The sequence below is a fragment of the Trematomus bernacchii genome, unplaced genomic scaffold (genome assembly GCF_902827165.1).
Source record: "Trematomus bernacchii unplaced genomic scaffold, fTreBer1.1, whole genome shotgun sequence".
Taxonomy (NCBI): domain Eukaryota; kingdom Metazoa; phylum Chordata; class Actinopteri; order Perciformes; family Nototheniidae; genus Trematomus; species Trematomus bernacchii.
Window position 1 is genome coordinate 9,580,277 of NW_022987593.1, and position 112,336 is coordinate 9,692,612.

A 112,336-nucleotide genomic window follows, 5' to 3' on the forward strand; every position below is an offset into this window, starting at 1 on the left:
TGGCGTAAGTAATGTTTGCAGTGTGCCTCTGTGGGAGGTGTTTGTCCTCACCATTGAACCACAGACTGGGTGTAAGCACTACAGAAAAGCGTATCAACTGCTTTGGTGCAATCCAAACAGTACAAGGGGTGTGTGTGTGTTTAATATCAACAGTCAAACACAAATGCAAACCTCTGTAAAGGTATTTGTCTGTGCTGCGAGTATTGTGCTCCTCGCGTGCAGCAATAGCATCACTGCAGCTTATTTTCTGCATTGTATCTTTTTTCGCTTTTGTTTTTATCTATATTGGGTTTAATTCTGTATTTGTGCAGTGATCAAATTCCACAACAGCAGATCATTTAAGGCGGTGCTGGTGAGAAATGAGGAGAAACATTTAGTATGTCAGTGGCGCCATCTTGTGGAAGAAATACGTAATTATCTATCTACGTATCTATCCATCCATCCATTTTTTTATATCTATCGATCATACCAGGACAAATGGTTATTTAAAAAAAAAATTGAAATCAAAAGGAAATCCTCAAAATGGATAGCCAATGAATGATTTAAACATTACTTGTATCACCAATGCATACATCTAGTATAAGAGATACCACCATAGGCAAAAACACTACTTTTATGGGTTGAAAAGCTCATAACATAATTATTGAGAATTTAGAAATTCTAAGTTTTTGTGGTATTTAATGTGAGAAGCTATACATATTTGTTTTTAAATGTTATAGTGTTAAATGCTCTGCAACATGCTTGTTTTGTCAGTCACGATCTACAATGCTTTGCCTCCACCTAGTGGTAGGAAATGATGCAGCAGTAGTGATGCATTTATGTGTAACAGGGTTGAAACTACCATGCAGCTCATGTGATTACAGTGAGTTGACTATCAGATGAGACCAGCTCCTCAGATAAGGATAAGGGTGTATCATCTGAAATATTTTAGGAGCACCCTAAGCACCAGACGTTTGTTTTGTGTGAGCAGCTCTCATTGGCTAACAGAGGAGGTAGGAGTGATACATCAGGGCTGACAGGGACCTGAGTGCAGCTCTCTGCTCAGTTTCCCTGCTCTGATAGAGTGTCTGGTCCCACGGCTCAGTGGTCTGTGTGGTCTCCATTTGTCTTTCCTCCTGAGGCGATAAATCTCACCTGTACGTACAGACAGATGAAGGCTTCGAGTGAAATATGAGATTTGTTGCCATTAACTTTATTACACCGACTACTGTTCTTTTCTTCTGTCATCAGCTCTGACTGAAGGTTGGAACAGGAGGAGTTTACTGACTCGCTCCTTGTTTCAACAGAGCAAAGGGGGATGTGTTTAACATGACACTAATATTTATAAACAAACCAAAAGTTGTTTTTTGGTTCCTTTACTTATTGTAATAATATCTTTTTTTCTGCTGCCATTTAAATGTGATGCTAGCTTAAAGTCATGCTTTAAAGCGTTTTCTAGATATCTTCTATACTAGCTGAGATAAATATTCCTCACTTTAAGACCCTAATTGAAAGATCTCATAGAAATATCTAAGAAAATCATAATCAGGATTACTTTAGCCACTAATAAAATCACAATGAATCATTGATTTTGGAAACATCCTGCAATTTGGAAAGAGATGATGGTACAATCATTAAATGCACCAATCTTGTCCACTTTAAGAAAAACAGAAACGAGAACTATTAAAACATTGTGCTCTAGTAAAATGTAATCATAAACATCAGTTGTATAAATACTGTAGTGATAACACAGCAAAAATAATACACAAGACAAAAGGAGAGAATTATTTTGAAACGAAAAGTGGCAAAAATAATTGATTCATCTCGATAATTGTGTTTTTCCATAATCGGTGATAGCCAAAATAGTAATTATTAAAAACAATTTGATTAATCGCCCAGCCCCAATTTAAAATGCAGACAGATATATAGAATGGATGAGCTCCCATGACACAACTTTTATCCGTGCCAAAGTAAAGAGCTGGTTATTTTTTGCCTAAACAAGCAAGAGTCTGTAATAATTATATCATCCATTCTAGCACCTGGTATACTATTATTATAACAGCCTGAGCAGTGTGACATCTCAATAATGGCTTAAACCCTTCCTTCCATTATGCATCTTTTCTTTTAATAAGACACACACATTATCAGTATATCTGACCCCCAATAAGCACTGATCGTGAACTCTGCATGACATTGAAAAGGCATGTAAACCATGACAGCCCAAATCAATCCAGAGCCTCTCAGAGTGAATCATCCACCCAATGCAGACATTTGTACTATCTTACAATTATTTTGACCTTTGCCAAAGAAATGGCCAAACGTCTTTCAACACTTTGTTGTCCACAGAGCGTACTGTACAGTATGTCGGCACATTATTACTCACAAATTGTTCCTTACATCATGTTATGGGTTAAAGTCAACAGTTTTCCTTGGTTGCTGCTAACAGCCTGAGTAGCCTCGCAGCCAATCAGAACCTATTATCAGATCATGAGCTCTGGGCAGTGACCAGAGGACCAAGTAGCCTTTGCAGGGTGACTATGATCAAGCTTCAGAAAAGGGTGAGGTCAAAAACACCCAGAAGAAGTTTGAGGTTAAACTGCTACTCTTTTTCATGTATATGCCACGTCGTCAATTCCCCGTTGGAAATGGCAAGGTAATGTGAGACAAATATTTAAATATATATAACTAATATTTCCTTTTTTGGTGGGCTATTCTATAAGGTGGTTAAAATGTGTTTTGCTGCTTCCCCCGTCCAGAGCAGTACATTGCCTTTGCTCCCTTGCCCGTACTATGTATCAGTTGTAATGTATACGTACCTCCTTAAACTCCACTTCAAAAATGTAGAACCATCCCCTTTTGGCATCTTATCAGGACCTTCTCTTTGGCACTTTTCTGGGGTCATGCAGTTTGGACCAGACCACAAGGCCGACCCAGACTATACAGACTTCCTTCATTTGGCCCTCATTTTGTTACCATCATTTTACCATTAAAGCTTAGCTAAGATGATCTCTTTGAATGCTCATAAGCCCTTCTTCTTCTTAGACTCAGTTTGAATTGTTATTCATATTTTTCTATAAAACATTAGCAAATTGTTAAAAAAAAAAAACTGCAATCGTACTGTATCAGTGAGGAAAAAGTGTGTGTGTGTGCAGATGGAGGAGACAGGATGGGCAGTGGCAGCAGAGCAAGGGTCATTTGTCTCACATATGGCAGCCGTGTCACTGGAGACAAACAGCTAACACACACCAGGCCTCGGTCATGTGTTTGTGTGTTTCGTGAGGCCTGCCGATCCCCACGCCATCCCGCTCCACTCAAACATGCTAATGTACCTGTGCTCGCCTCTAATTGGTCCCAGTGATGCTCGCCCTGCTCCACCTGTGTTCATGGGAAGCCTCCAGTCAGTCCTGCAGTCAGGCCCCCGCCACAGAGTGCGAGCGTGCAGCGCTAATATTATGCAAACAAACACTTCTTTGTTGTTTGGCACTTCTTGCACCTACCCGCCACTGTGGAAGAAAGTAAGTAAAGGGAAAAGGAGAAAGGAATAAGGGGTGGGTGAGAGGAGGTGGGGTGCTTGAATTCATTAGTGTGATTACCTGAGGTGTGCTACTTTACAGGGGGTAATCTGCCAGCCCGCTCCATACCCTCCAAACTTCAGCCAGTCCGCTAATGAGCGCTTGGAAAAGTTAGTCAAGGTGCAGAGGTGCTTTGAGGAGCTATACACCGCAGACTAAGGTGTTATTATAAATGCAGAAAACAAAGGATGGCTGCCTGTTTTATAACAACCACGACGAATAAAGACTGATACTGCCTGAGCTGTTTGTTTTATTCTGAATGCACAAAACAAAATGGATCCGTGGATAGTGTGCCAACTGATGAACTTGGAGCCTGAAAGACAATAACAACTCAAAAGCTTGGCTCTTTCGAAGCGTAACATCTCCAACAGCATGACAGTCGGAGTGATCTGGGATATTAGGAGCCACATTTTCGACACCGTTTGAGACAACATCCCAGGTTAGTCACGAGGACACCAGAGGGTTTATGGAGTGGCATTTAAAGAGTCGCTTCTCTCCGAGGTGATGTTGAGGACTGCAGCTTCCCTCCTACGCTGTGAGAGAAGGTGGATTAGAGACCAGATCAACCCTTCCCCTGTTCTCTCTTTCTCTCGTCTTTTCTCCCCAGGAGCTCAGGCCATGGCTTTAGAGAGACGGCGGCCATGAGCAAGGCTTAGGACAGTCCGCGGGGACGGAGAAAGTGTCAAAGAACAAGAAAAGTGCAGGAACAGCTTGGTTACGACGGACAAGACAAAGAGGTGAGAGTAAGGGGAGAGGAGTCCAACAAGAGAAGCTAGAGGAGATATATTTATATATATATATATATAGATAGATTCTGTAACTTTCCCCTTCCTCTTGCCCTATGCCTCTGCTTTATCACACAGCATCAAAACATAGCTTTAGTCCCCCGAGTGGCTGGCCTTTTTATCTGCTCCCTAGCTTCCCACGGCGGGCCGCATCCACCCATAATCTGCTGCCGTTTCATGTCTGGAGTGCTGTAGAGAAGGATAAGGGACTTGTTCAAGTGAAGATCAATGAGGTTGTATACATAGCATATGTGCACCAGGAGAGTGTGATTCCTTTTTTCTTTTTCAGGTGGCATCTCATCTAATGAAAAAGATCATTATACACGGATGTAGTGTGGAGTTGTAACTATGATCCAAAAGTTAATAATAATTAGGCTCTTGACTAAAATTCCACACATCAATCAGAGACATGCTGTGCTTTTTGTCATACACTCTGTAAACAATCTACCTTTTGTTAGTGAACCGCCTCCCTGTGGATCGAACATGAAAGACACACACGATGAAAACATGTTGCATTATAGATTTGTCAAAAACATATTTGGCTGTATGTCACAAATACTTTTTTTAAGACAGTGCCAAGTGTCTGCGTGTGAAATCAAAGCAGGCTGGTGTATTGGCAGCAGTAGCCGGTGTGTGAAACTGTGTCAGTGAAGTAAGGGAAATCACCAGAGGCTGTTTTCTGCTCGCTCCACAGCTGTTTGAGGAGATCTGCAAGGACTAATTGTGCATCAGTTTGAGGCTGCAGAGATTCTGAGTTTGTGCTTTTGACTCTTCTTTGTATTGTGGGCTAGCCGTCTTCCCACCCAAGTGGCACGCACTCACACCAGACAGGGAACTTTCAAGTACCACAGAGAAGCCTTGGGACACACACACACACAAGACAAACACACATACACAAATCATCGATCGACCCCAAAGTCAACCCGTGACCCTGACCTCCTCTACCCTCCAGGAAAGATGTCCTGCAGGAATCCGTGGAAAGAAATACAAAAAAAAGTTGTATTAAAAAAAAGAAGTCAGGGTGAGATAAAGATCGAGGGAAAAAAAATGACAGAGATGATTGTGCTGGAATGAATAAAAGAAGAAGGGAGGAAAAACTTTGCATTTGGAACTACTGATCAAAGTAATCCCCACAGGAAACCTCTCTTAATGAGAGCTGTACAAGGGAAGAAGGGTGGAAGACAAGGAGAGAGTGAAGGAGAAGAAAAGAGGGGTCCCGCACGCCATTCCTACACAGAAACACCGAGATGAATCATATACAGCGCCTAGTGGAAGACATTGTGTGTGTGTTGGAGGAGGGGGGGGGGGTTGTTTGAAGGGTGTTTTCAAGATCGTTTTAACGTCTTCACTGAGGGAGCGTCAGAGGCAAGGCCAGGTTAATTAAACCCAAGGGAGTACCAGGCTGAGGGGGCCCCCCCGCATTTGAATATGTCACAGAAATAGCACGAGTGTGTCAGCCGAGGCCGGGGCTCGGCGAGCAAACATGTTGACTCTGCATTACACGCTAAAAGGGAGAGGGAGAAAGAGACACAGTCAGACAAGCAGGGGGGGAGGGGCTCCGGGATCATTTGCGTGGCAGCGATGCTATGCTCTTCTATACCCACCGCGCCACCGGATTCCTCTGAGTTATTAATGGTTTGTCATTAGCTGCATTACCCTGGAGGACAGGGACTGGGAGGAAAAACTGCAGAAATGTATATGGGACAAATATTGACAATAGCTGGCTCCTGGGTATTAGTGAGGGAGAAAAGATGCAAACTATGTTAATGAATGGTAATTAACCACAAGGGTTTGTCTCTCCTGGATCCCAGATAAATTGGTCCCCGAGTTGCAGCTAGAGACAGTCCTGGCCTAATCCTTTATTATAAAAAGATAAAGGAAAAACGACATCATTAGCATATATTTGAGGAGGGAGGGGGGGGATTAAAAAGTGGAATTATTTCTGTTTCATTCCTGAACGGAGGAGTCTTCACACCATTGTTAATTATACATAATAAAAGGAGAGGGCCATGAAGAGGAAAACAACAGCTAGCAGAGGTATAGAAAGGAGTATGACTTAAAGGTAGGAGTGTGTGGTCTCCTGTGTAGGATGCCAACTCAAGGACAGAGGAGACCAGGATCACGGTTTAATATTCCAAATGAATAAGAAGAAGAAAAGGGAAACAGATAAAAGGGGATGAAGGTAGTTATGTCAAGGATGTAACCACTCCTCTAATACACCCCTGTGCTGTGCAGTGTGTGTGTGCTCCTGTGGACCCTTGTTAATGATGTCAACAGCAGGGGTCAGCTGTTTCAGACAGGAACCATGCCAACAGTCAGCTGTCAATCACGAGAGAGGTGGGAGAACCCTGCGGTCTACAGAGCATCCTCAGCCACATCGCACACTGACTGACAGTCCTTTGAACCGCTGGAAAAATACACGAGACCATTTAGAAAAAGGACAATGAAATGTGCAGACGAAAAAACAAATTTATAGACGAAAATAAGTGAAATGGATTTTTATTCAAACGTTAAGGAGAGTTTTTCAGAACAAAATCATTGATATTGAACATAATTACCAAATAAATTATCAACAGAATACATTCTTACAAAGTGGAAGCTGTAACAATTTCCTTCAGAAATAAATAATTGCAGTGCATTTGCTTCGTAAAATCCAGCGGGCTTCAATCTCTGGATCTTCTCTGAGAGCTGTGGATCACGTCTGATAAAAATGGATCGAACTTCATAAGGTGGATTTTCTGCTCCTTGCTGCAATCTTGACTTTCTCAAAGTGTCGACTTTGCATTGCTGGGTCAAGTCCCTGCACCCTAAGGTCCGTCAGGTGCCAAATAAATTAGGGGGAGAGGTAAAAGCAAGCTAAAATATAAAAGTCTAACTTAAACATTAGCGTAAGCATTTGCCTTCTCACCCCAGGTCTGCGCTGAGAGTGGCTGCACTGTAAATGAGCTTGGCGCTAAAGGGCCCTGTCTGATTGACATAGTGCACTGAGCGCTAACACAGATGTCGAGGGCTCATTTACAAAAGCCGGGCTGCTGCGTGGAGCCAGTGGCCCAGAGTGAGTCGACAGCGCTTTCCTCACAAATATTGGTTCTGCTGCCCCGGCTCAGCTTGGCACAGCCCAGCTCCCACTGAGCAGGAACCGGGGAGGGAGAGAAGAAGGGAGGGAGGGGAAAGAAGAGGATGACAGTTTTCCCAGCCTCAGCCCAGGGAGTCAGGCTTTTTCGCTGACTGGTGTTGCGAGCGTGGCCAGCTCTTCTGTCAGCACTTTCCTCTCCTTCATCTTCACGCGCACAGCCTCCATTAGCTGGCCGGCAGAGGGGATCTGCAGGGGAGGGGAAGGATAGAAGAAGGGTGAGGGGGCGGCGGTAGAAGGGGTTAGAGAAAATGAGGAAAACACACAAATGCACCACTTTTGAAAAAAAGAGTCAGATTTTTGACACCTGGCAGCTTTTCACAGAGCGTATGTGCTGTTCTGTGAAACAACAGAACCTCAGATAGGGCCTGAGGACTTGTGAAACTTTTGAGGGACTGCCATGTTGAGTGTTTTGACAAATGAATTCACAAAACAGGCCGCACAGCAGACGTTTCAACACCCTACCCCACACTTCCCTTTGTGTTAGGATTCCACTCTCGATCAGTAAGGTACGTTTCCTAAGTATTTAAGCACACTGTAGGTTCACAGTTTCTCAAGACCGTCCTGGCAACACTTGCAGGTACATTACATTTTCTCATGTACTTTCTTCTTTTAATTGGATTGTTCCACTTTTATGATGTGCAAAACATCCTAATGATATTTTTATTGAAGAGATATACTGTAGCACGAAATCAACAGTATTGGTTCTGTGCAAAAATTCCTCTTGAATTCAAAGCTAAAGCTAATATAAGGCTTCAATATTCAGACTGATCAAAAGGGCATCTGCTAAATTAATCTTAAATAAGTAGAACATTCCCTCATTCTACAAATAAGTTGGAAATAATAGGGGACATTTTGTACTGAAATAGTTAAAGCAGGTCAATTTAACAAACTGCATAAAACCTTTAGCTACATTTTTAAACTGACTTTTCATTGATCTGTGGACTCCCTGATCATAACGAGGCCCCATTATGCTTTTTAGTATTTCTCTTTCCTGTAGTGTGTTATGTAGGTTTGTGTGCATGTAAACGGTCTGCTAAGGCTAAAATCCCAAAGTCCCCTCCAAAGGGAGTTTCTCTCCCCGCCTGAAACGCCTCCATTGGACTCCTTTGTTTACTTCCATTACATAATGACATCACTATGTAAAACCTGCGCTTCTATTTGCTAACGCTCCAACACATTGTATGTGATAGGCTAAGGGGGCGGGACATCTCTAAGCGGTTGACCAATCACGACAGAGCCGGCCAGCTAACCAATCAGAGCCGACTGGGCTGATTCTGGTGGAAAGAGGCAGCACAGACAGTATGAGAAAAATAAAGAGCTTTTTGAACATTAAAGCATGGAGACATGTCACAGAAGAGGCACTACATACAAATATGAACCTGAAAATACGGCCCCTAGAAATCTAATTTCGGCCAATATGAACAGAAGGAATAATTACAGCATTGAAAAACTCTTTAAATGCACACGTGGGCATGAGAGTTGTTTTGTGTGACAGAAACTATCCTTTAAGCAAAATATATATTTTCTATGGTGGGCTGAAAACACAGTTAACTTTCCCCAAAGGGATAAGTTGATCACTTTCAGCAGACATGCCACAAGGCATAATTAAAACATCTCGAGCATCGCAGGGGACACTTACAACATTGTTGTGTTTTTACTGGACTGTGTTTATGCTGGGAAGAAAACAGGATGATAATTGATGTCCATTTAATCATTCTGGATTACAAAGGTTGGGTATGAAGGAACAATGTGTGTTTACTTGCTTGTTGTCGTGGAAAGGATGGAAAAGAGAAGAGGTGAGCAGGCTTCTCCTTCTCATTTTGTTTTTCCTCTCAATCGACACAAGGATTTTATGGTCATTAGGGCGTCTGATCAAAGGCAGGCGCTCATACTGTATCGCCCATAAATATTCACTTCAAGTGATGTGCAGCCTTTCACAAGCACCCTTTTTAAGCGAGGGAAACAAATTCATTCCCTGAGCAATTTCCTAAGTCACATGGCATGAGAGGAGATGTGGACTGGGCAAGCTAGAAATGACTTCAACATCATAAAAAAATTATTTGTATCTCTTAAAAGAGAATATGAAAACACGAGATATCGACGTTGACTACGAACCAAAGCAGCAGAGAAACAGTCCAACAACGGCACGCTTTTTATTACTATTTTCTTTCGACATTTTGGTATGCCATTTCAAGATTACATTTACTTCTTATCATTTCATATAATTTCTATAATGGACATTTGTTGTCATATTTGAACAAACTCAAATCTAAGAGAGAGACGGGCCACATTTTCTTCCAGTCCAACAAAAACGTCCATACGTAAAACTTCTGCATTAGGGAATTCAAGGTATTGTGTTGCATTGAAATGATTAACACAAACACACAACAAATAGTAGAATTATATCTGCAGTTGATATTTTTGAAAGACATTTAAAAACGATCCATTTCCAATACTTTTGGAGAGTGAGAACCTGAAAAACTCACATGGAAAAGAGCACACAGTCCCCCTTGCCCCTTGACACATCTCTGCTCTTCATTAAAGGTATACAGCAGCAGGGAACACAAGGTCCCGAGTGCCTGGAAGTGTGTGTGTGTGTGTGTGCGTGTGCGTGTGCGTGCGCGTGTGTGTGTGTGTGTGTGTGTGTGTGTGTGTGCACTTGAGCTTGTGTGCAGTGGGGAGTCAGTTCCAGCAGCACTGGATGCATCAAACACACAGCGCTATTCCTCCGAGAACCACTACACTGAAGTAACTGCTGAGACATCTCCCTCTGCCTCTGTCCTCCGGGGAGAGTTCACTCTCAGTCTCACACACACACTCACACCGGTATACACACATTCACACAATTTCCCAATCAGCTAATTGCACTTAGAGCCACTAACTATGCAAACAAACCCACTAAAATAGAGACACAGCCACAACACAAGGCTCTATGGGACAGTAAAGAGGGAGACTGGATCATTAAAAGTACCGATAAGGGAATATGTGTAAACAACACTAACAGGTAAACATGTTCTAGATAAACCTAACATGAGGGAACTGTAAGTCTGAAACGGAGTGTGAAACTAGGAAAGAAACTCGCGGTATCGATACCTGGGTATACTTTGGGTATTGGCCGACAGCAAGTAAGTACCAATCAATCAATAGGATACATGCCTCTCTGTGTTAAAGTGGTATTATCATTTTTGTATGTGTAAAGCTTGACTTACTTAGCGTAAATAACTACTTTCTTTGGATGACGCCGATTTTCAACTACTCATCTGTAAAGTTTTGTGACGTCATCTTCCGCGGTAACAAGTAATTGCAGTGACAAAATCTGTCCAAAGACATACAGTCGGACAGAGTATATCCACACACCTGGCAAAGAATCAACATGGTACAGTAGGTCCCGCAATCAATATGATTAATATACATTAACTAAATTGCTATTTATTATTACATAAATAATTCCTACACCAGCGAATCGGTAATCAATCTTCAAAATGAACAGGAAATATAATTTGCATGTGAATCTTTTATGCAGCAACAATTTGTCCTAACCTACAGTATATACACATTTCAGTGTGTTAATACATAGTATATAACAAGGAATTAATAGAAAGGAATTGGCCTCTTTGTCACAGATACCGGAACCAGCTATTTGATATTGGTACATCCTTAGTTATTGCATGCTTGCCGTCTTAACCCCTTACCCATGGGATCACCCTCTCGACCCTTAAGGAGTAATCAAAAACAGAAACAAAAACAGGGGACAAGCCGGACGATCCTTTCCTTTCATCAGTTGCGGCCACAGTTGCTGGGGACCGGGCCCCTGCAGGATGGTTGGAGGTGGGCTGTGATGCAGCTGCTCTGCTGGATCCCCTGGGCCGCTTCAGGCAGTGTTAGGAACTGGCACTAATGTTATGCTACAGTTGATTTAGCCGGGCCCCTGTCCCCTTTGGCAGAGCGAGCCAGCACCAGCGCTAAGCAACGCGGTCGCTGTTTTGCAAGAGGCCCTGTCCCCTATGGCAACACTAAAAAAAAAAGCTACTGTAGCATTAAGCCCTGCTAACTCACAGCCATTACTATTCAACAGGCCCTGCAGAGCCGACCTTTTGTCTAGGTGTGATTTCATGAACATGTTTCAGAGGTGAACTGACATGCAAAGCCACTGACACTGACAAGTGTGTGTGTTAGAGTGTGTGCGTGTGTGTGTGTGAAGACGAGAACAAGAGCTGCAAGCAAAAGGTGTTTTTATGAGCCAATTAAATGACACTGCTACTCTACAGCCTGGGGCGCACCTCAAGGCAAGGAGCAGCTCAAAGTTGCAGCACTCCAGTGACCATTGTCTGGTAGTGGCGTTACACACATCAACTTTTTTTTTCCTTAAAAGATCGATCATTCCAGCTCTTTTGTCTTCTCCCTTGGAACGGGTTAGCGCAATTATTTTCAAGGGCCCAATTTGTGAGAAGTTGTAAAGATTGTGTGAGGCTCCTGGATATCTAAATGAGTCCGAATGAAGAGGGAGGGGGAAGCAGAGAGCCTACAAGAGATGGGTACAGCATCCACATGTCTACCTGCACTCATGCTTCTACCGAGTGTTCTTTCTCAATGTATTCAAGTCTACAGCCAAACAGTGGGGTATAATTAGGCAGAGGTTGCTCCTTTTATTTAACAACAATTTATCTACTTTAAATTAGACATTTGAGTCTGTCAAAAGTCCTACAGGATGGCTACCTGTAATAACATCATTCCCTACATTTGTATTACTGTATATAACATTACTGTATTAAAGAAGAATGCACACTCCAGCTAACTGTAATAACAAGCAGACGCTTTTGGCTCTGCCTGCTATGACAGGAGAGCTTTCACAGTTGTGAAGGATACCTACTTTAAATCTTTGTCCCTGGCTGGTGAGCCGTCTCTAATCTAGGCCACTTTTCAAGGTAAAGGAGAAGTAGTTTTATCACAGAGGGGAAAAAACAGCTCTTTGATCTTTGATCTTCTCACTTTTGTTTGAAAATCAAATTTATCAAACGGGGGAATAACAACAACAACAGCATGATAAATAGGTGTTAAAAAAAAAAGCCCAAGCACAAAGGCACCGTACTAAAAAGTCTTGCATTTGATTATCTCCGATAATGAATATGTCACATTTGCAAAGAGGGGCTCAGGTAAGAAAATCACTAACGCACCGACAAGCCTATTCTCTCCCTCTCCTGCGTAATTACCTTCCCCTGCAGCGGAGCAGATCCCTCTCTTTTCTCCCCTTTAGGTCACTAGAGACTGATATGAAAGGGAATTGGACACTTGGGGCCACAAATACTGTAATTAAAAATCTCTCCTTTTCTTGATACGTTGTTTGGAAACATCATTTCAGTGTGCAAAATGCATTTGTTAGGGATCTGACCTAAATACACCCTAGATTAAACAGAGGAAAGCACCGGGTCTTTGTTTCAGATTCCTACTCATTAGGTGTGAAAATTAGGTGATTCAGGCACCATTGGATATAAAAATAGAAAGGTGATATCCATACATAACATATGCAACCTTTAGGTAGAACTCGGCAATCAGGAGCACACTAGTGATTAAAAGTAAGGCTCATTGGGCGAGGTAGTGTACTGGGAAGCATTTACAATCAACAAAAGTGCCTGATCCTGCAGCAAACTGTCACAAACTAAACGAGAAGGTGTTAAGAATTGTTACCAGTCAATGTTTGTTTACTGACATGAGAGAATTTAAAGCATTTCAATGTGCTCCAAAGGAAAATCCTCGGATACAATCAGACTGGCAGTACCTCAAAGGGGCCCTATTGTGCTCATTTTCAGGTTCATATTTGTATTTAGTGCCTCTACTCTGACATGTCTCCGTGCTTTAATGTTTAAAAAGGTCTTTATTTTCCTCATACTGCAGCACCTATTTTCACCCTCTGTCTGAAACCAGAGGCCAGTCTGCTCTGATTGATTACCTGGCCGGCTCTGTTGTGATTGGTCAACAGTTTAGAGATGTCCCGCCCCTTAGTATATCACGTACAATGTGTTGGCGCGTTAGTCAATAGAAGTGCAAGTGTTACATAGTGATGTCACTATACGGAAGTCAAAACAAAGGACTCCAATGGAGGCGTTTCAGGCAGGGGGGGGAGCGTGTGGGAGAGAAACTCCCTCTGGAGGAAACTTTGGGATTTTAGCCTTGGCAGACCATTAACATGCGCAAAAACCCATTTAACACACTACAGGAAAAGGAAAACTCAAAAGCACATTAGGGCCCCTTTAAATCAACAAAACATCATATTTATAAAAACAATACGATTATGTACCTAACCTTTCTTAACTGATCTCTTGAAATGTGCCGTTTGATATTTTCTAGCTTGCATATTTGAGCAATCACACCAACAGTTTAATGACTGAAGTTCACCACCAAAAAGCTGCATCTGCTGTTTCTATTTATGTGAAATGCAATTTGAACGAACCAGATTAGTCACAGTATGATCCCACCCCCCCCCCCCCCCCTCCCCTCGTCCCCACCACTGCTTCAGTGACATATTTACAGTACAAAGGCTGGTCTCGAGTCCCCTCCACACGCACATACATACACACTTACAGAGACAGAAAAACAGTGGCTGATTTAATTAGCTCAATCATTAAATGAGGCTTAATTAGAGTCACTTTCCTACAAAGGGAAGTATGGGACTCAGAGCTGTTCCTTGTCATTACAGAGGCATAATGAGCCACACAACACAACACAATACCCCTCACCCTCAAAGCGCCAACAACAATGGAAAACTTTCTCACTGCATTAGCGCTGTAAGAAATGGAGCCTTTGATATGTTTAATACCCAGGTTTAATGATGTAATGCCCTGTGGAGATACTAAAATGGCGGCTTTGACAAGAAGTGACATGAATAAGGTCTGTTATTTAACTTTAGATAAATTATCCCATTAACATGCTAGCAATAAGCAGCACAACCCCCTCCCTAAAGTTCAATAAGAGTTTGAAATTGCAGGAAAAATGTCAGCCCTGTGGTCCATCCATAAACGCCTTTGATGTTTTATAACAGGTCCAGTCCTGATTGCCCCGGCCTGTCTCTACTACTGTCTTAATGTAATGTTCACCTGCTTGTTATAGTTTGGAGGCTGATAAGAAGTGATGCTTGTACGTCTCCCCCGGGTGTGATTGTGAAGTAAATATTAGCAGGCCCACAGCGCCGCCCCATACCAGTAAACCAAACCACTGTCCTCTCATAAAGAAATCAACAGAGTCAATGACTTTTTAAATGTTATTATGCTGTCATGAGGCTTCAAGATGGGTACGTGTGTGTGCAAAATGAGTCTGAAAAATGATCTGGAGGGAACGTGTGTGTTTGCATGCACGTGCACACGCTCACATGCACACGCTCCTCCTGTTCATTATTGGCCAGCAGCAGAAGCCAGTCATTTCCCTGTCTTCATAAAGACTCGGCCCATTAAATTCTACCTCCAGTCAATAATTAGGACTCCACAAATAAACCAAAGGCAATTAAATCAATGCTTCCCCGGGCCGGTGCCTGGACCCCATGGCCCACATGGACACTCCATCTTCTCTGCTGGCCTTATTCATGGTGGGCTGCGGTGGAGCCGTACAGCACACCCCCCGGCCTGCTCATGATTATTAGATAGCACCGTCCCCCGATCCTGGCTATGGAGCGCCGCTTATGGTGGCTCTCCATCGAGAGGCGTAGGGTTTGATTTCATTAACTCACCAGTGGAGGTGAGAGACGAGGAAATGAATGCAATGTTTCATTTGGTTTTGAGTGGACATGAGGGGCAGCGGTGAGGGGGCTCCAGAAATCCTTGCCACTTTTTCGACATGAAGGGAGCAGTAACTCAACACATTCACGCAGCGTGTCTGCAACACAGTGTCGGACAATGTGTCTCTCTTTCTTGTTACGTTGACATGTGGCAGCGCACGACAGCGATGGCGAACAATGGCCACACACACACACAGACACACATACATCTCTTAAGCCCTTCACATCTGCACACACACATAGAGTGAGTGATGGGTTTGCTATTGACAGGGCCACTGAGATAATAAAGTGCTGTCCCAGTGGCAGCTCCATTAGGCCCTGACAGTGACAAGATGAGGCTGTCCTGAGAGTGCACACGCACACACACACATACCTACACATACCCAGACAGACACACACAGATGGACACATCCTCATCCTCTTTCAGTGACAGCCAGCCTGTTAGGGACATGGATCTCTCTCTCATCTTTCCTTTCGCCGGGTCTATTTCTGTCTTTTTATCTAAAGAAAGTGTGTGTGGGTGCAGCTCGGGGGTAAGATCATATCACTATTAGGGGAGTGTGTTATTAGTGTCACAGGCTGGGTGACAGGCCAGGCCATTTCACTTCACAGATGTTCTGCTTGGTGAGCCTTTCATAGGCTGTGACAGAGAGTAGAGAGGCAAAGAGGGTACAGTGTGAGAGTTCTAGAAGTCTATTTCCTAACTGAGAAAACGCTCGCTTCTCAGCATCAAGTGACAAGTTTAGTATAGGCACAGTGGCATAGCGGTCCTCAACATGTCCAATTAGGAGATCTGCCTTTATTAACCAACAGATACGCACTTAAAACGTCTTCATAGACCCTTCCCTGGGTCTCTAAGTATGTTAGATGTTACATCAGCCTTAGAAAAAAGACAGAAATAAAGAGACACATGCATAGATAAAGTGTAGTGTCCCCTTGATAGGAGAATACGCTTTTAAAAACCAGACGAGATACAGGGAAGAGGGAAAATTAGAAATAAATAAATGAACAAAAAAACAGAACAAGATGGACTTGAAAGGGGATAGAAAAAGTCTGTTTGCAGGGAGGGTGGATGACTGCGGAGGTCCCAGCGGTCCCCACTGAGACCTAGGGGCGAGTCTCAGCCTTGTCATACTCCACTCTCCTCCTCCTCCTCCTCCTCCTCCTCCTCCTCCTCCTCCTCCTCCTCCTCCTCCTCCTCCTCCTCCTCCTCCTCCTCTCCCCACACCAGCTCCTCCACTGCCTCCCCCCCTCCACCACCCCTGTTCTGCCCACGGAAAACGTCGATAGCAGGCTGCCGGTGCCGAGGTCTCTGGTGGACACTAGCTCATTCTCCCGGCATCGACAGGCCCGCCAAATCAATATTTAGTTCCCCACTAACAAGCTGCCTCGGGGTCTGAGCCAGAGAGAGAGGGAGGGAGGGAGAGAGAGGAATGCAGGACAGTGGAGGATGGCAGAGAGAGACAGAGAGCAGGGACGGAGAGCTGTCCAGCTAGAAGGGAAAAACATGGATTCAGTAGTGTGTGTGTGTGTGTGTGTGTGTGTGTGTGTGTGTGTGTGTGTATGTGTGTGTGTGGGAGGGGGAGAGTAAGGTGGAAAGGTCAGAAGAAGATCTGGGGAACAAGAGAACAGTGTCTGGTGTGTGTCGTGGTGCGGAGGCGACGCATGAGTGCCTGCGGCAGCCGCTGACAAGAACACAAGACACACACACACACACACACACACACACACACACACACACACACACAGTCGACACTCTCAATCATACACATATCACAGCGAGCAGACGTTGACAGCACTCGAGTAAAGCTCCAGCAGAGCACTCCACTCACAGATGAGTGGCTGTGCACACACACGCACACACACACACGCACACACACTGAGGATGCAGTTGCTTTTCTTTGTGTTATCTTTTGCATCATTGTTTTTTTCTTTTGAGCCAGGAGCGGGACACATGGGGGGTTAAAAATTCATCCTCCATTTACTGTATTTGGTGAAATTAGTGCCCAACCTTTTCTATACTGAACACTGACAAAGTAGCACATCTGCAATGTCAGGATACAATATTTGGTATTATATGTACACAAGTGAAAGAAATATTAAACCATTAAAAAAATTCCATTCTAATTAGAAGAAATTATTATGTATCATTGACACAAATACAAACAATATTCAAACATACATTTTGCAATAAATTGATCCTAAAGTATTCGATATGAGTGAACCTAACCAACATACTTTTTATTTGTAGCTTTGAGAATGCTTTGTTGACGTTTAACTTAAACATTTGTTCTAAAACCTGCACCTCAATAAACAGTTTTAATACATTTCTATAATGATGGTAGGACGCTTAAATCTTGTGTTTGTACAGGAATAAGTAATTTTTGTGATCATTATTGCATATTTGTGAGACTGACCTTCTGCTGGAGGATGTGGTTGAGGTGGTTCAGCCACTCCTGGTCTCCTGGACCCTCTGAATGAGCCCCTGCCGCCTGCAAACACAACAGCAAATACAAACATATTAATGACAGAAATTGAGCTGATATTTAGAGAGAATATTTGCAATTAGTCCTAGACATGTTAACATTATGTGCACTGATAAAATGTGACGTGAATCAGACTAGAGGTACGTGATGTTTCTAGAGAGAGAACCTGCCGCTGTGCTTTTGCCTCTGCGAGCTCCTGCTTGAGAGCAGAATTGTAGCATTACACCAGCCAGGACCTTGAGGAAGCTCTCTGGAGACTCAGTGGCAAGTTATGCCAGTATACGTTTGCATGCTACTCATGTATAAAGACCTAACAGAGTGGTAGCCTTGTTACTGCTAATGAACAGAGAAAAGAGCGACTGCATGGCCCTGTACACCTCAGCACTAATGCGTTACCTCTTCACTTTAAACCCCAGGTGTTGCGGCTCCAAATGATGTGACGAGCCTTGTACCGCCTCACAGGGACGCAGAGAGCAGGAGGGGAAGAAAAATGTGTGTGTGGCTGAATTTAAAAGTCCCTGCGCTAGCAAACTGGCAAACCTAAAGCAGCAAGGGCTGTCCAACGCCACAAGAGGGGTCATCGTTTGTTTTTCTTCCTTTGAATGGGCCGATTTATCTTTGCCTGTAATATGTTTGATTCATGATACTGTAATGTGTGTTCAGAGGGGACCCCTATTAACTGTTACACACTGAATGGCATGCTGGGTACAGTTTGTTTTCTGCCGTTCTCTCCAATATTACTGGCGCCCACTACAGTACTTACTTAAAACAAATAAACAAAGATGGACCAGAGACACCTGAGATCTAAAGAACATATTTATTAGTAATTTTCTCGACAACCTGCTCATCCAATCGACTTGGTGGGTGTAATGCTCAAGATCAAAGGAGGCTCATTGTTGAGTGTGAAAGCTGCAAGCAGCAACACCGGAGGCCATTCCAAACAGAAACATTTCAATGGCCAACACTGCATAGAAGTGCGTAAAATCACTAAATAAATAAAATTGCTAAACCATAAAAACTCAAATCTAAAATCCATCTGTTTATATATTTTAAATACCTTATTTGTATATTTAATATCAATTGTATATTGTATACATCTTTGCTGTAGAGCAGAGTGCCTCCTATGGATACATTAAAAAACAAATCAAAAAGATCCTGAGTGAATAGACTGGGACAGTTAAGATTTTGGCATTGGTTATTATCCATATAACTATGAAGAGTCTGGAGGGATGACATTTGTATTTAGCGTGCATTCTTTCTAGTGTTCCCCAGCTTCCTGGTACCCTTTATGTGTGATCCTTTGTGATAGCAGTTGATCTAGGCTAATTTCCGTGTATGCCTAATTGTGCCTGATGCTTTGAGCAACTGAGAAGTAGGAAGAGACCGGGGGGGGGGGGGGGGGGGGGGGGGGGGGGGGGGGGGAGGGAGTGTGTGGTTATATTAGCGGGAGAGAAAAAGAGGGTGCCCTCAAGCCTCCCGCAGGGGCGAGCACGGAGTGTGAAAGAATGCCTGTGTGTGAGAGTGAGTGTGCTTGCCCACCCTTGGTAGATATATAACAAAGCACTGACCCTCCATCAAACATTAGGTGCAAAACAAACTGGCCCGGCAATTACAGCCTTATTACATCTGGATCATTAACTCCACAACAAGTTGCCGGGGGAGCCTGGAGCGGCCGCCCCTCTCCGGTCCTCTGTTGCACGCTATGGAATGGACAGAGGCAAATAACACTGTGCAGCGTGAACCATGAGTGTGAGCATGTGTGGAGGGGTTATGTTTGAACACACTCAGATGCCTCCTTTGCACCTATAGACATACATCGTATTGATTTTGTTTGTTTATGTGCTGGTGTGTAAGAGGGTATGCTTCTGTATGACTTTTACCATTTTAAAGAAATCAATTGATTGAATTGAAATAAAAAATTCAAAAAACCACAACAACCAATTCCCTATCCAATGAAAAAGCTGAAAACATGTTTGTTGCTAGGCTGTGTTTAACGGCAGAACCAGCTGTGCAAATAGCCTTGTCACAGCAGCATTCCTGTTCAGTGAAACACCGCAAGCTAAATGTCTGATTTCTTTGCAAGGACAAATCAACAAATGTACACTGATGCTCTGGAGGACAGAACATATGCTTTTGGAGAAGATGGTTGACATTACATGAAGGTTTTCTGTTCCCAAAATTCTACTAAAACATAACTACAAACGGGAAACATTGATTTAGAAATTTGGTATGACTGAAATTTAAAACTGCATTGATTTTAAAACCTAGAACGGGTGCAATACAATGTTAAAAACATCTGCAAATAATGTTGGCGAGAGACATTTGCCAAACTAAAGAAAAAGTAGTTTTGTTGGCAATGAAGAATTCTCATTTAAAAGTAAAACTGGAAAGTAGGAGAAGTCCCATTGAGCCCTGAGCTCTCTCTCAGCACACTGGCATCGCACATTTCAAGTGAATAAATGAATACACTTGCGATGAGTTGGATCTGTTGAAGACTGCAGGGACATTTAGATAACCTCATGCCTCGTCCTCAAGTCCAAACACAAACATGAAATCTACAAAGGTTGTGCAAAAGCGCCGTAAGAAAATGTGTTTGAAGGGAGGAGAACAATTAATCACAATTCTGAATTATAAAGCAACTCTGTGCCAAACTTTTGAATAGGTTTAAACATTGTGTGAACAATGTGTCACAAACCAGCAGGGGCTAGAAACTATATTTTAATAATTTAATAATCTGCGGATGATTTTCTTAATTCATTCATAAATTGTTTGGTCTATACTTTTTTTTGAAAGATTTGCATCCCAGTATCTCAAAGTCTAAGGTCATGTCTTTTAATTTCTTGTTTTGTCCAATATCCAAAACCCAAACATATTCAGTTAAAGGTAGGGTAGTTAAGAATGGAGAAACCAGCTAGAGTGCGCAAGAATTTGAAAGTACGCAGCTGAAAAAAATCTGCCCCTTCCTTCAGACTTCCTTACAGAGCCCCTCCTCCAACACACACGAACGCGCACATGACCAATGAGGGCACGAGATAAGTTTGTGCACAGATGGAAGGCTGACAGGCAGGTAGGCCATCCAGTTATTTTAGCCGGGCCGGCTCAGATGATTGGTCGTGCTTTTTACAGCTTCAACAGATGAAATGTTTGTATATATTTATTGTCAAAGCACTTAATATATTCATTGCTATCGGGATGTTAAGAGCATTCCATGGAATATAACAAAAAGTGTTTCTGAAGTGAATTACCTACCTTACCTTTAAGTGTGATATACAAATTGGGAAAAGCTGGACATATCTATATAAGAGAGGCAAAAAGAGACTGCATTTTCTTCAATTTTGTTATGAAAGCTGACTAAAGATTATTGTAAACAGATAAAGAGTTGGCAATATTTTACAGTAAAACGACTAATCGTTGCAGCTCTTAAACCAGTCTCAGTTCAGATAATGGACAGCTATTGACTATCCTTTATCCATCAAAAAACAATAAGCGTACACCTAATCAAGCCTTATGTGCGCAGCTAAGTGTAGTTATGTTCAGGCTGGTTTAAGGATAGCTGTAGACACACAGTATTACAGTATTTGAATGTGTCCAGCAGCAGTTTTAATAAGTGCACATGTGTGATAGCCCATTTCACCTAAACACACATTTGTACAGATGCATCCTGCAATCTTTGAAGGACATTTTATATTATACCCATTAACAAATACTCACACCTAAACTATTAACCTCACTGTGACACAAGATTTACAATTCTCTGGTGTTTTTGTTAAAGCCCTGTGATGTCTGAATTTCAATTAACATCAGAGACAAACACCCCACCGTGTCAGGGCACCAAGCAGCACGCCATTAACCACCTTTAATACGACAAGAGAAAACAAGTGAGGGTTTTTAGACGCAGAGGTTTCCGTCTCTGATGAGAGGGACCTCTCTTCCAGTGAGGAAGTGTTCCCTGTCATCTCCTGGGTGGAGCTGGGCTGCAAAGGGCTAAAATTGGTTTCAAGTGTGAGTAAGTGCCTGGAGAGCCCTCTCTCATCTAGAGATAGATGGGAGGAGGTCCCTGGGGATGGGAGGTTGATTGTAACATGGGATTGCTAATTGATGACATAGCTGGGCATGATAAATGATAGATAAAGGACCCACCAAGTTGGAAAAGATTGTGAAACTCAGACTTTAGCAAGCGGCCGACAGTCAATAGCAAAGATTTTCAGTTCAATGACTGCTCTCAGCCAGAAGGAAAGAGTTGTACTTACTCAACTCGACCATATTACATTTTATATTAAGTTGACAGGTGCTGCAGGTGTCGAACTTTTAGAGAAGGCTTTAAAAATGAAGCGCCATCCTTCTCTATTGCAACTTCCAAACTTATTAGTGACAGGCCATGGTGTTTGGTCCACCTATACTCGGTGTTCAACCTTGCTCACTGGCCAGCATCTACCTCCTCATCATTAAGAGAAGGTCAGATAGAAGTAGAGATTTAAAGGAAGGCAAAACAATCTAATAACAGAAGGCATCTGCCTTCTCTGCTGTACACCAACGGCAACCGTAAGCGTTTTTTTCCAAGAGGATAATCCAGTGTTGCTTTAGCACCTAATTTAGTCTCAAATGAGAAAGCAGAAACCCAAAGCTACATATTGATTGTGATGATATAATGTCTCTCTTAGTCCTCTGGTGCAATCACTAAGCAAACCCCCTGTAAACTTAAGGATGTTTTGAAATTTCACAGCACTGAAAATCTATTATAGGTATGTTTAGTGCTCTGGGCATAAGTTTAACTTGATATAGATCCTAAAGTTAGCGTTTATGTGGAATGTTAACCCACTGTCCCTTGGCCTTACCTGGTCAGTGTCCATTATGTCTGCGAGATCGTTTTCTGACATATTGAGGATGGAGGCAGCGATGGATTTGGCTTTGATCATAGACTTGGCTGAGAGGCCGCCCTTCGCTGCCACAGCGCTGGCCTGCCTCGACCTCCTCCTCTTCATCAACTGCTGCTTGACCTCTTGAACGTCTAAAAGTATTTCACTGGCCAGAGCCTGGAGGAGGAGGAGGAGTAGAAGAAGAAGAAGGAATAAAAAAAAAGAACAGGATGATGAAATGGATATAGAAAAACAAGAGGGATAGCTCTGCCTGGTAGATGAATAAATGAAATTGATCAAGCATGCGCCAGAGAGGCCTAGTACATTATGGAGGAATATTGAGTTTGACACACTCAGATTCTCTTCGGTTTCGCCTCACGCTCCCTTGTAGGAATGTGGACCTGAGGGTTTGTTGCCCTGTCGATTGAAAGCTGAGGGAACACAGCTTTGATACCAAACGTACCCCGAGTTTTGCTAAAATCTCCACAGACAGAGAATCATGCATCAGAGAGAGAAAGACAGGGAGCTACTGAAAATACAGCCATTCCTTTATTTATTTGCTTTCTGAATGTCTCTCAGTGCAACAGGGCAGCATAACACAGTTAATAATTAAGATACGAGGGGCTGTTTCAAATGGTGCCCGAGTGAATGGCAAGCGAGCCGAGGAAGGCCTGGGATGGCACAGTGGTCCGGCACTAAATGGGAGTTTGCTCTAAATACAGAGAGACAATTAAATGTTAAAACTGCCACTGCACACGAGAAAGTCAATAAAGTAAACTCCCCTTTGCTTCATTTTGAGCTTATTGATCGAGGCAATAATCTTCTGTATCATTCCCTTGTAAGCCTGCTGAAAAGCTGACCTTGGAATAGATGGTCAGATGAGGGAAAGCTAGAGAGAGGAGAACAACACAAGGAAGCTTTGGAAAGAAACACAATATTGCTAAGCAAGCAAAAAGTACAGAGTGAGAAGCCATATAAAACACAAACATATGAGAACAATCAAGTACAAGGGTAATCGTACGTGAACATTGTGGAATTGCGGCAAACATCTTAACTTCTCTGTTAATTTCACACATGTGGACCAGGGGCAGTTTGCAAAGCAAGTGGTGGTTCTCACAGGAGAATACTCAATGAGAGGTTGGAGGCTCGCAGCTGGAGTGTTGCTATTTGTCGATTAGCAACATCATACACACAAGCAGAGCACCGACGTTCAGAAATTCAAAGTAGACATTTAGGAAAACCAACAGGATCATGTTACACAAATCCCTTACAGATTAAAATGATGATAAAATGAAGGGAACACATGCACAGAGCAAATACTGTATTTATTTGACTCTGGATCACAGTCCTTATGTAGAAACTGTAACACTTTGCTGTTACAACAAGAGAAGTCCAGGGGTTGTATACACAATCTCTCTGAAAATACTCTCAGGAAGATCCTAACTTAGCCTAAACATTTCTATCAAAAAGTCCTAGTTTAGGAGTGATTTAAAAAAACAACAGTGAGTAGGTACAGGATGTACACTTGTACCTTAGTGAGGATGTGTTGTTAACCCCTTTTCTAAGTAAGACGCATTCTTTTGAAGAGATGCAATTGGTTGATCAATAGAAAAAAAAAATACACGTGAAATCTTAGTGAAAATGAGTATGGGATGGACAGTTAAATGTAAAGGCCTTGTTAGACAATGTAGTCTCTATTAAGACATGGTGTGATTTTGAATAATATTATATTAATGAACACCTCTGTTGAATAAACTGTAAGCCATACTTCCAATGTAGCCCACACAATGTATAAAAACACAGGCCTACTTGTGCAGTAACCTCATTTAATAGTTACAATTATCGCTTAGGTATATTTAAGAATATTTAATTAAGGTATATTTGATTTTAACGATGGGAAAATGGCTAAGCTATCTCCAATTGCTGGCATGCAAATAAACTATTAACATATGTATACCAGGAACTAGTCTTAACTTTAAGGAGAAATTCTGAGATAACATACGTACAGGGTATATGCAGGAATCCTGAAGTCAAATGTAATAACTTTTAAGACCTTTTTTAAGACCCTTTCCATACATTTTAAGACCTCATTGCCACTTCGAGTTCTAACCGGTTTACATTGGCGACACACTTTACCTCACATTGACTATATACAGTATTGATTGTCCTTCCTCCTTATCTTCCAACCATTTGGACGCAAACTTGCATTTCCCCATAACGATGTTGTTTAACAACCGGCGTAAACGGACCTTCGCGCGCTATCAAGCAGTGAGCGTGCGATGTCCTGTTCAGATGACGTCAAATCCAACGGGATGCCATAAATAAACTACACAGAATCACACTACACACCTACGCAATGATTACATTCAGGCAGACTGTAGAATACAACCTCTTTGGACAATTGATATACTTTTTGAAAACAAGCTACAAAATATAATACCTTGGAAAATGCCGTTTAATAATTTTTAATAGCCTTCATTTTCGCTAAATTGATTTATCAACTTTTAATACTTTTTAAGACCCCGCGGACACCCTGCACGTACTAAGAAGCTTCATGAATACAGACCCAGCTTTTTGATTGGCTTTTTCTAGGAATTAAAAGTGGATTCAATTACATTTCAACACCAGCTCATAGGTGACCCACTACTTCCATGAAGATCTAAAGTAAGCAGAATAGTTCTGATTAAAGAGGAAAAGCAAACATCATAATCATCTTCCACCTCCTAATGAAGGAAGGCAGCTTAAGCTGTTTTTGGTGATCTGAGGGCTGTGTTTACCCTTAAGGAATACACAGCTCATTAACTAACAGTCAGAGATCCTTTTCTTTTATTTACAGCCTAATAGATATTCACTGTCACTAGTCAGGGGTTACATTCAATTGACCCTAACCCTGCATGTGGAAGAATCCAGAAAGAGATTAGGGGAGAATTTATCACTCATTCTCAGCCCTGGGAGAAACAAAGGGTGGGTGGGAGGGACACACACACACACACACACGGACACACACACGGACACACACACGGACACACACACGGACACACACACACACACACACACACACACACACACACACACACACACACACACACACACACTGTGTGTGTTTGTTAAGAGCTCTTAGCCTGACTAGTACCACAATCACAATTGCCAGAGGAGCAATTTAGACAGGACGAGGATTAGGGCATAGAGATGGGGATCAAATGAGCAGCAAAAAGATATCCTCTTTAATAACTAGCTACCTCTGAACCTCTTCACACACATGAGGACACAAAGGGCCATTCAAAAACATAAAGAGCACAGCGCAAGAAAGAAAATGCTTTCATTTTGTTGGATTACGGAAGCACTGAAGCAAAAAAACAACTGTAAACTGTGTGTAAGATGTTTAATTATGCAAGCAACTTATATTGTATAATGGAAAGGAATATACTGTAAAATAATCACATTTTGATGTGTTGTAACATCATTGTTGTGATATCCAAGAGCAATTTTAAGTAATTACAAAATACTCCAAGATGTTGAATTATATAAATAATATCAGTATCCTTGAGATTAGAAAACATCTCAGGTTTTGGATTTTGTCCAATAGCACAAGTGTTGTTAATGGTTTTAATGGCTGATGGGGATTTTTTGAACTCACAAAACTGTTCTATCTGTAATATTATCTGCTTTAACCCGCTCAGTCATTATATCCAAATTACAGATGACTATTTATAGAACATTTCATTGTGTAAAGTACTTTCTGAAAGCATTAATAATCAAACTGAAATATACCGTCACAATATCAATGAATCCGGGTTATTCTAAAACATTTGGGGTGTTTGATTTTCTCAAATTGCCCTGCCTAACACCTAACTCATACATTTATTTCCCCCGACAAAAAAAGAGACATTTCCCCAACTCTGAACAATTCTATACATTTAGGCAGGGATGACAAGCCAAAATATTCTTTGTGAGATAACTACCTTCAGTGTGTGTGTGTTGTGGAGTAGTCACTACATGCAGGGCCACTGTTTAGCAGTTCAACAGCAGTGCTTACAGCCTGGGGCGTGTGCAGGGGCCAAAAGGGTTTGCTGGCACACAATAAAAAAAAAATCTCCACACACAAATACACACAAAGGCACAAAGAACAAAAAAACAAGCTCATAAAGACACACCCGGACACATCTATGCGCACACACTCGCACACAGACACACACACAGAAGCGCAGCCCTCCGGTCCTGATCAATACATGACAAGAGTAAATCTCCTCCGGACGTCAGGCAGTCCAATCAAAGGGCTCGGTGTTCTTATAGGGAATCACAGGAGCCAGGGGGAGGCAAACAATGATGTGAATCCTCAACAACAACACAATGGCCCCGCCAGCCTTGGGTTATGGGAATGGAGGAGAGGAGTTATACGAGCGTGAACTGTATTTCTATGCATTTCTATAGACGTAATGGAGCCCTATATTTAGGTTACGTATAGTTTGCTTGCTTGTGTACCGTCTTCACTAAATAAATGCTTATGTGTGGAAAAACGAGGGCTAAAGGCTAAGATGTGGAAACAAGTCACAGTAAGACACATCCCATCTTTCTCCAATTATTCTCAGATGCGAGACAGCCATACAAGGACAGGAATGGCTTCCGTTATTTCTAATATTTCTGGATTTTAAGGACGAATATAGAATTGCCACTAAGCTGTGTCCATGATCTGCCACTTGATTTATGTGTGTGTGCAAATACACTGCCAGCACTATCTATCCCTGCCAAGCCATTTCCCCCTTTGACAGACAGGTGTCAGCTGAACAGAGTTGATGGACAGTCTTTATCAGTCTCTGCCAGACACACACACAGACATGCAAACACACTCAAGGTGATGGATTAGGCCTACACAAAGACAATAGTGCCCATTCCCGTTGGGCACACAGCGTTCTCACTGTGGTGGCCTGCGTCTCCTTATGTATTTGAGGATTGTGCAAAAGCTTAAATGGCAAAAGCACACGTTGTTAAAAATCCATCCTATATTCTGACACATATAGGGAAACCAATGTGGTGAATGCAGGCTATGCAAGTTGCTGACGTCTTCCCCTCAAGTCACATCCTGAGTGGGGTGTGTAATCCCTCCGGTGTTCTGGGTCTAGGTTTTCTCCCAGTTGGACATTCCCAAAATACGTGCACGGGGGGGCATCAAGCTGACGTCCTGATCTGAGGCCTCAACCATGTTAAGTTGTTCCATTCAATGAATGAGCAAGAATCCTACTCCTTCTGAGTATCCATCTGGTAATCAAATGAGCAGCTCTTGTTCTTTTTGATCAGTACCTAAACCTCACAGGGCTGAAATGTCGATTGACAGTTCAATTGAGAGTTTCACCTCGAGGTTTCCTCTACACTTGAACAGCCTGGTACAATGGTTGCATCATTGGCAACCCCACACGTGTTTACTTGTTGATTTCTTTCTTGGTGAGTTACAGCAACAACCTTGAACTTTACAAACAACATGGATGACTCTGGAAATGCACAGTCCAGACCCTAGAGAGGGAGCGTTATATAGGGGTGATCCTTGTATTACATATCTACTCAGGGAGGTGACATTGTGCTTTGCATCAGCCTCTTTTTTCAGAACAAGCCAAGGCCCAATTAACAATGCACCTTATGTAGGAAGGGATGAACCCACACAGAATCACTACAATTCATAGGTGAAGAACTTGCAGGCACACACAACACTGGTTAAAGATGATATCCCTGGACTTTGATAATTTGCCCCTTTAGTATAGTACCTTGATGAAGGCATGGAGCTGCTCCAGATGAGAATGGGCTTGGCCTAGTTGTCTCTGAAGCCTGTCCAAGGCATGGGAGCTCTGCTGGGTCAACCCCTTCATTTGCTCAGTGGCTGTCTGTTCCAGCGCGGCCAGAGCCTGCTCACTCGCGCCCACACGAGCCTGCAAGGCATGCATGCGCTGCTCCTGTAAAGAACAGCATCAGGCACAACAGGTCAGCTGAACGCAAACAGGCTAACAGAAAAAGTAGGTACATGTCTGTGATAAACTTGTGGCAATTGTAGAATTTGAAAACTTCTGACATTGCAGACTTATAGTGGTAGTAATCTGGGGCCATTGGGAATAAAAGGGGCCGAGTGCAACACATAGGCCACAACAACTTTACATGGATTGTTTCATTTCTCATAAAGCCATCATAATAGTTTGAAGATGCTACCATCATAACAATCGATTGTTAACAGTTAGGTGCATATGAAGTGTATTTATCTCGGCTTGAACTTGTTTATTATTTTATTTTATTGTTTTTACAACTTCAGCAGATTTCTTCTACATTACCATATCAAGTCTTTTTTGGTTGTACAGTGTCACAATGCTTACTTAATCCTCTGATTAAAGGTTGTACAACAATACACATTAAAAAGTCCTAAGGGGTTTCCCTGAAGGCACTAAACATACACAGCTGAGGTGTAAAGAATCATGGATGGAAGACCTTACTTTTCCCTTAACTTGAAACATTTATTTCTACCAATAAGATACTGTGATCTTAATTAAATTATGACAATGTTCCCCTTAGGTGCAGTATATCATGGTAATGGACTATGCTTTGGCAAAAACAAGTGATTTAAAAAAGATATATATATTTTCAAACATTACCTACCTTTTTTTCCAACTCCTCTTTCAGCTTTTTACAGGACGCATCGTACTGGCTTTTCTCTGTGGTGGCAACACTCAGTCTCCTCTTTAGAGAATCAACGAGGGCCTTCCTGTTGGTGGCCTCCTCTGATATAGTCTTCACCTGTACAGAGCAATTATTTGATGGTGATATTTAAGTCATATATTCATGTTTTTCATTTAAATCTATAAACAAATCCAATGTATAATTTAATGGTAAGTACATTTGATTATTTCAGGACATAATACCGAATTTTCTCTGTCATTCTTCCAAGTATTCACTCAACGAGTGGGGGGGGATATAGTTCAAGGAGACAATTTCAATTCGAAATTCATAGGGTCCGTACAACCAGAAGAACTTTTTGTATCTCAGCCTGTGGAGTGAGACTATGGAACAGTGTGAACGTGGAGCTAAAGCGATGTCCAGACATTAACCAGTTCAAGAGACATTATTTTCTCAAGGTACAGGGATGGGGAGGGTGTTTGACTATGTGTATGTGTATATGTGTGAGTATGTAGGTGTGTATATGTACTGTATATGTACTGTATATGTATATATATGTATATATGTGTATGTGTGTGTATGTATGTGTGTATGTACATATGTGTTTATGTCAATCAACGGGTAAAGCAGATTCATAATAATAATAACAATGATAATGAATAATAATGATAATTATTGCAGATTATAGATTATAAATAAATCATTTAGGGACAAGGGGGTGAGATTAAATAAATGATACTTCTTCTCACTCCTTTTCGAACACTAGATGTGGGACTGTTTATGTTGCTAATGCTGTTGTTGTAAATGTAATTTTTTGTTTTGATTTCTCTTACATGACTATGCACTGCAAACATTTTTTTGTTTTGTAATTATTTATTTTACTTGCACGAAATAAAATGTATCAATCAATCAACTGATTGGATGACTGAATGATGGTGCTTTTTACCATGTATGTATTGTATGTATTTTATTGACCTTTTTCTCCAGATCCTCCACCTGTCCACGGTAACTGTTCTCCATCTCCTGCAGGAACTTCAGTCTCGTCTTCAGGTCCTCCACCAGCTGCCTTTTCATGCTCACATCTCGCTCTGTGTGGTTCGCCCTGAAAACCAAAATTAACAATAAAAACAACAACACAAATATTGTATGAAGCATAAATAAGTGCGCATTTAAAACATGAATTTACAGTCGTGCACAGGGGCCCTAAATAACATACAGTACAGCATCTACACAGCAGAACAAACACAAACACACACACAGAGCTGGCAGGCACAGTGTCCCCATGCAGTGCATCAGGCATGACAGCTCATTATGACAACTAAATACACTGGCATGCTGTTTGGGTAAAAGGAGGAGGGGTTGAAATAAGGATGCATATATAATTCTAACTGGCATATATTAGAACAAGTGCTCTGGCGGGGAATGCCGCACTAAGTGTGACTGGGGAGTCCTTTTTGACAAACGGCATTTAGAATCAGCAGTGACACTACTTGAAAGACTGTAATCAAGTATTTAAATGTTTATTATTTTTCAGCTCTGCATTACACAAGTCACATATAACAACGTGTCAGCTGGGAGAGTGCTCGGAAAAGACTGATTATGGAGGGAATACGCTTTAAAAAATATTGTTCGTTTGTGTGCTGTACCGTGGTGATAATACTTCCCTAAAGAGAGGCAAGGTCTCTGTATTGTGCGCTATTCATGTGTTAACTGTTGCGAACATGCGGCATGTGTCACTTCCTATTTCGATAACCCGCTGTATTGACGTGTTTAATATTCCAGCATTCAGCACAGCCGTATTCTAGCGAGGCCTTGTTTTAAATGGGCTCGGTGTGTTAGTATGTTAGTGTTTAATTCTGTTTTCATAAAAGGCAAATACCAGCCATTTTTCATGGTTGCCTATACCTTGGGGAATTGGAACAAATAGCATAAAGATCATAAGGATGCAGTTAATTAATATGGGTTTTACCAGTTTTTTTTATTTCAAAGATGTAGTGGATCTCTCTGCTCCCACGCGCATCATGGCTTGTGTGTTTTGAATAAACAGATGACGAAACGCTGGAGCAAATGCTTTCGTGTAAGTAAATGTCCCTGTCTCCCTAGGTGGATAAATGCCTGAGGGCGGACTGGCTAAATAAATGTGAGCTTGTCCTATTGGAGTGACATTAAATTAAATGAGAGAGGAGTCTAGCCTGGGGTCTTTGGGGGGGAAGTAGCGCTGGCTGGTTACCCCATGGATTTGGCCATTAATGAGAAAACCCATATTGAACCTTTCAGAAGACTGTCTGCTGTTGACTTACAGACGAAGAGCAGCAATAAGAGCCGCAGCAAGCTCCCTCTGCCCCAATGCTAATGGCAATTAGATCGACAACATTTATTTTAGATGTTCTCTTCTTCTGCACCCCAAAAAGAATAGAGGATAAAAAAGAATGAGGGATATATGGAGCTTCTGCCGGAGCGTGTGATCTCTATTTATGAGTGTTAGTGGAAAGAGAGAAAGGGAGCCTCGAACTATATCCCAATCACTTTCACGTTTGTTCCCTTTGTTCTGCGCTTGTTGGCAATATTGTTCATCAAACATGCGTGCATTGTAATAATAACAGTCAGTGGTCTGAAGTGTGTGTGTAAGAGAGAGCGGGAGCGCACATTTCTGTGTATGTTGTTAAGTGCGGGTGGACGTTTCATGTGGCTGATAGACAACAGGGCTGAAGATGAAAGAGGCAGCTTCATAAATAAGGCAGGGCCATAGTGCCGGATATTGACTGAGGACATGCCGGTATACTTTGAAATTCATTTCTTTTTTCCCCCCCCATCTCTTCTTTAAGGCGAAGCAGCCTTGCTCCCTGTGTGTGTGTGCTGAGATGTATATTTCAGAGATGTCTAGACATGTCTTTCATTCTGAGAAGGGGTCCCTCCATGGAGGCAAACGGAGAGGCAGGCAAGAAGAGATGGCGAGTTACATGTGCGTATGTGTGTGTGCCACTGAGTGTGTGACAAGAGCCAGAGGAGAGGCTGAGGCTTGTCGTGGAAACTCAGCGGAGGGATGTTCACTCTGTCTGTCTGTGATCCGCTGCGCTTTGGTCACACACAAACACATACCCGCTGTGATTGTACACATGCCCACGATGCATTATTGAGAATGGCAGGCAGAGGACACAGCATAGGAGACAAAGAGAACATGAGGGAGGAAAGCCAAGTTCCTCTTTGTACCTTCCTCTCGCTCTAAGATCCTATTGCAGAATGATGATATGCGGCTATCTCAACGCTGCTCAAATCTTGACAGTTTCCCTGAGTGAATTGTTTATAGCTGTACATCCTGACTGTGTAATGCAGCGGGTGCTTCGGTAGGTGAACCATGTAACTCATTAGGGCTTGTGGCCCACAGGCGAGAGCGATGCTGTGTGGGTTTTAGTGTCATGGGCCAAAATGGTCCCTCCTGCGGCACACAAACAATCGATACACTGCTTTGATCAGCACTCCGCATCAGCTACCCACATAAGCAACACCGCACTACATGACACACAAGACACCCACACGCACACATGTGCATACACACTAATTCCTTCAGTCATTTTTATTCACCCGCTCATGAAAACATGCATACTGTAATTTCACAAATGATTCACGCAGAGGAGAAGCATGCCTAAGTGGAGTGCAGCAGACAGAGTGCTGCCACACGGTGGAATCAAACACTACAGATGGGAGCTGCAGAGACTGAGCATCACGCAGGCAGAGGCACAGGGAGACGGGCAGACAAAGACAGAGGGAGGGTACAGAGGGAGGGTACAGCAAGAATAAAAGGAAAAGTAAGAACTGTACCGCAGTGCAACTGAAAGAAAGCAACACAAAGAGAAAAAAGTAACACTAATGAAAAGAAAGGTGTGAAACCAACTTGTCCTGCAGCTGGCGGAGCTTGTCCTCCTTCTCCTGGAGTTGGCCTCGCAGGGCTTTGTTAGCTGCCACCTGCCTTGTGACCTCCGCACTTGCACTCTGGGGGGAGGGCACACGGTGTGTGTGTTGGTTAATGTGTTTGAGTGTGTGTGATAGGGGGTGGGGGTAGGTTTTCACGACACGGCTGATGACAGGTCAGGCACAGCATGCTTCCTCATTATAGTTACAGCGGGAGGGTGGAAGGTGCTAAAAGAGGTTAAGAGGAAAGCAGTATTTTTCAAAGTGGATAAAAAAAAAGGGGTGTAATAGGAGAACTTAACAATGTATAGACCTTTACTATGGAATGTATGAGGACTATACAAAACAGCAACATTTGAATTTATATTATTAAATACTATAAAAATAATAAAGCATTTTGTATCTTATTGTTTTCTATCTTCTACCTCTGCATTGAGACATATTAAGACACAGCTCATGACGACAGCTTGACTTCTGATCCTCGACTGATGGATATTTGAACGTGCATGTTCACTTTGGTTTAAAGGGCCCTGTGTCTCTTGTGGGAACTGTAGCAGCACACGCTTCTGACAATGCGCTCACTCAGTGCGCGCACCCCCACAGTGCATCCCTCGCCTCTCCCTCTTGCTGTCACCTGACATGACTTCCTCAGCTGTGTGTAACGACAGCAGCAATCTGCTCGGTGACACTGATGAGCTGGCTGGAAGAGGGTGATAATACTGTGGTACCACTCACTGCTCATTCCCTATGATGTAGGGCATGTCTCTACTGTTATTCCCCATTTCTCATCTTTCTGACAGGTGCTTCGTAATAAGATCAAATGATAAGAAATGCTAATTCTTGTCGAAATCACATGCAATTTCAGGTGATGTTGAGTGTAAATGGAAAGGCTATATACAGTATATATTTATATATATACTTGAATGCTATATGATTTGAAAGTAAAACCTTGACAGAGTTTCGTTCAGACTTTCGAAACTCCTCAAGGACATCAGGCTGTTCAAACCAGTGGGATGTTAAGGTGACTCAGAAATATCGATGTTTGATAGAAAAACAGGGAGATACTTCTTCTAACTAAAAAAGTGTGTATTGTAGACTGTTATTGTAAAAAATAAAAACAGCCAGTCCCACAATTTCCTTGTTTTTCCATGGTATTATCCTCTCAAGCTCCATCGTGCACAAAATTGGAAATGAACACAATCCTTAATACCATCATCCTATTAAGAGATTTATCTCATAAGGCGTGCACAATAAGACAAAGCATGAGGGCCCTTCATTAACCCTAGAGTTCTTCTGGTAAAATAACCACTAACCTTAAGTCTGGCTTGAAGTTGTTTGACCTCAGCCTCCAGGACCCGAGGGACCGGATTAGCCGGGGAGGGCATGGTCCTGCCCCGGCAGCAGCACTCTGCGTTAACTGGGGCTGCTGGTGCTGTTTGCTGGGGTAATGTGATCCGTCTCCACTGCTCCAGCTCCATCTCCAGAACCTTCTTCTGCTGCTCCTTACCCGCCAGGTCAGAGGTCAGCTTCTACAGACAGACAGAATTAGTGGTATAGGCTTCTGCAAATGATATTTCAACTAAAAACTAAAGTTGTATCTATTCTATTGTTATAGAATGACAACTTACAGTAAAAAGTCATAGGAGACATGCAAACTGACAGACACATTGACGTTCATTTAAAGAAGTTTTCTTTGCCTGTATGTAATTACTGTTATAAGAAAAAATAAATTTGACTTAAAGATTTCTTAATTTTAAATTCACATTACATTAATAAGTAAACATATGTTGTAAATACTGTATGTTATAGGACACACTGTGTTTTAATATGTAGTCTGGGAAAGAAATCTCCTTTTTTTATGCTAATTAGGAGACAGATGATGCCGTAGCTTGCTCAATAGGGGCTAATTCTCACTGTGATTGGCATGCATAATAAAGCCGTCCTGCAGAATCAGAGAGCACTGTGGGACGGAGGGAGTTAAGCATTTGTTGAGAGGTTGGGTTTCGTGGTGATGAACAATAATGGTCCTAGCTGATCATGTACAATGTACAGTGTATCAGTTATTATAAACACAAGTATCTAAGGTGAACAATTGTAACCACATGTCAGCGTTGAAGCAAAAACTATTTGTATTTCCCTGCTTATTAAGAAAATGTGGGGCAGAAACACATCTCTGTAGGTTTGGTTCAATACTACCACAATTAGCTGACCTGGTATCATTTCAAACATCAAAAATGCTTAATGGCACAAATGGGAGATTTGATACATGCTGCACACGTGGGGCAAATACTGGAACACACACAGACACACACCCAAGTGAAACTGCAGATTCCCAGGGGTTTACTCTCTGCTCTGCATACATGGAGGTTATTGATATCTGGTTGCTGGCTGACACCTTTTAATAGAATCCGTCTTGTTTTAGGTTTCCTCTGCTCTGTTGAAGACGCACATGCCGTATCCCCGGGGAAGGTGGGATGGAGAGAGAGATGTAGGCGTGATAAGAGAGGAGCGGAGAAAGCGAAGCGAGGCTATGGCTGCAGTGGTGCAGGAATTAAGAGTGGCATTGATGACACTTCCTGTAAGACAGGCTTTAATTTCACAGGCCATTTTCAGCCATGTTGAGAGACGACACTAACATGGACTGATATTCTGGTGTCCATTAGGCTGGAAGAAAGGACACCGCTCTCTCTCCCATCTGAGTAGCGCTCTCACGGCTCTGTTTCAAGTGATACTCTATCAGTATCGGGATTAATAAGGAAACAGACGCTGCTAAAATAGACACAAATATGCATTAGGGCAATTTGACTATGGGAAAAATCTTTATCATGATTATTTTGGTCAAATTTGAGATCATATATATTAAACACGGCTACTTATTGACATCGTGAACATCATGAATTAGAAATAAAATGTGGTACCTTCTTAGAAAATATTTTTGTGGTCCAATAGGAAGTTAGAGGGGATGACATGCATTAAGAAACTGCAAGCCGGATTTGAGCCCCACTACAGTACACAGAACCAGCTCTACACACTGTGGTAGCCCAATTTGGTACATTTGAAAGGTAAAACTATTGATGAGAGCAACATTAGGAGGTAAGGACTATGAAGTTTGTGCTCTTGTAAACAAATGTGTGCTCCTGTAGACAATTTTATGCTTTAGTAAACAATTGAATCATTGGAGCCCAAACGGAACTGCTTGTGGTTGCGCTCTGAAGCCAGGCGAAATGAGAGCATCTTTGCAAAGAGAATTTGGCACAATAATCATTTTTTCTTAATAAATCATAGGACTATCATGTTTTCAAACACTTGTGTAACGTCTAACTCTACATTTGACTTTGTATGTATCCTGCTGGCTGTTTTATGTCATTTTCTGTGCATATTATACAAAACTGAATCATGTGCGGAGCTTTTAAAGTTCAGTCGGTTGTGTCTAAGGCACCATCTAATCCTGTGATAATCCCGGCCCCTTACATGTTAGAGGAGGGTAGGACAGTGCACACGTAAAGAGATAAGGCTGGTACATTTTAAAGGCGATGTCACAGTACAAGTGAAGTGAACGGGGGGAAGTAATGACTGAGGGAGGCAGATAATCCAAGCAGCCAAATGATCCTGTATTTGGATGATACGCATGAGCACATTTTGTCAAGAGCTACACTTTGTAGAAATAGGAGGGCATGTTTCACCTGTCACCTGAGTTCTTTTAAGCTTCTTATGCCACCTCAAGGGATAATTCCCCACTGTATTTGCGTAGTTTTTGGTCATTAGTTCCTTCTGTAATATTTAACCTGAATTTTTCCCTCTGGGGATAAAATAAGGAATTTAACATTTTGATCAAGGAATCATAGCCATATTTCTTGATCGGAAGTTAATAGTTGAGATCTGGGAATATGGCAACGTTACAAAATGAAAGACAAGGACAAGAAACATGACTGGTCCAAAGACCACATTTAAATGAGTTTTAAACAAACCTAAAGTTGTTTTAAAATGAAAATGAAAATTTGTAAACTACATTGACCAACAGTACTTTCAATAGTTTTGAGTGCAGGTTTTCCTGTGGGATCATTATTGATTTCACTTTTGTTGTAGTATCATTGCCATGCTCCCAGATCTCAGCAAAGAAATCATAACCAACCCAAGTTGTAATAAATAGGAATGTTCCTTAAATATCTAATGCTTGGCAAGGGAAGCAACCAGACATTTCTCCACTGCAGATTACACTCTGCTGCTGATAAAGACATCTGTCAGGAGGCCTTGCTGGCGACAGAGTGAAGAAAGTGTCACCGTGCTGTTAGGGTGTTCCCCTCCGGCTGGGACCAGAGAGCTGAGTGCAGCATGACAAAGAACCTCACACATCTCCACTGCAGGTCTATTCATTCTGTGTTGATTTAAGAGCTAAATCAGTTTCAATCACTTTTTCTTTTGATAATGCAGTTATTCACATAGTTATAAAGTCGAAATATGAATTCCTATAAAGACCACAGAGGGGAGGGAAATAAAAGAGAAGCACATGGGCAGGAGAGTGAACCAGAAAGGAATAAGGAAATAAGACTATAAGACCTAATAAGGGAAGGACAGAATGGCTGAAGGGTCAGGGACTCACAGCAACACAAACAAGTTTCCAAGAAACTGCCATGCTACTTCTCACATGATGGCCCCTGTGGAGGCTGTCCTAAGCCAATTACAAGTCGAGAGTTTTAGTTAGAAAGTTGGCAAGGACCGGCTGGAACAAGCCCAAAGTCCATCACCTCTTGCCCTTTCCAGAGAGGGCAACAAGAAATGGCTTCGGCCAGTCAGTCGGCTCCAACTTTCTCTGGTGGAGTGGCATTAATACTGCAGGAGGGAAGAGGAAACAAACGGGAAGACAACAATTCCCCCTCTGTCTACTCATTCACGCAGCAGAGTGTGTGTGTGTGTGTGTGTGTGTGTGTGTGTGTGTGTGTGTGTGTGTGCGTACACGTGTGCCTTTACTGCTGTGTCTGAGTCTAAGGTCTCGTTGGGCCTCAGCAATCAGATGCCCGGGTGGGAGCACAAGGGCCACTTCCTAGGTAGCAACACTATGAGGGCTGACCTGTGTGTACCAGTCCGATGTACTGCATCTTTACTATGCTACTCAAAATACACAGACACACACACACACACGCTCCTAATCAGCTGTCCGGTGGGCCCTCAATGGCTGCTGCCTGTGTCTGAATTCACCAAAAGAAGTCTCCTGCCTGTCCGATTAACGACTGTGTCCATCTAGGTGTTGGAGTGTATTTGTGTGTGTGCATATGTGTGTGTCATATGTCAGTGTGGAGAAGGAGGCCCTGGCAGGAGAGGTTCTGTTTAGGGCCAAAGTGCTTGGTGTTTTATTTATATTCCACACCAAGTCAAGAGTTTCCTACCTGGAGGCAGGTACTAAATAACTAAATGGGTGTGTGGCAGTGGACTCTATGAAAAAAAAAGTCACCTTGTGTGTGTGTGCGGACACAGCCGCACACGTTTGAAGTAATGCAACTGCTGGTGACACAGATTGTTGTGGAGAACTGGCTTGTTGAAACATTCAGTAAGACAAGACAGCAGAGTCAGAGCAAGGAAAAAATGGAAAGAGGGAGGGAGATTGTTCTCCTTGCTTCTGCTCCGTGGCACTGACCTCCACAGGCGAGGGTAGGTCTGTCAGCCACACTTATTAAGCATGATAAGGGCAAAGGACCTGCTACTGCTGCACTCTCAGCCCCCAGCAAATACAAAAAGAACCACAAAAAGACAGACAAATACGAACATTTTACTTAAAACTAGCTTTCCCGCTTACTCATTTCCCTGTTCTTATTATTATATTCCCCTAGTTACCTGTGTGAGCTGTTTACTGCTGCAGAGTTTCACAGAAAGAGAGTCGAGTTGTGCCGTGATCTTCTCATTGGCCCTTCGCAGCTCTTTGGCTGAGAGCACAGCGTCTTTCCTGGCACTTCGCAGTATGTCAATGTGACGCTGTAGGGACTCCACGCGCTGCTGCAGAGAAGAGGAGGAGCAGTGCTGGCTCTTCATTAGCATCCTCTTCCTCCTCCTCCACCTCCTTTTCTCTCCCCTCGTCCCTCGATCCCAGGGCTCATGCTGCTCATCGTCTAACAGGAGGAAGTACACGCAGGCACCTCAGAGTTGACAAGTGCACCGAACAAATCCCTATTTAGAAGCTACTGGTGGGAGTTAACAGGCTTATGTAAAAGTGTCTTTGTGTATGCACAAGTGAAAACTGTGATATATTTAACAACTTGAATGATTAACATTTTCCATTTATACATCATACGGGTTCTGAAGAAGCACCTCAAAACAAAGCTTGTTAAACTTCCTGAAAACTTGTTTCCGATCGACGGCATGTACATACATCGAGTGTTCTTCCCGCTTCAATTAATAGTCGATTAGATTGTTGTAGTTTTGCATGGGTGTGAAAAAAGGGAAAGTTATTCTACCTTGGGCCAGAACGTCGGGTTGCTTTCTGCTGGATTTAGCTGCTGCAGCTGCGTGTGAGATCATTGAACACCTGTAGGACTGAGAGCACAGTACAGTCAGAGGCAGAGATGAAAAGCAGCTGTTAAATGTAACACAACCGGTTGACATGTTGTGCTTCCTGAAACGCAGCTCATAATGACACCATGATCACAGGGTGTTGCTCGGTTTAACGCGACAAGACAAATCACCCTGCGCTTTAATAATTCACCTGAGCGCGTTTAACCGACTTCAACGCGAGCGCTTCTCCGCACGGATATTACTCCTGACAGACGCTTGCAAATACCGCCTTTGTTCAATCACTGTCGGAAAGCCCTGATTCACTCTTACAGTATGACGTGTGTGTAGTAATTTGCACTCATAAGTGTGTGTATGTGTGTGTGTGTGACAACTCCCAACTGCACCATCGTTTGTAGTGACATCAAAGAAGGCCCCCCCCCCACCCCCTTCTTCTCTGCCTGTTCCCTTTGTATATGGGGTCAGGTAGGATTTGATCAGTGCCAGGTTTGATCACACGGTGCCTTGCAGAGAGGAAGAGGGGGGGGGTGAACCCTTTGGTTTGTGACATAGCACGTCGTGAGGGGCCAGGGCTGTCATGGCGATGAGCCCGGGAGGAGCTGATGGGCACATTTAGCGGATCTGGAGCGGGGAAACTTAAAGGGGATCTGAGAGGAAGGGTCCTGACAGCTCCCTGGCTACATGTTCAACAACAAGCCGCTCTTCATCTCCACCTTCTACCTAGCTCAGCCTCCTCTCGGAAAACAGAAGGAAAGGGAGACAGGATATCTTTAAAGGTCCCCATCTTTCCTCTCTTCATATCTCCTCTTGACGGACATATCTCTCTGGGGTTTGGAGCTGCCATGTCCTTCTGAAGTGGTTTGATATGGACAAGTGCAAGGGTCCAGGCCTTATTGATTTTAATGGTGTGGGGAGGAAAAGGAAGTAAGAAGCACTGACACCCACACGTATAAAAGTCTTTGTGAATGCAAGAGCATTGGGAGTGGGGATAGAAGCCTCAGAATGATCCACATGCAGTATACCCCAATAATATATATATATATTCATTTCATGGTAAGAATCATCAGTTCACACAGGTTCATAAGATGTCAACTGTAAAAAAAAATCAGGAATTAAAAAATCACTCTGCATGAATTATCTGTCGTGTTCCTATTTCTACATCTTCAACAATCATTCTGTCAGATTACATTTTAGAGAAAAGAACGTTGTTTGAATGACAGAATAAAGCACATTAAAACAAATGTGTTTTTAATTACGTTGGTTTTGTAGCAGTTATTAACTCATAACTGCTACCCTAACCCTTTAAATTAATTGAAAATCTGCTTGCAATTTTGCTTGGTAAGGTGCCTTGACATATTTCTTCTTAAAAACAAAAGGAATAATTTACGCTGAATATGACATTGAACCCACCTTTAAAGATAGAATTATAAAATAAGGACTAAGAAGTTTAAATGTCATACTGTGGTGCTACAAATTATACTTATATAATAACTGAACAAAAGTATGAAATAAGTGTTTTTATGATAGTCTTACACAACTGGAATAATGGCACAATTGAAAGAAGTCCGACACAACTTGAACCTGAAAACCTGTTTGTACTGTAAAGCTATTTAAAGGCTGCCTATTCAAAAATAAATCCAACTCTAAAATATCACTCTTGCAGAATTAGACAAGGGGAATATACTAAATAGACCAGTGTTCAAATCTGAAATCTCTTCTGCATTTAAAAGAATATGTAAAACTAATGTTAGGATGACGGAAACCAACCTTCCTGTCAGTGTGTCGTCTGTGTAGCGTTGTCCTCGAGGCCCCCCCGTTGAGACTGTCCTCATACTCTTCACCACTGTCACTGGAGAGCAAAGCAAAGAGGAATATTACCGGCCAGAAATTGAACCCACAACCCTGTCTCTGAACGTACCACCACTGGACAAAAATCCAATTTACCTTTTATGCTTGATTTAGTTGACATCAAGCTAAAATATGTGCATTCGCCCCCCCCCTAGACTTCCAACAGAAAATCAATGTCCCATCCAATTTCTGAGCTGGAAGTGTAAATGTGGGTGTAAATGAAGTGAAAAGCTGCGGTGTCTGCTGCTGATGCTGAATGCATCAACATGTATGAGAGCGGCTGTGGCCTTCATTAGCCCTCTGCGTGTGACAGACGTGTGTGAGAGGCACGGCTGAGCGGAGCCAAGCAAAGTTGCATCTGATGGACACACGGTAAGGGCTTCCTGGGACACACATACACACACACACACGCTCACACACACACACACACGCAGGTTTATTGACAGTGACCTTTGACGTGAAGGTGGAAGCCAGTGACATTTACGCTGGCGGGTTTATTAAGGTGGGGCCAGGGAGAAGCAGCGGAGGTAAAGACCACAGAGAGGGGATTTAACTGGAACATGACAGGGCTGGGGGGCTCGTGAGGGTTAAACCCGGTCTGGATGGGGCACAGGGACTTGCTGAGGGTCTCTAATCACCCCCAGTCAGACCAGGGTTACCTACAGTACTTTTAATGAAAAATGATACCTGCCTCATGCTGCGGTGACGGCTAAACAGGTCTGAGTTGAATTCAGTACAAAGTCATTACACGATGAATACAAGGATATTATTCTACAAATTATGAATAACATGTAGATTGACAATTACTAGAGACAGGTCACTTTGCCTCGTCCGGTCTACAGTAAACATGAGGCTAATTAGACAACAAGAGTTACAGTTACTATACCCACAGGTTATCTATATTATTAAGTTGTCTCCTGGATGTGTTTTTAAAAACAATAGAGTAAGGAAGCAGTGCTGGCATGTTACGGGGATAATGCATTCAATTATGAAAGCATGGTTGTGCATTTACAGGTGTGAAATGTTGCCAAATGATGAGGAATTATCATAGATTCTTCTAGGGGTCACTGAATGATGTGATAAGTATGACAATAATGTGAATAATTTGCCTTTACAGAACAGATCTCTACCCAGTTCATCTCGAGTTTGGACGGAGCGATGTGTTACACAAAGCTCCCAACTAGCAGTGGGAGAAAGAAATACCTTTTTTTTAAAGAATCTTATCTTCTAAGTTTGTGAAGTGATTCACAATTTTGTAGCCTTGCATTACAGTGTACGTTACTGCAACGTCTCAGGTTTCAGAATCAAAACAGGTTTATTGCCAGGTAGGTTCACACATACGAGGAATTTCACTTGATGTCATGGTGCATAAAATATAAAACAAGAAATCTAATATAAAACAAAAAATCTTTAAGGACACCGTAATAAAATATAGTTAAAAAGCAATAAAATAAAGCAGTAATTTACATGGAAATAGAAAGATATGAATGAATTATAGGATATGAAATAGGAAACAAGAAATATGTGCAGTAAGCAGTATGAACATTGTGTGCATTAATGTAATGCATGTTTGATTCCAGCTTTGATGTATTTCATATATTTCTCTCTTCCGCCATTTCCAGACTCTGAATCTAAGATAAAAATGCTTTAAAAAAGACAATAAATAATATTATGTCATTTGTAAAAAAAGTACATTTCCCACAGTGATTAAGAGAATATGCAATATGTAACACAATCATAAACACACACTCCATATTCTTACTATCAGAACAATTGAATATGATATCCTTCATGCCCCCCTTGCTCTCATTCTGTCCCGCTCTCTCACAAAAACTGCTGATCTGTTTAAAATGGTCAGCTGCCTCCAGCACCTCAAAACTTGAGAGCGTGAGCCAGAGGCGGCGATGAAAAGAAGCGGAATAAACAAAGACTTGTCAGTATCTTTAACGAGACTGACATCTTTATTGGGCACTATTTAGGCCAAACTTCCTTAGGCTGAAATACTGTATTTCAGAAAGCGCCTACCAGACATATTGCAGACGAAGACCGCTGCGAGATACGAGGCGCAGAAGGCTTTACAGTAACAAATCAGCTGACAGGTGCCTTAAATAAGACAACATCTCAGTTTAGAACCCTTCTTCACAAATCCACTTAGATCCTCCTCTCAGGTAAAGCGTATATTAGACTGCTGCTTATTAGCCACATGGAGAGGCATTAGGAAAGCAGGGCATAGCTGCACCCAGTCCCTGTTAAACGGCCTCATGTGGATTGAGATGGGGTGGATTACAGCCTGATGAATTAGTTGCTGAAAAGATGGGGAGTTAGTAGGAGAAAGTGGATAGAGAGAGGCATACAGCGAGAGAGAAGTGAAGGGAAATAAATATCAGCGATAGCTCTGAGTGTTTGAAATCAAATCATTCCGACCATCACTCAATAAATGTTGGATCAGTGGCTTTTTTGCATAAAACATACATGAAATAATTACTGTCGATGGTTCTTAATTTAGAGGGTGTTAAACAGCTTGTAGACATCTGGTACTGAGCCGAGTAGGGTCATTCAAAATCTATCTAACTAAATTAAGGCGAGGAGAGGGAAGGGGAGGGTGGGTGAGATGGAAAGTGTGTGTGTGTGTGTGTGTGTGAGTCTGTGTGTGTGTGTGTGTGTGTGTGTGTGTGTGTGTGTGTGTGTGTGTGTGTGTGTGTGTGTGTGTGTGTTGGGAGGGGTTTACAGAGGTGGCTAGAGAACGCAAGAGTAGCACACACACATTTGTGAATTGACATGCCACGAGATAACCAACATGACTACACACAGGGTGGGGTTAGATTCAGTACAGTTGTGTGCAGGAGGTGGGTGGGGGAGCCTGGTTCTTGCAGGGGGATCCTTAGCGCTGTCAGAGGGGGGTTAGTAAATATGCAAAGGACCAGTAAATTAAATCAAACTGCCAAACTGTCAATTTCAGGGTAGCGTGACTAGTGCATGAAAATGGCATCACTGGAAGGTATCAAGGCTTCGGCGGGCCCCTTATCCCTGGGCTTTCCTGGCACTGGTTCAACTTTGTGTAGAGAGGTGGCTAATTTTGCATGCAAATTTCAGTCAATAAGCTCCAAGCAAGGCGTCCCAGGATATTTCAAAGGATCTGACAGTAGTTTCCCCCTCCTCTCTCTTTCTCTCTATCATTCTTGCTCGCATTCTTCTTTTGGCTCCTGAATACCAACTAGACAGAAGATGAAATTCAATCACCCATTTGCTTACGCTTTGCATATGCACGTTGTCCCCTCGATGCTGCGTGGGCCCCCCCAACAATTCAGCCAGCCAGCCCACCCGCTCCACACCTACCACCTAAAATTAATGAGGAGGGAGGCTGTGAGAGTAAGTGCTTCTGTCTGTGTGTGTGTGTGTGTGTGTGTGTGTGTATCATTACCTATCTACGCTCAAGTCCTCCCACTCGTCCTTAGTGGGACTCGGGCTGCGGCCTTGCCAGCTGATGGCTTGATTGGGGTTGAGTGTTCGGTGGCGGCGCTGGGGCAGTGGACCTCTGAGCCGGGTTGTTTTGAGTTTGACCTTGCCGCTAATGTTGCCAGCCGTCCCGCCCGCCCGCGCTGCTGCTGCTGTGCGGTTCCTGTGGAAGTCCCCGGCCGCTCTGAGGATCCCCAGCTCCTGTCTCAGCTTCAGCAGCTGATGATGGAGCTTGGTAGCGTCTTTCTGAGAGGCAGCCAGACGGCCTTGTAAAGCCGTGATCTCCCCGCAATGCCGCTCCCCTTGGGCCAGGGCCTGGGCACGGGCTGCCTCTTCACGGACAGCTTCCTGGGTTCGCAGATGATCCAGGGAGGCTTGCAGTCTGCGGCAGTTGTGCGCCAAGTCCTCGTTGGCCTCAAGTAGCTGCTCTTTCTCTTCCTTCAGCCTCTCCGTGTCCTCCTCCAGGGACACCATCCTGCGCTCCAGCTGTTCAATCTGAAGGAATCAGAGATATGTGGCCTCAGTGGTACAACATAGTTTGTTTTTTCCCCTGCATATCTGTCGTTTTTACCATAAATACTCAGACTTCCGAGCCCGCTGCTCTTGTAGTGCTAGTGAAAACAACAACATGGCATGTCAGAGTTCACCCCTTTTTTGTTCCACTGTTAACAGAGGATAGTTGTATGAGATTTGACCATGCACAGTCATTTTCTCCCTAGACATTTCCTCACAAGTGTATGTGCTAATGCATTAATGTTGTGTGTATGGCTGAACCAGTGCAAGATGCAACTGCCCCTCCCCACCTTGCAAGACTATGGACATCTGACTGGCACCCCCTTACCCTGATCACCCTCATCAACCTGGAGCACTTAGCCTATTTGTCAGATCTTCAGTGGAGACTGTTTAAGAGAACAGTGCATGCCTGCTGGGTTTGTGCCTCCAGGCAATCTCTCCCTTTTATTTGGTTTCACTCTGCCCGCTGGTGAGGCCTGGTACCTTTCACACAACATTAGATGGCTATCCTCACTCTTGATGATTCAATGCCATGAAGGCAGAAGGGGGGCATCATATAAACTCATGCACGCAGGGGTTATAAAAGCATGTGTGCAGAATCTTGTGCAACCTACTAAGAGCTCAGATTCAACATGTATTTTAAATGACTTGCACTACTTACTGCAGAACTGCTATATGTCCTCCACTCCTACAGCTATTATTGTTTGGTATTTGTGAAATGTCTTAACTTTGAGAGAAACGTCATTCTAGCTGACACTTGACTCGGAAATGGCTACACGACCAAAAGTGAGAACACTTTTGAATCTTACCCGATAGAGACATAAGTACTCACAATGCCTTTCAGAAAAATTCTCTGTCGGGTTTCTATTATTGGCAATGACAAAGAACACTTAGTGATGGCATAGTGCTGTACCTTTTTAAATGACTGTTCCATTCGCTGTGAAGAAACAGAAAGCTTTTTCGGAGTGCTGCTTCTGACCTGGCGCTCCTCTACCACTTTGTGAAGCAATTCTGCGAAAGGGAACAAAGCTCGTTATTGTGACATTACATGTCAAACTCCGGCTGCTCAATCAATAGAATGATAATAAAGAGGGTACATTAAATCAATTAGCATTACAAAGGTCTAATTTCTTTCCCAAGGTCCAGTTTCTAATTTCTTCTTTTGTCAATCAATCAGAAGTAAAGCAGAATCACTGATGTTATTTTCATGGGGACTTGAATTCTCCACTCTGCTATGAACCACCTCCTGTTTCTTAAATCTCATCATTTTTTCCTCTTGATTATTCGAAAGATTTTTTTATTTAGTAGTCCATGTGGAAATAGGAAAAACAGTGTTCAAAAGCACACACTGGTACTTGCTATGTGCACCTCTCTGGGGATCTTAAACAAACGCAGAGTACTTGAATCTTGAATCCCTGGTGAACACACAGCCCCGGGCTGCACTGCTTTGTAGTCCACTGTGTTTCCCCAACGGACAGCTAATCTCCGCAGACTAACATGCTGCTTTATTCTGAGAACTTCAATAGTGGCCTTGGCAAACATATGATTTAGTCTTTATGATAACAACAGAATGCACGCAGGAGTCAAAGTGCTTGGGGAATTGATGCACATTCAGATTCGCCTCCAATAGGCTGTGTCACAGTGTGTCATATAGTTAAAATCTGCTAAATTAGCTATATCTTCTCCACTCACCTATAAGATAAGAAGTATATATTATTTTGGGAAAATGGGAAAATTGGGAAAAAGCAAATGGTCCACAAAACAATATAAGACTTTTTATTTCTCATTATCTCCTGTTAAACATTAATGACAGGACAAGCAAACATAATTAGTACAATGAGGCTGGAAACATGAAATATTCAGAACCTTGACTGTTCAGGTCAGTTGATCTTTTTTGAGTGACATGGAAAAGGGGCCCTAGTAGGGACGGTAAAAAGAGTGAGGGTTATGTTAGGAGGAGCTGCTGATCCCTTGCTTTGCATTTGACGCTTTGCCAAGGGAACTTTGTTACTTTGAATTAGCCTGCTCTTTTGTCTTCCCAGCATGTCACATCCAATCAGACAGAGCACCAAATAGGACAGGAGGGCTGCCGTGTTCGCTGGGTACATAACCAGGTTGTGAGACAATTATCCGGCTCCAGCGCTGGTGGCTTGGGAGTTGGCACCTCAGCACTACCTTGATAAGAAGACGTGGTGGCTCCCTAGTCACCCACAGTTGGAGGAGGTCCTGGCACCGCGGCATACATTAACGTCCCTCCCACGTCTCTTCATGGGCTGCAGCACAAAGGCCCTGTTCCTTTCATCTGCTGCCTTTCGTTAGTGTGATCCCTGAGTGAGCGTTTCAACCCTCCATCCCTTTGAGCGGGTCACAGAGGTTCTCCAGAAGCGCATGTTGTGGCCATTCAAGATTGTGTCTTAATAACTTTGAGTTGACTTTTTATTGACTTTCAACATGTAGAATAAGTCCAGATGTAAATATTCCAAATGTTAGACGAGATTATTCATCCTAATTTTAAGTACGAAATAGGAATCTTTTTACAAAGATATGGTAAGATCATATTCAAAACAAACATTATTGGTAAATCATAAACAATGACTTAAGAAAAAGGCACAGTTTGAAGAAACCCAAAGGCTTTCGTAAATCTTTTAAATATGTAACATACTTATTGTTGGATTTTTATAAAGATTTGTATGGTACCAAGAAACTATTATTTATACAGGAAAAATACAACGTTAATATTAGCTGTAATAAAAACTGTTTATAAAAACAGCAATACTTAAAGGTGGGGTAGATAAGTTCGAGAAACCGGCTCGAGATACACTTTTTGTTATATTCCATGGAATGCTCTTAACATCCCGATAGCAATGAATATCTTAAAGGGGACCTATCATGCAAAATGCACTTTTGTACGTCTTTTATACATGAATATGTGTCCCCGGTGTTCCAGGGAACTCACCAAGTGTCAGAAAACACAACCCTCTCTATTTTCCTCCATACCCAAATCTCTAAAAAAGGGGCTGCAACGGATCTGATCAAAACTGATCCAGATTTGAACACTGTCCTGACGTCAGGACGGTGGCGCTACGGCTATTGGGCCAACTCCACCAATCAGGAGGAGACAACCACGGCCATTGCGTTCGAAAGCGCTGGAGACGTTGTAGTACATATGCCAGGCCTCTAGATGGTGCTGTTGCTCACAGAATCAACCCTTGCTAAAACAGATCTAAAAAATGTCAAATTGAACAAAATGAGGCATAGCTAAAATGCATGATCTGTTTGGTATTTTGAAAAAAAAAAAGTATAAATATGCCTTATATAGGTATGGTCCTACACTATATTATTCAAATATAGCATGATAGGTCCACTTTAAGTGCTTTGACAAAAAATCCATAAAAAAAAATGTCATCTGTGGAAGCCGTAATACTGTAAAAAGCACGACCAATCATTTTAGCCGGCCCGGCTAAAATAACTGGATGGCCTACCTGCCTGTCAGCCTTCCATCTGTGCACAAACTTATCTCATTGGTCATGTGCGCGTTCGTGTGTGTTGGAGGAGGGTTTCTGTAAGGAAGTGGCAGATTTTTTCCGGCTGTGTATTTTCAAATCTAGCGCACTCGAGCTGGTTTCTCCAAAATTGCCTACCCCACCTTTAAGAGAAATAGTGTAGTGTCGTTTTTTTATTTCTGATAATATCTAGACTTAATTGTACTTGATAACACACGAGTGAATGCATGTGGTCAGGCTACTGTGTAACATTTATATTCAGTGATTATTCGCCTGACAAGATGTCAAACTATGTCCTTTCTAAAGAGCTTATTTCCTAGTGTTCCTGACTGGACTGTCAATAGGGGAGGATCCACTATTTTAATTAGTGCCATCCTTTAAATCACATGCTTGCATCTCAAACAGACACCATCATCGGTTGTGAGGAAATGAAAGTGATGTTGGACAGATTTGTTATTGAACTAGTTAATTAAGAGCAGCGGTTGCGGTGGTCAGCGTCTGACAAAAGGTTGCAGATTGGATTGAAAGCGATGTGCCTTTTTAACATTGGGAATGATATATGCAGACAAGATGAACACTACTTTATCTCTCAATCAATTTGCAAGGAGTTGATCATGTCTTAATTGAGTTGTCGTATTAATTCCAGGGGGAGTTGTCTTATTAATTCTGCTCACTAATACGCATGGCCCAGAGGTAAAAGGATGGCGTAGAGGTGCTGCCATGTTAAGCATGCATACTTTCTCCACACGCACAGGTCATACCAGAGGCATCCTTGGCATTGTAATGACAGTTTATTAATGCATGAATAATAAAAAAGAATGAGTATTTAGGGTAAATTATTGGAACACCAAAATAAAAAACTGATTATAAAATGTCATGATCTCTTGTTTATATACTTGGTTATGACCCCAAAAAACCTCTGCAGAGAAATGTATGAAGAAATAAATAAGAGTTCACCTTGGTGTTCGTCAGCAAGACACAAGCGGAGCTCCTTCACTGTGGCCCGGTCCATCGCAGCCTGCACTCGCAGCATGTCCAGATCCTCTTCTACCCCGGCTCTGGGTGCACACACACACACACACACACACACACACACACACACACACACACACACACACACACACACACACACACACACACACACACACACACACACACACACACCACACACACACACACACACACACACACACACACACACACACACACACACACACACACCACACACACACACACACACACACACACACACACACACACACACACACACACACACACACACACACACACACACACACACACACACACACACACACACACACACACACACACACACACACACACACACACACACACACTTTAGATCTCCACAAATATCACTATAATATTATACACTATTCCACTATGTGCTCCATTATTGCAGAAACTTCAGGAAAAATATGACATTGTTAAAAAATCAACTAATTAAAATGCTTTTTTAATTTATCTGGAAATCAAAGTGACAAGCAACATGAAACGCCAAGGTAAGAAAGTACTGTGTGCATCTGTGTGCGTGTGCGTGTGTGTGTGTGTGTGTGTGTGTATCAAAACAGACAAACAGACTGGAAAGTGTGCCCAATTACCTCTCTGCAATTAGCTTGATTCCTGCTAAAGGCTAATTATGTGGAGCCATGCTGGAGACTTTGCACTTTCAAGTTATTATTAGGACCCCAACTGAAATCTGCCGAGGATACACATAAGCCCACTGAGACAACCACACCTGAAACACACACCTAATTTCCCTCCCCTCTGCTCCACAGAGTGAGAGAGAAACACTGGAAACAAGCTCCTGCTTATGGTGGCATTCTTCCCTCAGTTAACCTCATTACAACAGTAGGTCTTCCTTCAGACTGACTTCTTAAGGCATGCAGTAGTGCAGCATGCACAATACACTGTGAAGTGTTTGAGGAGTAACAGGGCATTCGTGGCTATGGTGAACTACTAGGATAAGCATAATGGCAATTAACTCAAACTAGACACCTGTTTCCTCCAATCTAATTGTGCTATATCAACCAAAAGATTTTTCCATACATGTGCCAAGACAATGACTTGGGAAAAGTTATCGCCATAGCACAGGGAAGAAAAGTAATTAGCTCTCTAGCCCACACAGTCCAGAGGAGGCCTGGACTAATGGCTGACCGCAGCTTAAATAAGTACACAAATGACTCTCCCTGAGGGAGGGTGAAGAAGCAGATGGATATGTGTCGCTCCTCTATAGATTTCCCTCCATAAATGAACTCAAGTCGATGAGGCACCAGCACTGCCTTATGTGTCCAGGCTGTTAATGGGACAAATGAGCTGAAATATGCAGTATGCGAAAGAGCCTATTTCATCTCATGTTTCTCCTTTATGCCTTTTCGGATGCTGATGGTATTGACGGAAAACCAAAGTTCATATGCAAAACATTCCATTTTGTTGAAGGATAAGCATACTTTCTTGGATGGAGAAGGGATTGGATTGCAGATGGAGTTCATTGGCCGGGGGCCTCCAGTTTCACATCATAACACTCTGGAGATGGAAGACTATTGCATCCTTATTCAGTAACACTCAGTCGTTGCAGTGTGAGCACCAGTCTGCCATACATACAGAATTAACATAGACAGGGATGTCTAACGAGAACATTAATACACATTTGGTGACTTATCTTCAATATTTGCCAAGGTTATTTAGTAAAAGTAAAAATAAATGAACTACAATGATTAAAGCTAGGGGTGGGCGACTTTGGAGAAACCAGGAAGAGTAAAGCTCACAAGCCACTCGACGGATTGCCTAACTACTGCTGCAGGACAAGTCAACGAGAGAGCTCATCGGTTTTTCACTGCTAACCGTATCCAACTACCTCATGTCTCATTAACTGTAAGAAAACACCAACAATTATCGTATTGAACGTAAACAACGGACACGGCTATTGTTGGTATTTCCAGCTGCATGTTAGTATTGAGAATGATTTGCTGCCAACACTTGTGGAAGACTCTGGACACATGCAATAAGTGCATTGGCAAAACGCACACAGTCAGTTAGGCGGACCTTTATTACAAATTCAACAGATATAATATGAAATTCTTCTTTAGTCTGTGCAGTCTTTTCTATTTTCCTTAGGGCAACACGGCTAAACATTTAAAAATTAAAATGCTATCTTCAACAGCACAAAAAAATCCTTGTATATTGTTTTTTCCCCAATCCTGCCTTATGTCCTCATAAGTACTCCCTTGTGCGAGTACATCATTTGATAAACAGATGAAAAATAATGATAAATTATATTAATCTAGCTGGACAATTTTCAAATCCCTCTCAACTTGCCACTTCACCTCAGGATGAATAACAATCAGCAGGAATACAAGCAAAAGAGGTTGTTTGGCAGATCCGAACTAAAGGCACCAGACAGGTGTTGTGTTTGGTAATGATGTGGTCTGCGTCTCACGCCGCTCTTTTGGACCCGTTTTTGAAAACATTTTCTCTCTCGTGCAGCGCAACAACTTCAGCCCTGAGCGACGCGCTCCTTGTCATTTGATCTCGTCTCTACCCCTGTTGCACCTTAGAACACAGCTTAGAGCAGAAACTGCCAGCCTCCATCCACAAGGGTGTACAACACAACATCATCTGCAGCCATTGTGCTTCCACATGCCAGCCTCCTCTCGGATTTTTGTTCTGTGCATAAAAATACACTGGAACAGCAGGGAATAGGGTGAGAAAGCGTAAAAACCTCTGGCATTTTCATCGCTGGGGAAAGACTCTTGTTCTTGTGGGTGTGGGGGGGATTCCCCTATGGTTAGAGTCAGGCTAGAGGGCTGTTCATTCATGGAGGGAGTTTGGGTGGATAAGCCACTGCTGTCAGCAAAAATGGTGACTGGTGGAGTTTTCGTGTCTCAGTGCTGTATTCTAGCTCTGGGCGATGCAGCGGCAGAAGCTACAGTGAGTCTTTAACCGTTAGGTTCTCCAGCCACAGGCCAGATGTGAGAAGTGGGGATTCAGGAACCACTGGTGGAAACAACCTAGGATGTCCACAATATTCCCTGTTCAACAGGCTTGTTGATGCTGCTAGGTATTCTAACATTAAAAAAAAAAAAAATCATAATTTTGTGTGTATTTATTTCACATGAAGAATAGAATTTGTAAATGTGTGCAAGTGAATACAACCGAGGGTCATTGGCTATTTAAATATGTGGAGAAAGCACAGTACATTCTCTCCTGTCTGTTTGAAATAGTATTTCTGAGGTTTTGTTCTTTGAAATAACTGTGTTCTTTGTCCTCTAAATGTATCTTTGTATAGGACTAGCCATAATAACTTATAATTATAATGTATGCTTCAGTGCGCCATCACTTGATGGCGCACTGAAGCATACATTATAATTATAAGTGCGACGCCATTTTTTTTTTAACAAAATAATTAATCTACAAAATAATTAATGCCGGAAAAACCTTAGTTGTCTGATTTAAAAACATGCATAAAACATTCTGTGTGTGTGTGTGTGTTTATGTGAGCAAATGTGTCCCTCCTCCAAATAAGCCTTGGTCCGGGGGGCAAAAGACTCTCATTACTTTTAATACCTTGAAGCAAATCAAGATGAAACGATGAGAAATAGAGGAATATGAGGAACATCGTGGTAAACTTTATTAAACTTAATTAGTGTCAACGTCGCTTATTGGGGAGGTTCACGTCCATAATGGTCATTCTCTACAGAGGAGCTTACACTGCCGCTGCAGTGCAAAGGATCTCAAAGGCTTTTTCCCCAGTAATCGCTGGCTAATTTAAGCTTTGATGTCGTTTGAGTATAGCATCTTAAGTCTGAGGGCGCACTGCATGTGTTTTTCTGTTTATGGTGCCTAAATAATCCCTGCCTCTTACCAACAGACCTTTAACAACAATTACCAAGCATGGACACGGAGTGCCACAGACAGATGCATAATGAGGCAGATAAAACGATCCCACTGCGAATCCTCTAGCCCAGCCTGCCCGTAGTTGCTTTCCAGCCATCTACAACTACAAGGAAATCTCTATCAAAAATCATCCATGGTGTCAACTTGTTTATTTCTTCTGAGAGATTTTGTAAACGGTTTGAATGTTCAGAAATGGGTTTTCATATCTCATTTTGACCGTACATAATCACATGACTGTATATGAAGGCAATAGGGAAGACCCAGAAATCGTAAGATGGCTATCATCAATACACAAAGTGTTTTAAATTCACTTGGGTATCCCATTTCTAATAGACTTCAACAGCTTGATAATTGTGTTGAGTAGAAGTTAAATGTTCAGTAAAGCAACAAAGTTAGAGCTATGCCATTTTAAGGCCTGAGGTATAATGCTGAATGATCACAAATTAATGTAATGTTCTGGTGTCCAAAATCTTGCAGATGCACATGCCGTGACATGGAGAAGTTCTGTCTGTTTCTTAAAGTGGACCTATCATGCTATATTTGAATAATATAGTGTAGGACCATACCTATGTAAGGCATATTTATACTTTTTTTTTTTCAAAATACCAAACAGATCATGCATTTTAGCCATGCCTCATTTCGCTCAATTTGACATTATTTAGCTCTGTTTTTGCAAGGGCTGATTCTGTGAGAACAGCACCATCTACAGGCCTGGCATATGTACTACAGCGTCTCCAGCGCTTTCGAACGGCAATGGCCGTGGCTGTCTCCTCCTGATTGGTGGAGTTGGCCCAATAGCCGTAGCGCCACCGTCCTGACGTCAGGACAGTGTTCAAATCTGGATCAGTTTTTATCAGATCCGTTGCAGCCCCTTTTTTAGAGATTTGGGTATGGAGGAAAATAGAGAGGGTTGTGTTTTCTGACACTTGGTGAGTTCCCTGGAACACCGGGGACACATATTCATGTATAGAAGACGTACAAAAGTGCATTTTGCATGATAGGTCCCCTTTAAAAAAAATCAAAAATCTCCTCAGGCGATATCACAACCATTTATGGTGAGGAGTGACTTTCAAAAGTGAACGTTCTTTGGCGTTCAAAAGTGAATAGTTTAAAAAGTACAATGTCTCCAAGAAACACTCTGTTGCCATGACAGGTGCATGGTCGACAATGCAGCCCCCCAACCCACAGCTTTTCAGGGCAAGTCAGAGACAATAAGAACTTCGCAAAAGGAGTCATTAGCCCCTAAGATAGGCGTACCCGTGCAACCACTGTACAAAGTAAATGCACTGACCAAATAATATGCATGTCAGCCAATCTGTATCGGCCAATCCTCATAACATATGACACAAGAAAGCATCCTTCTAATGGTTTTCTTTCATTTCCTTGAAAAATATTGTCAAGAAAAATGACTGCATCCTTAATTCATTAGAGATGAGAGAGCCAGTGAATCAGCCGATAGACCAGACGAACAGACCCAGGGTGTTTCTCAATCGCGAGTACGCTTGCTTGGTAGCACATGTCTGCCGAGCATCTTGCTTCAGAAGCGAGTCAAGAATCCTTCCTGGCATTCGGAAAGCAAAGAGTGGAACAGGCTAGCAAGTGTGCAGGTGTGCGTCATATGAGAGGCCCCGCCTTACATCTTCCGCCACAGATTTGGGGAAATTGGTCCGTGCGCAAAGCATTGTGGGGATTTTAAGACCGCGGAGTCTACTCATGTGCAGACTCGATATTTCTCCAAACGGAGTACGCCGGGCTCGGTAGATTTCCAAGTATGCTGGAGATTGGAACAGTACTTCGGCGGCACTCGATGACGTAGTATGCTTGAAATAGTGGCTCTGAAGCAGCTTTACTCGCGATTGAGAAACACCTCCCTGTTCACCTTCTGGCTCAACCTCTTTTTCAAGTGCAGAGATGAGAGGGGGGGCCTGGGCTTCATAACCTTCTTTAACACTGCGGGGACCCACTGTGCAGGACTTAACCTAGCAATATTCATTCTGGGAAACGGTCATTTGGGCCTCAAGACAGTGTTTTAGAAATGCTTAATATGGCGGAGGTGATAGCGAGCATCTGTGCACAATATCATGACAATAAGGAAGAGCGAATGAGATTAAACAGAGACTCGCCTCGAAAAAACAGCCACACGGCATTTAAAGCTTAATAACAGGCCTTTATTTGGCCCTAAATTCTTCAGCTTCCAGGAGTTAATGACCCATTAGTGGATCATTGCTAACACTTATCCAGCATAACCTTCACAAATACAAACATTAGTGGAGTCAACAAAACAACAAGCAGCAACTGCCTTTCCACAAACCCCTGTTGTTGTTACACTGTTGGCCAAACGTTGCCTTTTCAGGGGTCTCTTAACAGAACTTTGCATTGCAGGGCAGTAAAGCCGTGTGATTAAGCTGGCTTTATCCATAGTCCCAAGAAACGTATCTGTTTCTGTTCCTTCTCCAACAGTTATGAAACTAACAGGAGTGGAATAGAGATGGGAAGTTTGCTTTTGCTTAGTTTAACACACTGAGCTGTATTGGCTGCCCTGGAATGGAGATTTTTTTTCTAAAGTACGAGTTTAAAGACCCTAGCCAAGTTTACTTTGCACCAGCCACCCGGGTAAGGAGGGGCCCTGGGGGTGGGAGTGGAGGAGATGAGGTGGAGCTGCTCAGGGGAACATGAAGGGGATCAACACTAACCCCCGAGGACAGGCCAGTTCCCCCATCAGGAAAGAGGCCAGCCCTCACCATCCCTCGTGGTTTCCTTCACAGGTCACTTCCACAGACCCTACGTGTTCACTGTAGTCTGCTCACCCCCCCCCCCCTGCCCCAACCCAAGACTTTTCAGTGCTCAACTCCGCTCGGCTGTAGTTGTGTCCGGGCAGGCAGACGAATGGACATCCCTTAACAGGCAGCAGCGGCGGCACCAGGGCTGCTAGCCTGTAATTAGCTCGGACAGCTCAGGCTTGGAGAGAGGCAGCCGGGCTATATCATAATGAGCTCAGCTGGGATTAGGAGGACAGGGCAGGGGGGTGAGCAGAGGGGAAAGCAGAAGAGGGGGGCGTAGGGGGGGGCAAGTACCAGAAATCTGGCCTCTGCCTACTGCAGCATCACAGAGGGCCGGAGGGAGGCAGCTGGGAAGACAAGTAGGAAGAGGGGAAAAGGAGGGTACAGAGGCGTAGGAAAGAGGAGTGATAGGTGAGGAGAGGTGAAGGCTAGGGGAGATAGGGGGGAGGAAGAGTGTGGCTTTAGGCCAAGCTTTGTGTAGCATCATAGAGGGTCAGCCTTAGTTGTACGGTTACTGGGGCTTCTTTAGATCAAACAAGACGCTGGCTATACTACAGCCAGACCCAGACTCAAATACAAAGACAAGAGGAAAGAAAGAGAGAAGGGAAAACTAACCAACAAAGAGAGAATTTAAATGAAAAGCGTCACTTTGTAAGAAAAACTCCACATTGTGGGTCAAAGAGTGGGTCAAGCAGGTTGAATTGAGGTAGGACTACTTAAAAAATATCACGTCAAAAAGTGACACAGCAGCCTTCTGAGTTAGTTATTAATGGTTTACAGAAACATGCGTTACTCTCTTACTCAAACACACAGCTTACATCAAACACTCAGTCCTTGCCCTAGGGTTAGGGTTAGGGTTTTAAAATGCTGCTACTAAAATGTATACATTTAGCAGTTTGCAGGTTGGGTGGCTAATTTCTATGTATTTTTGAAGGTTGTGCTGTGTGACAGCTGTTGACCTAACATCACTACTAGGTCAACATTTAAGATAATAACACTAACACAGATTACAGACTACTAAATTAAATAGGCTATAAAGTATCTTATTGACACTCACTTAGCAACAGGACCACCGTTTGGAATAAATGTTCCATTAAAAATGCAATTATTTCACAAAGACACAGCCAGGGATTCTGATAATGTGATTTTTCTTCTTGCACTTTTATGTGTGAATCTTTGGGCAGCCAATTTGACAAATGAGCGCAGAGTCTAATGATCTTGCTTTGGCCCCTGCTGGCTGGTAATGATGTGGAGGGCTAGGTGGATGCTGTGAAGTTGGGAAGGGCACACTCAAATGTTAACACCCAGAAAACAAGAAGGGACAGTGGGAGTGCGTATACACGTGTAAGAGAGAGGAAGACAGTTTTAAAAGACACACTACAGGGGTGGTATTATCTCTGTTTCAGCCGGGAAACTTTGACAGCAGGTGACTTACTTTTCAGTGCAAAGTTTCCTGTTCAGGTTTTTTAAGTAGGCCAGCTCATTCCACACTGCGTCACTGTTCTCCTGTCTGAGCTGCCACGGTTCTGCACGCTGCGTCCTTCCACCTGGCCTGGAGACAAAAGTACAAAATGTAGAGGTAAGCAAAAGCATACATGTAAATTGATCACTTATAGCACACACAAACATGTAAAGCAAACATACTAACAAGGGAAGATTGTTGGCGGTGTATATCATCTTGCCGCCTCTGGTCAATTCACAAGGGGTATCGAGGCCCCTTAGTCTCACTCTGCTTTAGTTATTCAGCCATCTTTAGCAGTATTCAAATGAGAGGCCTTGACTCTGACATTTCGGTGGCAAATCATGTTCACACGTATGCTTGTTTGTTAAAGCCCAGGGCACTGCCCGTGTGGCAGGGCGTCAGACCATTCCCTGTGTGCCATGCAAATGTAAATAATGGCGAAAAACACACACTTGCAAACGAGGTCATTCAAATGTCTACACCTCACTTATGAATACTTAATGACACTTTGTGCTCAGTGGCTGCCCCCTGCATTGAACTTCCCCTTCAACACACACACACACAAAATGTCCCTACAGGTCTCCACTGCATCCCTGTTCACATCGTCAATGAGTCATGACGCATTCAGTTCTAATCAGCCTTTCAAAAACACACATAATACCATTTTTGTCACCCACAAACACATTCTACAGTTTTACTCAATCAATGAGCTAACGGTTTGGAAATGGATTGTGGGGTCCCTACTATTGCAAAGGGCTCTTTTCCCGTGGTCATTATTGGCAGATCAGACACAGCCACGCTACACTAATACTACTTAAACCCTGGTGCCCGGGAGTTGGAGGCTACTGAGGAACAGCAAATGTTTTCATTTAATACCGCTAATGCCCCCTGTGAGCAATTTAGAGCCCTTGAACTTCTTGGTAGTGTGTGTTCATGAGTGAATATGTGTGCTATCTGTGGGTTTAGGGTTAGTTTCCCAGAGTGAAAAACCTACTTAATAGATCATCTTGCTGTGTAGTCACAGAGATTGATACACTTTTGCTCATTCCACTGCAAGCACACAGTGTATTCACCCCGAGCCATCTTAAGACCGCCTAGAGCTGTAAAAGTACATGATATGTTACCCACAGCTCTGCTTCAATTCTCTCTCTGTGATTTTTAAATATGTAATGTATCAACTGCATTCCTTATGAAAGGTGTATGAAGCTTTATTAAGTCACGGTAAAGGTTTTTTAAGCGTTTTAATTTGTTTACAGTGGGCCTAAAAGCTGTTGAACAGGAAACCATGAGAGAGCTATCTTCTTCAGGCCTCAGTGCTTCCTCCCCAATGGTATCCTAGTTTCCATTATTAAGCAGGAGGAAATAGAGAGAACTTTTCCACGCTGCTGCGGCTAATTGCTCTGATTCAGGGGGAATCTGTTTATGGGCGCAACTTTGATCAGAGTACGGATGCTTTAATAACCTTTCATTTTATTTGCTCACCCTCATCATCCCCAGTCTGATTAAAAAACTTTTTCCCTTCTCTAATATAAATACGAAGCTGGCTTTTTCCCCCTCTCCTCCATGCCATTTTGGGAAAATATCGCGGTAATGGTGAATGGCAGGGTGGTTTCACTGGAACTGGCTAACTGCGCACCACCTGCATGTTAATGAGCCAATGGACGCTACGTCTGCTTTTTGATTGGCTGATAGCTCTATCACGGGTGGGACTGGTTACTTATATTAGTGACGTAATTCAGCAGCTGATATAAATCAACCCATTTTGTAATCCCTGATAATAAGAGTTAAAGATTGATATCTTCAGGGACATGAAAAATAATTATGTCTAAGACCAATATATGTTTGTATATTAACTGAAGTATTTGTAAGTACAGGTGAGAAGGTATTATTTACTTATGATGTAATCAATAGTGTTAAGACCTGCTGTTCATATAATCATGTGTTTACTTGTTCACAGTAGGAACATTTGTGAACCTTTGACTGTCTGTCCATCTTTTTGCATTGCAGAACAACGCTAACTCCTGATGGTCCAAATGTCCAGCACCACATGGCCAAGTGTATGTTTACTTTGTTTGAAAGAGAGAAAAAAGCCCAGAATCCTGTAAATATAAAAATAGGCTCAGGCTTCAGACACAAGCTCTTCTCTGACTTGATGCAAGGTTATCCGTCTCTTAAATGTTGTATATCATCTTTTAACTTCAATAACAAGTGTTTCTATGTTTTTATTGTGTTATATTCTAATGTCCTGAGTGTAAAGGTAACAGATCCAGGACACTGGCATAAGTGTATGGGATGTAAGGGGGCAGGAACATCGTAGTCTTATCTTTTGGTCCTGCACACAAAAGAGGAACAAAAACGACCCCCCGCATCTTTCCAAAAAGGCAACAACACAGCATGGAAGCTACAGGGAAATCCCTAACAAGCTCGAAATGCAATGAGACTCGACGCCTATCCCCACTGACTTGTTAGGGCCCTGATTTCCCAGCACTAATGGGAGTATTTAAGTCATTTTCTATTGTCTCTCATTCAGGCTAGCATTACCCCAGTGGGTGTAACAGCTATTTAAGGATGGGGCTTAATGCCAAATGAATGCCAGGATCATAACATTGAGTGACTGGCTGGTGCCATGGAGGGCTCTGACTGAAAAGGGCAAAGCTGCTTATTGCATCAATTTTATGTCAAATCAGTAATCAAATACAAATACACTGACACTGATACAACTGGATTGGTAGCTTTCTACCCTTAGCTTTCTATTGCCTTATCACATAAACACATTTTTTTCCCCTCACAAAATCAAGGCAGTCTTTGACCAAAGCATTTTTTTCAATGCATTTTTTTTGATAACCTGCAAAAACGTGGAACAGAAGCACATTTTGATGTAGACTCTGAGAGTTTTCTCTCTCTACATCTCTCCGTCTTTGTTCCCACTGTCTGAGACACATGCTGTTGAGCCGCGCTGAGCTGACATGAGCCGAGTCGAGCCCAGCGCTGAACACGCTCCCTCACTCTCTTCACTTTCACACGGGCTCACATTGCACTGCTGTTTTCTTTAATTAACCCGGAGAGAAAACAGCTGACGGGGTCAACACTTCGCTCCCGTGCGGCCACCAAACATATGCACCTTTAGTTACATTTTTTTAAATTGACTCACTAATGCTGTTGGAGAAAAGAAACAGAAAAAGTGGGAAAAGACTGGTGGAGACAATGGAGAGGAAAGGCTCTCATGTTAATGACAGTTTCCAGCACATTTTCTGCTTTGTGTAAAAATCCTGTGGTTCCTGGTGAAGATAACAGGTTGAGGCAGGAAATGGACTTCTCCCCTCCTCAACTTCCCTCCTCCCTCCACAGGCCTTCTCAAACACCTTGCACCCCCCAGGACCAGACACCTCCAGCCTCTGGCTCTCACATCCTAATGAACGCTGAGGGAGAATAGACGTAGAAGCGCAAAAAAAAAGACTTGGCACAAAGCGTCCCAAATTGACTGGGCTTAAAACCTCAGAGCTTTTCAAAGGCAAAGGAAGGTATTTCTCCTACTTTCCCAAATCCAGCGCTCAGGTCTTGTCAGACAACATGTGGAGAGCAATGAGTCCCTTAGACTATTTGTGAGTAGTTTCAGAGGGTTGTAGCATTTCACAAGGGCATTCAACATAAGGCAAGGTGAGTTATGTGCTTAGAAACGTCTCTCACTGCCTGCTGCTGGGTGGAGCTGGAAGGTATCCAAGTTACTTTGTGTATGCATGCAGAGGGATTTTAGGCATTTACTACGTGCTCACCAATATGTCCTGTGTATTGTGTGAGATTATCAATCAATCAATCACATATTATGATATATTTTAAGCCCAATATCAATTATATAATTTAAATGTACTAATATAATAACTAATACTAATACAAAAAGTGAACATAAATATAAATGTACCAATATAATAACTAATACTAATACAAAAAGTGAACATAAATATATTTTTAAGTATCAGTCTAAATGTTAGAAAATATAATGTTTATATATATATGAAAAGAAAATTAAGATGGATCCAAGTGGATGTCAACAGTCTTGCAGGTGCCGCCAAAAACAAACTGTATGGTGGGCCGAACCACAGTATAAGGCACATTTTGTCACATTATTTAAGTCAGTTTTTAACTGAACATCTAACAGAGTACTTACAAGCCCTTTGATTTCTCCATCTCTTTCAGCTGCTCTCTGACTGTCTTGTAGTTGCTCTGAATCAGACCCAGGCGTTCACGGCGCTTATCGTGAGCCTTCCTCAGCTCTTCATTCTCCTCAATCTGTAACACACAGTGACAAGATATTTTTTTTTCTCCAAAAGTTGTACATGTCAAATGGAACATAAATTAACTGAAATGCGGAGCAGGCCTCATTTACACCGGCACAGCAGTGTGGCAGGGAAGCTGAGAAAAGTCCCTCACCCTCTACATATTTAAAACTGGTGTACAGCTGAAACACCTTCTCTTGACAGAAAGCAGCAGGTTCTTTTCTCTCCTCACCTTTCTCCCCGACAAGTGCTTCCACTCTCACCGGGCAACTGAGACATCATTAAAGGGACGACATTTACACCACGAGTCAATGATGCCACAGAACACCGAGCAGACACACACTCCAAACTCACTCACTGGAGTTACTAACTGATAACCGGCATGTGTTGTGTTGGAAGGGGGCTGTAGCGGTGGGGTTGTTGCTGACACTGTTGTTGACAGCTATTAAAACCCTGCAAGATTGGGCTCCGGCTTTAAAAGAAGGAGTAAAGGAAGCAACATATAGATTTTTCTTGTCAGGGGCACCCCTCCTCCCCATCACACTGACCTTAACAGCGAGGGCGATGGAGAAAACACTTTCACAAAGGCAGGACGAACAGAGGTGGAAAGAGAGCAAAGGCAGAGAGAAAGGCGTCGGATGAAAAAAGATGGCAAAGGAAGAGAGAGAACAGAGAAATTAGAAAGGGAAGAAAGAGAGAGAGCAGCGCAAAAGAGAAAGTGAAAGGAAGAGTGCAGGACAGGTTTCTGCTTGAGTGGCCAGGGCTGGGGAGAGTTGTCGAGCGCTTTCTGAAGGGAAGGAGCTTGTTTACTGCTGATATGACACGGCTGCCCTGCAGAGAGGGAAATGCGAGCCCTCAGCCCTGTTATTATTAACAAGGACAAAGAGAACAGAAAGAACGCACAAACATTCACCGGACACACAACAGGTACACACACACACACACAAACATACACACACACACACACACACACACACACACACACACACACACACACACACACACACACACACAATGTGACAAGTATGGATTTTTTCCTGGTGCGGATTATTCACAGAGGACATCTGCAAGACATCCTCGGCCCCTTCAAGCTGCCCCCCAACCTCTCAAAAACAAGGCTCTAATGAAAGGGGCCAGACCAGGGCAGTGTTAACGGGTGGAACTAGGAGCTGGGGGAGGACACAGAAGAGTTGAGGCTGACTGATGGAGGGGTGGAGGGAGGGCAGGATGGAGCAAGTGGCAGGGCATTAGCCACATCATGGCTTCCCAGGCTCCTTACAGCGCTTCCCCTGGGCAGCCCAGTTCTGGTCATCAGGCCACAGACCCTTGCCCACAGATCAATACACCCCCTTACTCAGCCAGCATACACATCTGTGGACGTTCTCAAGCTGAAAAATAATTACACAGCAACAGCTACTGTTTACTTGAAAGTGTGCGGAAGAGAAAAAAAGAGGCCATTATTATGAGAATTGTTTGTTTGTCTGCTGCAGTTAGACGCTAAGGTCAAAATGTCAATGGTACAGGCTGGTGTACCCAATTTGAAAGGCAGTCTTTTGGAAAGAATTGGTAAGGATCAAGTGGAGAACGTCGAACTGGACTGAGTGATGAACTGTAGTCGGAGATGTAGTTGATGGAGGTCATTTTGCTCAATGCCAGATCAAAGCAAAGGACGTAACCACTACGTCACGCTCTGAACGTATGCTTTCATTAATGGTGGCCAATGATGTAAGATGCCAATCGCAGACTTCCTGTGCATACCTTTGCTAAATGCCCCTCAACTGGCAGACACGTAAATGGCACCATTAACTAAGACAGTCATGCGTGTGGTCTGAATCCACACTGAGCATTAACGTCCGACTAGGTGTCTGCCAGTGATGTAATTCAGACACTCCAGATCTGACAAGAAAATGATGCCTAATGTGTTCCTGGGATTGTGTTCAAAGGGAGATGACCTCTGCATAATCACTCACTCACTCACTGGTCAGCCTGCAAGATGGAAAGGAGAAAGAAAGGCAACAAGGAGCAAAGCTTCTTGGTAAAGTCAAATTCAACGAGGTTTGTGTCAGTGGAATATATACTATTCCGATATATAATAAGAGAAAGTTAGGGTATTTTTCTTGCATTTAACTGGAACATGGGAATGAAGAATAATGGGAGAAAGACGTCATAGATCATGTGAAGGTTAAAGGACCAATAAAGCTGATTCGTTTAAGGTGAAGAAAAAAATGCTTCATCCACTTTCACCAGAGCAGCTCATCTCCTGCTGCTTCACTGCCCACGCACGCTCTGTTTGTGTGTGGAAACATACGTATTTGTGTGTGTGAAAGACACTATAAGAGAAGGTCATGGAGGAGGCAGTGGCAGCGGTAGTGCAATTGAACCCTTTGGAGACCGTGACTGTAACAGTGCTGCACACCTTTGAACAGCGCAGCATCTGATAGCAGCAATCATATGTAAGATAGTGGAGGGCCTGGCGCAACAAGCAGTGTCTGTGTATTTCTCCACACTATCAGCTGGACACCACTATGTCATTGAATGTGCCCAATTCAGCAAACAATCCCTTCTGGTAAGTCACTGGAATTTGGGGGAAACGGTGATATTACGATAGAAAATGCACCAACGAATGATGATTGTAGGCTGCAAGAATCAAAAGATATAACGTTAGAAGGACTGTGAAGAAGAGTAGGGGATACATTGATTAAAGCTGATGAGAGAAAAGGAAAATATATTATGAGTATTCATCCCTCTAAGCTAGTTACCTTCAATTGCAGCAGCTCCTCAAGGTCTTGAATCCTCTGTTCCGCCCCTCTTCCCAACTCCACACTGCTGGCTGGGGACAGAGACCTGGATCGCTGCACTGGTGCACCCTGGGATAGGTAGGCAAAGAAGCACTGGGGTGAGAACTCGAGCACACTTCACTTACGGGCACAGAGCCATGCAACAATTAACATCTGCAGAAAACACTGAGTGAATGCCAATAATGGAATCATTCATGTTCATTCCATTCCCCTCTCACCTCGAGTAAAACATGCACATTGTCTCCGTCGGTACACACATATGCACACAAACAAACACGCTATCAGAGGAATAAAGCAAGCTGGCTGGAGCAGCAGTCCGCAGAAGCTGAAGGGAGGAGGTTCAGATCTATGTGTGTGAGTATGTGTGTGTTTGGAAGTGGGAGAGCGGCAAAGGTTTCTCCCTGCGACTGGCTAATGAGTATGTTCATTTCCATTTACATTGTTTCTTTGACAATAATGATGTCCCATTAGGGGAGACTAAAGGGGCTATAGATTCCAGAATGTGCTGGGCTTCATTACAAGAGGTGGGCAGGGAGGCCGCTCTAATTGCTCTACCAGGGGCCTCCAGGTTACACTTGATAGGACAACTGGAAGAGCCGCCATTTGGGGGGGGCGGTTTGCTATCCAGCCTCTTCTGTAGAAATAAATAAAAGGAGTGGAGAAGTGCTGGGGCTGCGCTGGAGAAAAAGCAGTGGGAACAATATGCTAGTGGAATATGAATATGGGAGGAGAGGAGGCCCCCCCGCGGTGCCAGGCAGGGCTGACCAGATGGCAGGGTAAAATATGCAATGCCACTAAACGTACAACAGTCCTTGGGCTGGAGTGGTTGGAGGAATGAGGAGGGTTATGATAGGACCGTGGATCAATAAGCTCCCATCCGGGGGAAATGTGTTCCGATGGCTGCTGAAGCATTACGGTTTTTTAGAGTTACTTAGTAGTAGAAACGGCAAGTGTATTTAAATAATACAGCATTCATTTAAACATATTTAATGATAATAAAGCATATGATATGCTATAACTTGAACTCTCTTTCAATAGAGTAAGAGAAACATTTTCTTTTTGTTAACGGTGCAGTGAAACAAACTGTAAGGATTTATATCAAGTTGTTTAAGAGGAGAGAAGACAGTCAACAATGTTGTCCGACCCCCATTATGTAAAATGCGTTTAACCAATGGCTTATGTCTCCTTAAATCACGTCTCCCCTGTATACTTTTTTTTTTAAAGTATCTTTTCCACGGGTATCAAATTTGAATCCTTCACGGGAGAGGCAAACCCTGTCCCTAACAATGAAAACAATTAAGGACATAATTGCCTTAATGTCTATAAAAAAATCCCGGACAAAATTGGGGTTGATATTATCAACATAAATGAGGGTTCTAACGATACTTCATTCATATTTATGTCACTTGTTTAGCAAAATGTTTAATCTCCTTTAATCCCTATTAATACATGTGTTGACTAATTTGCATTTGACAAAAATGGATGAAAAAAAAAAGTATGCAAGTGTGTTTATGCAAGTATGTGCCCTAGAGCTACAGTTGACTTCAGTGACCTGGTGTGCCCGGTTCTGCTCTCATGCCTGCATGGGAGCCAACCATGTGTTCTAACTCTGCCTTAATGACTCTATGCAACTAATTAGCAGATTGATCTGCATATTCCTGATGAGTGGCAGGCCAACTGGCTTAGCCTGTATGTGCATGGGGGACACTGAGAGGCCAAAAGGGGAATCCAAATCAAGTGAAAGCCCTAAACTAGTAGCAGTAAAGACGACTAACTATAAAGTATGACCTGAATGGAGGATTCATTCTAATTAGGGTTTCGGTGGATTTATTTTAGCTGAACATTCCACCAAGAAACTGCTGTTTGCTTTTGACAAATGCCTGAGATTTGGTGCAGATGTTCCCTCTGGTCCAGTTGGACGCCTGTCTGCTACACGTTCACTAGACACATGAATGCTTTCTGTCTGTGTGGGAAGCTCTATGTTGTGACATTGTTGTTAATGTTCCACAAGACAGGCCTGAAAGATAACAAGCTGAGAACACGAGGCACAGAAAGACGCGCCCGCTCTCTACCTCCGCTCGGCAGCTGCTTGGCGGCCATGACCTGACCTGTGCATCGCACCCTGTAATGGCTCTGCAAACACGAGAGTGCAACGCTGATGGAAGGGAGGGGGGGGGGCATACAGTAAGAGGGAAATGAGGAGAGAGGCCCAAATCTAAACAGAGTATCTATGCAAGCAACAGTAATACACTTTCTGAGGGGTCAGTGTCACTGGCTGAGGAGCAAAGAAGAAACATTTCATCTGCTGCCTCCCTCGTCCAGCCTCTCACTCCATCTACCACAGAGAGGGGTCACTGTCATCAATGGGCTTCTTTATCATTGCAAAAATGTCATGAGTGCGTCTGGAGCTCTAAAAGCTGAACTTTCTCAGCTTATAGGTCGAAGAGGAATGTTGATGACCAGTCGAGGATAAGACGCATACATACATAGAGAGACAGACTTCTAAGTGTAAAACATACATATACACAAAGCTTATGTTCTCCAACATCTTTGAAAAGGAGCACAAACTCTACTTATGTACCAAATAAAAATGAATGTAACGTTTATTAATCACTGAGGTTTGAACAATTGTTCTATGTAGAACATTGCTAGTTATGTACCACTGTGAACTGCTCGTCGCCTCGGCCAATAATCACATTTCACTTTCGGTACTTACTAAAAAACAGCTGCAAATTGTGTCCTAGGTGGAAGCGGTGGGCTGCACAGAAGGCTCATCTCATCAGCTTTTGACCTTGTAGACTGGTATTATTGTTTAAATGGAGGGTAATGAAGCATAACAGGTTTATGGCCTCTTAGGAGCAACTACATATTCGGATATTACCCAACCAACAGCGACAACTACTCAAGATGCTCACTTTTTTTTTATAACGTTAAAGGTCGAAAAGGATTTCTGGAGTTGACATGATACCTAAAGCTATTGAACTAAGGTTTTACAAGTGTTTTGACTGTGTAGAGGGAGCATTAGGTATTGTATATAGCCGGTGGCTGCTTAAATAAAGAGTGTTAGTCCACTCCTCCTGTAGCAGCCTTAGAAGCATAGCTGCTTTATAATCATCACTCAGGGAGTAAAGCAAAAAGTGTTCAGAATGAAAAAGAGCCTGAACTATGGAAGCTGAATCTAAAATCAGATCTTAAACATGAATTCACTTTTATTAGAAGTTATTTAATTTAAGGCTTTTCCTTTGTCAATCCTTCTCTATTTTTCATTTGAAATTGTAGTGGACAAAACCGAATTACTGAATAAAATAAAAATATTGATTTGAACAAATATTGAACAAATACATGCTTTAGTTCAGGGTTCCATGGGAGCAGGATATAGATAGATTTGCAATTTTGATTCAATCCCAGCTGACCCTCTCTCTATATGGCCAAGCTTCTGTTTTTATGAACATGAACGGCAGACTTTAAAATCCATTTGTAAATGTATGTACGCCACAGATGTGTGTTTATGTGGTAAGGGTCAAGAGCAAGAATAACTACAGTTTTATTGGGGTGCACACATTGGTATAACACACTGATGTTAAAGCAATCAGAATATGATCCATGTTTCGATTAGTCTAATAAAGTCAAATTATGTCAAAAATCAAAAATGTTTTGTGTAAAAAATAGTCCCACTCTAATTTAAAGTATTGGCAGAATAATCAAAAAATAATAAATAATAGGTGCATCAAAACAGACAGATTGTGTGTGTGTGTGTGTATGTGTATGTGTATGTGTATGTGTATGTGTATGTGTATGTGTATGTGTATGTGTGTGTGTGTGTGTGTGTGTGTGTGTGTGTGTGTGTGTGTGTGTGTGTGTCCTAGGGCGCACATCACAGAGTATCCCGAAAATGGAAGCACGTCAAATCATGTCAATACTGTATGTATTTTGCGCAATATAAACACATTACATGTATAAACTGCCTGGACCAAAGCACCTCCAATAAAGCTTTAATGAGGACAGCTGTATAAATCAAACAATGTGTCTCCAGTGTGTGAGTGAGGCCATCTAGAAACATGTCCTACCAAACTTATGAGTTGAATACAGAGAAGATCAAAAGCTTCTTTCTTGTTCATAATGTACTGTTGAAGCGGTAAATTAGCCAGTGCCTGAGCCCAAGGCATGCGTGAAACCAGTTGCACACGCCGGCCCGCTCACAGTAGGAGGGGCGTGTGTGTGTGTGTGTGTGTGTGTGTGTGTGTGTGTGTGTGTGTGTGTGTGTGTGTGTGTGTGTGTGTGTTGAGGAGTTCAGGACAAAGGTTCACAGAAGCAGAGTCTGATAAATCACATGATTCTCAACAGACCGTTTCCTTCATATCTCTTCTCTATGGCTTTGATCTAATCTGTGCAAAGTGGTAATGGTAGTGTTGGGGCTGTAAGCTGCTCACCCACGTGCTGTCTCTGACATAATTGGCAGTACCGGGTGCAAACCTACCTGCTGTCCTCTGACGGAGCTGGTGGATCTCCGATGAAGGGTTTTATCCTCTGGCCTGGGATCTGAGCCTAGGGCGGGGGTCCCGTCAGAGTCAGGGCTAGACCTCTGAGCTGCAGCATCAGCCTGCTCCGACACCACTGCCTGTAACAACAGAGACAGGGCATGTTTGTTTGGGTTTTTAAGTAAGAAAAACAGGCTGGTTAGTGCAGCAAACCACAGAAAATGGATAAAAACTAGTTGCAAATCCAGAGTTGTCGTGAATTGGTTTGCTTCAAGATAACTAGTGGCATTGCTTACCGACCGATTTCAATTTGCACGTGTTTATATGAGTGTTTGTGTGTATGATATAAGAGTTATTTTAAGCTTAGATTGTTTTAAATATGTTCAACATGTGTCATATTCAAAATGGATATTGTTCTGATGAAGAAACAAAAAAGTGATTACAAAAAAATGCAGTAGTTTCAGCTTAACCACAACCTTGATAAAACAAAGGAATACGTCTAACTGATTCATAGCCAATATTCACTGGCAAATTCAGTAACTTCTTTGAGCATATCATAATGGTAAATGAGGTAGTTTCTTATATTTTAAGTTAATAAGAAAAAACATACAACTAAACCAGGAAAACATTTGGTTAAACAGTTGAAACCAAATTAAGGAAAATGAATTTTTAGTTTTTAGTAGTTTAAAAGACTCAGGATTTCCAAATGACATTTTAATATACCAGCATCAATATCCAGATGTGTCATGTGGCAGTGGGACAACTATCTCCCAGCTCCAGCTTTGTGAGTGCTATCATGGCCAGTCCATTTATCAGTGTCTTTATGCCGGTGTCTAGCAGCATCTGCACACAGCAGGGATTACCTAAACTTACTGAAGGGGACCAGGAGAAAGAGGGCCCACCGACACAGGAGTAGGTGTGATGCACATACAACCACACACATGTACATTCCTATAATGCAAATGTGCAGGTATTGATTTTGTTTTGCCCATGTCACTTAAATGTGACAATCTATAGTTACACTTTTGCTCCTGCTAGTATGAACAGTTCAAGCAGCCCTTTATCATGATCTGTGAACAGTACCAAGACTTTAATTGACAGAATACATTCTACGAGACACACACACACTATCAAAGAGCATGTTTTGTACACTTTCTATAAGCTTTGTTGATGCCTTTATCTTGAAGTTAACACGTTCTAACTCACATCACCTTCCCGTATAAATTCTCACCTTTCGTTTTTTTAAGTTCTTGATAAAAAGGCGCGAAACACAAAGAAACAGCCTCACCTGCTGCTTTCAACAACACGTCTACTGAACACATCAAATCAAAGCCTTTTGACAAATGGAGCCATTCGATACTGTGAACTACTTGAAGGCCAGGTAGCGAAGAAAAGCGCACAGGATGTCATCACCTTTTTTCCAACGAGTCCTGATTGCATTATCAGAAACCTGGCATCTGGGCGTGACCTTGTTAACTGCCAGGGTAATCAACTTTAACCAAAGGGGAGGAGAGGGGATGATAAATTATTAGTGAGGAAGATTTTGTTCATGTTTTATTAAATTGGCCTGTCAAAGGGGGTTGGTCAAATTATCTGGGGCCTCGTTTATTGGAGGCCGGCCATATTGGCGCATCTGTTACAATTATTTATAATTTCCAGGCAGTCAGGAGGACGGACTGGGTTTTTCGGCATCAGCCACATAAAGCAATTTAGAAATTAACTGATGCGGGAGTGTTGGAGTTGTTTGCCTCTCAATCCCTCTCATCCCCATCCTGGTTTTTATCCAGCAAAAAAAAACAGGGAAACTGTAAGACAGTAAAGATGCAAAAGGGAAACATACTTCAGGCAGCTTACTGAAAGCAATGGAATACGATTTAAAGAGAGTGTGCAGGTGCACGGGAAAAAAGAGCAAGAGATTGTGAGGAGGCTGAGGGAGGGAGGGGGGGAAAAAAAGAGAAAAGCCGGTCTTGGTAATTACTGAACACGATTAGGTTCTTGGGGGAACTTGTCTGGCACTGGCGGCCCTCGCTGCTGAGGATGCGGCAGGCAGGACCATATGGAGGGAGGCTTGTGATTGTGCTCCCTGAAGCTCGTGACCCGTCTGCTGCCGAGCCCTTGAGCTGAATGTGAAATGAGACTTGCCAGGCCTAATGTTCTACACATGCACCATTTATGCCACAAAACAAATCTGATCACTGTTAATTATGGAGCAGCTATAATCAGGAGGGGCCCTGCCACACACACACACAGACAGACAGAAACACACACACACACACACGACACCATGAATATACAAATACACACATCTGTGGAGCGACACTGTTTGTGATTGGATAGGCTTCACAAGGTGCGTGCCCCCACCCCCCACTAGGCCAGGTGCACTTGGTATTCAACATGGTGATTCTTCAAAGAATGTGTGTGTGTGTGCATATATGGATGTGTGTTAACGGGGACTTTACAGTGAGTAGGATGGAAGGTGCGTGTGTGTTTTTGCGTGTAAGAACACAGTCCTCCCACACAGTCTGTTTGACCCGAGTGTATGTGCCTGAGTGAGGGAGTGCATGTATCTGCAGCGGCACATGGCTGTGCTTCATTAATGAGGCGGGCTGCGCTACACAGAGGCTCTCATCTAATGAGAGCAGTTGAGCTGGTAAAACACACCACTGGAGTCCATGTCATTAGTATGTCTCTGGCCCTGGACATGGCCCAGCTCCAAACACACCCTCATACACAAACTGATGTTGACAACCCTGATAACGCACTCAGCATACACAAGATGAGCGGATGACAAAAATAGCATTATAAGTCATGAAAAATGTATCAGACTATAATTCTTGAGCATCAGTTGAATTTATAACCTCTGCACAATGTTTTTATATGGAAAGGATGAGTGATGGGTCTGAAGAGAGAAGGCGTATGTTAATACAAGCAGCAGGTTGCACTACATTTTTAACATACTCCTAGGGAGGTCCTGACAGTTGAGCTAAAGGAGTGCCGTTCCAGATGGGAAAAAACTGAGGAGCAGACAGACAAAACAAGACCCATGTGAAAGACAATTCAAACATATCTGACTTATACAAGCTCTCCATCACATTTTACTGAAACATCGCCAGAAAAGTAACCATCTTTGCTCTGTACTGTGCTTTTCTGTATACCAACACACACACACACACACACACACACACACACACACATTAAGAACCCTCTGGCTGCCTCCATTCTGTTTGTTAAGATGTCGGTTTTAATAATTAATTTCCACGTTTCTTTGTAGCATTAAGCTTTCACTTGATGGTTGCCATTAATGATGATGATGATCAAAGGAAACGCCTCACCTAAGCCAAACGTGACCCCGCAAAATGGTGGGTGTATTTACGTGCGGGTGTGTGTGTGCAACTAGCACTTTAATTATACATCTAAAAGCATTTAGATTGGCTAACATAAATAACAAGCCAGAAGCAGATGTTAAAAAAAAAACATCTCATCAAGCTATGGGAAATGCACCATGTGGGCTTCTTTCAATTTATAAAGGAAAACACCTTGGGAAATGTATCCGTGCTTTAGGTTCAGTTTCTAAACACATATAAGGGACTTGTGCTAGTAACATTTGATGGTAAAAACATTAGTGAAAAAACAAGGATGTGCAGAAGGTGCATGAATCCACCACTCTTCCCGGGAAGGCCGAAGTAAACAAAGGGGGGTGTCCGTAATAAAAGGTCATATCTGCGTTAATGAGTGTATTTAATAGTGATAAAACCTGTCATAGCAGTAATAGCACAGGTGTGACTAATAATATTAATGATAGTTCTGTTCTTTTCAGCGGTCCTAGTGATAGTAGGACCCTGGAACTGATGCACTTTCATTGTGATATTACACCTGTGCTTTTTGTACTGTGATATGTCCACAGAAAATACTTATTGTACATGAAAAAAAGTTTAAAAGACACAGGGGCTTCTTTCTCATATTCATATGAAACTTTTCTGGAGTGATGGAACATGCCTCATTTTCCCTCTCCAATGCTGATGAGAGGATAACCAGTGCTTTGAATGACTGCCCACACAATTAACACCTTACCACTCATTTACTGTGCTGGAGGTTCCAGAAAGCCTGAGGTCTGCTATGGATTCTAATGTTGGTCTTTAATCACCGCACAGACCTGACAATAGCCAAACAACTATAAATACGATCATGCAGTTAGGGAGATAGTTGCTAATGATTACATGTTCACTTTTGCTATTTCTCTGTCCACTAATGAGGACTCTCTTTCCTGAGTCTAGATTGTGATGGTGACCACCCAACCTGGCAACCCAAAGCTCTCCAACCTGGCAGTTTGTTCAGACTGCATGGTGTTGTGCGTGGGGGTCACACAGGTGCATGATGATCAGCCAGGCCCTCCAGCTAGGAGATCAGGGCAGGGGGCCCATCTGCAGTCTGACTTTATGGAGATATCCCACTGTTTTCAATAAACACACACTCACACACGATACAGAACAGTTCAGAAAAAAGCTGATATGTTTACTGAACAAATATTTGTTGTCATTGTAAATTAAGAACACCAAGCACTCTCAGGTTCCAGCTTTTTCCCAATATGACACATTTTTAAATAATACTTCAACATAAAAATGAATCAAAGTTTACTCCGGCAAATTGTAATGGGCAATTAACATATTTTTCTTACTGTTACTGTATGTTTTACACTAAATGACAAATAGTTAATTGACAATAAAAATGATCATTAGTTAAGAGCTAGGTACAAGAAATGTTATTTGTTGCTAGGGGGAGCTTAGGGCACTTGTGATATCAGCTTTTCACAGCAAAAATGTTTTCAGAATAATGTGTTAATTACAATATTATTAAGGTAACTATAACAACAACAACATAAAAATCATTATAATGCAATTAGCCTAATTCCTCTAAGTTGGTTTATTTCGTTTTTTTGGCAAATTCATATTTAAATAGTTACCACAACTGCACAAAAATCAACAAAATTAATGCTGGATTATGTATACACTATTATAGTATGTGTACTAAAAACATGATATCAATATTTCCTTTTTTTACATATCATTAAAGGTAGGGTAGGTAATTTTGGAGAAACCAGCTCGAGATCGCTAGAATTTGAAAATACACAGCCGGAAAAAATCTGCCACTTCCTTACAGAGCCCCTCCTCCAACACACACGAACGTGCACATGACCAATGAGGGCACGAGATAAGTTTGTGCACAGATGGAAGGCTGACAGGCAGGTAGGCCATCCAGTTATTTTAGCCGGGCCGGCTCAGATGATTGGTCGTGCTTTTTACAGTATTACGGCTTCCACAGATGACATTTTGTTATGGATTTCTTGTCAAAGCACTTAAGATATTCATTGCTATCGGGATGTTAAGAGCATTCCATGGAATATAACAAAAAGTGTATCTCGAGCCGGTTTCTCAAACTTACCTACCCCACCTTTAATATAATTCTTCCCCAACACCGGTAGTGGAGCTGAAACTTTTCTTTGAGATTTAGATTTTTAATTCAGTGCCGACCCCGCAGGTTAATGTATATAGGAGGGAGCCGAATCCAAGTCTACACATTGTTCATGTTTAAGTCTTTGTTAAGTCTTGTTACGCTTCCTGCAAAGAGTTAACTTGACTTAAGACAGAGGAGCGCAGACAGTCAGTCTTAGTGCACAGCATGGAAGTACAACACACAATGGGTGTTATTCCTCTCACTCACCCTCCTCCTTTATTCCGCTCCCCCCAAAATCCACTGCAGGAGGGGTGTTCAAAGCAGTCGCTCTGGTCCATATTCAAATGAGCGCTGCATCTCCCCCCTTTGCTCCCGTTGCGATCAGCACTTTGATCACCTCCAACGGTAACTTCCACCAAAACATTTAAAATTAAAATCAAATCTGCCTTAACAACCTGAGCATTAGAATTTAACAGGTGTTCGGGAGGAAGTTGTTACAGAATTTGCGATTATGTGCTCGGATACACACACCTTGAGTCGAACACGCGCCCACGCAGACACACATACGCACAACCTGTCAGGGAAATTACAGAGTGGGAAACAGAAAGCCCTCCTGACTGAGTGCTATACCTTGGGATACCTTGTGTTCACTTTGATGTCAGTAGGTAAGAAAGTTAAAGAAACAAATCAGCCAGACAGCAGCTACATGTGTTCAGTAAACAAAAGTTCATATCAATTCTTTGCATACGTTATTATTATAAACACGGTACATTTTGTAATTACGTCTCTGCCCTGTGAGGGGTTGTTTCCCTTTGACCTGGGTGAGGAAGAGAAACGGGGTAGAGTGCATGTTTAGCTTGATAAAGTCAAACACACACATATACAGTGTATACATGCACACACGCATGCACCGTACCACATTACACGCAGCACTAACTGCATCTTCTCTAAATGTAGTATTAATTACTGGGGGAACACTGCAGTATGGTATTTAATTACCGGCTAAATTATCCATTTATATTTCACCGCTGGTTAAATGAACAGGGTTAAGTGAGACAGGGCGATTGTAACTCACTTAACATTTGAGCTGATATCTCTTAACTTCCAGTCTGGGGCCAGCCCTGTCAGAAAATATCAACCAATCAAATTAAACAATTAAAGTCTGTAAAGGCAGAGAAATTACTCAACTGCGGCACAAAAATATGATCTTCTGCTGCATCGGCTACGGAGTTGTTTTAAATGCAAGAAGATGTATTTTTGAAGGGAGAGTCATACTGCGGAACAGATGGAGAAACTTAGTATAACAAGTTCAGGGCCGTACAATGTTGACGGAATAAGATTATTATGTTATACAGAAGCTACTTGTTACTATTCAAGTCGTTGACACTGTGTGGTCCATGAAACACCTATCACCATATCATTAGGAGTTGTTAAAGCCCATTTAAAATGTGGCTGTAGCATTGACTTTAAAGTAGAGCCTATATTGCCTTGGGGTGACAGTTCAAAGGTAGAGAGCTAAAGCCAAACCCCTGCTGACTGACAGATGTAGAACTGTAACTCCAACATCATCTTCAAAAACATAACTGGGCTCCAATTAAATCACCTCTCTCTCTCCGTCTCTTATCTGTCTTTGCTGTCTGACGCGAGTGTGTTAAAAGGACTTCCAGGTACTTGGGTGGGAGGATGGGAAGGAGATAGATGAATGAAGTCAGAGAGTGCATGTGTGCTCAGGACAGAGCGATGGAGAAGATCAGATAGCTGACATGAAAGACGCTGGTGCTTAGAGAGATGGATAGATCAAGGGTGAAGTGGAGCGATATTAACAGAATGATTCTCAGTTCAAGACCACCACCACCACCACCACCACCACCACCACCACAGGCCATGCTGGGGCTTGTCGGTCATTACTGTTCCTTCTTATCCACATTCACATCGGTGTCTCTGCACCTTAGGACAATTAGACACAAGCTCGAAACAGATGATTGAGAGGAGTATGATATATATCGTGTTTTTATCTAAAATGACTTAGATATATAACGCAGCGCAGTTGTCCGTACCCACACACATGCATATATGTTAATATTTAAGTTGAACAACTTTTAAAGCAGAGTAGGCCTCACAGAAAGAAATTGTTGGTGCCTGGAGTTGTGATGCACTTTCAAAAGACAGGGCATCTGTGGGAGAGAGGGAGAAGAATAAAAAGCGTACTTACCTTAAAGTTAGTTTGTCTGTTTGGCGAGTAAAGAGGTGTGTGTTGAGCCTGTTGTTGTTGATTTTGTTGCTGCTGCTGTAGTTGTTGCTGTTGCTGCTGCTGTAGTTGTTGATTGTGTAGCTGCAGTTGTGTGTGTTCTTGCTCCTGCTGCTGTGTCTGAGCCTGGAGCTGCAGGATGTGTTGGTCCCTCTCTTCCAGCAGGCCGCTCAGCTTCTGGTGACTCTGACGCAGGTTGGCCTCACTAGAGATGAGGGCCTGGTAGCACTGACTCAACTCCTTGTACAGCTGTCAACAAACAACAAGCAGGACAAAAGGGTTAGGAAACAGGGCAGGAGGGAAGGTGAAGAGGCGAGGGACGGGGTCACGTCAACGCGAGATGGGATGTCAAATGGAGGAAGACGAGACAAAATCACTCTCGGTGACATGAAACCTGTCGTACATTTTCGTTTAGAACTGCAAAAATGATGGCAACATTATAATAACAGTTTATGTGGTTAATATTAAAATCACAGTTATTTATCACACGTAATTTATTGATTTTAGGGGATAAATAATTGTATTGCCCTAACCCATTTAAATAAACAAAGCACTGTTTCTCGCTTCCATGTTTTTCTACATTCCTGCCAATGTACAAACGTTTGCAGCAAAATAAAACTGGTTCTTTTTCACAGTCCTATAAGCAAAATATGAACAAAATTTAAGCACTGCCTATAATTTCATGATGTGCCTTTATTACTGATATTAATCACATGTTTGTGTCAAGATATGACTTCAAAGACTTGCACAGATGTGTCACCTGAATTCAGTGCATTTGAATTATGCTTGCCAATTATCTTGTGTTTATTACTCTGCTACTCTATACTGAACATTCAGGACGTTTTTCTATCAGACACCCACGCAATTTAAATGTCAGTATTGCATTCGATCATGCCCATTTAAGTTTTTTTAGAAGCCAGAATAGTGAGTTAGAGATCTCCGTGTGATTCATTGTGCAGCCTATTTCATATATAGATGTTTTCTTACTTCCATAGTAATTGAAAATAAATATGCTGAGATAATTGAAGTTGGGACAAAAAGGAAAATCGGAAGGTAAAAGGAGAAGAAAAGAAGGTAGTATGACGTCAGATAAATGTTCCTGAAAATTGATGTTTTATGACTCATAATTGCCCTAAATGTCTCCGTATCCCCTTCCTGTGTAGTGCAGGGTTAGGCACAGTGGTACAGTCATCAGACAGAGCGGTGGAAGACTGAGAACCACTTGACAGTAATGTGATACGGCGAGAAAAGTCCTTTTTTTGGCACTAGTCAAATAATTGTAGGTTACAGCTAGCCTGGCAATAAATCACCGCAGCGGGTGCAGCCTGAACAGAGTGCAACAAAGTGGTTATAATAATGATGAGTCTGAGGTTTGGCATGCGTGTCCTTGTGTGTCCTTGTGTGTACCTTCTGATAGGAGGTGGTGTCAGCAGTGTGTGCCTCTCCCTGGTTCCTCAGGACTCTCTGAGTGTCCAGGTTCAGTCCTTCCAGTTGCTTGATCAGATTGCTCTGCTCCGCTGCGTGCTGTGTGCTCTGTCTGTACAGAGTCTGCACCTCTGCAAACTCACAACTACACAAAATGTTATACACATTCATACTGTACCTGTGCTGTGACTGTTAAAGTAAAAACCTTGTTTATCAACACAAAAAAAAGCATTGACATTAGTTCTCGATAAATAGACTGAAATCTCCATGTCCACGTTTTGGATGTCATTAAAAAAAAATTCAATTTTATAATTAAAATGAATGTTTAGACTCACTAAAAAAAAGTCCCCACACTGAACAAATAAATACATTTTAGGGTGAACTGGGACAATGATTTTTCAGTTATTCCGTTTTTTGTTGTAACTTATAGGAATATCACTATCTACCTAGCTGAAACCCTAAGAAGGGTCGGTTCTCCTGATGTGACTGACACGTCAGAGTGCCTCTGGTATTAAAACAGAAAAGTAGTTAAAAAAGGTTGAGATTACCACTAAGGCTCCTATGGTTCTCACCGTTTTTTTTATCATATCGACTAAAGCTTAGCCAAAGCCTGCCCTGTTTCCCTTTCCTCCTTCTTTTAAAGCACATCCACTATGCAGGGCTTATCAAGTGGCTTTAGATGAGCCAGAGCGGAAGAAATCTGTGTCACCCCCAAGCCTCACAACGTAGCGAGCAATATACTAAATACAGTAACCCAAGTGAAGAAATGGCTACACTGCACCGATGTATTCTTATTTGAGCTAATGAAATGACCCCGACAAAATGTAGGTGTGTTATAACAACAAAACAGACAGCGAAGTGCATTGAGCAATGCTTAAGTTGGAAGGGCTCACCGAAGTTGATTGAGTTGCCCCTCTTTTGCTGCCACCTCCCTCTCTTTGGAGGAAAGCTGAGCTGTTAGACTGCTGCTGCGGCTCTGTGAGCTGGACAACTCCTGCCAGGCATTGTGTAGCTGCTCCTCCAACTTCTGGAGTAAAGACAGTTCATTTCTCCTTCAGGAACAGAGCTCATAGCATTACATGTGTTTGCAGTGGATTGAAGATTAGGCCATGTTAACACAGACTAGTGAGGTTGTTTACCCTATACTTAAATCAAAGACGTTTAACTTGATATTGGGATAACGCGTAAATGTTGGATTTAAAACATTTCAGACATGTTTCTCCAATCAAACTTTCATTTCTGTCACACTTTAAGCTTCTAACAGCAACTTAAAGCATATTTGTTGTCAAATCTGACCTCTCAAATGTACACATGTAACTACATTGAATGTGCATTGGGATGTGAGCACTGTCAAAACACTTGTAAGCACAAAGCATCAGTGTGGCGAAGCAGGTTCAGTAAAGACGGAAGCGGAGGACTGCAGCTGCTGCGCCTCTTTCGCTGTGCGGCAGGTGTAGGCAAGGTGTTAGTGACAGCTTTTTCCTAATAAGAAGAAACCATTAGAGCATCTAACACACAAAGGTCCTCAAAACTTGACGGATTCAATGTAATTAAAAAAGCATTTCACAGGGCCCCAATCCACCATATGCACAATTAATTAGTCTTCAGCAATTACAAGAAAGGACACTTACTGTGTGTAAGTGCATAAAAAGCATGTTGTTTGGTGTCTATATATAGTAAGACATATGTAACAAAAACTAAAGTAACTTGTATTGCAGGAAAGGTGTACATGTGTCATGGTCAAGCAGCTTCATATTAAGTTGTAAAATAAGGAAACCAATAAGGTGGATCAGTAAATATGTGTCAGCTTTAGGGCTATCACATTGTGTTTTTTTTTATTTTGTCCACACTGTAGCTGTATTTGATATATACATGCACTGGATTACATTATAAATTCCTGGACAAATCTTCGCTATGTAAAACAAATTGGCGAGATGTATCCGCCGCACACCCCATGATCTCCATCTCCATCCCTCAAATTAAGTATGATACAAAAAACGTGGAACAGGTGGAGTGTCTTAGGCTGTGATGGATGTGCATAGACTAGTTGCTGGGCTCCATCCTGTCCAAGTGTAATTACTCTGCTGCCCTGACTTATTCAAGACTTCCTGTCTGACTCCGTTTGACTAGTGTAGCGATTAGTCAACAAGGAAAAGGGAAGAGGGGGGGGCTCTTATGTCCTGGGACTCCTGTAAGGGGGGGGGGCAAGAGGTGGCAGTTTGAAAAGAAAACTGCTCAGGACTTTGTGATTTGTATTGGTTAATTGTTGAAAAGCAACCCTGCTGTCGCTGTGTAATGACTGTATTTTCTCATGTCCACAGAGAAGGGCAGTATCGATTAATACCAATGACTGTAGAAACGGAAATGAACCGATTGCGTTTTTAAGGGTTAAAGTCCTACAAGAACTACAGACACTATGACTTCCCAAAAGTTCCTTTCAGTTCTGGTCAGCTCAATTCATTTTTTAACCCAACCAACGAAGATAGGTCTCCCCATGTTGAATTATAATTTTTTATTCCTTTGAATATGGTCTTTGCATATTTAAATTGTGTGCTTTTCCACAGAGTTCTTTTTATATTCACATGCTGAGGAGGAAAGGGTATGAGGGATCAGAGAGTTCAAGGTGTGCAAAAGAAAGGGAAAGTGAGAGGACGGAGCCCTTCCTGTATAACTCTCTCTGTGTGTGTGTGTGTGTGTGTGTGTGTGTGTGTGTGTGTGTGTGTGTGTGTGTGTGTGTGTGTGTGTGTGTGTGTGTGTGTGTGTGTGTGTGTATGTGTATGTGTATGTGTATGTGTATGTGTGTGTGTGTGTGTGTGTGTGTGTGGACTTGTCCCCGTGTCCGTACCTTGACTCTGTCCTGGGCAGCATCCCTCTGGATGTTGGCCTGCCTCTCCTTCTCCTCCAGGTCAGCTCGCAGGGCGGCCCAGCGGGAGGTTAATCCCTCTTTCTCCTCCTCTTGAGCCTTCACCACCTGCCGCTCGCCTTCTTCTTTCCTCCTATACTCCGTCTTCATTTCCTGAATAAGAGAGGTGTGTGTGTAAGGAGGAGAGTGGGGGGGTCATGAGTGCCAAATAAACAATGGAAGACAGAAAAAGACAAAGTAGAGATTCAAAGTGAGGAAATGAAAAAGAAAGATGGAGAAGTACAAAAAGAGAAGCAACCCATGGGGTCGGGGCTGAAATGAATATGTAAACAGTGGAGCGTCTTTGCTGCGGGAGCCCCCTGCATGGGCCGCTGATTGGCCAAGGTCACTGGTGCCGTATGACTGAGCCCACCAGCCAGATGTTGGCTGCTGTAGGCCGAGCCGTGCCTAGAGAGCTGGGCTCCTGCAGGTACAGGGGCCCCGTGTGTCCGCTTTAATGACAGGCTCCTAATGAGAATGCTGCTTTCTGCAGGACCCATTAGACTCAACCTAGGTCTCCTTTGATGCTGTCCCCCACAACTTCTCGCCATGAGACCTCACCATGAACGTGTAAGGATCATTCCTTTATCAATTAATCATAGCCAGGTCCCAACTAAGCATAATTAGGGAGAAGCCACACCATCACACGCACACTTTTTCACTTTCCCCCACTGAAGCAGTCATTAAGTATTTATCTGTTAACAACCTGCTACCCTCTCTCTCTCTCCCTCTGTCTCTCTCGCACACACACATTTCCCAGTTGTTAAGTATTCTCTGTTGTCAGTAGTAAGAAAGGGTGAGATATGGCGAGGGCGAAAAGCGGGAGGAGAGACACAAAGACATAGAGATTGTGTTCCAGAGGGCTGAGCAATCCTCTGTCTCTTCTAAATGACTCTAATGCCTGTGGCAGTAGCCCAGGGGGACTTGTCGTGTTCAGTGTCGCACAGAAAATAGACTTCTTGACTCTTAAGGCCCAGACTGCCAAAGAACATTTGTTCCACCTGCCTTAAGTTCCTGAGTGTTATTGACCAGTTGTTCACGCAGGGCTGTCAGCTCCTTCTTCATTAGGGAACTCTCCTCGTCCACTGTCGCAGTCCTCCTCTGTGAGAAGTTGTTCATCTCCTGCTGCTGCCCTGTCACTCTCTGTGGCAGACAGCGACACAGAGAGAGAAGAAAAACAAGAGCCCCGGGTTACATTATGGTCTTTGGAAACTCGTAGCAAACAGAGTAACTGGATTCTTTACTGACCGGGATCTAAATGACATAAAACCAACTAGATTTGTCAAACATTACATCCTAATTGCTTCTGTAAAAACCTGTGATCGTTTTTTAACATTAAATGTGTTGTAACAGAAATATATATATTTTCTATAATGAAGATATTCTGCCAATCTAGCTTAAAATCTTTGGATATTTTAAGCATAAGAAAATTATGAAATCATTAGAATGTTCTTATGTCCCATGGTAATGTCAGTTAATGTCTTGTTTTGTCTTATTAACAATCCCACACCTAAACATATCCAGTTTACCATATTGTTACAGAAGGGAAAGCCACACATTTTCACATTTAAGAACCAGGAATCAGAAAATTATCTTGGCATTTTTGTTGGAGAAAACAGTAGGCTGATTAATTCAATGAATAATTAACATATGATATGCATAGCTACCACACAATATTAAGATGTTGTTACTGTGCGTCAGAAAATATCATAAAGCTCCATGATGAACAATTTAATAATTTACTAGGTTGATCAAACCAGAGGCCAGCAGAAAATGTTCAATGATTTTAATGACCAGCCACTTTTGATGCTGGTATGTTGACTTCATGTTTTTTGGCAGCCTTTGTGGCGTTAGTATTAGGAATCTGGCCTGTTAACACTGTATCAGATGGGGTTTGGCATTGGCTGGTAATCCACAGCCGTGTGCGGGTACACCCTCCTCTCAAGTAACACTGTGCTCTGGGATGCAATTAATTGCCATGTTGAGGGAAATCGCTCAGATATATCCAGATAGCGGATTTAGCGTTCCTCGCTACTCCTAGCTCGCCGTGCTAAGAACAGAGGGGCTTTAATAGAGATTTATACTGGAGAGCAGAAAATAAATTCAAACGTTGATAATGAGGTAGGCGAGAACAATTTGAACCCCAGTAGTGCTCAATTGATAGAGGAGAAAAAAAAAGGGGGGGTCCGCCAAGTTAAGAGGTCTAGGACAGAAAGATTAGCATTTGAAAATTCCCAGTGCAGTTCAAAAATGAAAGCTAATTATGTTACAAAACTGGAAAGGAGAAGTGAAGGAAAGTATGGAAGAAGAAAAAACATCATGAAAGTTGGAAAGTGGAGATATTAAGAGGAGAGTAAGATCCCGTGTGGACTCAGTGGACCATCACTTCTCAAAAAAAACTGGAAAAACCAATGAATCAATGTTTGGGTGTGAATGGCTGGAGACTGTGGAGGAGATGATGACTATCAGAGGGCCGAGTGACACAGCACGGAGCTCAGTGCTATTAATGGGGCTCTCAAATAGCCTGTACGTTTCATTAGCAGCAGTTCAGAGAAAGTCACCTTTGAAACACATAGAAAATAGAAGCATGCAAGAATGAAAAATGTATAATTATTGTAATATTTTATTCGTTTTTTCTTTGAAAGCCACTTGGGAAATCATCAGATCAGCTGCATAATAATAAACTCTTAGTGCAGGAAGTTTGTTCAAAAATGTTACACGCTGAAGGCAGGGGTAAAGCTGTCAGGAAAAAGTCAAAGAACGTCTAGATACTTATGCAATTAGCAGTGCCAGTTATTAGAAATACTAACAGATACATTAATGCAGATCAATATAAATGTCTGTTCACTAAAGTCTCGTTAAAATCAAGCTGACTTCAGTGAGATTTTTTTTGATTTTTTTTAAGGGAAAGGGTCATTTCTAAAGTGGCCTTTGAAGTGCAAAACAATTCATTTCATTTTGTTTGATATGCAATAGCAGGCCTAAATAAAGAGGCCACTTTTAACCTACCCTTTATATAATTGCACGAGCAAATGGCTCAAAACTCAATGGGTTATTAATAATTATGACTTAAATTAAAGCAACTACAACCGTTTGTCTTTGTACCTTTTTGGTCTTTTAATATTTGTGAGAAATCTGTGAGAATCTGTGAAAAAACGGCACTATTTTTACTGATTTTACTGTTTTACTACTCTAAAAGGCCAAGATATTCCAATGAAATAAAATGTGACATAATCATATATCTTGTGTTCATATGAGTTAATGCTATAGCTACTGTATCGACTGGATGGAGTTAAGATGGCTGAGGAGGGTAAAAAACACTGGCAAGCTGATGACTCCATTACAGCTTCAGTCTCATTAGGAACGAACAGGATTCTGGATGAGGGATGCTAATGAAGGAGACTGACAGATGCTTCAGTGGAGGGATGATGATTTGGAGTCAATTACATTAGTGATGTCATTATCGTCAGCCATCGTACCATCAAGACATATTACTCAGAGGGTAATGCTAAAGAAAGCAGGTAAGAGAGAGAAAGAGTTTTAGGTGGTTCTTATTTGTTGTATGTATTATTTTCATTTATGAAAGCACAGAAAAAGCCAAAGTAGACAGTGACAAATATACAAATCCTAACTAAATCAAATTGTTTCAGTGAAAGACATACACCAGCAAAGACATCAAATCAAATCTTGTTATTAGAAAGTCAGATCTTATGTCTAAAAGATAAAAAAAATATGTCTGGAGATGTAGTTAAGAGAATTCGGTTTGGAGAAATGAATGGGAAATACCAATCTTTTGAACTTTTGGACCAAGTGTTTAGAAAAGCATTTTATTTCCAGTAGCTTCAATGGAGCTGATCATTGGCCAAACACATCTTTTTGGATTCAGTCAAAAGAAGATGGACCTTTGGTAATTTACTTTATGAACATAATCTGATTTGTACTTATTGAGACATCCAATTGCTTACAACTAGAAGCCTCGCTCAAGTAAATATTTCCCATTCCCACCATGTTGAATTATGTCCATCATTAGTGTGTCTAATATCTAACAGACATTCGCTTAACACAGCACGTTGCAGTTGGTTAGACCAGAGTACTTTACCTGCTCCAGCTCCTGTATCTTGTAGTCTTTGGTCTGGAGGATCTCCAACACTTTCCTGTCCTTGATCTCAGTTTTGTACTTCTCACTAGAGGAAACCGAAAAGTAAAGAAAATAGGCGTGTGTCCAATGAGATCTACAAAGGAGTGACCCGAGGCTATTGGTTTATACAGTATGTATATCCTCAAAGATACAGGCCTTTCCTTTATATCACAGTGGATGAACAGTAGAGAAATAAAGAGAGTATGCCTTCAAAGTACTATATAACATGTGTTCAGTTGTACTTTCCAACTTTAAGTGTACAAGCTGCACTGTAACAGTCTTGTAAAATGTACATTTCCTATTATCAATTTATAATTCTTTGTGCATCTGCTGTACTTGCCAAATAAAGAATACCCCTTTACGTTGCATTGAATAGGAAAATCACTTGTGAAAAAGGGAGCTACTGTACTATTCTGCTACTTCACCAAACTCTGAACTTTTCTCTCTTGCCACCTAACGCCTCTTTTATCATAATGAACTTTAAGGGAGACGAAAACAAGGCATCAATGTGGGACCTGTTTGTTTCAACTGCTTTAGGCCACCAGGGGCCACCCATTCCCTCCACCCATCACCTGCTCCTTCTACACCTCCCATCTGGAGGGCCTTTTCTCTCGTCTCTGCGCCTCTTCTGATCAGCCTATCCCCTGGTAGACACTGAAATAAGTATCTGGTGTCCCGGGAAGAGCTGGAACGCAGGCTGGCCTAGCTACATCTCCTTGTATATTGGGCTGTGTTCGCCATGTCCTGAGCAACCAACCAATCACTCTACAAGATCCTCACAGGAAGGGGAGGGGAGGCTGAATGGCAGTTCCCAGCGGGCACCAGCGCTTGACTGGAGTCGACACAATTACCATGTCAATATCCTCCTGCGCATCAGGTGATACAATACACATACACTCTCTGGGTGCATGTTCCCCCACGAGTCTCAGCGGACCCACATACTTTGATGGGTTTCCTATGGGGCTGTAAAGGAACTGAAGAGGGTGTGGAGAACGAATGAGAGGCACAGGTATTCTCTCCTCGCTGCTGCACTGTGCTTTATCCCTATTAACGGTCTACTAACAACTGACAGACCTCAAAATGTACATGATATGCACCCCTGATAGAGAAGATATCATTCTTAGGTATCCCCAAAAGGAAAGACTCAGTAAAAAACTAGGTCCAAGTTTTGAGTTGAACTGGGCAATGACTGCAATGAATGAGTCACTACATTAGAACAACTCTTAGTATAGGAGGTTGGAGAATGCTGTAAAATTGTCAGAAACAGATAAATTAGTTGTTATAATTTGTCTTTGTGCCAGCCAATAGTTTAATTCTAATAAAAATGACCTTAATGCAGACTATTTTCAGTTAACCAATGCCTTGTTAAAATCAAGAAGAATTGAAAGAGACATAACAACGTTTAGCATCTTTTGATTGGACCCTTCTGCAATGTTACACAAATTAATTTCCTTTCTGATGTGGCATTCAAAAGGCAAAATAATTATTTTTTTGTGCATCATATGCAATAGCAGACCTTTCTTATAGAGACAAAATAAATAGACCACACTTTTTACTTTTGCCGGTGACGCAACCTTTGCATTCATTTTAACATATCGTAGTGGAATGAAAACAACCAATGTCCAAACTGCAATGATACTCCCTAATGGGGAGGAATATATGTAATGTATCCAACTGTGCATCACCTGGGAACAGGCCTGAGCCCTTCTGAAAGTTCCCATGCCACTGTGTTTGGTGTAGCTTAGCCACGCCGCAAAAGAGGTCATATTCAATCTCACAATTTATCCGATAAAGACAAGTATTTGGCAGGAGTGTTTCAACGGTCCAGAATGGGTGCAGACAGTGTAGGAGGAGTGTTTTCATTAAAAGGGTTTCCATGGTTGAACTGCTAGACCGGGGATAAGAAGGCTTAAATCAGCATCTGCACCAGATTTCGTCGTAACCCCAGTAGAATGGCCGAGGTGCCTTAAACACCCCTAGAACGACTTTCACACATATTTCTCTTCACTGGTGAGATAAAGGAATGTTCAGCTATTGAGCCTCTCAGGTAGCAATTTGAAAGATAAATCTACTCACCGCTCCACCACCAAACTGACAGCCTGGGTCAAGTCTGGATTTGCCACTTGCAGGCGTTTCCATAGGGACCACACAAACTCCTTGTCTGCCTGTGAAAATAAAGGAATCAGCGAGAAAACAGCTGTTATTCTTAATTGAGATAAATTACTTTGGATACATTTGTCTCAAAATGCAAATTGGCCAAGAGGAAAGCCACGGCACATCTCTGCTTTTACTCACTGGAAAACAAACAAATAAATAGGATTCTCAGTGACATTAGCATACGGAAGGGGTAGCCAATTCATAATTTAAATATCTTGTACAAAATCGTTTCTGATCTGGCCTGCCCTCTCTAATCATGATCTGCTCTTAACAAGAATTTTCCTCGCTGAGATGTGACCTTCGACTCAAGGGGAGGCAGCATTGACACTTGTCATTATGCACTATTTATGACTGGGGAGAGCTGGGATCCGAATCAAAACACAGCAGTGGAGCTCGCATTTTCTGTATTAATCAATTGCGCTCCGGATATGTTTTCCTCTACAGCTCCAAAGTAACTAGCCCCAAAGAAACTCAAAACTGATGACAGAGAGAGTCATCTTCAAGTAGAGAAACCCAGCCAGCCCCTGACACATTTCCAATTCAAATTGTCTCACTGCTTTTTCAAACATTTTTAAGCTACATTACATTTAATGAGGGACATCTAAAAAGTACATTTTCTGACATTAAAAGACAGAATTATACCAAATCGACTTAATATAAAATTATCTGATAAATTATGTTCACATCATCAGAAGATAAAAGTCATCCCTCCCACTGGAATCTACTGGTCTCCAATTAGTACATGAATCTTAACCCCCTTTTCAAAAGTGTCTAATCAATTATTTACTAAAATGGCAGAAGCAGACCTTGATAAGACCATGAGCTGAACACATAAGTGGAAGGACTGTAAAGTCTCTGTATGTATCTGTGTGGAAGTGTGTGAGTGTGTATACAGATGGGGAGCGGGGTGAAGGAGGATAGAGATCTCACCAAATCAGCACTGCAATGCTACGCAGCTAACACATTCAATTAAATAAGCATGGTGGATGAATAGAAATAGGTGGACTCCCTCTGCCTGGCCTTTGGCTGCCATTAGCTGCTCCATAGGCAAGTGTTCAGTCAGGACCCTCATCAAGATCCCTCCTCTGCCATATGTGTACTTAAAGATGCATTGAATGTGCGTTTGATGGTGGCTGAATTATTCATTTTGAATCTAGACACTGAAACACCATGGGCTAAACATACCAATGAAAGCATCTGGAATTCAGCCACATATTAAAAAAATTAGCATGGTCTAGTAGGAACACTTGCTGGCCGACAGATGAGACTCTTTGTAGTTAATGGCTGTCCTGAAGAACATCTTGCCAGAGACTTAAGACATCAGTAGTATTCAAATGGCACTATTTAAATGGTACTCTGCACAGCTAAAGGTTCCTATTAGATCGACAGAATCACTGATGTTCTGCTCAAGACAAGACCACCATGATGGCTTCCACGTTCAATGTAGAGCAGCAACAACTGTCTAACGTTTACAAGGAATTACTGATAAACTAGAAGTGTAATAATGTAGTGTTTTCTAACTTGAAGAAACATTTTGACACGTTTTTACAATGAAAAGGTGTTCCTATTTGCTTGTCAAAAAGACGGAACTAGCACTATCAATAAATATGTTATGAACAGCAGTTGAGCTTCTTTGTAGATTTGTTAGGTGAGCAAATTGCCTTCATTATACAATACATGTACTTGAACAAACACTGGAAACACCTTAAAAATCATTTAGCAAGAACAATTACATGTATACGGTTTACAACAACATCTCATTTTAAGACACAACAAAAGGTCTGAAAATATACACTTGCCTGTGACAGGTGTTAATAGAGTTTGTTGGTTAATGGAAGGAGCTTGCCTGGATTTGCAGTGCTATACAAGTTGGATACCTTGTATCTAAAGATATGAAGGTCTCTCTAAGTTAACTCTAAAAACTTCAAAAGTCAAACTTTATATCACAGGGAAAAAAAGGTAACAGGCAGACATGTGGTTACAGCCAAAAAGCAACACAACAAATGTTCCTGGTATCTATATTCTAATAAAAACTCAAATGTAACACATCTGCTAAACCCCACATCTGTCTACCTACCTGTATAGCAAGGTACTGTGAATATGCAAAGTGAGAAATGCTGGGCTAAGCTCTCTCATGTTATTAGGCACCACCTGGTGGTGAACATGCAAGGACACCCTCCCTCAATCAGTGACTCACAAAGTGAAGATGAAAGCTTCTCTAGCATGCTCACAAGCCCTTCTTTGTCTCTATTTACTAAGATAAAAAAGGCTATGGTGGATCGTTTTTTTTTTTCAAACGTACCTTGGAAGCAGATATTTTCTGTTTACTCTCTTTGCTGACTGTTTACTAAAGTGTGGTCAGGTAATTTACATATGTTTGCAGCTCAACAATAGTGACAACAAAACAATTAAAATATGTCTTATATAAATCTTTGTATAATACCTAACTACCTGATAAAAGAAGAGGCTTTTACATTTTAACTGTCAGCTGCTATTCTTAATCTTAACATTATAAGCATTAGTTCTTAAAATTAGGGGAGGCGAAACAGAAACAGCTGACTAATGTAATTTCAAGCAGCTTCTGTTATCTCACCAGAAACACTTTTATTCATAAAGATGTTAGAAAATGACACATTATGTATGCATCTTGGGTGAAACATAGGTCCTAATCTGTTCAAAAATACATATAATGGTTATCAAGACAAGAAATAGTTTGGAATATAAAAAGGTGGGTAGACATTTTCTAGTTCAAATGAAGAATAGAAAAAGAAAAAGTTTTGCACAAAGCATGCAGTAAAAGCAAGAGCTCCTGGCCACTCTAAGTTGTCCATATAGTCAGACAAAATAAACCACAAATGTTTGTGGTCGTGACTGCAGACTCATATGAATTTATCATCAGAAAACTTGTGAAAGCACTATATCACTTGTGAAAGCAGTATATCACTTGTTGCATCATTGGGTTCATGAAAAGCACAAATATTCGAAAATAACAGTTCATGTAATAGCAAAAGAAGTATTCACATTGAGTGAAATATTGTAAACATGACTGAATATTTAGAAAACATGTATTCATTTGACTTTTAATCGCAATTGTAGGATATTGTGTTATTAAATAAGAAAGCAAGCCTTTGATTCCTATAGTATAATACATCCTCCAGATAGTACATATCCAGCAGTGTGAGCACTTCCCTGTAAACAGAACACACGTTCATAGTACATACCTGGCATTGACATAACTCATCTGATAAACTGTCCACTTGCTCCTCCAAAACGAGGATGCGAGAGCTGTCTTTGGTGGACATTTTGGAGCTAAGAGGGAAACAAAAATAACAAATGAGGTCAGCTTAGATTGGAAACTTATGACAGTATATTATATAGTTACCAGGATGGAAGCCCCTTCGTATTTCAACGGAGATAACAAATAGGATCCGTACTCTTTATCTGACGTTAGCTTACGTTGGTTAACTTTACTTATAACATCAAGAGTTTAGTTCAGTCGCAGAATGAGACTTAACAACGTTATGTAAGTTTGTCTCTTACCCGTTTCGATAGCTTCCTTACAGACGGATATCAACACTGTAGATAGAAGATGTACAGCTCTTAGCTATAACAACATAGTGCTGCTGTAGCTGTGTTTGCTAACGTTAGCCACTTCACAAACATTCATATTTGCAGTTCCTTGTCTGCTGTTGACAGTCTTCCGCGTTAAGTCGGAAGAACGTCACAGCATGCTTCAACGAGAGGGTTTACGTATCCATTTAAAGTAGAAGTTGTTTCCTTTTCTCCAACAACTAAACAAACGTTATCAGTAAAACACACCGTTGTCAATAACGACCAAAACGCTTTCCTGCTTTCAAACAAGCCCGCTGTTTTCCGTTTCTCTCAGCGTCATCGTGATCACGTCATTTTACGACGGCTACGGGTGACGTACGGCAGATTTACTGATTCCCAAACGCAGGTCCGTTAACGGTTTTTGGAACTATAAGAAGTCCCTATTTGATTTTCAAGTGGTACTCAAAACAATAAGGGTTTGTCTCTGCACTACAAAATCTCATTGTATATTTTTGTATAATGACAATAAAGGCTTTATATTATATTATTCTTCTTATTGTGGAAAAGGATGACTATTTTGACACTATCACACACCCTAGTTTGTTTTCTTTTAATAAGGACACTGAAATAAAGACGAAATAATCTTCTAAATTAGCCTATCTACACATGTTTCAACAAAAATCATCAACCATAAACTTAACTTTATAGTGGATATACTTTTTGATTATTAACAATCACAAATAAGCCTACGGTTGACTAAATTATGGGGATATACTCTGTGTGTTTAAATACCAGCATTAATATTGAATATATCATTGAATTTAACATGATATACAGTATATGTAGGCTATATTATACTATACTAATGTGGATTATTGTTTTTGTGACAAACGATCGTGATTTACTTTTATATGAATAGAGAAGTTGATATAACATTGCCCTGGTGGTGACTCCTTGAATCCGCCTATGCCTCCCACTGGGCTTTCATCAGCAGTGGATTTTAGCTGACCAAGACCGACTCTGAGCCACGATTAAGATCAAGACCACACCGCCATGGGTCATATCTATTGGCTCTAAATTATGAAAAAGAAAATGTGCAAAAAACGTATATGTAAAAGATTTATTAATAATCTAATGCTGTGGTGTGTGCAATGATCATCATGGTCATTTGTTTTCTCTTCCTACTGAACCAATTACAGATTCAAGTTTCTGAGTCATGTTAATAAACTTTATACAATATTAAACACAACATATTTAAATACTTATAATGTGAAAAAGTATCTGAAAAAATACCTTCTGACATGTCAAAAACCACATCATGGTTTAATTAAAATAATACATAATTAATATGGCTTAGCTGCTTTGGTTTCAGGGCCCTGATATTATGCATAGCACTCTTTGGATCCAATCAAATCTCTCTGAAAAAGGCCAATGGACATCAAGTCCCCTCCAAACATAATTATTAGGGCACATTCAAAATAATAAAATGTGTTTAAAGGGATTTGAATTGATTTTCTATCAACTATTTAACATTTCAGATCCCTTGAAGATCCAAGTGAAATATTTAATAAAACATTTTATGACAAACAATAAATAAATACTTCACAGCTCTCTCTTTAAATCCTGAATGTGTAGCCAATACAATTGTACGTCACTAATAATAAATATAACACCTTTGAATTATTACATTTGTGTTATGGGCCTTGTTGAGCACACAATACTTCTCAAGGATATTACTCTGTATGTCAAGTCCATATTTAATTTATACAAAGCCTAAAAATAACAGAAGTGTTATTGAAAATCAAATGTGGAATAAAACATCTTTCATCATCAGATAAATATCTCAATGTGTCAAAATTACAGAGACGCAAATAAAAAATGGCAACATATTGATGTTAGAGAAGTGTTGTGCAGCTTTTATGCTGTACACACACACACACACACACACACACACAAACACACACACACACACACACACACACACACACACACACACACACACACACACACACACACACACACACACACACACACACACACACACACACACACACTATAGAATGAGGGTTCCCCTGAGTCTGCAAGTGCTGCTTTACAAGCCTATAAATCTCTGCTGTTATCAAAGCTCAACAGCCACACAAATGACACGAAGAGAAATGACATTGAGATATGATATTGATCTTTATGTGGCAGTTTATGTTTAAAATGTTGTTTTTCTTTTGATAGACACACTTTTACCTTGTCCCTGTTGATATTTGCAATCTTTATATGTTTTTAATGATCTGTTGTTAGGCAAAAGGGTTATGCAAATATATTTGAAATCTCTAAATCCTTAGTGGGAGCTATGAGAACTGGATGGAAGCAAGGAAAATGAACAAAGACGCGTGTTTGACATCTGTTTTGCTGGTGAGACAAGACAACTCCATATTGTGTGGCTAATGTACTTAAGTGTCCAGCCAGATTTGGAGCACAGGGTGAGAGAGGAAAATGAAGAAATATGAGGACTGGCACTCCTCTTCAGTCAGACAAATGTTGGTTCATCTGCTCCCTGCCTCACACACACATGAACACACACACAGATAGAGAAAAGATGCAATTGACTTAGCATGATTAGGCTGTTCCTTGACCCACGAACACTGCCTCTCATTAAGATCCTCATTTGCGGAACAATTTTAGAGGCAGTAGACTGGTACATAATGTGCAACATCTGCCTGCCCCCTGTTTCTTGTTCAAACACACAAACTGACACATGGTATCTATGAATAAGCCCCACTTTCTCTCCCTCGTCATACTGTAATAAATCCATCATATGTTTGCAACAGGGTTTTGTTTTGAATTTGGTCTCTGCAGTTTCACCTTATTTCATCTCTTAATAGAAACCTTGAAACAGACTAATTAAGAGACATATCATATGGAAAAAGGCGGTCTATAGAAAGTCAAATTAACACAATTCTCTGTAGGGAAGCTGGTATCTCAAAGAGATCAGTTTTGACCTATCCTCTCTTTCATCATCAAATGCGTATAATTTGGCCCTAGACACATCTAGTTGCTTACATGTTTTACACAGGCATGTTCCACCATGTTTTGACAGGGCCGACTGCTGCTCTTTCCTACGTGTGAAGCTGTATCTCCCCTTTAAGTGTTTGTTGTCTGCCCCAGTAATGACAGATGAATCCAGATCTTAGAGCATTTAAGGGCACCTAAAAGGCAAATCTGTGGCAATATCACCAATGATGTACTTCCTTTTTCAAAAAGAAGGAAAAAAGCATTTTCACACACTCACCTCAACCTCAAAATCATTATCTGATTTGAGTTCTTCATCTAAATGCTTTTATTAGATGTAAACATTATGTTTATTTTTTTGACTTCAAACAAAAAAAGGTTACAGTATATGTGGAGTGTGATTTGGAAACTGTGTCTGGTGGCAGGATTACACTGGGCAAACGAGTCTGTAAATAATTGCCATCGAGATCAACATCTCTACCAAATCACACCATAAGCTTCTTTAAATTCCTAAAATGTCCATAACTAAATATAAATTATAAAAATTGGGTTCAACCAAATACATTGCAGAATTACACACATATTGACATTCCACTCAACTTTCTTCATAGCTCACAATAAATATGAGTGTATAAAAATAAATAGTAAGTGTAAATGTCCTAATTTGGTGATGATTAGTTGCTGAATAAAAGGCATGTACAGTATAAGAATAATACATGTTAAGAAAAATCCAACAAAGGCTATTTAAAATATGGTATTTTGATGACACATTTAACCTAGTATACAAACATGAAATTAATCATAGCTCAAGTCGCTGTTGTGATCTCTTGAGTGTTTGGAAAGAGATGATGAGGTGATTAAACTCAATCATAGAAACAGACATACTCTGTTTATCAAAAATGATTTTCACCTTAAACACTGGTTTATGTGCAACACTATATGCAGCTTAAATATATTGCATAGTTGTTTTTCCAAGATGATGTGCCCTACCCAACTAAATGACATATGTTGTCACTACAATTGCACAGCATGGTTTAACTTCTTTACAGGATGCCACAGAATATGACTGACTCAGGTGTATCACTGCACATGTAAACCGACCACTGTTTGAAATAGTCTTTGTGGGCCTCCTGTGTCTAATTGCCCAACTGTTCAAATGTGAAGAGCCACCCCTTGGAACAAGACAGCTCTTGCATTGACAATCCCAATAAGCATGCTTGTCTCACTTCGGTTCTGCCTCAGCGGAGTCACTGGGAAGTTCAAGTGCTAATGTAGGCAGCATTTAATCTACCAGGGGAAGAAGGGACACAGAACTGTGATCATGCAAATGCAGCTGCATGAAAAATTCAAGAACCAAATGACAAGCCCTGGTGTGCCGATGCTGACAGAGGAAGGAAGAGAGGCACATCCCGGGGAAAAACATGACACTCCATGGAGAATTGTGAAAGCACAGTCTCCGCCTGCCGCCTCAGGTATGTGGGGATATTGTCTGCATTAATGTGGCCTAGCTTTGATGCTTAGGGAAGAAAGAACCTGAGAACTGCTGGGGATGACAATAGACACTAAAGAGTCACAAGTCCCCCGCTTTAAAGGAACATTGATTGTACAAATGCCATTTGGGATGTCAAACGTGCACAGTGTTTAGTAGAACATCCCCGCCGCTGCATGGAAATGAGACAGGCTCCAACATGTGGGTTCCAATACGTCTTTGAACACAGCCACTTTGTAACACGGCTGATGGCTCTATTTGTTGAGTGTCTAAGGTTTTCTTGTTGAATAGCATTAGATCACAAAAAGCTGTTATCCCACTGGTTGCCTTTTTGAAATGGGCCATGACAAATCTTTGAAATTGCTCACTAATTTCATGTCCAATTGCTGACATTTTGGAGCTTGTTTGCGCAGATTTCTATTCAAGTGATGCCCCGAGGAGGGATATCTTATCTCTCGCTGACGTCCGTGGGAGAATCATCAGCCACTCTTGACCTCGAGCATGAGCCGTCCTCATGCTGAATCCTGTGAGACCTTGGACTGCCTTACAAAACCCCAGGACAGAGAAACCATTGATTACCACTTCTCCTCCCTCTATTCAGCCTTTAGACATACAATATCTGAGCACCTAAATCAGACATTTCTAGTTCAGAACCATTCTTTATCACAAACCTTACGCTCTGTCTTTGCCATCATGTGAATTCCTGTATGCATGTGATGTCACTGATTTGGCAAAGCCCCCCCCCCACATGCACAAGCCCCGATGAGATGACATGGACCTCTGTTTGACTCCCATCTGATGACCTTTTGGTCCTATCCTCAACAGGCAAGAGCCGTCATAAAGAAGGAATTGATCCACACAAGACCCACCGACTGCAGCACACACGTGCATGTGTTTGTGTGTATCCACAGTGCCATGAACCTCAGGGCCACGCTCACTCATGACTCAGTGACTCACCCAACTACTGTGCCATCCTAACCCCGGTTAGCCCCCCAGGATGTGTGGGAATGTGGAGTCAGGCTATTTCCCTTGGGCTTCTACCAGAGAGCTTGTCCTTTGCTTGGTGAAAGGGTAAATTAAGGTAGTGAGGTTGTATTTAAGTTCATATTTCCCTTGTGTACGAGAGAGGAGACCAAGGACATGGGACATTGATCGCCCTGAGTAAATGTTGTCCAGTCGGAAAACAGCTATTAAATGAGAAAAGTATTGGTCTTACTTCCAACACCTGTGCTTCCCACCCTATGAGATAGGAAAGATCAAAGTAAGAAATTAAGATATTGTATCTAGTTTTACATTAAAACCTCCGGAGGAAAACTGGAGATTTTTGGCCATGAAAATACATTTGACTTGACCTTATGGTTGCACATAACTTATCAAAGAGACATTATCAAGTTACCATAAGTGGAACTGGTCTCAGCTTCTAAACATCAGTGGTAGTGCTATTAAAGAAACGCCATTTCAGCCATCAACTGCCTCCTGATTTGCAAAGAGAAATGGCAGTATGATCCAGTTCTTTGAAAAGGCTCAACGGATCTTGGGAATGGTTAAACTGACCTTTGTACATGCTTTGCTAGTGACTGGAACTTAATGAACAGGAGGACCTCGGTGGATTTGATGGATCTGTGAATGCGGCGCAGCAGCTGACGGCCTTCCCAGGAGGTGGAACACTTCAGTAGCAGGTTCAATAGCTCATTACCATGCAGTCCCTCTGGATAATTAGTGAACAGTGGGATCCTGTCACAGGGACAAATAAACATGTACTCTCCTTCCCTATCAAGATGCATTTACTGGTTCTAAAACCGTATACATTAATGTCAGTGTCTACTTTAATGGTATACTGTAGAGACCATCTGGTAGTTTTTTATTGGGCTGCTACTAATTTTAAAACTAACATTTGAGTTTGTTTATTTAATGTTGGTTTGTTTTCTACATACTTGTGACACCAATATGTAAGGTTTGTGATATTTTACATATTAAAAACCAACTTGCCTGTGTGCTTTGTTTTGCCAAATGGAGATGCTGTAATAATGTTTCTATCTCTGGATGGATTTAACAGGCTGCATATTGAAAGCACAATCACTTTCATTATGCATGTAAAACGGAATAAAATTGGCCTAAAATGGAATCTGAATCAGTGCCAAGATGAGTGAATGATAAAGCAGCTGATACTGAGATAATAATTTTACTGAATCATGTGTGTTTGGGTTTTTTGTACTGAAATGTATTGAATGATTTGTTTTTGTTTAAGGAAGTGCTTAATTTCCCCGCAGCAGGCAAGTCATATGGAGGTGGACGTGAGGTGCATAGTGTGCATAAAGGTAAAAGTAGGTTAACATCATGGTTTTTGTTGATTGATAACAAAATAAACAGGTCTTATGATTCCACTTTGTGATGTCTTTTGCTGTTTCAAGACCCGGATCTGTACGTAAACCATAACTTAATGTAACTTAAGAGGGGACCTAAAAATAACAACATTAGCAATGATTTAGTTGCTGTGAGCACATATTGACTTTGAGGAGTGAAGTACTTGGACAGTAAAAAATAACATTTGTATAGACAATTAAGGACTTGCTGTTATGTTTATTAAAAATATTTCCTCATTCAATTGCTCATTTTATTTAAAAAACAATTGTTCCACATGTATTTGTTCTATAGCGTGTTGTAAATGTCATTTATGGGAGATTGTACCCTGAGCTTAGATCCATACATTTTAACAACATACATACATCTCAAAATTATCCTTTTTCTTTGTCAATATTAAGATAAAAGGATGTTTGACCCTGCTCATGCAGCCCTCCCAGCAATACAGAAGCACAACTGTTCAACGATAATGAACTAAAGAAACAGCTTGAAGCTGAAAATAAAGTATTGCTATCCACACACCCACTATCATAACTATGCTATCGCACATCTTGTGTGCGTTGTAACATAGATTTCCATCTGATAGTTTAGCAAGATGCTTACAGCAAAGGAAAAAAGGTCATGTTTTGCTTTGATGATCAGTTTGTGTCACATTACTCATCCACAGCCCCCGGTGTCTATATGTTTAATCAACACAGCTGAACAGAAAACACTTCCTGAGTGAAATTAAAGCAGCATCAAAGCATTTGAAGTCGACAGAAATGTTATAATCACCTAGGTTTTTTTTCCTTCTTATGGACAACCCTTTAAAGGCTTTTTGTTGTGTTGCTCACATAAGTATGTAATATCCAATTTAATTAGCAATGTAAGCCATCTGACAAACAGGCATATGGTCCTTGTTCTCCCACGGCCTTGGCCAAGGAATGAATATGCATATCCTGGGACCCCAGGAGCTTGTTACCCTAGAATGAATTCTACACAAGCCTAAACCCTGATCTATTATTTACCCCTTGACCAAACATGCAAGTGGGGCTCGCAGACGCTTGACTGGGATTCTGCTGCCTCTCTGAGCCCAGTGGAGGAGCCAGGCTGAGGCAGTCACTGAGGAGCTGCATGTCTCTCTTTCTGCTCAGCTCTATCTTCAAACACACACATAACCACACACTCCTTCAACTCTTCACTCTTGAGATGTCTCAGTCAAATGTTGAGCAAATCCTCACATAAACAAGCGCACAATTAATCTTTAATGAGCGCACCCACTTCTGAGGGAAATGAGGGACACAAGTTAGGAAATCAGTGTCACATCCCTGCAGTACACACACAAACCATAAACTATTTCCAACTGCTGAAAACACGTGTTCGTGTGTGCACGCGCATGAGGAGTGCGTGTACTGTAGCTACCCCTGAGGGTAGGGAAAGTGAAAAAAGTGAAAGTTTGCTTTATGCAAGAGAAATGCAGCTCGTTCCCCCTCAAGTTGCTGTAATACAGTTTTAAAAGATGGCAGGAAATTAAATTGCTTTACATTTATTTGTTGTTCTTTATTTGCCGTATAGATGCATTTTCTTACAATATTATATGGAAATGTAATTTTAACCACAATGCATCTGAACTAAATGCACACAGAGGGAAAATATCACAGATCTGTTGCTGCTTTTCAAGTGTTTCCATGGGCTGGAAATGCGCATCTCTTTGCCGATTTCCTATCTTCAGGCTGAGAATTGTTGGCACGTTTATGTCGTTGACACTTCCTCCTGAGACATCACCGTAAATCTGCTCCTTGGGCACAAACACTCCTTGGACCGGACCGACAGTCGCTCGGGTTACAGTCGCACGGCGTGTAAAACTCAGGTCTGAATCCACAGCACCTTCTCTCAGCCCGGACCGTCCGCAGCTCTGCGCTGACTCTGCAGAAGGAAACCATCGGGGGAGTGTATGAAGGCGTTTTTTAAGCGATTTTCTCAAGGTAGGACAAGCAGTTACAAGACCGCTTCTGGTTGTCAGCGATCCCTTCTGTTTCCTTCACCTCTTCGGTTTACGGTTTTGGGAAAAGAAGAGGGGACAGACTGTCGTGGTCGTGCGTTCCTCTCCGTGAGACCGACGCGTTTCCAAACGTCTTGACGCGCGTTTTTCTCAGAGAAGGATCCCGGACACAGTGGTTCTCAGGATAAAAAGAGTGACTGTTGTATAGTAAAAACTGACATTAACGGCTAAGATACGTTTGTGAAAGAAACACCGACGTTGAATCACCTCACACTGCGCGCAGGATTGAAGAGGAGAAAGTTCCCCACTTGAGGGCGAAATCCGACTTTTTTGAGGACGCCAAGTTTGAAAAGTGCCAGGAGCCCCGGGGTCTTTCAGATACAACATGCAGCAATGGTAAATAACATTTTCCTGCTCCTGCTTACTCAATTCATTAAGTCCTAACACACCACTTTTATAAGTGAGTAACTTTTTAAAACTTCTGCACTGATCTGTTATTTGAACTCATCAGATTAGATAGTCTTCCAGAGTACTTTAATTTCCCTCTTGTTTCTGATTCTTATGACTCATCCACTGGATTTGTTAATACGTCTGCTTTCAAATGAAATTATTTCTTCTGCTGGTTGGGATCTTTTCTTTCTCTTCTATATGTGTCTTACAAAATCAATATGTGTGAGCATATACAGACACACTACAAAACGAGACCTAAAACCTTAATCTTCTGAACTAAGTTAATAAAGTATTACTTCACTTAATATAGTTTTATAGTTTTCGTCACGCCTTGAAAGAATTACTCAATTCTCTGCTCCCCAAAGAAGGATTCAAAACGTTTACGTGACATTAGGGGGCAAATCGTTAACTCCAGAGATACAGAGTAAATAATTGTTTAATTGTTGATATTTATGTTGTAAGCAACTCTATGCTACCTGTAGATTCTGGCCTTCACATTCAATTTTACAGACCCATGCAAACCACTGAATGATTCAAGGTAATTGAATGCAGTGTCTTCAGATAGCATACACAGGGATGATAAAAATGTGTTGTCTGTTTACTTAAATAAGAGTGAGCAGACTTCATTTCATAGCTGGCAGCAACATTTCTCAAGTTATTTTTTTTAAGGCCTAAAATCCCTTTGCTGAAAATCCTGCTTCAGCTTTCAACAGGATTCCTCCTTTTCCTGTTTTTCTGAGACAGTTTTATGATTTTTTAACTGTATTTACTGTTTTTTTTCCTGTTGAAATGTGCTCTGTTTATAGAAGTCTTTATCAGATATCATACAAAAACAGACAAGTTTGCCTGTGTTAGATTGCAAAGAAAAGCTTCAGGTAAATCAATTGTACGATGCTGGTTTTGGAGCCTAAAAACACTACAATCTGACAGAATTCTTTGCTAAATAAATTTGATTTGAGGCCCTGTGCTACGGTAACTCTCCAGGAAAACTCTTTTGGTCAACGTGTGACAGTGAAACACAAGCAGAAGCACACCGAGGCATTTCATGTCAGGGTAAGACATTTCATTGTGGACATATCTGAGAGCTTCAGGAGACAGGGAAGACGGAGGGAGAGGAGCAGAAAAAGAAAAAACAGTGAGAGAGAGATTGAGATGAATGGCCCCACTTAAAAGCAGCAGAAAAGTACCTACACACTTTCATCAGTGAGATGTGTGTGAGATTAATGTCTAGCACAGTATTTTGGCCTGGTCTTGAGTGTGTGTAAGGGATGTTTCATGAGCCTGAGCTGGTGCTGCTTCTACACTGAAGAATGCCAATTTACATTCCTGGAGTGTCATTTCATTACTTTTATCTCCGTGCTGCTTTCTCCCTGCCAGGCCAGTCAGGGATCGGTGCAACTCAAATTTACTTTTTTACCGCACAAGTCACAGAAACTAAAATCCCTGTATTCCCTTTTATGTGTTTGTTTCTGTTTCTCTTTTGTACGTCAGATAATTAAACACTTATTACGCTCTTATTGGCACAGAATAAGTGCTGGTGTGTTGCAGGAAAATACATAAAATAACAGCAGAAAAAGGTTGGAAAACATAATGAAGAAAATGTCGAGGTAAATGTCCTCGTTATGCACTGACTAGACTCAGCCTACAGCGCTGCTACGTGAGGTTAAAGAAAAAGTTAAAGTTGTCAGCGAGGCTGCAGCTAGGTCGTGATTCCTCTGGGTCTGTGGGAATCAGAGAGGGGAGAGTGTGTGAGAGGGTGTGTGTGTGCGGGGTGGGAGACACTGGTTAGTCGGTTCAATAATCTGCTGGACAGGTAGGCCTGTGACGCCCCCCTTAGAGAGGCTGCTAATGAAGAGAAAGGCTGCTTAGTGGTGCTCCGCTCTGACCCCTCCCCCCCCCCCCCCCCCCCTGCTGGCTTCCTCTGATTACTGCTCACATCCCCAACTCTGCCCTCCTCTTCTTCCTCCACTCCATCCTCCACATTTCCCCTGATATTCTTAAACCCTGCCTCTTTATTTGAAAAGAATGGGGGCTAAGTGTATAAAGGGTCTCCTGATGACCCATTGGGATTTATATATGTTCTGCTCTTGTTTTTATTTGTGTATTCTTGTTCATTTCCATATTTTAGTGATTCATTTTCTACTTGACCTTCTCGTTCAGACCCATTTTCTGAGCAATTTCAGTAAAGAGGAGGCTCTAATGTGAAGAGCTTAACTCAAGCGACGCGTAGGTGAAAGGAAATATGTGTTAGAGCAGGGAGAAAAAACAAACAAACATTTATTTTAGATGAAGGGAGATATGTACTTTCACTCAGGCTAACAGGTTTAGATTTTCAGCCTCAAAAACATCCAAGAGAGGTTCATGCTGCTCCAAAAAGCCTCTGCTCCTCTCCATCTGTCCTCAGTCCCAATAATCTCTCGAGTGACCGCTAGTGTGTCTTGGCAGTGACAGAAAAGGTAATATTTTGAGAGGGGGAGTGGGGTCAGATACCTAGTGGTGGCTTGAGATGAAAATCTTGAAGACACGGTAACCCAAGCAGCAGGCTGCAGCGACTAAACAGAGACACTGTGAAATGTTCAAACAAATTGGATGGCAGGAGTCCTAATTTAATAAAGAGCACAGTGTGAGACATACTTGATTTAAAACAATATACATATAGTAGACATAATTACATTTTTTGTACCTCAGCACACAAAGCAAGAAACTAAATATTCACACACTTACACTTATGAAAACTCTCCAGCGTCCTCCAAATACATGATTAAATTAAGTGAGTGTTCCTGTGATTCTTACGTCAAAGAAAAGTAGAAAAGGTAATGAATAGCAGCTGTTATGAAATGTATATTTAGGATGTGTTTAGTTTTGTACTATCAATGATGTTAATATCTCTATAGTTTTTGTTGTACCTAAATGAACGTATTTTCTCTTTTAGTGTGCAATTAGAACACTTTTGGTAATAGCAAAAAAAAAGGGATTAAAATCTGGCTCTGTGCTCCAAGCTGTGTTTAAACTGTAAACTGATACGTGTACTTACATGTGTTACATTTTTTGTATAATTTTTTTTTCTATGGGGTTCATTTCACATGCTAATCCAAACACTATCATATTCCTTAAGGAAGGAATCAGCGAAACTTTGGTCTTATTACGTGAACACACCCAGTGTGTGCAGAAGCCACACACCCCCTCGCTCTTTATTTGTTTAAAGTGAGAAATGATAGAACACATTTTGCACAGCTCCGCCTTTAGTAATACACCCTCCGCTGCATTTTTCACTCGTCCCAGACACGGTCATGATTCTTATATTTTCAGCTGTAATTTGGGGTGGCCTTAATTGATTCCGTCCAGAACTAATTACCGGCAACTGTGTAAAATAAACACTTCAGTGTCACTGGGTGGCAACTGTCCGATCGGTAGGGAAATTACATTTCACTTGTAATCCATACGTTCTGCAGCACGGCAGGAATATAATTCATGTCGACGCTATAGAAATACCAGAGACGCTGGACTTGTGTAGCGAACAGGAGTATAGTTGTAACCAAATGGCTCAGTTGGGAGGTATAGGGTTATGTGGTATAATTTATATTTTATAGCTCCCTCCTGCACTGACTGCACTCCAGAATAAAGTTGTTCGATTTTGTTCCATGAACAGTGAGTGAGAAAATCTGGGATTTCGCTTTTGATGGAAACTCCAGGCACCACTTTGTTCCTTGCTTTCTTCTTGTATTTTTTATTTTCCTGTTGAGTCTCATTTCTTGCTTCCAGATAAAAAGACACCTAACTGCTGCTGTTACAATACAGAGTGTTTATGTGGATGTTGTTTGTGTGCTTTTTTGTGTGTGTGTGTGTGTGTGGGGGGGGGGGGGGTGCATTAGTGGCCCATGCTTCAGTGATTCAAAAGGCACGGAAAGATATCCTCAGGCCATACAGAGTGATTTGATTCAAAGTGAATAATTTGCCCTAAAGGTGTCTTTTCTCTTCTCTCACAAACAGCTAGTGGAAGAAATCTGATATGACAAGATAAGTGGTGGCTCATGAAAAATTCCTGAGGACTGAGACGTAGCATGTTGACTTTGGAATTATTGCCCTGAGTGTCTAGTTCTTAGCTAGCAACTGTGCCTGACAATGTTATTTTTACCTGAGTAGACTTTGAAATCATTCCCTGGGTTCTAAGTCCCGATTTCTCTCGTTTAAAACCTGTCCAAAGAATGGACCAAATACATTTCCTGATTCTTTTTTTTATCTTACATCAAAGTACTCTTTAATTGTAAGGTACCAATTAGTGTTAAAAGAGAGTGGAATACCAGTTTGAAAGGAAAACATGTCTCCTATAGTTGTAAGCAGGGTTTTTGGGCTTGTACATTATACTTGGGGGGAGGGCGCTGACATTGCATGTAATTGCTCAGCCAATCAGGATAAGCCCAAAAATGTCTCAACTCAATACCGGTAGCAGAAATGTCCATCATAGCCAAGTGTACACATGTTTTAGTAACTGAAAAAGCAGTACAAGTGAGATGATTACCTGCGTTCAACTGTGGCCCTGCTGATGCAATGCTTCCCTTCCTGATCCAATATTATCGTGGCAGCAGGTGATGTGTGCCAGGTTGCAGTGATGTCTGCCTGAGCACAGGGCAGGCAGGCTGCTTTTAGGACCACATATCGGGGCTTCCACTCCTTGCAAAGACCACTCCTGCACCTAAAACATTGGTCTGTCCTGAATGACAAAAGCATAACATGAAAATGTCATAATGTTAATTCACAGGAGTGATTTGGCACGTTTGCAAGGGTAGACGGTGTGTTACTTTTATTTTTGTCCCTGAACAAATTAGCTGACATAACTACAGACAGTACCATAATATTTACGTAGGTTTTCTTCATTCTACAGTACTCAGCCATTCATACTTTAAGTATAATTTGAGTGGCTTCAAACTATCTTTGGCTAGGATTTGAAAGCTGTTTTCACTCTCTTTGGTAGAAAATACAGACATCCTGCTCAAGTCAACTTGGCTTTCAAATCTGTACTTTTCACGGAGACAATGTTTTTTCTGAATATATTTATAATGTTTCAGGAATTAGATAACATGATTATATATTCTGTAACGTTTGACATTTTATCACGAGGGTTCATAGGCATTGACTCAAGTGGCAATTTGTGTTACTTTCTTTTTTGCCACTTTCTCATTGGTATTATTTTTCAGCACAAGATTGCAGCTTGATTGGAAGCAAAGAAGGAAATTGGGGGACAACTTTGTAATGTGGTACAGACACATGAGGACTGTGTCCCGTTTCCTACCGACAGCCAATATTTACCAAGACCACGTTTCTTCGTTCCTTGACCCGATAAAGGTCGCCTACCCTTAAAGAGGTAGTTATTTAACCAAAGCCACAATGTTTTTCTAACCTAACTAAGTATTTATTTGAAACCAAGCCATGCTCTTTTCCTTAGCCGTGATCAAGTTGTGTTTGTGACTGAACGTTAATCATACTGTTGTCACATCATAACATTTTTTTTTCTTTCTTCCCAACTGTGGCTTGTAACAATTTTGGAAGACATTGACAGATGATGCTGTCTGGCATAGTGTCCGATCTAAAAAAATAGCAAAGCTTTTACACTAACTGAGAGTCCAGACTTTAAGCATGTTAAACAGTACCAGCTATGTAACCAATGTCCTCTCCACAACTGCTATTAATGCCTTAAGGTAGTAAGCATCTACATTCATAGTGTTTTCAGTGTGTCTTGACCCTGTGGTCTGGCAGGAACACATGGATTAACTCTGAAGAACTGATTTGATGCAGTCTAATAGAAACCTCTTCCTCCAGTCTGCTCCCACATGTTAAACCTGTCCGTGACATTCCCATCTTTGAATCACTATCACTGTCTCAATCTACATTACTATTTCAAGGGGATATGGAGTTTCAGTTGATTATGATGAATCTATTGTGCCATGCAATTCATCACCACAAACCTGGATGACATGTTAGAAATCCTTCCCAGTGATTGCTGGGGACAAACTTACTATTTACGGTGATAATCATAGTAATTAAGCAGTTTGAGGATGATGGGACTTAGTGTGTTTGTTTGGGCCTAAGTTCACTTTTCCTTTTTGAGGGAAACCTAAACTTGTGAAGGGCACATCTGTACAGTACGTGTGTGTGTATGCCTGTGTGCATACGATTGTGTATGTGAGTTTTCACATGCATCTGCGGCTGTGTGCTTTTGGAGCTGGGGGGAAATCTGCTGACAGGTAGTGTGTCAGAAGGGACAGTGGCGCTTTTGAGACAGACACAAGAGACGAGTCTCAGGGAGAGTGAGAGGGCCTCTTTCATGTGACTCTGCATTCCACCAAGGCACAGGCAGAGAGGCACAAGACGAGACATGCGTCCCCCCTCGTCACTCCCTCTGCCTCCTCCCCCACTGCACCCGCTCTCCCCTCCCCTCCCCATCCAGCCTCCACCCCTACCCTCTGCCAGTGACCTTACCATTTATCAAAGAACCCCATGCTGGAATTCTTCCTCAGCATCTGTGTCCTGGTGGTCACACACACACACGCACACGCGCACACACACGCACACACACACACACACACACACACACACACACACACACACACACACACACACACACACACACACACACACACACACACACACACACACACACACACACACACACACACACACACACACACACACACACACACACACACACACACGACCGGTGGTGTAAAGTAACTGAGTAGACTTACTCAAGTACTTTTGAGAGACTTCTACTAGTATTTTCATTCTTCTATCCCACTACAATTGAGAGGTCAATTGTGAACTTTTTCTACACTACATTTATTTAGTTACTTTACAGATTTGGATGAATGATGTGAAATATAATCAACCCTTAAGTAAGACTTTAGTTACACCTGGATCTGAGTACTTCTCCCACCTTTGTACATGACACAAACACATAGAAGTGCACACACACACACACACACACTCTGTCGCAGACCAATCTGTTTGGAATACTTTGCCGCTGTGGAGGGGCTGTCCTCGTCGTTCCCTAAGCTAAGAGGCTGAAACTCTCACGCAGAGACATGGACACATGCTTGCACACACATTCTCTCCTCCTACTTGTTTCTTTATTGTACCTCCTGTCACTTTGTCCTATTCATTTAACCTTTCATTAGAGCCAGCAGACAGCCCTGTGTGTGTCTGCACAGCTTCAGGAACAATGCCAAAAAAGCCCCACTGTCACAGTTATTAGATTCCTCTGGTCCTCCTTTACCCCGGCAACTCAATATTAAGAGAGGGAGAGTGAAAGAGAGGATCCAGGATGGGGAAGAATAGGGAAAAAGAGAGGAAAAGGGGGTGCATGGGTGACGCATAACTCCTATGGAGAAGGATCCTTTTGACTTGTCAAGGACATGTGCCACATGTTGACAGTAGACAGGTTTCAGGCAAAACAAGGAAGGGAATGTAATCCACGACAGGAAAGAGAGAGACAGAGGAGAGAGGACAAGCGGGACTGTCTGTGCTGTGGCCAGCAGCACCCTGAAGGAGTCACACCGAAAACACAAACAGTTTGTGGAGGAATTTTGTTTTGAATGGGCAGCCAGGAGGGGCAGTCTGGTCTCTGAGGAAGGACAGAGCAGCTCTCCCTTGTTCTCCCTCCTGTCCTCCTCCTCTGTCTGTCTCTTCATATACTCTCTACTTCCACACACACACAGATAACACTCATTTTAGGACCTCTGTCATAAGAGTGTGTGTGTTGAGCTACACATTGACAATCAAGAATAATTTGCTCCTTTGCATTTTGAATAAAGATAAAGGGATACCTACTAGATTATTTGATTCATTATATATTTAGAGGGCCAACAATATTTATTGAGCAGCCATAAAATCTAAAAACTAGAGATTTTCCTTTGCCTGTTTAACACATATTCAATAGTTAACTTTATAGAAAGGAGATGTGTTGGTTGTAAAATGATTGTCCTCACCATTAAGGGCAACTGACAGGTGTTACATGTATGTCGTATACAGTAACTTTCATTTACACATCAATAAATTGAGGGGAGTTTAGCACAAAATGGTATACGTACTGTTGACAATACATTTCATTTAGAGAGTTTGGAAAGCCAAAAGTCAACACTGTCGATTTTGGAAAAAGTAAAAACTTTGGGAACTTAGTGAAAATAGTGCCAACTAAGCATCAATTCCTGACGGCAGACGCGGTACAGTTATGTTAGCCGTGCATTTAACCAAACTCCTCTGAAATCAGTCCTAAAACAGGATTAGGCGTCATAGTTCCGATATAGTAATAAATACATATTGAACAGATCACTTGCAAACTGTTCACAGTCTATGATGATGACTTGTGGTTGTAATGTTGCAGTTAATGGGGTTGATTGAAGTGAATGTGAGATGGAGAAAATATTATTAAAAAAAAGAAATATGATGCGTGTAATGATTTAAGTCACTTTTTCTATATTAAACAGAAACCATGGGCTTTCTCTAAACTTGTGCGGGGGCCTTTACAAAACCAACAAATATTGCTGTACTCACTACAAGTTGATTATATTGCAAGATTTTGGCTTCAGTAGCAACCTTTTTGCAACTTGCCAGATATGCACCGACATGTCCTCATCAAGTTGAGAAATTACAAATGGGACTTATGGTACATTTACTACAAATCCTCTTTGTTGTTGAAAATGAGTTGCATATGAAAGTAATGTATTGGTAATGCGGCTGAAATAACAGAAATTCATCAGGTTTCTCCACTCTGCTTTGATGAAGGCTGCGCTGCCTCTCTGGTAACTATCAGGCTGTGTAGCCCAGTCAGCAGACAGCAGACATTGAAGCTCCTCCAGTAATACATTAGCTGAAATGGATCAAGGCCTGGAGTGGAGAGGCATTGGTCACTCTGGTGGGGGGCAATGAATCGCTCACCAGTCATTGCAGATTGAGCAGGAGCACACACACACACACACACACACACACACACACACACACACACACACACACACACACACACACACACACACACACACACACACACACACACACACACACACACACACACACACACACACACACACACACACACACACACACACACACACACACACACACACACACACACACACACACACACACACACTGCCCTACAGACAAAGAGCCAGAAACATAGCAACGGTCTCCACCCTGACCATCAGGCAGCAGTCTTGATGAAGTCCATCTCTCACTTCTGTCACCCCTCTGCTCCGACCCCCTCGTTCTATCTCTCCCCCCTCTGAGGCCGCCGCTCGCTCTGTGTGACTGACTCATCCTCATCCCGTCACTTAGTTAGACCGGTGACCAGCAGTCTGTCTCTCTTCTGTCCTCTCTGTCATCCCCTTTTCCAGCCTCTCCCTCAGGCTGGAGGCTGTCGATCCAGCTGTCTGCCCCACATCTCTAATTCTCTGATTGGACTCCCTCTTTCCTCTCAGGGCTGTAATTGATGGTGGTGTTATTGTGTCCAGTTGTCTGGCCTTAAAGCCGTTCATTCTGGTCAGCACTACTACAATTTAAGACATGCTGAGAATGGGGTAGACAGTGAAAAGTATTTTTTTGTGTTTGCATGTTCCTGTATGTTCGCAAATGTGTTAAAGTTATACAACCAGGGTTATCCATGTGCTTTTGTCTGTTCAACCAATCAAATTCAACTTGGATTGGTTTTACAACTGTTCTTCAAAAATCACAACAATGTTGACAATGTTGAGTTATTTTTGTCCTTCTGAATAAGGGACATTATTTCCTGAGAATCCACATTCCTTCTCAACAAAATGATTGCCCTTGGCATCCATAGAAATGCACACGGTGTGCTTTGTTTGGTGGTCCTTTCTTGCAGAATATTTCAACTGAATTTTAAACTATTTGGCAAAGTAATTACAAAGTGTGGTGTGAAGTAATTTCCAAAGAATCCAGAATAAATCAAAAATCTTTGTCAGTTCAGAAGTTGTAATTCTTATTCTCTTTTTATGTATTTCTTGTCACCTGTATCAAGGTCCTTCTTGCTCAAAATTCATGTGTATTTGAATGTTTTTGCATTTAATTTTTTCATCTATCTTGATGTTGTAGATCTTTAAAAATGTACAAGGTTAAGTAGAGATTCAGTCTAAATGATAAGCAAATGTATTCTCATTTACACACCTTGAGTTTTTTTCCATACTTTGCTCTGTTTAGGTACTGGGTGGATGTATACAGTATTACCTTGGACGGAAATTCGGCTACAGTAAAAAGAACAGATATAGAGTTTAGTTTATTCACTAACCTTTCAGTTTTTTGTCTCTCTTTTTCCCAATCTCTATTGCTCTCCCTCTTTCTCTCCATCTTTCTCTCTCTAGCCCCAGTCCCTCCCCAGCATGGACCTTGTATTTATTACCCTCTAAGTAATCACTTTGCTTTCTCTTTTGATAGACTGTTATTGCTCTAACTAGCCGAGGTCCCTATAGGTATTTGGAGGCTTTCCAGTTTTATTAGACAAAGGCCTCATTATTCAAGGCCAGCATTAAGACTACCATTAGATCCATTTGCCCCCTAGTCACATGTATCCAGTTGCAGCCAATTCATATTATAGCCCCTGCACACTTAGTATTTACAACACAAACATGCTCATTCTCTCTTGTCAAAGTTAAATATAGACAATCTTAAGAGAGTTTTGCCACTTTGTAAGAGGTAGCTGTGAAGTTGTCTTACGCTTGTCTCTACTTTCCAATAATAATAGAGTCATTAAATACATCACATAAATAATGTAGTCAACATAAGGTTAACTGAAGTTTAGATAATAAAAACCAGCTTGGGACATATTTTTGTTTAGACCTCAAGCCTCCTGGTAAGGATTTTCACCAGTTTTCAATTGCAGAGGTGATATTTTAGATATGGCATTGCTACGAGAAAAGCTTTTAACTTTAGCGGTGCGCTGGCGTACTGGAGCATATCATAGCTTGGTATAGCTTCTGCACATTGATACAGGACGTTTTTGTCCCTTTCTCAACATTCCTACATAGGGTTGGTCATAGATCACCAGCAACAAACTCCATACACTCAACATTTGGGCTTATTCTACTTGAGAATTCCTAGTGGAAGCTAGCAAGCTAAGCTAGTTAGCCTAGCTCGGTAATGTTAACAACACATCTTGTGTTCAGTCTTAATGGTCCAAACAAGTTTACTACTGTGACTTCCAATCCGGAGGATCCGAATCATAAACAAACAAACAGGCGCTCAACTTGTGCCAAAGAGACAAAGAGATTTAAGGTGCCCCAGTTTTGATTTCTTTCATTTATTTGTTGCAGCTTTTTAATTTCTTTGTAGCCACCCGTGTGTCCAATATGGTGCTCAGCCCACCTAATCGATGGCCCCTTATTGGGTTTCTGCGTTTGGTCGAATATCTCATCGCTTTCTGGCCCCTCAGGCAACAGGATCTAAACTAATAAGAAATCTCCTCAGTCTCTCGGGTTGGGTCTTCAGATGAAAAAAAATGATTAGTA

At 41.9% G+C, this 112,336-nt stretch overlaps 1 protein-coding gene across 3 annotated transcripts; it reads right to left on the reverse strand.

The window, feature by feature from the left end:
- Positions 1-6,819: 6,819 nt before the first annotated feature.
- Positions 6,820-105,396, reverse strand: cntln (centlein, centrosomal protein). Of its 3 annotated transcripts, none has more exons than XM_034130152.1 (27): positions 105,346-105,396; positions 91,212-91,299; positions 87,910-87,998; positions 85,795-85,879; positions 82,701-82,838; positions 81,639-81,809; positions 79,687-79,820; positions 78,776-78,938; positions 77,333-77,617; positions 69,669-69,809; positions 65,153-65,260; positions 62,285-62,406; positions 58,093-58,209; positions 49,918-50,018; positions 46,371-46,468; positions 44,910-45,439; positions 41,408-41,489; positions 39,586-39,664; positions 38,969-39,240; positions 34,453-34,668; positions 33,123-33,220; positions 30,206-30,332; positions 29,213-29,350; positions 28,336-28,521; positions 22,559-22,756; positions 17,655-17,729; positions 7,548-7,658 (listed from the first exon to the last, which is right to left on the reverse strand). In XM_034130152.1, the coding sequence occupies exons 2-27, from the start codon at positions 91,290-91,292 to the stop codon at positions 7,548-7,550; spliced, it is 3,945 nt and encodes a 1,314-aa protein (XP_033986043.1). In that variant the 5' UTR covers positions 91,293-91,299; positions 105,346-105,396. The 3 variants fall into 3 exon arrangements, with proteins under 3 accessions (XP_033986041.1, XP_033986043.1, XP_033986042.1); XM_034130151.1 differs by lacking the exon at positions 105,346-105,396 and adding an exon at positions 91,531-91,827; XM_034130150.1 differs by lacking the exon at positions 105,346-105,396 and having other exon boundaries at positions 6,820-7,658; positions 91,212-91,292.
- Between the last annotated feature and the right edge of the window lie 6,940 nt (positions 105,397-112,336).

Excerpts from the sequence above, each read along its gene's own strand:
- cntln (XM_034130150.1), bottom strand. The coding sequence starts at position 91,292 with ATGTCCACCAAAGACAGCTCTCGCATCCTCGTTTTGGAGGAGCAAGTG. Across the intron at positions 34,669-38,968 it reads GCAGTAAACAGCTCACACAG|AAGCTGACCTCTGACCTGGC; the intron begins GTAACTAGGGGA and ends GTCTGTCTGTAG. Across the intron at positions 17,730-22,558 it reads ACATAATGGACACTGACCAG|GCGGCAGGGGCTCATTCAGA; the intron begins GTAAGGCCAAGG and ends TTGTGTTTGCAG.